Raw genomic sequence first — 128121 nt, 5'->3', positions numbered from 1 at the left:
GGTTCATTTGAATATTGCCCAAGTATCTTTGCCCTGTCAGGGTGTTTTTCCCCCTAAAGTTAATTTGCTATTGTTGTGATCATGTCTGACAAGTGGTGGGTAAAAGCAAAGGCAGGTTATGGGAGTCTGTTTCCACAACATTATTTTACTGCTTGGATTTATTTAGCTGAGCATCTCATTTGCATGGGCCCTTATTCAGGGATTAAAAGCTGGTTTTGATCATAGGGCATCTTCCACTGGGAATTATTTGCATCAGAGGCAAAGGACTTGGGGAGAAGTGATGGGAAAGTGGGCAAAGTTAATGGATCCAGAAGAGGTTACCAGAGCTACAAGAGACTTGCTGTGTTTTCATGGGTAGAGAAGTAGGCTTAGGAATTATTGTTAAATATAAAATGGTAGTGGTTGAGTACTAGTAAAGCACCATAGAAACAAGTTTCTGCTACACTGATATTAATCATATGAACTGTTGATGACATGTGATCTTGAAAATGGAAAAAATATTTCTCCATGTTACATTGCTTGTGTTGAGCTTTCCTCTATTTGAATGAATTTTTAAGTGAAGAGCAGATTCCTCTTAAATTGGTTCAGCACATATTTTTCTATTAATTTGGTGAAAAGGGGAACACACATGCACATCAAATGCACACTGTCCTACTTTGCTGCTTCCAGCCCAGGAGCAGTGTGTGAAGCTGCCATCTGAAGCTTGCAGGAAAACCCCAGCTGTTGCAGGTTATCAGCCCTTTTTTGCCCCTTTTATGGTCACTGTAGCAATTGCCACCCTACAGCAGAGTGGAACTCCAAATGTTCCCCTTTGGCTTTGTAACGATGGCATTTTTAGCATTGCTGCCCCACAGGTCTGCATGATCCAGCTGTATTTTGAATAGATTATGGATTTTTTTTATTCTGAATCTTCAATCCTTTTAAACTATTAATTAACAATGACCTCCAATGGCTCCACCACTCTGGAAAGGAGAACCAGCTTAGCACAGCAATGTTAATACAGAGGAAAATACAACCTTACTTTCAAGGTAGTGGGCATGATCTTTTTTTTTTTTATTAGTTCATTTATTAGAGTTTCTACATCAACTCCTTGAATTAGGCAATCTTCTTTGTTCATCTGAACTATTTTTTTCTAAATCATTTCTCTAATGTCATCTGAATTAAGATGGCTGTTTAATTAACACTTGCTTGCAACTGAAGGTGAAATGTAGATAAGTTGAGGTACCTCCTGGTTACATATTGTTTTTTAATTTGTAAGATAAAAATGAAGCTTCTTTTCAGCTTTCAATTCAATAATAAGATTTGCCTTAAGCATTGATAGGGAGAATATCCAGGAGCTAGACTGAAAATAAATATGTCTGTGTGCTAGTAGAGGGATCTAAATTAGCAGTCATCAATTAATTTGATACACTTTCAGGCTTCTTAGGCCAAACACCAAAAACCTTGGACTTCAAAGTATCTTTTTAAAAGCTTCTTTAAAAAAAGAATTAAAGATATTTCTGTGGACCTTTGAGTAGCCTGGTATGTGTTCTTGTAGTGGAGTGGTTCTGTCCTGGAGCCAATCTGTGAGTTAGAGTTACAGGATAACTACTAAATTCCTTCTTCTTCAATGAACAAACCCATTTCCTCTTTGTTTACTTTATAGTCTAAGCTCAAAATGTTCTTTCAAATGGTTCTCAATGGCTCCCTGTGCACATTTTCAGCCCAATAACTTACATGAAACTCAACTTCACATTTTTAACATTTCAAGAGTCCAGAGAATTTTGATGAAAAATATTTTATTCTGCATTGCTTGGAGTACTCAAAGGAGCTATTTTTCTGCAGGAAAAAACCCCACTTGCCAAAGTGTGCTCTTGTGCCAGAGACCTTTGCTTCCCAAGTCCAGATCTTTACCTTTCTCTGAGAAAAATCTCCATGGTGGTTATCAAAGCACTGTAATATCATAATGCTTTTCTGTGTAAGTAAGCTTTGCTAAAGCAGGCTCCTCTGTGCACCTCAGCATTGCAATTCTATTAAAGGATCAGCCCTCTTACTGTGTGTTTGGTCCAAAAATAGGCACAAGGAAGTATTTTTTGTAAATGTGCTCTAATTCGTGCAAAGGCATTATTCTCTAAGACCTAGTGAGCAAGATCTTACAGGAATTACCTGATTTCACTCCTTGTTCAAGACCATCCTTTTTGGTAACATTTTTTCCTGCCCTGCTGCATCAGTAGGTCCCAGCTTGTGGTGGTATCTCATCCCTTCTGACATCCAAAAGTGAAACACATGATCTGCAAACCTCCTCGGGGCAGGGTGTGTCACAGTTGGTTGGGCTGCCAGGGAAAGCACCCGAGCACAAAGCAAAATGAGCATCACAGCAATTCCATACCTTGGGCCAAGACATGGAGTTATTCCAGTGACCAGGGAACAAATGTTCCTCCACAACCTCAGGACTGCTTAAGGAGATACACCAGGGGAGGGTGACCAAAAGATACACTCACATTAGAACACCTCCTGCTTCAAAGCAGAATAAGATAAAGTGGCTTTCATTTCAACAGACATCTCACATCTCAATAGAGTCCTAAACAGAAACATAACCCTGGAGGTCTGCTCAGGGATGCAGTAATGTGGGTACCAGGGCAGCAGCTGTTCCCAGATGTGGGAAGTGAGGTGTGTGGGAGCTTCATTTTTGTGCCCATCCCTGTGCCCATCCCTGTGCCCCCTGTGGGGCCAGACAATGCTGTGCTCAGGCATGAAGGAGCGTGGAGTCTGTTTTCCTTCATGCACCTGAAAAGGTTTGCCCATTGGCACCATTCTCCACAAGGCATCAGGGGGCATTAATGGGTTTTATAGACCTAAACCCCAAATGTATCCAAAGGACATGCAGCAAGCTGCCAACCTCAGTGAAAAGACAACACCCTTCTTCTTCATGGATGTCAGACACCCGAAATTGTTTTTGCAGGAAGGCAGCTGAAGGAGGTGAGTGGCAGAGTGAAGCTGCCATGTCCGTGGTTAAAGGCTGGCTAACATTCCTTTGCCTACAGCCTTCTCCATTGCCTCACTCGTGATTTTCCACAGGCATCTGTCCAGCCGCAGGCAGCTGAGTTTTGCCTGTTACCATGTGCTTCTCCCCTGTAAGCACAGCAATTCCCACAGGAGCCGTTCCTACTGCCTGCTTCTAATGACTCTGGTTCTCTCCCGCTAGCAGGCGGTGCTCCCGGCGCTCCGGAGCCGGGCTGGGGGCGCTGGGTGCCCTGGATGCGCTGGGGTGCGCTAAATGCGCTGGGATGCGCTGGGAGCGCTGGATACGCTGGATGCACTGGGAGGGCTGGGGTGCGCTAAATGCGCTGGGATGCGCTGGGAGGGCTGGGATGCGCTGGATGCTGCCGGCACCGCCCGCGCTGCTCCGCGGCCCGAGCACCCCGCCCCGCAGCTCCTGCATCCTGCTCGCTCAGTCACATCGGCAGATGTGCATGATTAATGGATTATTTACCTTTTGCTGCCTGATTATTATTTTTCTGCCTTCTAACCTTTCCACTTTTACAAATATATTTTGACTTTGAAATTCTGGGGATTCCACTTATAACCTTTATGTTTATTGGTGAAGTAGCTATTATTAGACTGTTTTTCCTGTTCTTTCTAATTCTGAAGTTTAATTATATTTTTCCTTCTGCCTTGTCATACAGGTGCAGTAATTAAATGGCATTAAATCTGTTTCATGATCACTAAGTAGGCTCGTTATTGTCCTTTTTGTATATATTTTAAAGTTGTAAATAAGTCACTTTTCTAGTGAATCTGCTTGGTGTAACTTTGTCATCTCACTGAGACAGTGATGCTGTGGCTGTGCACAAAGACATCATGAGTCAGGTACAGTCCCTGTCCCTTGCCAGCCACCAGCACAGAGAGGTCAGGGTGACAGGAGAATCACTGTGTTTGAGAGTGCAGCCCAAGGCTTGCAGATGGATGAGCCGAGGGGAAAAGAGGAGACAAAGAGGGGAGAGATTTCATTTGGCTGTTTGGACCATCCTTCTCAGTGCCCTGGTGGCATAGGTGTGTGCCTCCAGTCCAGAACGTAGTCCCAAAAGCTGAGCAGGCACTGAGGGAACCTTATTTTTCCCCTGCTTTCTTTTCTTTTCTTTTCTTTTCTTTTCTTTTCTTTTCTTTTCTTTTCTTTTCTTTTCTTTTCTTTTCTTTTCTTTTCTTTTCTCTTGCTCTGTTGTGGCTGTACTCCTCTATTCTCTTCTTAAAAAACATCCTGAATTGTGCTGAACCTTAAATAATAAATGTAACTACTTAAAGCACTGACAACTGTTCAGGTACAAGTTAATTTTTAAACTCAGGCTTGTAAGCTCAGGGCACTTGGATGAGACCCCTGACATTTTCTGTGGGCATGGAGTTTTTTTCAGAGTTACTAAAGTGCTGTTGATGGGAGAATGTAATGTGACCTTTTTCTAAAACACTATTTAAGGGGTGAAACACTATATTGTTGCAGTGTGCATAATTTCAGAAAGGCTGAATTAATCAGCTTTGTGTGTTGGCTGTGCAGGAATGGAACTTGCATTATTACAAGACCACACACTTTAAAATATGGTAGTGGAGACAGCAAATGGAATAGAAATGCCCAAAAGGTGACTAGGGCAAGGAGCAGGGAGAAAGAAGAGGGGTTTCTTGCCAGCATAACTCCACAGTGTTAGAGCTCTTTTCCAGCTAAGGCTGGAAATTTATTTTCCATGATTATATGAGAGGAAAAATATACTCATCTTTTGGGGCATGTATTCAGGTTTTAAAATTTTCTGGTATGAATCCACAGAGAGTGACAAGCATGACCTGAATGAACATTGCCTCTGCATGGTACTTGGCTCCTTATGCTGTGAAATATAAAGCTGCCAGTCTTTTTTATTGTGTGGATTTGCTTGGTGACCTTCACTGGTGCCATCAGCACATGTTGCTCCTAAGGCCAGGTTGGGTCATTTGATGGAGGAAACAGCCCAAGTGCACGAGTCATTGTCTGGGGCATCACCAAGTCAGCTGAATGCTGTGAGTCAATCTTTCTTTTTTCTATAATACTGTTATTTTTCTGCTCTAGGGTGTGTGGCAATAAAGTTGGTACCAATCTTTGATGCATCTCTTTGCCCCTGCACTTCAGGAAGAGCAATGTGGGTACTGTAGATGTCTCCTTTTGGGTGCCCAGCCTCCCACCTGCTGCTGGGCCTGGCTCAAAAAAAGCCTCCATTGTAAAAGGATGAGTAAAGGGCAGCCTTGGAAACAGCTGGTTTTGCTGCACAGCTTGGCCTGTTTGCCTCTGACTTTTGTGCCCACCACTGTGCTGGAGCTGCTTCTCTCCCTCCACAACACCCAGCATCTGCTGGGAGCAAAGTTATGCGGGAGAGGACTGGTTATACTGGCCAGGACTGGTTATACTGGTGAGAACTCCCACTTGTGCTGGTGCTGCCTGCTCTCTTTACATTGTGGTTGTATCACCTACTGGAAAGTACAATCGTGAGAGCACAGTTTTAGAACCACCACCATCACTTCACAGGTAAGGCATGGCAGTATTCAAGGGGAAATGAGGCCATTTTCTACCTTGGGTACAGTTTTCTCTCCCTTAAATGTCACAAAGAACAGGAAGAAACTTTGTATATCAGAGCATTCCCAGTGCTCTGACAGTAGGAGAACAGTTGAGTAAAACTATGGCAGGCAGTGATGCATAAAATAAGCATGTCAAAGCTGCTAGGTTTTTCATGATTTTCATTGCTGGCACTACCTGAACAAGGCATTTTATGAGTTTTCTGGGATGGATCTGACCTGCTGCTGCAGGTAGCACACACCACTTAGGTGCTGGGTTGTGCAGCACTCGAGTACCTGGATAAGACATGATGAATAAATATGGACAGGGCTCATCTTTTGCTCCATGTCCCCCAGCCTACCCCCACCAGAGAGACTTGCTGTTTATTGTATGATGCAAGTCCACAGGCAGCAGGGCTGTCCCCTTGTCTTCCTCAGACCTCTGCAGAGCTGGACAGAATGTGACAGGACTCTTTTTGGCATTTAAACAGCAAGTCAATGTATTAGATATTGCTTCCTTAGTAAAATCATTAAAGACAACATTTCACCATAGAGACTTCATTGAAGTAGTGGGTGTTTGAAAGTGTATGAAAACATTTCAACACAAAAAGATATTGCTACCAAGTTAAGACACCATGAATTGTTGTCTTAGAGCACAGCTTTGCTTTTATTTAATGCAACATTGTTTAATAAAATCAGGAATCTCTGTTTAGTTGTCCCTCATTTTTATCTTCTTGCATTTTACTAAAGCCTAATATCAAAGTGTGTGAAGCTGATACAAGACAGGAGGGAAAAGTCATTGAGGCCAGGCAGAGGGAGCACCCCAGGCAGGGCCCAGCCTGCACTGCCCCAGGAGCCACACAGCTCTGCAGCAGGGAGGACAGGGAACAACAAGGTGTGGCCATGCAAGGGAAGGTGGCCAGAGCCCACAGAAGCCTGGGGACAGAGCAGCCTGGCAGCCCCTGAGAGCTGGAGGAGTGTGGCTCATTCCAAGGCAGTGAGAAGGGGCTGGGTGGAGGGAGCTCTGCGGTTTAGGAAGTCCTTGATGTTTGTTCTGCTTTGACAGAAGTCAAAACCTGACTTGGCAAGACATGAGGTGGGGAATTTGCTTGCAAACCTCTAAAACTTTCTTCCTGCTCAACTCCTGAGCTTTTTCCATTGTAAAATTGTCCTGGTTCATGATTTCATGAGGCCTGGCTTTTGCAGTCAGAGTCCACTTGGTGCTTTTAAGGGCACTAGCTTTGAAGAAAGGCCCTGTCAGATCTTCTCTTTGGCTGCCTTCAAATTTTGTCATGGCATGGCTTCAATCAAGAAAATCTTCCCCATTTCCTGTCCACAGGGAGGAAAGTTATCAGCAGAAGTGATTATTTGTATGAAACACTGCACACTCTTGTGATTTGATATCAGGCAGATGGGAAAAGCAAAAGTGTAGGGTATTGAGGCATTGATAATTAACAGCAGCTTAACAAGAGACTCCTCCCTCCTCTGGGATTGAGATTTCTTTGGTTTGTAGTTTTTAGTTTTGACCATCTGTGCTGGTTTTGGATGGGACAGAGTTGATATTTTTCACAGTGGCTGGTTTGGGTCTGTGTTTTGGGTTTGTGTTGAACACAGGGTTGGTAACATAGAGATGTTTTTGTTATTGGTGAGCAGGGCTTACACAGGGCTATGTGGGGCTGGGCTGCTGCTTGGGGTTAAACCATGACACCAGCACAGCTGTATGGCCATTCACAGTGCAGAGCCAGCCACTGTGAGGAGGAGTACTCCTGACACACTGACTGGAGTATCTGGAGGGGATGTGCTGAGTGGCTGCTACCCAGAACAAGAGATTTCAGCAAGGTTTTGAAGCAGGAACACTAAAACTTCTGCTTGACAAATCCGCATGTCACAAAAGGCCACAGAGATGCTTTGAAATGAGATATGACAAGTTAAAACCTAAAGATGGATCAAAAAACGACAGGAATGAAAACCTTCTTTTGCTTTGCAAATACAAATCCCCAGTGAATGACATCTTTTAAAAAAGCAGATACAAATCCATCCTGTACTCCTCCCTCCCCATCTTCAACTGCTTGTGATTCAAGTAGAAAAACCCCTACTTCTGTCATACTCTGGGAGCTTTCTGGCATGACACTGCAGAGTAACCTTGTATGTTAGAGGGACTAAAAGGATTGAAACATCTTTGCCTGCTGTCTGTGACTTTCAAACAGATATAAAGAACTTGCATTTTATTTGAATATACTTTTCCAGGTTAGAGAGGCACAAAGTACATAATCTTGAAGCTGTCACCAGTAACTTGCTAATTTTTAGAAATCCCCTGCTTATTTAGTTTTTCTGTAACATTTGAAAAAAACAAAAGCAAAACCAAAACAAAGATCAAAAACAACAAAAACAACAACAAACAAAAAACCAAAAAACCAACCAACCAACCAAAAAACCCAAAAAACCAAATCACAAAACAAACTAAACTATTTTATTCAAGACAAATGTACCTTTTAGCCTTTCTTTAACAGAGAGTATTTTGGATGTTTAAACCACACATGCCTCTGGCAAAGACATGCCAAGAAGACACTTGGGCCCCTGCCAATCTGGTTTCAAGCTTGTGGGCACTGGTTTAAAACAGGACAAGCAACCTTACACAGGATGACCCTGCATCAAGCTGGGCTTGGACAGCACCATCTCCAAAGAACCCAACCAGCCTAGATTTTTCTAGGATTTCACTTGCATTGGGATGGTCAGGCCCCAGTCAATGCAAATTCCGTGTTGACAAGGTGGTCATGGGACAATATCTTCAGGGGGTTATTGGCAATTATAGGCATTGGTAATGATGTTCATGACTGCTATTGGATTTTGAGGCACTGTAATCAGCCTCGTTATCTACTGAAAACCTGCCATGTGTTCAGCCATCAGCTTTCTTCTGGCAGCCCTGGCCTCTCTGACCCTATGCTGTCCTGCAGCTACAGTTGTTGAGGTGAACTGGACCCTTGGGACTCATTTCTGCCTAAACTCAGCTGAACTCTATTGATTATTTGTCTTGGAAGGCGTTGCCATCTGGATGATTAGCATGGACCATTTTCTAACCAATGTCCAGAGGCAAAACTAGCTGAAACCCCACAGGGCTGGAGTCACGACTGGGTTTGGGGCTTAATGCTTTCTGTGTTACCTTTCCATGGATGGATGGATGGATGGATGGATGGATGGATAGATGGATGGGGCAATGCAAACCAGGGCTCTCCAGAGTGTATTTCCTGCTGGCTGAGCTAATAAACTCATGCTTGTTGTGTTAGTTTTTCATTCCTTCCAGCATCATTCTACACTCAATATGTGCATCCCAAACACCCTCTGTAAGAGCACCCTGAGCACCCACCAATGTTCCCACAGCCTTCACTTCAGCCAAAGGAACAAACTTTACCTGATGGGGCTGTAGAAACCTTGCCAAGGGATCACAGATCTGAATTTCAAAACAAGATCCCTTCCCTGAAGTTCCAACTGTGTTGGATTTTAGCCCCTCTGGATCCCCAGTTAAGCTGTGCACACAACCTGCCCTCAGCATCCAGGGAATGCCTGCAGCCTTGCCAGTGCCGGCACTGCCTGGCAGAGTGGGGCTGGAGAGCAGCTGAATTAGGCACACCTGCATGCCCTGAACACTCCTTTTCTGCACTTCTCCTTTGCATTCCTCTCTCACTCCCCTCAGAGATCACACCAGCTTCCCTGGCTTTCCACAGACTCTTTACCAGCCCTCACCATCCCTCCTTTCCTGGGCTTCCTTGTCCTACAGTGCCACTGTGGTGGCTCTGGGCAGCAGCTGGTCCTTTGGGCATGAAGCCAGGGCCATTAGTCCTGAGCAGTGAGGAGGAAGATGAGGAACACCAACACCTCTGCCTTATGCAGAGTATGTAAGCACCAGCCTAACTTCTACATGTCAGGGATCTGACCCCTCAGTCAGTCACCCTGATGAATCCTCTATTCATCAAGAGATAATATTTTCCCTTCACTTGGACACTCACATTCCAGGGTTCATGTATCTATGAATCCATGACAAATGTAATTAAAAGATTTTATTTTATTAAAAATCGACATATTTATACATTTATACATTCCACATACTGCTGTGTATGTTCACCAGTATAACCACTAAGTCCAAAAGCCTTAATGGTACAAACTTCCATCTGAACAAATTTACTGCAGGGGAACTTCAATTTAGAAATCAATCATACATTACAGAATGTTATTAACTTTTCTTCTTTTTCCTTACAAAGTAGCAGCACATTTAACTACCAGTGTGTTCACAAGGCATAAGCCCCAAAGTGTTGTACAGCAAGAGAAAAATTAATTAGCTAATATAGGCAATAGGAAGAGAGCTCACAATGAAAATGTATTAGTTGCTGCCTGTTATGAACAGCAGGATGTTAATAAAACACTTAGAGCCATGCTGAATAGAGACTGCAGCAAATCAGGAAGAGTTATAAAATAAAAAATTACTTATTGGTAGAACTGTATAAAACAAAATACTTTTAATGTCATTCGAGACAGGAGTCCTGTGAAGAACAGACGTTGTTATAAAGACTCAGCAGTCAGGATAATGCTTGTGTGTTTAAACATGTAATAAAGTTCTAAGAAAACATACTCACACTCCATCCATACCACCACCTTTCCACAGCTCACATCAGTAGGGCTTCATGTGGCTGAATAATAAAGTGACATTTTACTGAAGACACATCTGCTCAGGAGTCCCCCAGACCTCTCAAGATTTGTACCCATGTCAGTTAAGTGCTAGAAGAGTGACATTAATCAGGTAACAAAGGCTGGAAAGTTTTTGGAGACTGGGAGCAAGGGGAGCAAAGAGAGAAGTTCTCACTATAACCTCCTGTACACACCTGAGCCACCTCGGGATGGGCTGCCTGAACAAGTTCATAGGTATCTCTGGTGTGCTCTGTGTGGCAACCCTCAAGGGCTCCTTTTCCCCTGCCTTTGACAATATTACAAGAATACTGATCTCAATGGGACAACTTATCCACTTAAACAAAAGAAATGAAGATGTAACTGAATTCTTTCTCATGAATATACAGCCATGAATCTTATTTTGAGCAGAGTGCCAGATTCTGAGCAATTTTTTTTGTTAGGATTTTTCCTCTTATTGACTGAGAGAGAGAAAAACTGCATATGATGACATACACACATCATAGGTAATTTTTACATGAGGAAGTGTGGAGATATAAAAGTGTAGAAGAAAGTTTGACAAGTGCTTTTTGTATGTACCATCATCTGTAGCAGTGAATGGCTGAAAAAAATGTCAGAGCTGCAATATTTCAGTAACTGGAGGTTCCATGTTAGACAAACACATCTTGATATCTGCAGAGGCATCAGTGTGAGAGATTAATCTCATTTATTATGTCCTGAATCACAGACACAGTGTCACATTAAAAACAAATCTGCACTACTGTTTTGGTTTTGACACATACAAAGTTGGAGGATACTCGTTGGAAAAAGTGAGGGAGATGAATTTCAAATAATTTACCAACAGCTAAATTAAGGATAAATATTCTGGCAGAATCTCCACTCTCCAAGGGCAGGTCTTAGACTCCACATTCCTTAGCTGGAGATAAAAAGATCACATCAAGCTTTAACTCCCAAAAAGCATTTGTTTCCAAACTAGAAGAATGGTCAGAGAAATATTCCTCTTTCCTGCCTCTCCTCCTTCACAAATGCAGTCAGTAATTAATACCCAAATCTGGTTCCTTCCCTGTTCACTCCCTCTGTGCTGCTGCAGCCATAACTTACCAGAGTGGCAATGCTGGCCCAGGATTTCAGGTACATAAACCACAAACCACCAAACTGACAGTGCCAAAACAAAAGGATTGAACTCAGGTTCCCCAGAATGAAGCTCTCTTACCCAAGGGGTGGTCAGTTGTCCTACCTAAGGAAATTTGAATGTCACCTTTCATAAATTTCCTGGTGACAAAGCCCAGAGAGCCACACAGCACTCTGATGTGGGCTGACATCTCCTCTGGTTGGGAATATTCCCAGTTGCTCACATGCTGGACACACAGAGGAAGAACATCACCCACCTGCCACCTCCCTGCTGAGCTCTTGCTCTGCCTCAGCCTCACACTGGCTTTCTTTGCTTTTCCCTTTAGTTACCATGGGATTTCCATATTCATTCATTCATTCATATGAGTGCTAGTATAAAATTTAACAAAGCAACAGGTAACAATGTATCGATTCTTCCAGCCCACATTTTCAGGGGACTGGGTTTCAAAGAACTAGATGCCCCCAACTTAAATATTAACCACACTTTTGATTGCAAAAATGCTGGCTTTCATTGTTCTGGTTTCTGTATTTGTCCTGTATGTACAATTATTGGTTTTGCTGCATTTTAGCCAAAGTACATATCTGCAAAAAGATATTGACTATTAATAAAGAATTATTTAATCTTTTATAGACATACATTTCTTGCAAAAGGAACTGAGAACTTTCCTGAGGCCTGGAATGATATGATTTTTATTCCATTGCAGCAGTAATTTATCACTACTAAGTGGGTAAAATTACTCTAAATCATGGAGAGGAGTCTGTTTTAGTACCTCCTTAGTAAAAAGGAAAAAAGAGCATACTCAGGATGCTGGCAGCAAAAGAAACTATTTCTTAAGAAATGCATGCTAGTGTACACAAAAGGTTTGTAGGGTCTTTGTAAAAATCACTTCCACTCTTATCAGCAAGTATTTTGAGGACAGGGGACTACAATTTTTGTATACCATTACTGTCAGTTGTATAAACAATGTTCAAAGCCATGGCTACAAGATACAAACTCTGCTTGTACCAGTGCCACAGCAGAATCACTCATGCCAGAACTGAGTCAGAAATGCCCACACCTGACTTCTTTTGAAGTGCCTCTCACTAAATGTGACTTGCGTGTCTTAGTACAAAGCACTACAAAATTCCTTACTCGGGCTTTGAAAAATAAATAAAATTCAGCACAAGTTATACTTCCCTAATTTCAAAATTAGGAGAAAGATTCAAAGGTCTTCTGCTTCAAAGCAAAGTACTCCACACCTCGAGTACAGCTCTCAGACCCACAATGCAAGAAAGGTGTTGAACTGTTGGAAGAAGTCGAGAGTAAAGCCTCAGTGATGATCACAGGGCTGGAGCAGCTCTCCTGTGCACACAGGCTGAGAGCGGGGGCTGTTCAGCGTGGACAGAAGCTCTTGGACAACCTTACAGCACCTTCCAGAACCTGAAGGGACACAGCAAGGGAGCTGAAGAGGGACTTTGTACAGATGCATGGAGTAATAGGGCAAAGGGGAATGGCCTTAAGCTGAAGGAGGGCAAACTTAGCTCAGATATCAGGAAGAAATTCTTTACTGTGAGTGTGGTGAGGCTCAGGCACAGGTTGCTCAGGGAAGCTGTAGAGAACCCATCCTTGGAAGTGTGCAAGGCCAGGCTGGATGAGGCCTTGAACAACCTGGTCTAGTGGAAGGTACCCCTGCCTATGGCAGGTGGGTTGGAATAGATGATCTTTAAGATCCCTTTCACCCCAAACCAGTGCCTGTTTCTGTGAGAAGAGATGGATATCTTCTTCCCCTGATGAGGTCTGGCTGCCCCTTCTTGGAGGCAGCACTGCACCTAGAAGGCAGCTTCCTAAGCCAGCCTTTCTGTACAAGGAGGCTGCATCGGGACAACAGCAAATTTGCTTTACTGAGGCCCATGGTGTGACTCTGGGTGGCCTGTGTGGGGCCAGGACCTGGACTCCATGATCCCAATGCATCCCTTCCAACTCAGCTTATTCTGTGATTCTAGAAAGGTCCAAGCAGATGGTCCATTTTGCTGAAAGCCTCCACTGATTTGGAATTCTGAAACAGGGAGCAGCCATACTAACTCAACTGCATGCAGTCAGTAAGCCTGGTATTTATTAGAGCTTTACAGAATTCAAAGAAATACTTTCACTTTGCAGTACTTAAGTTTATTTAAAGTTGTCATTATTTAACCTCTCTTGGGGGAAGCTACATCTTTTAAATCAACTTTAAATTTGTTAAATAGCAATGTGAATACATATGAGGGCAGTTAAGTAAAGGGTTTGTGTTATTTGAAAAATTTTAGTTCACAGAATATTTAGTAGAATATAAAAAACCCAGTACCCCTGTAGTGCACTTCTGTAGATTTCTTACAATTTTATAACTTCTCTCTGTGGTTTTGATTGCACAAAGTCATCCATAAGCACTAAAAACCTATTTTTGTAGAGTTCCAACCTGCCTAAGTTATGTTACAGCAAACACTTAGCACATCATCTGTACATTTATGTATCAGTTACATCTTAATCCTCCAAAGAAATGCTAGAATGATAAGATCAATTTATTCAACTGTATGTACAGCATATTTGCATATTAATAAATAAATCAGTATTAAAGTCAGGGTCTCTTCCCCCATATAAAAGTGACTACAAGTCTGACCAGACAAACTTTCTTTTTTCTTCCAAGCTCATCTGTGTGATTGAGGTCATTGGTTTCCACTCAGTACATTACAGCAACTGCAGGAGCAGAAACCTAACAGAACAGCACTTACATTTAAATTCCATATAGAAGGTGGATGGGAGGGCGGTACTAAAAAGTGCATCAAAAGCCAACTTTTTGTAGAGCAAAAAAATTGAAGTTGAGAATGTGATCCTGTGGAAGATAATCCAGCCCAAAAGAAGACATGCTGCAGCCAGCATTAAAATCGATGCACATCTCTGTCTTCGTTGTAAGCTGCACGATGCCAATCTTGTCCCATCACTCTTCAGGAATTCCAACTCCAATAAATGCCATCTTCCCCTCCACAAATTTATCAACACCACAGTCAGTGCAAAGTGACAATTCTTAAAATGACTGTTTGCCTTCAGTCCGTAACATTCATCCTCCCTGTGAAGAAAAGGCTCCTTTTCTCTTAAGTGTTTACTCCTATTCACAGAAGAGCCCATATTTGCACCTCTTCATGTATGGTAGTGAATTTTCTATCTACATTCATTAGAAATCAAAAAGATAAGTAGCAGGATTTTATATTTACTGGAAGTCTTCCCATTAACCCAAAAACTAGCTGTCCACCTTGATTTATACTTAAAGTAGCTGCACTTTTTTCTTTCCAGCCCACTTTCAATGGGGTAAAAGTCATGGGAACTGTGGGAATATTTCAAGTCTGATTGCTGGAGCTGGGAGAGTGATGAGTCACATTGGAATTGAGATGTCTGTTTGCAGCACAGTGCGTGTGGGCCATAGTCCCATTGGGATATCTGACAAACACAGGCTCACAGAAAGGATTTTGGCACACCTGACAAACCTTTTTGTCTGAAAGAAGAATCGGGGCTCCTTTTTGTTTAACCTAAAAGAGAGGGGGGAAAAATTCCAAATGTGAATCTAACAAGAAAGGAAGGGAAATGATAGAGCATAATTGCAACTATACCAAATGGATAAAACAAAAACAATTTTAAGAATCTGCTGTGAACTCTAAGCAACACTGTCCTAACTAGGAATAGAAGAAAGCTTTACAACTGAATTTACCATTAATAAAATCTACTAATAAGCTTCAATTAATACTAAGTGCTGGATAATTTTTTTAAACAAATTTTGACAGATGACACTGTAAAAAATTGAATTGGAAATTCTGACAATCCCTCCTAGTGAAAGAAATGCTAACTGACACTTGTTAAAGTTTCTGCAAGAACTTTGTTAATCTGCAAATCCCAGACTCACTTCATATTCATCCCAGAAGCTCACCAAGGTTATTCCTATTTCAAGGCCCCGATTTTCCCTTTTGTTTTACAGAGAAAACATTCAATTAATTTTGAATCTAGTAGTCATGGCAAAAAAAAAAACCCTAATAATTGCCAAAGACATGAAGACAGCTTTTGTACTAATTCTTCAAACTGCTTTTGATAACTGTATATCAAAGGACTCAACTGTAAAGCTTCAAAATGCTTTTATTTAAAAACACCCCAGTAACCTACCTTCTCGTGCTTGTAGATTAAGTTTTCAGCTTGTGCTAACCCAAGTGCCACCTGAGTCATTCTTTTTGTGTGAATGCTTTGTCTCACTGCTCCAGCCAGGAATGGGGAGAGGAGCTGCACTGACCAGCTGTCAGGCACCACCTGCAAAACCAGACCCGCATCGAATTCCGCAGCGTGGTTATTGAGGAGATCCACGGCGGCCATGACGAGCGCGCAGTCCGAGGTGCCCGGGGTTAAATACACTGACAGCAGCAGGTGGAACAGCCTCCGCCTGTACTGCGAGTCTCTGCTCTCAGAGTTCCACATGCAGTACTCCTCAGCAGCATGGAAGTCCTTCAGCTCATGGACAAGGATATGCAAAGCCTTCTCGTGTTCTTCTAGTTTCCCATATAAAATTGCACTCTCCATATGAAGGTCTGTGCCCTGGATCTTGTCTGTTAAATGAGAAACAAGGCAACATTTGCTCAGTGGAGGAGACAACTGCTCCCTCTCCCAGCCAGTGCAACTGTAGAGAAGGCAGATGCTTGTGAGCACAGGAATGCTCAGATGTATGGAAACATCTCTGACAAAAGAGCACCACAAAAATGGGACAAAGAAATTACTAAATAACAGGTGGTCAACCATGGTCACTGACACCTTTTCAATTCTAGCAGACACTGCTACCATGTACAATAAACTGTAAGATGAAGCTGCAATATTTTTAACCTCTGCTTTTCCCAATATTATAGGAGGTCATAGAATAAACTCCATAAAAGACAATAAAAATCCAATAGTACTTCCCATTAAGAAAAGGACACTACAAACCCTTAATCCAGTTTAAAGTTTAAGTGTCAGCAATAGGCAGGTAGAATGGCAAGTTCATCTGGCATTTCAAAATAAAGTAGAAAATAATCTAATTATTGTAAAGGTGATAAAAGATTTGGCATAGGCCTATGCATGAAAATACAATGTGTAAAATGCATGGAAATACAATGTTTTTCTCATCAAAATGTTTTGGTTATCAGGGAGGAACACACTAGCTTGCATTGATCTCACTTGCATGTAATGTAAGAATTGTCATGTAAGAAATCTTTTATTTTGAAGCACATGGATTTCAAGAGAATAATCTATTTTGTAACTCTTGCCTGGAAAAATTTGTTTAAAAACTGACTAAAAGATGAAAAAAACCAAGACTTTCAATGACTGTGCTCCATTTGTACAGTATCCATCACATAACATTTTGCTGCCTGAAAAGGCAAGGAAACATTAAACTTTGGTAAATTTATTTAGTTGCTACTCCCATAAATGTTGCACTTTTTATTTCCACTTACACTGGATTTTTTTCCCACTGAATTTCAAAACATCGTTTCACATCTTTCAGTTCAATAACAAGTCACTTCCCTTTCATCCACTATTCCATCATTCTTCAGCCATAATCCTCCATACCAGAGAAGATTTACACACTTGGCTTGCTTAATTGCACTGTATGTTTGCATTCCAGTGGATGAAACATTATAAATTAACCATTATAAGCACTGACCAAGGAAAATACTTAGCTCAACTGTTGCTTGCCTAATACCAACAGTAACATGTAAGTTGTACTTTTCACCTTAAAAGATGCTCATATTTTTATTCAACATGAACCCCAGAGCGAGTTTCAGGGTTATGGGTAACAAGTCCTTGGCAATTAGATTCCTTAAAGTTTCACTTCCATCCACTAGAAGCAAGCTGTTTAAAAAATAAAGTTGCAGGTCCCTCATTTGCAAAAGGTTGTCATGTCATCTCATGTCATGCAAAAGTTCCACACTCATCATTAAAAAGAAGGTGACTATCAAGAAAATTGTATGCAGATATTTGTTCTGGCCAGTTGGTATTTTGTCTCTGGTGCAGCGGCAAACATCCCATTGGAGCTATAGAGACCTAGGACAACACCAACACACATGCTTTCTAAATTAACCTGTGTTTGTTAGAAATACAGCCTATCAAACACAATCACAGAGAAACTTTATATCTTTTGGTTTTCTATCCATGAAAGGACTATTATTTTGTGTCCAGCTGGAAATCACATACAGCATTTAAAACCAACAACATGCAACGTACCTAAAATAAAGCGAATTCTATAAAGATCAGATTTCTGAAGCAGACTGCGAAGTTTCAACAGCAGCTCGGTTGTTTCTGTACAATTATCTGTGGTCACAGATTTTAGCTGAAGTATTGCCTCCAAGTACAAGACAGCTAGATGAGTATGGTACTTCTCTTTCTACAGATGAATAGAACAATGTTAGCTCAGTTTACAAATCTCTTGGCCCCAGCAATAACAGTGATGAATATTTACTTAATTACATAGAAATGTGTTTTAACTTATTTAATTTGAATTAATGACGAAGGTTTTTGTCCATACAGATAGACAACTTAATTCAGAGCAGCTTCACAAACTACATTGTAAATACAGGATTCCTCATATTCAGGTATGTTCTTTGACCTTTTCTATTTCTGCAATAAAATCTGACAAAGCCACCAGAGATAGAAAAGCACTCTAAAGGCACAGTGCTTTTCTTGTTATCCACTATCCAATATTCATCAAAATAAGCTGATGGTTTGACTGTTTAAAACATTCTCACTAAATCATTCACAACAATCTAGTAATTTTTAAACACCAAATTGATTTATAACCTAGATTTTACTAGCAGGTAGATTTAATTGTAAAGTATTTTTACAAATATTTTACAAGGTGCTGTGTTTAACTCAAAAAGTTTGTTTGGAAATATCCATGACATCAGAGACAAGTACATTCATCAGCCATGGTGTAACACACCTGCAACACCAATAAGGGAAAACCACTAATCTGATGTGCATTTGAAGAATGTGAATTAATGCACTGACCATCAGCTCTGCAGAGTTCTTTCAGTGTTCATTTCCTTGCTTTATTTCTGGGTTAAAGGACTTCTCCTGTGCTTAAAATGTTTCATAGCCAAATACAACATTTGGCTGCTTTTCTATTGAGCTAAAGCCCCCAAAAGTGTAATACTACTGTCTAAGTGACTACTGTCACTTAGGACTTGTGAATGCATCTTTTGGGCATTCAGCATCAAGAGTGGTTTGGAATTCCAGTGAGGGGTGCATGGTTTAATTTGATTAATTGTTCAAATCACTCTAAAAAGACAGAATAAAACATTTTCATTTGTAAAACATTGAATCAGCCATTTTAATATATTGCTGTCACAATGCAATAGGATCAACCTGTTGCTGATCATTTTCTATGATCTTACCAGAAGAAGATTTGAGCCTCATCAAGTGAGTGAAATAAACTATGCAATAACCAGATGTAACCCTGAGGGGTTACATCTGGTTATTGCATACTTTATGTCTGAGGGGACATAAGCAATTGTTTTGCTATCACAAGCACTGAAAAATTCAAAATAGTGAAGGTATCCATCCTCATCTTTTACTTTAATCTTAAAAACACTCCTACCCTGCTCTGAGTACACTTGAAAGACTTTATATTAAGCCTATTTCTTCCAAACATTGCCTATTTTCAGCCTTGTTGATCATAACCTGCATTCTGAATCCTATGCCTACTTTTAGCATTCTCACATAACTCACCTGTATTTTTCTTTCCAGTACTAGATGTTCTAGATATTTGACACGTGCTTTAGGATATTTGTTAAGGCAACTGATGATATCATCTGGATTAATGTTGTTTTTCTCCTGTTCTTCCAAAGGCCTTTTAGTGAAAATCTGTACACCAACCTAGAAAGAGTTTATTGCATTTAGGAACTCAATGGCAATTATATTATTAAATAAATATTTAAAATTAAAAAGGAATAGCACTATTGTTAATAAATTGTTCAGGAAGATAAACACAAAACCTTGCTCAGCACCACAGGATTCACTACCCTGTGCTTATCTTGATCTCACTCACTCCTATCTGCATACCTCAATTTGTAGTGTATACACTGTCCAGCCTATAAGCCTTGGCCTGGGCACAACTTCCACAAGAAATATTGAATGGATTTGCACAATAGAATAAGAGACTTCAGCCTTTGTAGCAGGATAGCTCAAATTAGAGACCAGAATGTTCTAAGCCTTTTCACATGTGATGATATAGACAGAGCAAGAGACTTCTGTAATTACCAAACCAAAAGCTTAGAAATCTGCCACTGCACAAATAGCTATGCTTAAATTAATATAAATCAGGGAGTGACAAGTTCCAACAGCACAGACTGTCTGATACAGCACCAAACATCACACTTTTTTTTTTTTTATTTTGGCAGATTAAGTTAATTCTTCTAGCAATGAAATCTTGTCTTGAATGGAGGCTATTTATTTCATGTCTTGGTGTACACAGATACCACCCATCACCTTTAAAATAAGAGGCAGCAGCAACAGTTGACCTGCCAGGTGATTTATTTATTATGAGATTAAAAAATTATCTTACTTAAATTAAGAAAACAGAAGACATGCTGTATTTTTAATGCTCTAAACTTTGTTTTCAGAATAAAAATAGGCAATTATCACTAGCACTTGCTAATAGAGGGACTTGGATGAATTGAGAAATCTGCAAGTTTTCTCCTGATGATCACTATTTAACTGGCATTAAATATTCTGCACAAGGTCCAATCAGGTATCAAGAAAAACCAACATTAAGGAAAACCCAAACACCACTGCAGGGAAATACTGATATTCTGTTAAAAGTGTATCAATCACAAACCTCTTCATTTTTTTGTAAAATCCATTCAGAGTACTTCCACACTAGCTCTTGGTCTGAGCAGAATGTAAGGAAGTCTACTATGTAGTCATAGAGATCTGACCGTGTAGAATCTTGAATGTCTCCATCAACTATTTTCACCCATAACTGCAACAAAAACACATATTAAAGTGCTTAAAACATGTATTAGCTCTTCCAGCTCAAAATTCATGTCAGCTATTAAAAGACTTAGTCCAAGACTTGTGGAATGAGAAAGAGTTGACAAGAACACCAATTGCAAGCAACATTGCTGGTCACCCACTTTTGCCACCACACCCTTCTCTTGCATCTGGCACATTCACCCAACTCAGACCCCATATCATGTGGGCTCATTCTGAGACTAAAGGAGGTACACTAATCACAAAGAAAGCTTTTTATCAAAAGTCCTTTTCTCCAACATATGGTATATTTTTCATGTGTTCTGTGTGTGCAAGATGAAAAGCAAATTATATAAGCAATTTTGAAGAAAAGCTGGTGTTCTGCTTTTCTCTCATTTTGACTGAAGAACTACAAGTACCAGGTGATATTATTTTTACATACATTATAATTGGAATTAAAATGTGTTACACCTAGCTACACCAGTTTGCCAATAAACCTTGTTTTTTGCAGCATCGAAATTCTTCCAAGATTTCTTGCACATGACAGATATGTTTTTGTTGCCCTTACCTGTTTTCTTTTCAGGCTATTCTTACTATTTATATAACTGACCTGAATGCATTTGATTGGGTTACTGTGTTTAATGTGCTCAAAAGCTGCACAATAAGGCAAACTTAATATACTGGATATGGTCTGAGACACATCAAGAACATTCTAATTTCTCTAGGTGGAGTTGTGCAGACACAAAGAACAGGATTATTTAACCTGCAGTGTACAGGCCACTACTAGTATTAGTGACATCAGATGGAAGGTCCCCAAAGGGATTACTAACCCATCTGAAACCCACAGATCTTGCAGAATGTGTTCACTCTTCCTCACCAGGTAAGCAAATAAACCCTCAGTTGCTGTCTATGTCTGCCATGAGAATACAATGCTGTTTTGCTGTGTGTATACAGATCAATCAGCACAGGGCATGCTACTTGAGTCCCATAAATATATTTTAAAGTGATTGCTTGATTATTTTAGCACTTTTGTCCATCTTTTAGGAGTATAAACATATGTTCTGGTATGTACAGTTTTGCTTTAACAAGATCATACAAGCATCTAAGTAACTGTCAACTTCAGTAAGCTCTTCAGACTTTTCATATCTAGCATATTAATTTATTCAATGAAGTCTTAGTGTAAGTTTCAAGTTTTTTATAAACACACATCACAACTTCTCAAACAGATAAATTAAGACCTCAGATTTTTATCTCAGAGCTAAAACAGAATTTTGGAATGGTTTTCAGGTGACACAAGCTTTAGTCTAACCTGAAGTGCTGCAGCATCCTGACCATTGTAGTGATACAGGAGACCAAGTGCAAAATACCTGTAAAGAAAGAGAAGATAATGTTAAAACTGCTAGAACTTTCCCACTAATTTCATTATGACTTATTAGCACAGATTGCAACAAATAATGGCTTACAATGACATGTGCATGGCCATGTCTAACTTCAACAAGACTCTGTAGGCTGTTGTTATGACTCAAAGGAGAGAAGTTCTGCTCTAAAAGTGTGTCTCCATCATTCCTGTCCCCAAGACAGTTTGTAGTTACTAGATCCAAACTACACCAAGTATGTGCCCAATGCCATTCTGTCAATTTAATGTATGGACATTACACAAACCTCCAAGAACTATTCCTCCAATAGTTCATCAGTTAAAATTTAAATCATATTTTATTATGTGTTTATTTAAAACTCTGTTTTACTGTCAGAAATGCTTTTCTTTACTGTGTCATGGAGTCAGGTCAGGCAAAGAAGAGCTTTGTACAGTGCAAATTCATTCAATGAATGAATGAATGCATGAATTCATTCAATTCACACTTGTAAAGGTATGCCTTGCAAACAACACTTACCAAAAGGTTTTAACAAAACCCCTGAAATAAATGAAATCACCCCAAATATAACCATAATTAAAGACTCTTCCTCACCAATATAGTTGCTACTACTGCACCAGACAGTTTAAAGCTAAAGAAATGAAAAGCAAAATAGACATACTATATAAGGCTGGAATTTGTATTTTACACATTTACTATCTAATGTTTCCTGCTTAATGATTAATTCTCTGCCTGCTGGCATTTCTGTTTTGAAGTCATTTGCAGTCATCTTAAGGAACCTCTTTTTGGTCAATCAGTGGAACATAGAAAGCTTGCAATTCAGAAGAAAGAGTTCTTTCCCTGAACAAGCAAGTACAATTTTAAAGCCACTAACTGGTTAAAAGCTTTTACCTAAGGTAGTGCATGGTTTAGGGCATCTTTTCATTCTAGATGAATGCTACTGCAGCCATTCCACTCTTCCATTATCTCAAGGGCAAACATTTAACTTTTTTCTCCCAAACTTGCACCAGTTCTTTATTTTTGTGTTGGATATGGAAACTTTCACGGAGAATTCTGCATTTACTAGGATAAGACAATGCATTTCCTTTACCTTAGACTCAAGTAATAGGTTTTCACCAACATTTTTAAATGCTAACAATTAGCATTAATAATTAATTCAGACTGAGTTGTCTTTTGGACAAGTGTAAGCACAGGAACTACAAGTGCTCAAACATATTGTTCGATAAGCCAAGAGCATCTAAGACAATTTTCCCTCTGGACTAGAAGGTGCAATAATAAAAAAATCCACTTACTTTTTGTGTTTTTCCAGCCAGGCAGCACTATCTGTTAAAAGACAGAAGTTCTCTGAAACTAGGAGATCCAGCAGGCTCTCATGATTTGCCTCTGCATACAGTTTGAGCAAAGCAGTGTCAATATCCTCCTTGTAGCCATTTGCAACCTCAGTGCTGCGGACTTCATTCAAGTAACTCATGAGGAATCGTTTGCATTTTGTCATCTTCTCCTGGTCCCCTTGGGTCAGCTGGTTCAGGTCGGCGTACTCGTGCAGAGGGGGATGAGACCGGATAAATGAAGAGGAAGTAGGCAACAGGAAGGGGTACAGAGAGATCAGCTCCCGGACATCAAGCTGGCCGCTTCTGCAATTACAGTGTCAAACTAGATGAAGCAAAAAGAAAGAAAAAGTATACATAGGCACAAAAAAAATGTGTGCTAACATATGCTTAGTCAGGACACTAGCATGTAGGCACTTTCTGGAATATTTTTTGCTATATCAATATTTTTTGCTATATCTTTAGGGGAGAGGCCATGTGGGTTTGCTTTCTGGAGGGCCCCCCTTTGGAGGTTTTCTCCCAAATTTGAGTTAAACCAGGACAAAAATGTCCTAGGGTGACATTATGATGCTTGTATCCCCAGTGGTCTGTTCTGTTTATGCTGGATGTTATGTTCTGTGCCTTCAAGACTGGCTCTGAAAAATCAAATATTTGTTTTGTTATCAGCTGCTCATTCCCCCACAGTCGGTGGGACACAGCAGCACACATAGTGCTGCTTTTGCTTTTTGCTCTTGCTTTTGCTTGTGAGTTAGTTTATCTAGGCAGTTTGAATTTTCTTCTTCCTCCTCTACACACTGAAAGCTCTGAGAATTCCGAGACTGGCCAGCCTTTTGCTTTTAAGCTTCCACAGCTGTTCTCTGGCATAAACAAAAATCAGCTGAACAGCCCTACAGCAGTCCTAGGACTGCCCTAGACTTCATCCATACATGATGGGAACTAGTCTTCTGTTGGCAGGAAAAAAAAAAAAAGCAAATGTGAACCCTTTCAGGCAAGCCACAAAGCCAGTGTCAGTGTAATTCTGGGGAAAACAGCAACCTCCTGTACAAAACTAAAGCTTTCAGAATGTGTGTATGCATGATGAAAACATTTTCCCCAATCCCAAAAAGCACCAGATTTCTCACTTGGCTCTCTTCTTACAGAGGTTCTGTAAGCAAACCACGGATACTGATTATGCATCCATTTAACCAGTAAGTCTGATGTACAGGCAGAGGCCTTGGGTGTACATCTATGGGGGCTCCCCTGGAGTGGCTTTTCCACTTCAGGTGTGAAGGATGCCGTACACTTTTATTCAGCAGCAAGATGTAACATAGATATGCCACATAAAACATTTTTCTTTCAGCCTACATTGAAATTCCTCAAGCTTTTAAAGAACGCATGTTGTGACAGAAGAATTTTTTTTTCCCCACATGGCAAACAATCCCTAATTTTTACAGCTAGAGGGAACCCTCCTTCCAGGCCTTGCTTTAGAAGAACAGCAAGCAAATATCCTAATGTTTTAAAATAAAATATCCTGATATTATAAAATATCAGGATATTTTATAACATTTTATTTCACTGTCAAAGTTTTTATTCAGAATTCACGTTTAAAAATTAACATTACTGAAGAGCAGGAAATATTGTTGCTGAAAAAAAAATCAAACTTGACAGTTCTCTAAAAGAAGCCTTGTTTAGTTATTTTGTTGGAAATAGAACTTTTTAAAAATAATTCTTATCTACCTGGTGATCAGCCAACTCAAAGACTTTCTCTTCACAACTTTGATTGGAATGAATTCCAAAAAGAAACAAATGATAACACAGAATTAGAAAAGCAGCAGATTTCTACAGGCAATAAAGTGTGAAAGATCATCATAAATAGGCTCATCCCTTCACTACAGGCATGCCCTGCATCGTTCACTTCTTGCCAGAGACACAATTCCAAAACCATCCAGGAAATATGAACTAGTAGGAGCCATCACCACGACAATCCCCATTTAGAACTTTGCTTTCAAGTTAACACAGTCCCTTGGCTACAAAAATCTATACCAGAAGAAGGAAATTCTGGGAGAAAGCAGCAACAGCAAATTTAACAGCAGCATCCTCTCTTCTAGAGCCTAGTGACTGCAAAGCACAGGAGTAGCAACACAGACAATAGAGAAGAACGACAACAGACAAAATTGGGAGCCTTCCCTTAAAGAGAGGTATGAACAGCAGGTTTTCCCAATTCCTATAGAGAACTCCTACTGCCTAAAGCCCACCTCCACACTAGAAAGACCCACCTCTAACAGAGGGTAAAGCATTCAGGTCTACTTCACAGATTTCTGCAGCTGAAATTTCTTTTAATCCTTCTTTTGGGATTTGGCTTTGAAATTCTTAGATCTACATTATGATAAGAGGCAGAATAACCCAGAAGTAGCAAGTTCTATCAGTGGCATGACCTGATAGTTCCAAGAATATTTGAATTTTCAGTAGGAACTTATCACAGTAACCTAACTGCAGTTTTAGCAACTGCAACTACTCTGAAATTTCAAGTCCTGAGATTAAATATATTATATGAGATTCATTACACTAGAAAATGAATCCTATTTGAAGAAAGAGATTTTTTTTTCCCCTCCAATCCAAACGAATCTTCCCTGATTTGTTTTAGAACAAAAGTCAACCCATAACTTGAATAACATCCACAGGCTGCTCAAAATTTGTGCAGAAAAAAGGAGTCTTAATAAATCTGGAGAAATTCAAATATAAACATCGATTCCCTTGCTAGCTATGCTGTCAAGTATCTGAAGATGGCCCTAAGCTTGAGTTGGAGAGTCTGACCATTGAAATAGATGATGTTTAAAAATGTTATATTTAATATGCCACTTTTAGTAAGTTTCAAAACATTTTCCAACTTCTACAGTAGCTTCTGAGTCCTTCCATCTTACCACCCAAGTTTTCCTAGATAAGGAAGTAGTCAGCTACCTTACCTCTGACTTCACAAATTCTGGCCTCAATGATGATCTGTTTCCAAAAGAAGAATCCACTTTAAACTTTGGCTAGCCCAGAGCCTGGGCTGTGAATCACCTGGGGTTCTCTCAGCAGGTCTGACTCAAGTTTAGCTGTACAGTTTTGCTCTCCCCACAGCAGTGGGAAGCAGCAATCAAGCAGCCTCCTTAAAAGCACAACATTATCCACAAGTTTCTTCAGAAAAATACCAAATACTTAACAATGACCCCACCTGCACAAATGGCTAACATTCAGCTCAAGGCTTGTGGCATCTGGGATTTGTGGATGTCTTGTGGATCTTTCCATCACATCTGGACAAAACTGTTTTAGAGCAGTTACAAAGGATCTCATCTCTTTTGAAAAACACATCTGAGCCTTCAGCTTCTAGCATTTCAGGCTCAGCAAAACACAGATCACACAGCAGAAAACAAACTCTTGAGACATCAGTGTTGTGAGGCAACTTCCCTTTGAGCAATTCTGCATTAATTCTCTTCAGGCTTCATATATATAAACAATGCAACAAGAAGAATCTACAAGTTTTCAGGAATCTTAGGCCTAAATTCAGACCCTTATATCTACAGGTATCAGAGATGCCAAAGAAGCCTACAGTGGTAACTGTTTTACCTAAATCCCACTGGCTGTATTGGAAGCTTATATTGAATCACATTTAAGATGCAAACCCCACATCATTCTTACTTTTTATTTCTCCAGGTACAAGTACCAGCAATTTTCTTAACCTTTTCAGTGTAGGAGAGACTTATACCTACATTATCTCTATAGGCTTTCCAAGGTGAGAAATACTGTGCTAAGAGTGAACATTTTTATTTGTTAGAAAGAGTAAAGTTTAGAAAAATTCCAGTATCCAGTGGGTCAGAAGGCAAGCAATATCTAACCAGTAAACACTGAAGAGAACTGGTTTCCCTATGACAGCTACCAAACATGGTAGCTGTAAGGCATGGAAAATTCAGCAAATGACCTCCTATAAAGCACTGTTTGGTATAACCCTAATGATAGCAACATGAAATATCATAACTATAAATCACAACTATGTAACACAATCACAATTCTGTTATTGCTTATAACAGAATTTGTTAGACCAAAGAAGCCCTACTGTTACTTCTCACTCAGTTTTAAGGCTAATGAATCCAGCTCAAGAAAATTATCCCCCTTATGTTGAACTATTTGAATTTCAATAAAGCTACCACATTCTTCCTTTTTGTCAACCTTCTTCAGTATTCAGAAGCATCAGCATTAACTAGGAAGAACTTGGCAAATTATTCCTAATAAAAGTTCCAGTCTTTAAGAACTATGAACTTATGCATAAGATACAACTGTTTCTTGACAAGGTTGTCCAAGAAGGATAATAATGCAAGAAAATGAAGACCTTTAAGGCAATATAATTCCCCCTGCTAAGCTGTAACTGTCAAATATTTTCCAAGTAGCGAGACAATCTCACTTCATATTTAGCCAGAAGCAGGCCCACATATCACACCAAGATCTCTGAGGTACTGCTGCTACCCTATTTCACTGCTTAACACCCTCCTTCCTCAGGTAGGTACCAAGTTTCCCTTTGCCATTAAGATTGAAGTGATTTCTAAGACAAAGTTGAAACATTTGCAGAGCAACACACTGGGATGGGAGGAAGTGCTTTCACAGACTGCCACTATCTTTCCCATTTTGCCTGTGAGTATCAGTAAGTTTAAAATGAACAAGATTGATTGAGACTGTATCAGGGCACATGCAGCTGTCACTCTAACTCAGTGTGCCCACCAGGGCTGAAAATCAAGGAACCTGATTACCATAGCAAGTTTTTTCAGAATCACCAAAATACTCTGCTTAGCTTATGAATGGCTGGACAGAAGAAAAGCACAGAAACTTTTTTTGGCCTTCTTCCCTGAGCAGACATTAGCAATTCATTCATCAGCAAAACTGTTGTTCTGCTTTGTTGTGCAGCTTTTAGAGGAAGGGAACACCCTGGGATGCTGCCTGAGCTGCAAAATTTGTGGCTGGACAGCACATTTTCTCATGAAGCATTTTGTTTCTACAGAGGAGCTCCCACAATTCTATTCATTAAAGCTTATTTCTCAGAGGGACTGATAGTTGGATGGAGGATGCATAAGCAATGCTGGCTCCTTCCACAAGGTGGTAGAACACCTCACAGGATACATTTCCCTCTTTTCACTGCTCTTAAAATATTCTTAACAATGCACCACTTGTACTTCTGCTTCAGATACAGAACCAGAGGTCAGATACACAAGTGTCTGAAAGATAAGGGTGGAGAAAGATTGCAAGTTTCTCACTAATGACAGCAGTTACTAGGTGATAGAGGAAGTGGTTGTGGCCAGAACAAATTGTCTCTAAATGCTGTTCAGGCCTTTCCTGTCATTCCCTCATCTTCACTCAGTGTACACTGCTCATCCAAGCCCAGTGTCTCTCATCATACTGGTGAGCAGGAAGGAAAATGGCAAAGTCCCTCACCAACAGCAACATTCCTCAAAGCTTTACTTTCCTCAATGCATTTCCATAAATCCAAGGACAACTTTTTTCCTACACTGTAAATATGCTTCCGGTATACTGAAAATTGTCTAACCTTAATCCTATTCCAGACTCTAAACTGATTTAAAGTGAATTTCAGCAGATAACAAGGAGAATTATTTTATGTGGTCAGCATGCATTCCACTAACCACAGCAGCGCTGCATCACAGAATGAGGCATGGCTAGCAGAAATGAAATTATCAGGTAGAATAAAGATAACAAGCAGCATTTTCTGAATTAAAGTGGAATATCAAGGTCAATTTATAAACAAGCAACTGCTGAAATGGCTTAATCAGCAAGGTTAGTACAGACTTCAAGAACAAATCTGTCTTCTGGAAAAGGTCTAGCAGAACAAGTATTAAAGCAAATTCAGTATCAACATCTTCATAAAAATAGTGCAATCCTGTCAATAATATTTCAATTGTAACTAATGTTAAAGTTATACCTTTTGTTAAAAGTATTAAAAAAATTAACAAAGCAATGTTCATGCTGTAAATCACAGCACAGACTTGGTGATATGCCCATGAAGGTCAAGGCTTTAAAGTAAAAAAAATCTCCATACATACAGCACTCAATTCTTAGTACTACTATATGTTAGCATCCCAAAAAAAATCCAGTTGCATTAACTCTAGAGCTAAAAAGTTGTTTCAACATTACTCTGTTCTTAACCGCAACAAAACCATTTTATTACAGTGAACTCACATCTACATCAAAAAACATTCAAGGAACTAAGTTTTCATACCAAGAACACTAACTCCTTACTTAAAGAAGGTAAATGAATAAATTTTTTGTCACACAATTACCTGAAGAGTTCTTTTGCTTCAAGGAACTGAAGCTGTGCAAACTGTATAAAACCTGCTTGCTGCAGGATTCGTTTGTACATTACCTATAAAAAAGAAGGAGGGGGAAAAAAGGTTTATTATATTTGCATCTATGTAATGCTAGTTACTACTGCAATAGCCACCTGCCAAAAAACACCATACAAATCATCTTCAGCCACATCTGACAAGTTACAAGCAAAATAAACCTTGATCCTCTACATTTTAAATTATCTACCTGAATATATAGAATCTGCTGTCCAGACTCATTTGTGTTCACACAAATGTGTGTGAACACAACACTGCTCATGAGTACTTACTAAGAGCAAATTCAACAAACAGCAAGTTTAAGTTTTCTTGTTCAAATAATGACTTATCTGACATCACACTGACTTGCCTCAAGTTTTTTGAGTTAATTGCAAACATAAAAGCCAATGGTTATCTTTGAAGTTTCCCACAATTCAGTAAGTGCAGAAAATTAAGATGATCCCACTTAACCACACACAGCCACTTCCTTCCTGTCTCATCTCTCTGGTGCAAAACTGCTGGTAATTCTTATATGTTCATCCCCAGCTGATGGCCATATTTTTGACTTTCTGCCAGTTTTGCTACTGTGATTTTTTTTAATAGAAAATTCTTCCAAAACAGCTCAACCTATCCAATATGCAGAACATTATGTAATGTACCATAAAAATACGGTTAAAGACCAAGTAAACCATAATATGGAAAGTTATTTGTTTTCAAACTTTACTGTTAAGGTCACACCTAGACAAAAAAGTGTTTAAATGAAGCTCAGTAGAAAGAGAACACAAAAACTACTTTAAATGATAGGTAGTTATTAAATCTGAGGGGTCAACCAACTACCAGTTACAAGATTAAATTAATTCCTTGTGCTCAGAATATTTCCAACAGCAAAAGAGAAGTACTAAGAGCAAGGAACCTAAACTGTGCTCTACAGAGCATTCCCATTTGTGACAACACTGGTACTTTGGCAAATACACCCAGCTACCTTCTCATGTCCTCAGTTTTTCCCTTCAATTTGTTCATGAATACACATTTTTCTAGTGCTTCACACTGTACATGCAGGCTGGTACTAATACCAGACTTAGAAAAACCATTTTCAATAAAAATACACAGAGAAACTACAATACAATAGGAATGTATTCCAGGAAGGAATTGCTGAAGAGCACCAGGCCTCAAGTACAATGGACTGATACTCTGGTAATTTTTCACTTGATTAAAGGTTACAGATTTACCAATAGAAAAGCTTGGCTTCAGTCCATTTAGTCTGTGCATGCTTTACTTATGGTTTGTCTAATGGAAATATTTAATCTCTGTTGTCAGCAAGTCTCTAAAATGCTTTGTAAGGTTGTGGACCTTTTCTTGCCTCCCCAGTGTGTAGGAGAAAAGGGGAAACAGAGAGTAATGTTATCAGGCACAGCTTTTCAGACAAATATAACAATATAAAATTAAACAAACAATACTTCATGACATCTTTATATTAACTAATGCTTTACATTAAATGTAATGATTAAAAATAGAGTTAACTAAAGCTAAAAGAGAATTCAATTAGCTACAAAGTAAAACTTCTTTAGGGGATTGACTCACAAAATATCCAGAATATTTTGGACTTCTGACAGTGTTATTACACCACTACACACTAATCTGTGAATCAATGAATACTTACCTGGTCACCTTCCTAATGACACTGCTGAAGGATTAAATTCTGCAAATATTTGCATCTCATGGCAGCAGGAAAACGTTAAAATCCATCCTGACTTTCCAGGGAAAGACTTCTCACCCCACTGACTACTATCAAAAGTAGATAGCCTGGCATTTTTCCCCCCACAAAGCGAGTTTTCAATTTTTGCAAGAAAGTGATCACTAAAATTTACATATTTAGTTGATCATGATTTTGTAATAAAGTTCAAATTAATTACACTGAAAGCACTGCTTGAATTGCAGAGTTTAATCTGTTCAGCATCTTTTTGACAAAAAATGGAAAAGAGTTCATTGATAGTGTAACTATAGGCTGAAGGAACCAGTTTTAAATTTGCACTGATAAAGTGGTATTCACTTTCACTTAAATGTTGACATATCTTCAATTCTCCCTTAAAGACATTCAACAAAAAATTGTAGAATATCTACAGACAGACACTTTCTGAACTTTTTTAAGATGCAATGAGGAGATAGGCAGTACCCAGGTAGATTTTTAGCTGACAGTATAAACACTAGATATTAAGATGTCCTAGGGTAAAGATTATGGAGGAAAACAGAGCAGATTATGGAAAATCCAATATTCCCTTTCTCACAGATTTTTAAGAATGGGCTAGACCTACATGTCAAACACACACAGTTAAATTGTGTTTATGACAGAAAAAAACCTACAGTTCTTCCAGATCATTTTGTCAGATCTGGAACAGGCTTCTTTTAAAAAAGTACTAAGTTACACCCAGTCAAAACTCAACACATTGTTTAGTCCCTTATAATTTCTGAAGAACTACCATAGGACTTGCAGTTCTTTAGGCAAATTCTGCACTGTTGACTAAATTCACATAAAAAACAGTAGCTACAAAAACATGACATAAGTTTTGTATTAATTCACATCTGAAAAAGCAATAAGAAAAAGAAAGATGACTGTTGAAGCTGTGATTGCTGTAGTGAAGTCTTAATTCTCTCAACTGCTAAAAAATCCTTTCTAAAATGGTCAGAATTCCCAACTACATTGTCCAAAGGAATTTTTCTAGAAAGCAACTTTGTCTTTTGGTCAGATTTGGGTGCAGTTAATATGGTTTTTTAACTAAAAAGAATTAGAAAGGAAAAAAAAAAAAAGAGAGAGATACCTATGCAAGATGTGTGTCAATCTAACCAAGGTCTTCACTACCATCAACCATGATTTCTGCAAACGTCAGCTGTCCTGAAAAATTAATAAGTAGTATTCAGTTATTTCATGGTAGCATGGTAGAAAGGCCTTTGTATTCTATCAAAAATTATAGCCAGCAGAGATATCCATCTCCTTGGAGTACTTTTCCTTAGCATTTTTTACCTAGCAGGAATTCCTGATGCTCAAAAACAAAGAAATTTTCATCTGTTATGGCAGAGCTAAATTTGCAGTCTGCGGGAACCACAAGTCAAATAAGAGATTTTTAGAGCTTCTAAGGCATGACCTGCTACTTTTCAATAACTAAATATTGACTGTACAAATCATTCTGAGAGTCCAGGATTTCATTGCTGCTATTCCACTGCCATTCTGCATTACCAGCATATATAGATATTTGTTTATGCTGTTATACAGAGGGAGAGCATGCACCCATGTATGCATGCAGTGACAAAGCACTGAACCGCAGGGAAAAACCCCCATGTCCTCAAGATCTGCCCTGCAGTGCCCTGGGTTCAAGGGACACATAAGATGGCATCAGCCATTGAAAACTGCATCATGTGACAAAGAGAACACTGTACTTCATGAACCACACAATAATAATCACTATAATGTATGGATAGATTACAGTGGTTGGATCAAGTGTCTTAATGCCAACCCTATGCACTCCATCCTACTGCTTGTACAAAATGGCAAAATAAGGCCTTTGAAGTGTCAGCTGCTCAGGATTCAGTAATGCCTGCAAACAGATACCAGAAGATACCTATTACAAAATACCAATTTTCTAATAGATATGATAGCTATCTGAGGATAGCTCTCAAAAAGGAGTTAGAAATGAGAGCTGTGTGGTCAGTTAAAGTATGTCAAAGAAATGTTGCAAAAACATATTTAAGGTGTGCAATTTGGTTGAGGTCCATCAGACTTACATTACACAAGACTACAGCAAAGAAAGACTGATGTGTCTGTAACAAACGTGTAATGACAATATCAGGTATCAGAGTCCCCTTGGAAAGCAAACTCAACATGTTACATTTCCAGCTACAGACAAGCTCTGAAAAACTGAAGCAATGTCTCAACAACTAGGCCAAGATGAGTCACTTTAGTAGGAGTCAGTGGGAAACTCCATCAATTCAAGAATTTGATAATTGGTTAATATCAATTTGCCAATACAATCCAGAAATAGAACAGCTATTTTGCTTGCAAGAACTATGTTTTCTGGTTTTCAGCTGTAGCATTTGGTTAAAATAAGTGAATACCCTTAAAAGCCCACTATGTTAGAATGAACTTAAAATACTCTAGGAAACTAATTTCAGGAAGACCAACCCTGTACACTTAAGACATTTGTGAAAAGAAAGTAACATATTTTAAAGGCTGAAAAATTCTTAATGCAAGAAAATTGAGGAGGAATGAGAGTCTACACAATGTATTTTAGATAATGCATTGTAGTTCATCCAGTGGCAAAACACAGAAAGTCATTCCCACACTAAACCTACATGAACTGTAAAGAAATAACAGGAAAATCATAGATCATCACACATAGAGGACATTGATTAGATTATGCATCCTACCCTCACAGTGAGATTTTTGTTTGCTTCTTTAAACAGATTGGAAGGGAAAAGTAGGAAGTGAAGATGCAAAGCAAAACATGCTGGAAACAACCCTGTGGCTGCCTAAATACTTGTAAGCTTCAAGTACTTTCAGGTAGTTGGACCTTTATGAAGGGATGGGAACACTTTTCTCGACGAGCTTTTTAGTTCCAGCATCTCCCAGCTGCTCTTTTAAGAGAGGAATTAAGGATCAAAATGAAAGCTGATACAAGTTTCATTTAATGACTGCCTTTTAGGCCTTGACTGAAACTGAAATGAAAAGGAATTAGAAGCTTCTTGAAATTTAAAAAACATTAAAAAAAAATCCTGACAGCCAGAATAGTCATGAACCATTGCAATCTTGTATCTTCCAGAGTCATGTATACCTTTCTTAACAAACCAAAAGTAACACAACTGTTTTAATGGCTACAAAATTCTCCAAAGTATATTAAAAAAAGGAAAACCACAGATTTTCTGCAGGTTACAGATCAAATTTTGCTTTTACGATAGGAAAGAAACTAAGTCAAATATCCATTCACCTACTCCATGAGTAGAGATGTCATGTTGCTTTTTACAAGTCTCTAAATAGGAGAAAATACAGTAGAATATGTATGGCAATATAAATTAGGGGTAGAAGAGAATGAGTACAAATCTTTAATCAACACTGTAATCAAAGAGTTTAAGACACAAAAACCTTTAAATCTGAGTTACACAGCAGTACAAGCACTACTTGTAAGAGCTTGGAAGTAAGATGCATTTGCTTAAGATTTCCCATCACCTAACTTTGAAGTTAAGTGCTACTGTGGAGTTTAGGATATGGTGAGAACCTTAAATAAAAAAGTAAAGTTTCAAAATTCTAATTTGAACTAAAGAATACATTATTAAACAGCAATAGCAAATAATAACTGAATCTAGTACCAAAGAAGCATTCACTGGATTTTCTGCCACTAGATTTCTGGTTATGCTTTGTTTTCAGTTCTCTCAAGTTACACAGTTGAAAAAATTCAACAAAATTCCAGAAGAACAACAGCATTCAATCCTGCCAAATTCACAGCTTCTACAAGTACAAAACAATTTAGCAGAATACCTGTTTCCTCAGGCTGGAATCATAAAAGGTATTACAACTTCTCTACAATGTAAATTCCTCCCACACATTCTCCAATCACTTGACCAATGGAATACATGACCCCACTGTGAAATTTCTGTTTTCAAGAAAATTAAAGGAAGGACAAACCTGAAATTTCTCTTTTGGAATATTCCTTCGAGCTCCTTTTGCTAGAACAAGGGCTTCTTCTACTCTGTGGCTAGCTAAAAGATCCTGAATCTGCTTTTCCAAAGGTAGTGGCACCAAGATATACACACCCTTGTTAGTAGCAACAATCACCTTTCCTGGACAGAACAAACAGATATATTCAATTCACAGCCTCCATAGGAAAAAGCAATTTCAGAAATAAGCTTTAAAATACACAGTTTAAGATGTAAAAACTTAAACAGGGTTAAAGTCCCAAAAGTGACCTTTGCTGCTACCACATTTACTTGATAGTACGGTTTACCTATGAATCCTACCTCAGAATTAAAAAGATATTGGTAAATTTATTTAGTTACAGCAGATGTTGTTCCACTCAAAGTAAGAGAAATTGGCTAGAGTCACTCATGATGAACTAAGCTGGTAAGGCCACTGAAATTATTGTCCAGATTCCAGAGAGTAGGAACTTTTAACAAACAGGTATTTCACCAGGCTTATATTTTAAAATTTTAAGCCATACATAAAATCAAGCAAGAAATATACAGTTCACAGTGCTAGAGTTTGTAGTTTTTCTGGAAAAAAAAAATTAGTAGCATAGTATATTCCACACTTGAGTTCTCAATTGAAGAATAGATCAATATAAATTTTTGCATTTTTTCAGTTATCAATTCTATGTGAAAACCCAATTTTAAACCTCTTACACAGATATTTTAAATTTTTTTTTTCTTTTGAATTCCTTTCTAATATGTAAGACTTTTGTCAGGATAGTCAATGGACAAATACCTGTAGATCATAATTACTGAGTTGTAGCATTAAATTAACATTGCTCCTTTGAAAGAAATAACCAAGCTACAAGGAAAAGCTCTAACTCCATAGATTCCTACCCAACAATTAAGTTGACAATAACAGCATATTTAATGAGCATACATTTTGTTAGAAGCGTGGAATTTTGAATTACTGAAGTCTGCAAAGAATCTAATGAGGAAAGCACTTGCAACAAAAGTTTCAACAGTCAACACACTTGTTATATACTTTGTTTAAAAAACAAACCCAAGTGACTTCAGTGGTTGTTCCAGAATTACTGATGCAACAAAGTGTCCTTTTTAATACCTTCAAAGTCCTGTAGAATGTGACCTTCTTTAAAGGGCAGGGTTTGCTTTTGCTGCTGGTCCAGCATGCTGTGCACTGTAATGAATTCATCATCGAGGGCAACCACGTAAGGAAAGCACAAAGCTGCCCCAATCACATTCTCTGACCAGTGCACTGGGGCGCGCTGTGAAATCCCATCTACAGTAGCAAACATGCCTAAAAAAGGGAAAAACAAAGCCTGAGGCTCATGCTAGTTGAGGATTGAAGACTGTTCTTCCCAACACAAAGCAGGGTACCAAAGTACAGCAATGAAAAGTCTCAGAGCAGATGCAGTATCAAGGCAGCATGATGAGAACACCATCACACTTCCCTGGACCTGACAGAGATGTTGGTTAATTCAGTTAAATTTTTTTTTCATTCTTCGTCACAGTCTCTGCACAGGAATGCCATAAACAGATAAGAGATGAATACTGAAACAAACTAGCAAGAATTATTCAATTCAGAAAGTTTAAGAGCTTTCTTAAAGGAATTATGCCATGTAGTTTGAATTCATACCAGAACAGTAACACTTGTTGAGACCCAGCTTTCAAAGAGTCTTGCCTTAGTAGGAGCTGCAGACCTGCACCACCTGACCTATCTGGCAATGCAGATGTGTTTGTTCTTGTAGTGTCCAATGACTACAGAGCATTTTAGTGGACACAATTGTTTACTTACACTTTTTCACTTTTGCTACAGCCAACCTTTTCAGAGAACAAGGGCCCAGCTCCTTGGGGTGAGTCACTTCCTGTGAAGCATCTGCATTTTCAATCATTTGAAAAAATGCAGAGGCTGTGTACAAAGCAGCACAAAGTAAAGACTTTCTATTATTACAGCGATAACTCCTATGCCGTCTTCAGAACAACAAGATTAAAGCTTCAGTTAATTTGCAGGGTGTTTTTCACAATGAAAAAACCTTTCCTCATGCCTGTTCTGTCCTCCATTCTTCTCCTAGCTTAATAAACTTTTAAATTTTAAATTGCTTTAGGACCACATGCCACTGGTTCTTTTCATATAGATATTTCCCAATTCTGAGACATCAATTGAAGAGAAATTTCAGTCACAATTTTCAGGCCTAGTTCCATAAATATTTACTAGCACAGTGTAAACTTCTGTTCTAAATATGAATTCATATCCCTTAAACCAAGAATTCTCAGGCCATTAAAAAGACATGCCCATGAAAATTGATCTTTGGCAGCAGTGAGCCACTTGACAGCTGGCAGAATAAGTCTGAGCTCTAAAGAACAGAAGAGATTAAAAGATTATGTTATTCAATTTACAAAATCTCTTCCAAACAGAGGATAATGAGGCAAGGCGAGCTGGGTACAAGGACCTTCTTGGGATGAAAGAAAAAAAAAAGTAAAACAGAGAAAACAAAACAGAAGAATGTAAACTTTTACAGAACTACAGTATAGAGATCAAGCTTTTGGATCCCTTACAGTGGCATTCAAATGAGCAGCCCTTTCCCCTTGACTAAGGGTTCCTTTTCACTACAACGATCAGCTTGTCAACCAGACCACCTTACATAAAATTTCTAAGTTGTAATATATAATTTCTAATTTACTCTATAGATCTTGATATTCTTATGACTCAGCAGTGAAATTTTATGTCAGGCAAAATGTACTGTCCAGTTTTAAAGGCTTTCAGTTGTTATTCCGTGATATAATCCCACTTCAAAACATGGGAGAAAACCTGTACTAAATACATGCTAACCAGTAGTAAACTTAGGGCTTATTACATTTGAAAGACTAATTCTTAGGCTTTTCTATTTCTGCGATGTTCAAACACAAATAGTTATAAACCTCATATTTTTTTTTAATGAAAAATATCTTTTTTAGGTAATTTTAAAAATCTTTTATGGAAGTGAAAAGGCATGCATTCCAGTCAATGTCTCTCTACATCCCTCTGCCTTCAATAGCTAGAGCTTCTGAGGCAGAACGATGCATTTTCTGTCTTCATCCAGCTCTCACCTAAGGATAACAATAAACATAACTACAACCAGGAACCACAGCCTTTATAGTACAGGAATGCATCTGATAAAACTTGAGATGAGGCCGGCAATCAATTCCATATTAAAAATTGCATAGGCTACCCGCAGATTACAAGAGTTACCTGAAGCAAAGCTACACTGTTTTCAGCACCATGAGATACAGAAATATTTTAATATTTTGTATCATCTGCATACTGTTGAAGGTGTGCCCTTCCCTACTAGCCATGTTGTTAAAATGATGTTAGTATTGATCTCACATTGGCCCCCTGGGGTACAAGACCAGAGGCTGGCCCCCAGCTGCACTCTGCACTGCTCACAATAAATCTTTCAGCCGTGCTTTCAATCCACCTCAGCTGTTTCTCCAGCTCATTCTTCATCTCTTTGTTTGCAAAGGATGTCGTGGCAGAGAGCGTCAAACCCTCTCTGAACTTCACAAGATCACAGCTCCCCTCATTCCCCAAGCCGGCCTCTAATCACAGAAGACAGTCTGGTCAGACAATTTTCCCTTTTTAAATCCACATGGATTACTTCAAATCACATTCTTGCTCTTTGTATATTTGGAAACAGCTTCCAGGATTTTCTCAGATCACCTCCCTGAGGGATCAGGGTAGGGCTGGCTGCACTTCCCTGGTTCCTTTCTCTTGATCACCTAAGGCAGGAGTGAAAACATGTTTTCTTGCAGTTCTGAGGAACATCCTCTGATCATCATGATCTTTCAAAGATAAAAAATTGGCCTTAAAATGACATTGACCATCACCCTCAAGCATTCATGAGAACATCCCATCAGGTCCCATGGATTTGTCTGTCCAGCTTATTTAAATGTTCCATAACCTGATCCTTCTCTGCTGAGGACAAATTTTCCCACTATTCCTTAGGGCTGATGATTCCTGAAAGAAGTTCATACCAGTAGACTGACATAAAGAAGGCATTAAGCTCCTCAGTCTTTTCAGTCTTTTCCAAGCCCTTTAGCATCAGGCCCTCCACCCCATTTAACAGTGGGCTTCTACGAGCCTTCCTGGGCTGCTGATATGCTTGTAGAAGCTCTTTTTGTTGCCCTTCATGGTGTTCAGCACAGTCAATGCCAGATGGACATTGGGCTCTGCCCTGGTTTTGGACAGAGTTAATGTATTTCTTAGCAGCTGGTGTTTTGGATTGAGTAGAACAATGCTGATAACACACTGATGTTCAACAGAGCACACCCCTTTCATCATCTCCTTGGTCACTATCAGTGCACTCTGGAAAACTCCTGGCCTCCTTGTCTGCTGCTGTGCTGCCCTTTTAGAAGGTTAATTCCCATCTCAGAGAAGGTTAAGTCCCATCTCAGCTGTTAAAACACAGCTGTGCTGATTTCCCAGAAAAAGTGAGAAAACTTCCACTACCACAATGTTCTGTAAAGACTTCTTTCTCTGCATATGCCTGAAGCAGAACTTCTTCAGCTGTGTTTGCTGCTTATGACACTCTCATCACACCACCTTGCACTGATTTGTTTGCCAACACAGCCTACCACCACGCCTAACCTAAATCCAACTCTCCGTGTTGGATTTAGGTTGCTCAGTCAAGATGATAAAAACACTTTTGCCTCACTTGACCTGGTGGATCCCATCTCTTCCTTAAATAGGGAGCCATAGTCCTAAAAGACAAAACCCGTCACCACAAACTGTACAACCCATTAGTGGTCTACACAATCCATGTACTCCTCCTCAAGATGTTTCCTTAGCAGCAGGATTGATGAGAAAACCCCCATCTCCAATATGAGGGAGTTTCCCACTACTATTATTAGCTAATTCCTCCTGGTGCTACTGCATTGTACAGATTTGTTGGACAGAACTTCCTGCTTTTCATCTGCTACTGTAAGCACTGAGTGTATTATATGGATGTAGATCAGCAAGCAGAGAAGGAGAATTCTTCCCATTATCAGAAATCATGAGTTTCCTGTGTCAGCCACCACAGAACAACAGAGACCCAGCCTGTCCTTTTCCTCTGTACAGCTGGAGGTTCAAGCCTCACGCCTGGGCTCAATTTCCTTTTTGCCATCTCTGGTGCCATGTACTCTGCTGACCTCCACTGCATCTCATTTACTTGGCAACAGAAATCCTCAGCCAAGCACACATACAGGCAAGGCCAATATTTTTCCCTGGTCCAGCCTCATCATGAGGCAGGGACACTCTGCACAGCTCAGGGTGTGAGGAGCTGCACCCTTCACTGGGAGCTCAGCCTGAGACAACACCTCAGACCTCCTGGGGCAGTTGCTCCAGCTGGTGCCGGGAAGCATATCCTGTGCCAATATCAAGAAGTGTCCACTGTAATTTCAAACACTTAAAGCCTCTGTACAATAGGAAATCTGATTAAAAACATGCAACAAGAGTTTCACAAACTAAAAAACTGAATTTTGGTAAGCAGTTTCATACATATCAGAAAGGACTGATTTTCAACTGTAAATTAACTAATTACTGGACAGAAAGAAGAAGCACCAAAAATGAAGTTCTTCCCACTTTTGAAAGAAATAGCTAAATACTAACTGCAAGTAAAGACAACAAAGTGCCAAATGGATAAGGATCTGCTATGAACAATTCTAACAACCAGTTTAAAATCCAGTGTACAGATAAAAAAAAGGTTACATACACAATAAACTCAGAGATGCTCTACATTGATTATCATTTTAAGCACTTGCTTTTTGCCAATCTAGATTCCAGTCTTAACTCAAAAGAAAATGAATTCAAATAAGTGTCACTTCAAACACTCTAAAGCCAAATACATTAATGCAGAATATCTCCACTCTGTAAAAGAGGTTGAACTTAGCATAGATGCTCTACCAAATGCCAAACCAGCATGCCCTGATCAATGAGACATATGAAAGAAAACAAAATTAGAACTGAAGATTTACATCAAGCCTTTTCAAGTCCATGCATTCCACAGCAGAGGCCCACCTGAGATATCAAGATACACAATGCTTATCTACTATAAATATGCCCAGCTATCTTCATAATTTCAAAGAGACAAACGTTAAATACACTAGGAATTGTACCAAGGAGGAACAGCAAGAAGGATAATACTTAGTCAAAACATCACTGGGGAGGGAATAGAAAACAGGAGATTAAAAAAAAAAAGATTAATTAAGTAAGGAAAAACGATACAGTTGAGAGCAAATACTCTAAAAGGTCTCTGAGGCAGTACAAGAAAGACTTTGCCCATATCATGAGGAAAAGAATGGTTTATAGCACATTTACAGCAGCACAAGTGAAGTTGTTCAAGATCTCCCATATCTGACATTCTACTTACACAAGGATGTTGTACTTTATGAGTAATCTTCTCTTCATGTATCCCTCTTACAGTACACCAGACAAAAGCAGAAGTCAGACTAAATAAAATTCTGATTCCTAACTAAATACAATTATGCTTTTGAAATGATATTCTTAAAGAAAAAAGAAAAGAGAAATTACTTGAACAGAATCTGGTTTGACATGCCTAAAAAATTGTAAAAATTGAATTAAGAATGGAATCTACTCAGAAAATCAGCTAATTGACAAATTTTAACTTCCCTAGCAGTACTAAAACAGTTAATGTCCAAAAGTGCAAGTCCCTATTTAAAAGAACTAAGAACTTTAATAGGAAGTGGGCAGCCAAAATGACTTAGAAAAGCACTGTATCTGAAAAAAAAAACCCAAGTTCATCTTGGAACATCTTAATTAACATAAACTCAAATTCTACTGAGTCTACTTCTTCAGAGAAAAGCTGGTGAGCTTATGTACATCTTGCATTCTGGTCACAAAGCAAAACTTCAACATAAGCAATGATTTTCTTTAGAATTTATATTGCACACTTGATTTTCTTTGGAATTCATATTAAAAACCAAAACCCAAGTTAAGAACCTAAATAGCTGTGAACTTTGTGCCATGCTATTCTTAATGTTTCAGGGAAAATACATAAACAGAGTCTCCTGAAAGGCGAGTCATATGGCAAACAGCATGAAAGCATTCTGCCTGTGGTCTGTCAGTTCTGGGATATTGCAGCTTTTCCGAAAAAAGCTCAAGATTACTGACATCACAGCATATTGTCCATTTAGATAGATTACAGTAGTCCTTACAGTCTCTCTTAGACAAGAGCATGATTTCACATTATTTAACTTTGGTTTTGCAATACTTAAACTATAACTTTCTGTTAACACAGAGCTGAAAAATACTACTAAAATATTAAGCAAATGAGAGCATAAAAGCTGGCTAGTATCTGATAACACCTACAGTTGAGACAGCATTTACTATTATAGGAGGTAGGATGCAACTTACTTCCACTAAAGGTTCTTACTAATACTGTGGCACAACATACCTTCTTGTGAATGTGTTAAAATCTATAAAACGGACTTCATAAGAGCTCCTCTGAATAGCAACTGAGGAAAAAATTAATTCATCTACACTAATTGAACAATTTTGTAGCAATATTCACAAACCCACCAACCCTCAACAAACCCTCTAGTCACTACAGACTCTCTATCAATCTCTGAAACTTCACTTGGTACTCAACAATTTTTTTTTTTGCTAGGGCCTGCAAGGTACAATGAAATGAAGCTTTGATTAAAATAAAACACATAATGAGAATAAAAATAATAATAAAATAATCATAAAATCTTGTGCATTAATAAAAAAACACTTAGTGTGTTTTTTTACACTTATAATAGTATTATAGAGTTATAATAGTACTAAGTATCAAAAATTTACCATCTCCCTTTTTATCTCAGCATTCCAATATAGACCTGTGAAAGAAATCATTATTATTATGCATAACACTTAATTTGTAAAGCTTTGCTTCAGAAATTCAGAGAAATAAAGAGAAGCTATAAAAATTGCAAAAAATTAAAATCCTTAGTCTCACCTAGGCCTCCAGGGCCAGCCAACAGAAACTCTTGTCTGCCTATTCTTTTCACAATTGGCCGTTTCTCATCACTGCAATAAGGAAATAGGTCCTGGGAGACGCCAGTATTGTAATTCAAAATTATATACTGTGTAGTAAGGGCAAGGCATAAGTAGTAACCATCTACAGCCACAGCACAGGGTTGTTCAGGAGTAAACACTTCCTTCACTATCTGGACTCTGTCTTCAAACACCATGAACATTTGAATGGTCCGGCGCTTGACCGAGATAATGCAAACTTCAACGCAGAAAGGATCCCCACTCACAGGGTTTTCATTCAGGGTGAATGTCACAGCTCCTTTGATCCTAGCACCAGTGGGGACAGGTTCCAAGTTGATCATGTTCACTAGTGTTATCGTGTTGTCACAAAGCACAAGCAGTCTTGTGAGGGCAGAGGCTGCTTTCAACTCGCTCACAGGCTTCTTCAAACCCAGGTATTTGTGTAGTTGCTTGGTGGCAGCAAAAGTTATTTTTCCAGCTGTGGATACCTTTTCATCCAACAGAAAGTGATAGATAAAGCAGTCATTGGTTCCAATATAGAGGTTCTTCCCACAACACTCAATGCACTCAATGTTGATGTAATTTTTGTCTCCCATTAACATCTCCCGCTCAACAGCAGAAACGAGCTTGAAAGCTTTAACGCTCATTGTGTCTTCTGGGTGATCTAATTAAAGAGAAAAAAACACTACTGTTTACCTCTGCACATAGAATCAAATATCAGAGAAAGCAATTTAACATCCACTTATACAAAAACTTAACTACTGCATTTTTAATAGTCTATATTTCTAACCCAACTACACAAGCCAGAGCAAGCACATTAATAACAACAGAAATTAATCAAATTGTATGCTTCCACTTCTAACCTATTCTGAAACAGATTCACAACAGCACCAAGCTATCTGAAGTGATGCTTTCTCCACAAGTAACCAGCATGTTATTGGCTCTCTCAGACACTGGCACTACAAAAGGTTATTGCCAGTACTTAGTTACTTACAAACCTGCCATGCACAGGTTTCTATCACCTATACATGAAAACAGACAAGCTTCAGGTTTTGGATTTCCTGAGAGGCTGCAAGGCATTTAGTACTACTAGTTAACATGTCATGTTGCTTTACACTCCACTGTAGGCCTATTAATACACAGCCCCTTCACAAAATATCACAGGTATATTCCATTTTAACACATATTTTACATTCCTTAGTCTCCAGCAATCAGAAATACATACTTTCCAAGCCAGTTCAAGAATAACTTACACAAGGTATCATACAACTCATAATAAAAGATGACGGTTTGGGTCTGTAGCTTGTTGCTTTTGTTAACATATGCAGAGTGCATGACCCATAAAGCATTCATTAAGCTCAAGATGCAGTATCACAGAAATTCAGAGTGTTTTTGTTCTCCACTACCATAATAATTCCAAAAGCCTGTCTTTAAGTGCTAAACAGCACTTCTAATATTTATTCTACTATACCTACCCCTCTCCAATCAAGCACTGTCAAGGGACAGATGCAATTTATGATGCAGATAATACTGTTTTAAAAACAATCCATGCAATTTTATTCTACTCCAGACTTGTGTTATTGTTGTAAGAAACCAGCAGACAACTGTGCTCAACACTCCAAAGAAGAGCAAAGGAGAAACTGCTGGCCTTGTTTAATCACTTTTTAACTTGTCATGACTGGTCTGTAATGGTCACTTAGCCAAGGCAGGCACAACACTAAACATCTCAAACACACACAATCACTTCTGCTCCACATGTACAGTGGTGGTGCAAAACATCAAATGAAATCTCTGTGGACCAACAGAGAAACCAACATCAACAAACTAGTCCTGTAAACAAAATTGAAACTAAACACAGACAAAACAAATTTAATTTCCAGTTACTACATCTAACAAAACCCTTTGTTTTTGCAGAAGAACACTAAAAACTATGGTCAAATTTTCTATAACTGAGTTAGAAAAGATAAGGTACACAACTTGCAGGTAATCATGAAACAAAATTATATAAAACTAAGATTATGGCTAACAGCAAACGATACTCCCAAGATACAGTAGTAAGTGTTAGTGCCAAATACTTCAGAGTTCATTTTTTGGGTTTTTATCAGAAGAAGTTCAAAAGATTTTAGTTTGGGCTTCCATGACATTTTCAAGTTCTATCTTCAGCTGAAGTATAAATTAGTGTTATGATCTTCAACAAAAAAACCAACCAAACAAACAACCAAACAAACCCAGGAAGCACTAGAGAAATAGCTGAGGGTAAAATGATAATGCAAGTCTGGCAACACAGCCACCTTATTCTCCAACATGATCAAAAGAAACACAGCATTTTAAGTTAGAGAGGACTGTCCAAAGGTTGACTGCCAAAACAACCCCGACAGTTCTTAAGAGCCTGTTTGTAGCCTGAAGTGATAAACTACATCTGCAGAGGTCAGGCAGCCTTCATACCTGAAGCTGCCAAGGACTCAGTTAATGTTCCTGCAGCCCAAAGTAAAAATGTGAATATGTGCCACTGAGAGAAATGAAGAATTCTACTCCTGACCAAGATGTGTTAAAAAGTCCAAAAGAATTTCCTAAATCAAAGTTGATGGGAATTAAAAATATGAAAGAAATCTTAACAGATATATGACTCTTGAACAGAAAGAACAAAAAATCCAAAGTACTTCATAAGTCTGGTAACAAAGAAATGAAAACATCAGTTCTAGAATAAAAAAAGATGTGAGAAAAAGCTTTTAGGAACAAACAGTGCCAACATGCATGACCTGGACATAACCTCTTTTTTAGCATTTCTTTTGTTCTCATTAATGAAACCTTAGGGGCCAGTGAGCACTGCAAAGGAACAGGTTTTAGAGAACATGCTGTTCCTTTGAAGTGCAAGAGGCCACCCCATAGTTACTGATAGTATTTCTTATACTACATTTAGATGTAAGAAGCCCGGAAAACAAGATAATGGGGGATGTTTTCCTGTCAGAGAAAAATAAAGCAACAGTCAAGAAAATTATCAGTCTAGTAGGCACTGATTTTTAAGCGCAATAATAACCCCGCACGCACTCATTTCCTGCAAGAAGTGGGAAGCAGCTCTCCCCCGCTCCAGTTAAGCAATAACCTTGCATTACATTGTGCTCTCCCTGCCTTGGAGAGCAACACCCTGCCTCCCTCACCTCCGCTCCGCTCCCTCACCTGCCCGCACTCCTGCACCGTGCGCGGGCTCCGATTAACCTGTGGCTGCAACTCTCGGGAGCCGCGGAGCCCCGGGAGGGCAGGGATGCGCTCTCCGTCCCCTCACACACCGCGCGCAGCCAGGCCCGCCGCCGGCCGGCCCCGGTGCGCCCGCCTCCGCCCGCCCGGACGCGGAGCCTCTCCCGCCGCCCTCCCGCAGCACCTGCCGGCGCACAGCGGAGCCGGGCCCGCCGCTCCGGGGCCTCGCGGTGCGGTGGCGGCGGCCGGGGCCGCCTCGGGGCGCGCTGCGATCCGCCGGCGGCGGGCGGGGGGGACGCGCCGCTTCCGGTGCGGCGCCGGCCCCGCCCCGGCCGCGTCACCGGGCACGGGCAGCGGCGGGAGGCGCGTCCGGTCACGTGCGGGAAAGCCGGGCTGCACCGGCCGGGAACGCACCCCCGGAGCGCCCCGGGGAGCTCCGCTACTCTGCAACCCAGAGAAGAGACTAATGCACTCATTTTATATATTTATATCTATCTATCTATCTATCTAGCTATCTCTATATATTGTAATATTTATATGCATATTTTTATTTGTATATATATTTAAAATACATACATAAGAGAGTCCAAAGCCTCACACACACACACACACACACACACACACACATATATATATATATATATATATATGGGAGATGCTTTTTTCAGGTTCTCAAAAAGTGCCCTCACTCAAATTTGACTTAAATAGTAAAAGTCTCATATTTATTATGAGACTTACAATAACACTGTTTGTATATAGTATTTTATATATTATGTAAGTGTCATATATTATAAGAGACTTATACTACTACTATTATTTATATAAATAAATAAATAAAGATATATATATACACATAACTCTCAACTATTAAATGCTAAAAAGATAAATTACTTATTGGTAGAATAGCCCTGTTAAAGTTTAGGGCTTGACATGCCTCAGTGACCTAGGAGGACGTTAACACAGCTTGGCAAGAAGGGTGTGCTCCTGATAGTGGACACAAAGAATGCAAACTTTGAGGGCCACAAATACATTTGGCAAAATTCCCAAGATAAGGAAGAAACTAACAAAGCCTGCTCATCAACTCTGCTGGAATCAGCTCCGACTGGGTAAAAGGTAATTCTGGCAGGGGGAAAGCTACAATCACTGACTCATGGCCCAGGAAACTCACTGGCTCAAGAGAAGAGAGAGGAGGACTGTGCAGGCTAATCAGCATGAGAAGTGAGGGAATCATTGACCAATAGAAGATTAATTAATAAAAGAGCAATGCAATTTGTAGCCAATGAACATTAATGCCTTTGTTTGCTAAAATATGTAAAGGTAAGTTTTGATGGTCATCATGCTGGCTTTGTGGATTTGCTGCCAAGCACATCTTTCTGCACAGAACTGTAAATAATTCAAATATCTCAATTCTCTGTGTGGATTGGCCTCTTGCTTACTGAGTGAAAGAAGCGATTTTGGGACAACACATTCACCTAATGAACAAAGAAAAGAGCAAGGATCAGAACAGATGTAAAACATTTTTTTTTTTCTAATTATAAAATCTTAAAAAGAAAAAGTAATAGAAAATGGTACCAGGTATCATTTATTTCAAATTGCACTATTGCATTAACAAAAACATACAAAAACTAACTCTACTATGAAATGCAATAGGATCACTCAACAAGTCTATGAATACAATATAGCTCATTAAAATTCTATTATTTTTACAGCATTTGGAAAAGAAGCATTATATTTTTATCAGACTGTTTGCATTTCATCTCTTTCAGAACTTTATTGTGAGAGGACATGCTTTGGTTAATCAAAGAGGAACTAATTTTGGGTACAAATGCGTACAAAGTAAATAGTAACATAAGAAAATCACAGGGTAAAAATCTTGATCAGCACAACTAATTCAGTTAGCAAGGATATGTTTCTGTGAGGCAGAACTTACAAGGTACTTTAGGAAGAGGGAGATGATCCATGTAGTTTAAAAGAAAGTAATTTCACTCGTTGAAATAAGCACCAAATCCAGGCTGAACATTCACCCTAAAAGCTATATTTGTTTACAAGATTACTTGAGTTCAGTTGATCTTGTGACATAATTGGCTGAAGAGAGAAATGAGTGAGAAAATGAAAATAGAATAGCTGTGTGCCTGCTGGGCACAGAACTATAAAGTTGGGCTTTGGGCAGCCCTGGCACCCAGCCCGTGCTTCCCCTTGGATGCCGCTTCCCTGAAGAGAAAAAGCACAAGGGAACAAATTGTATATACTGCCAGAAGACACTTGAGGAAGCCACATGATATAATGTTACTACTTGTACACTTAAATGATTTTTAAATATAAAATTTGTATTTATGCCTTTTGAAGTGCTGCATATACGTAGGCTCTGAAGTGACATACATAGTCATAGTATCTTCAACGCCTTCCACGTGGATGTACTTTTATTGTGTTACATTGTTGCCTGTGCCTTGCAATTCTGTAAAAGCCGTCAAGTATTTCAAATTACCTTGTAATTTTATATTGTAAAAACTACATGGTTATTTACACATGTAACCATTTGTAATTCTCTATTCTGCTTTTAAACATCTAAGCGGGTGACAGACTCCAATGGGCAGGCAGCTATTGTACTTCGGAATTTCAAAGCAACTTTTGTTGTTGCCTATCAAGCAGCGTTAACCAGTGGGTGTCACAACTATGGGCAGGACGGAGATCGGGTTTAACTCCACAGCAAAGTTTCAGCATGCAGCAGCACAAAGCGTTCATATGTGACAGAATGACAATAAAACAGATGTTCTCCCGGTTCCATGTTATCAGCTGGGGGGTGACCTCACCTTATCAGCAAGGGCTCCCTCAAGGGCAGAGAGGCCTTGCAGAGAAACCCAGACAAATTAGAGCTGTGCAATCAGCAGCTGAATGATGTTTATCAAGGGCGAGTGCTGGATTCTGCACCTGGGATGGGAGAACCATGGATGTATGGAGAGACTGGGGAACGAGAGGCTGGAGAGCAGTGCCATGGAAAGGGACCCAGGGGTCAATGGCAAGTTGAACATGAGCCAGCAGTGCCCTGGCAGCCAGGAGGGCCAACCCTGTCCTGGGGGGCATCGGGGATGGCATTGCCAGCTGGGCAAGGGAGGGGACAGTCCCGCTCTGCTCTGAGCTGGGGCAGCTTCACCTTGAGTGCTGGATACTTTGGATACTTTCCAATAGCTTTATATCTTTTTTATACTGTGGCAGTTTTGGGTGCCACAGTATAAAAAAGATATAAAGCTATTGGAATGTAGCCAAAGTAGGGCCACGAGGGTGAAGGGCCTTGAGAGGAAGCCCTGTGAGGAGTGGCTGAGGACGCTTGGTGTGTTCAGCCTGGAGAAGAGGAGACTGAGAAAAGACCTTATAATGGTTCTACAGGTTCCTCATGAGGGGCAGGCACTGATCCCTTCTCTGGTGACCAGTGACAGGACCCAAGGGAATGGCTTGAAGCCATATCAGGGGAGGCTTAAGTTGGATATTAGAAAAAGGTTCCTCACCAAAGGGGGGTCAGGCACTGAACAGTCTCCCCAGGGAAGTGGTCACAGCACCAAGCCTGACAGAGTTCAAGCATTTGGAAAACACTCTAAGACATGGGGTGTAATAATTGGGGCTGTCCTGTGTAGGGCCAGGAGCTGCACTTCGCTGATCCTTGTGGGCCCCTTCCAGCTCAGGATATTCTGTGCTTCTGTGGGATTCTGTGTGCTTGCCCTGACCCGGCTGCCCCGCGGAGCGACGTCTCCCCAGCAAGGCGCACCCTCGCTCCGGCCCCGTTCCAGCCCCGCTCCAGCCGTGACGCCACCGCGGCGCGCGGCTGCTCTGGAGACGCGTTTCCCTCCGCGCGCGGGATTGTGGGAGTCCGGGAAGGGGCCGCCGGGGGAAGAAGATGGCGGCGCAGGGAAGAGCCCGGGCGGGCGGCGGCGGTGGCGAGGAGGAGTGCGGATCTGGGCGTTCGGAGTCGGAGCTGCTGTTGCTGCATCCGGAGCTGCTCTCGGAGGAATTCCTGCGGCTCACCCTGGAGCAGGTGCGTCCGGGGAGCCGGGCCGGGCGGAGCGGCGGCCCCTGAGGCGGGGCGAAGAGAGTCACAGCGCTCAGGGAAGAGCAGGCACCAAGTCGGTGCTCTGGACACCACGAACTCGCGGAGAGGAGGCTCTGGCGGGGGAGATGTCTCCGTGTTTGCAGAGGGGCTGTGCTTGAACACCGAGGATGCTAAAAAGCAATTTGCCCAAATCGAGACAGTGTCTGCATACAGTAAAAGTGGCTGTGGAAGGATGAGCTTTACACTGTTAAAGTTGTCACGTCCATACCCAGTGTGTCCTGCTCTAGGTGACCCTGCCTGGGCAGGTTGCTTGGACTAGATCATCTCCGGAGCTCCCTTCCAACCCTAACAGTATTAAAGAAATGCAGCCTCTGTAATCAATCAAGCTAATGCTTTAATCCATAAATATTGATACTTGATAGTTGGAAAATAAGTGAGTTTGAAAGTGGGTTATAAACAGTTTAGGACCATAAAAAGGTTTATTTGATGTTTGGAATACTAGTTACTGCCTTGGCTGAAAATTTCAGGTGCATGAAACAATAGTAATTAAAGTTTCAGGGTTTTGTATAAGCTGAAAGAATTTTCATATGCTTTTGTCCGTGCAGCCTGTATGGACAGGTTTCAGGCCAACATCAGAAGTCCTGAAATGTTGCCAGAATCAGTAGTGGCAGAGGCTTGACCTGCTCTCGATGACCTCGATTTGTAGGATGTTAGTGGAGTCTTTTTCACACCCCATAAATTTAGCATGAGGTACCAAGAAATGTTCACAACCCAATGCACAGTTAGAAAGAAAACTGGTGTTCTAACTGGTGGTTCCTAGAATCACAGAATAGTTAGGGTTGGATGGGACCTCTGGAGATCACCTTGTCCAACCCCCCTGCCAAGGGAGGGTCACCTAGAGCAGATGACACAGGAACACATCCAGGTGGGTTTTGAATGTCTCCAGAGAGGAAGAGTCCACAACCTCACTGGGGAGTTTGTGCCAGTGCTCTGCCATCTTTAATGTAAGCAAGTTCTTCCTCATGTTGGGATGAAACTTATCTCCATTATTCTTTGGGAACTGGGGAAGATAACACAGTTCTACATCCAGAAGTTTGACTTGCATTACATTCTAGTTGTCTGTTTTCTAGTCATGTGAAAAAGAGCTCTGGTATTGTAGTTGGATTCTGGGAAGCATGTTTAAGAGTGCATGAAAGCATCAGCCATCAACAGTATGTCTGTCATAACTTTTCCCTTTTTTGGCTGCTATTTTCCTTGGGAAAACTTGCAGTATTTTGGGTAGAGAGGGGCTGCAGGGTTGACCTGTGTTGGCAAAGGTGAATAACTGCCCATTGCTGGTCACAGCTGGGTCCATGTCTCTCACACTGTTGAAGAAAGCAGCCCATCACACCCCTGAATTTGAAGCAGAGTTGCTCATGGCACCTGTGCTCAAATGCACTTAAGGAGCAGCAGACAGTGGAGGCAGGAGACTCTAAAGGACACACAGGGAAGAGGCACATGAGGAGACATGTGAAGAAATGCACTTGCAGTTGGTGGAAAAAGAAACCACTATTCACTGAGCAAAACATCCTGTGTTTCCCATTGCCTCACTGAAGGGAGAGGCTGAGTGTAATCCACAAAGAAAATGAAGGAAGTTGACAGTAGGAATGGAGGAGACCAGGCTGTTGTGGGCAGATCCTGGCCTCTCCAAACTGATCATCCCAGCCACCCCTTTACTTCTGGAACCCTGGCCCAAAACAATACAGTGGATTTTGAAATAAGAGATTATGCTACTGAGATGGTTGAATGTTGAATTCAATATCATAAAAATAACAACTCTTTTTCTGTTCCCCACAGAAACATATATTAGGTGAAAATGATGTAAAGATGGACAAAGATGGGCTCACTGATCTCTATATTCAGCATGCCATTCCCCTGCCTCAGCGTGACTTGCCAAAAAGTAGATGGGGGAAAATGATGGAAAAGAAAAGACAGCAAAATGACTTGAAAAGTGAGAAGAAAAGGTAATTTAGCTTTATTGGGCCAGACTTGGACAATTTAGGACAATGCATTTTGTTTAATCTTTGCCTGATTAGTGAAGCTTGTACAGCTTTTTGATATTGTTAACGTTTACAGAGAATGCTGTGTTGGCTTGCCTGTGTCAGAAGTGTTAGATTCTACTACTGCAAAAATAGAAAAAAGAAGATAATTTTTTTTAAATTCTGTCATTTAAATGTTATTAATGCTATCTAGCTTATAGTGCTTCTTTTCACAGAATTGTCTTTCTTATAAATCCCCTTTAAGTACTGAAAGGCTGCAATAAGGTCATCCTGGAACCCTCTCTTCTCCAGGATGAGCAGCCTCCACTCTCTCAAGCCTTTCCTTATGATCATTTTATGACCCTCCTCTGGAGCTGCTCCATACCCTTCCTCCAGGAGCTCCAGGTCTGGATGCAGCATTCCAGGTGAGGTCTCACCAGAGCAGAGTAGGGGATGCAGAATCACTTCCTTTGCCCTGCTGGCCATGCTGCTTTGGACATGTTTGGCTCTCTGGGCTGCAAGCACACGTTGCTGACTCATGTCCAGCCTCTCATCCACCAGTATTCCCAAATCCATCTCAGCAGGGCTACTCTCAATCCCTTCACCCCCAGTCTGTACTGATCCAGAGAATTGGTATTGTTCCTTCATCCCCCAGCATGTGTTGATAATGAGTTATTGGTGGATTTCAAGGTACATTATAACCAGGAGAAAGGAAATATTTTTTGTTTCACTGTATAATTGCTAATTAATAATTGTGTTTGTAGAGTTTAAGGAAAGTGCTAAAAGCATATTTAACTATGCTTTCTTCTGGACAGGGGTGGCCCACTCTATCTAGAGTGAGGGGTGCATGCTGCAGCAATTTTGTGTGTCTCTTTCAAAAATAGCATTTGCTTTCTGAAATAAATATTCTGTCTCGTTTTAAAAATCTTTCTGTTTGTATTTGCTCAGAAAGCAAAATCTGCTTCAAAAGTTTGTTTTACTGAATCTCTTCACTCAACCTTCCACCTGCCCAAGACTTTATGTGATATGCATGAGTGGTATTCTGATATGTTCAGCAGTAAATCCTAAGGAAAGGTGGATGGAAATTCCTGTAGTTTTTCAGTATTACAGCTTGTTGATGTCTTGAGTCTCTTTTAGCTTTGCTAAGGTTTCTAACTGTGAAGAGCTAAACAAATTCTGTCAAGTGATTTGGGGTTTTTTAGATGTTTTTTCAGTTTTTAGGTGTTTTTTAAAATTGCAGCAGTGGCTAAAACACCAAGCTTTTTTTTTGTTCAGTTTATTTTCCATGTGCATAAGAGGTTAGAGTACCTCAGTTTGTTTACATCTGTGGACTTGAGGATGAAAGTGTGAGGTTAGTGTTTGGGCAGGAAACTGTTAGTGTACTGAAATAGATGCAAAAGAGCTTTTTTATCAAAACTGAAAATTGAAGTTTTTAAACAGGAGTATTATATTTCTTGATGGTGGTTTGGGTTTTTTATTTGTTAAAGCTGCACTTTCCAAACACTTTCGCTTTGTCGTTCTTGAGCATTGCATTTTTAAAACTCTGAATTCATATAGTGTGAGTTATGTTGACTTTGTACTTTATTTTTTTCTCAGTTGTTTTCTTATAATACTGTTTTGATATTAGCTTGATAATATTCATTTTAATGAATCAGTGGTTACTAAACTGTCCTGCTCTGACTACACATAAAGGCACAAACTGTTAAAAAAACATCATTAAATCCACTATTCAAAGAAGATTTATTTTAAAAAGGTGTGGGGTTTTTGCTTAATGTTTTTATTCCTGAGCTAACAATCTTTTGGACTTACCTTAACATTATGATTTTGAATAAGAGTGGAAACAGGGAAATTGAGAAGTAGCAGAATATGAGATGCTGTTCCTGCAGGTAACGCAGCACACCCTTCCTTAAATACTCATCTTTGGAAATACTTCACACCTATCATCTCTGTAGTTACTCTAGGGTAACTGCAGTGGTAGAAGTGTAGTGACTTTTGTTGGACAGCTATAACTGTCTGCTTAGGCAGTTCCTCACACAACTCTTCTTGCTGAGGAGCACTGGTCCTCACACAGCCCCCGTGCCTTTATATTTTGGAAGTAACTTTTTTTGCTTTTTATTTAAGTATTTGTAAGTGTATATAAGTAGATTTATTTTTATTTATGTTTGGAGCATCTCAGAGTTTGATATTGATATTTTGGGATATATGTTTTCTTCAGGGAGGCTAAAATTAGTTTTCCCTACTCATATCATGGATATGCTATTTTTTGATCACCTAACCTACATTTCTGTGAATTTTATGGTTTGTATTTTCAGTGTTACAACAGTGGAAGGTTTAAGGAAACGGCCATTGATTGTATTTGATGGCAATTCAACAAGTACAAGCATAAAGGTGAAAAAGACGGAGAACGGAGCTGCCGATCGCCTGAAGCCTCCTCCTGCTGGCAGCACCACCAACACAGTTAGGAGATTATCTGTTCCTTCCAATGCCTCCACGTACCTTTCTGCCTCCAGTTTGTCAGAGGACACTAAGCTGGGAATAAGGAATAATGAGGCTCAGCAGAACAACATTTCAAAGACTGACAGCAGTGTGTTGACTGGTCTGAAGGTTTACCCTTTGTCTCCAATAGCAGGAACTACTGTTGTGAAGTTAAAGAGGTCTGTTCCAAAAGAGGAATCGGATTTGCCGGTATGTTTGTGCAGTATCTTGTTTTGCAGCTTTCTTTTCTTAAATTGCAATTTAAAGGAGCCAAAGTTAGAGCCTTGCAAGAGCTTTCAGGATGATTTTATTTTGGAGTAATAGTAGAGTGCAGTCATCTTACCACAGGGGTTCCATACTGCTGTCTCCTTATCACTAAGGTTCCATACCTTCTTGGTGTTTCTCACGGGCAGCTCCTCAGAGCACTGAGTCTTTCTTCTTCACAAAGGAGCCAACTGACTCCAGTTCCCCTCTCACCCAGCCACCCACTCTTTTATAGCACTCTTCTTCTCATTGGTTACAGCTGTGGCCCCTTAAAGTCAGGCCTGTCCCAATCTTTGGCCCAGCTGCAACTCCTTAGGGGTAAGATTACTCTCTACACTATTTTCTTATATTCTATCCTCCTACAGTAGAATATTTAGAAACGGTGAGTATTAGTAAAGTGTAGCTAGTTTGGGAAGTATCAGAATGAAGGAAGTTTGTGCTTGTCAGTAGGAAGCTTCTGTGTAGGTAGTGGTGCTGAGTGTAGCTGCCAGATGGGGACAAAGAACAGTGGTTAGTTTTGGCAATGGTGTGATTACAGGGCTTGTCAATGAGCAAGGAACAATGACCTGTCTTTTAAAAACATGCCACAATACAGACATAGGTCTTAACACTTGTTTTGTATTCCTTCCTGATACAAATGAAGGAGTTTTCTCATTTCCACTGGAATATGGGAATATCTGGAATGAATGTGGGCTTCAAAGGAAGAGATAGAAATATCTGTTCTCAGTTGAACTGCAGGGGGAGCTTTAGATATACAGTGTGCTGTTACATTGATTAGGATTTCCTTAAGACTTGACACTGAACTTTGTTTTCTCAATATTGCCTCCTGAGATGCAATAAAACATTCATATTAATAATAATATATAAAATATTGATGTATTTTAAAAAATCCTTTAATGAAAGAATGCAGGCAATATTCTGCTGCATGGATTGGTACATTCCATCAGAGTTCTGTTAAACATGAGTACCAAAACACATGGCTGTTGTGAAAGACAGCTTTAGCAACTTTTAAAAGAATCATGGCTGAGGCTCTGAATGGAATTTATGCTTGAGAGATGTAGGTATTTTCCTACTACCAGTATTACTAATTTCTTTCAGTATGTAGAACTCTTCCAAGTATTGGTCAGATCTGAACCTACAGAGCTTTTGAAGCTTGCTTAGTATACACCTCACAGCTTCTTTGCTTTTAATTTAAATGTGCTATTGAATAGAAAGTGATGCTGTCAGGAAGAATCAGTGTACTTTGCAGATGTCTGTAAAGCCTGATCTATTTTTAGTGTAATGACAGTAAAGGCAACTCTGTCTCCAAGCAAGTGACTGTTCCTTGACGTTCAAGAAAAATTTGCAGAATAGCACAGAACTGTCCCTATTATCTTTGGGTCTATTTCCCTTAAACCATTCAATGGTTGCAGTCCACAGGATTCCTGTAAATAAACTAACACTGAAAGTCTTATATAGAGAAGAACGATCTCTAGATTGTGCTCCCTGAACCAGTGTGTTGCAGTATGCTCTTGAAAACTCATATTAAACTCATATAACTGTATTTCCTCTGCTTATGTGAACCTTTAAAGCTCTAATTTCTCAGAATTTTTTTATTATTGCTTTAGATGATGAAAGGGAATTATTTTACAACTTCATCTGCCATTTCTTTGCTTTGGGCTTTCTTGATTTTTGCAGGTTTCTTTGGGCAGGGGGACTTGAAAGATGAGTTCATCTGAGGCTTTGGCAATTATTTCTCTTCTTTTTATCCAGGTCATTACAAAGGAAGACCAGATTTTCTTTTTCTTCTTTTTAACTTTTTTACTATTTGACAAAAGTAAATTTGTTTTCTAGTTGTATATTTGGGGAATTTTCCTTATACAATTCCATTTCAACAAGTATTTTAAGAAGACAACCTGAAATAACTTCAGAAGTATGTTTTGAAACTCCAATATCTACCTGTTTCTAAGCTGCATGACTGAAAGAAATTGTTGAATATTTAAGAATATTTAATTGTAGGTTGCTGAAAACCAAAACACATGTATGATTTGCAGGTAGTTAAATTCATTGGCTCTATTTTTATCTTCACCAGAGAAATTCTGTGATATTTAGCTTTCTCCACAAGATGGCAATAAAAAGCTGTTGTAGTAGCCTGTAGCTGAACAGTGTAATAGTACCAGATTAAAATATGCCAGATTAATGACTGACTCCTGTTTGCACAGTATCTCTAAGAATAATTATATATTTTCTTGTATTCCAGAATGACCTAAAGCCTTCAGAAGCAAAGAAGAAAATCCAGCATGTTACATGGCCATGAAGTAGCTAATGGTGCTTGAAACATAAATATTACTTCCATATTTTCAAATAGATAGGTCATATTTAAACAGTTGAAATAAAATTATTTTAAAATTTACAGACTTACAGAGATTCAGATTGCTGTGAAGTTTTAACAAGTTTAACAACTCCCTGGAGTTGTAAAGCTGGAGTCACTATCACCAGTCACCTTAAAAGTATCCACTCTTGTACACCAAGTAGTTAATTACTTCTTTAAAAGGTGGTGATATTACACTATACTAAACCCTCCACTCCTAGTTTTCAAGATTATTATAGTTCATCTCCTCCATGTCACTGTGATTCACACATTGTTTCACTAAGATTCAGTTTTATTCCACATCTGATTAAATATTAAAATAGCTGTTGAAATTTAGAGTGATTCCCTAGAGCCTTCTTGGCTTTAAAAAGGTAATTAATTTAGGTGAGAAAACTGACCATTCTGCTGATAAGATAGTCTACAGACATTTTTTTTTCCTTTTTGTTGCACAGGAGTGTAGAATTTGCAGTGCAAGTTAGGTTGGTAATAAGAGATGAACTATTTTAACAGCATTACTTCAAATTGAAGTTTCTCTTGATATATGAAACAAGGAATGCACAAATGGAAATACGTGATATGAAACTTTGAGAGGAAGTAGTGAATGGATTAGTGCCACGTTCTCTTAAGTACACAGGCATATTTTTTGCATGCATAAGTGTAAAAATGTGCCAGTGTAGGAAATTTGATTGTTTTCCTGGTTACAATCATGCTTACTTATAAAATATTGGGGAAACCCAATGGAATGCCCACCAGTGCTTTCTCAGCCTACAGACAGCTGAAGAGGGATGTGGATAGGAAGACAGAAGTACCTTGAGAGCATTAACACATGTAATTGCACTCTAGAAAAAGGCCCACAAACCTGTTTTCCCTTCCTGTGATAATTTATGATGGATTTTGGTTTTCTGTGAAATTTGGTGTTTCATCTGGATTATTGGTAGTGCCTCACAGGGCAAAAATCCAACTAAGTTGATGGAAACATTTTTATTAAAACTCAATGGCTCAGGGTAAAGCCAATTTAGATCAGTTTTAGATACGGATGGTAAATAAGAATAATAAGAATGCTCCCAGATTTGATAAAAAAAGAATCAACTTCTGAATCCACTTAGTTAACCCAGTAAAAGAAGTTTGGTAGTGGTCTGAAAGCTTGTTTACATTTTTAACATTGGTTTATATTGAAACCAAAAACTGTAGCTTAGTTCTTTACTTTACAAAAATTCTCCATTCACTGTTATGATGTAAAAGGCACCTCTTGAATGCTGTAAAATGGTAAGAATGTGTGTTTTGAAATGGTGTGCTCTCTCCCTTTTACTAAACACTTGTGCAGTTTTTGTACTTGAGTACAGCAAACTTTAACGTAACATTTTTTTATGTAAAGACTTGTCTTTTAAGTAGCCTTATCCTATTTAAATAAATTAAATTAAAAGCAAATGAAACAGTGCTGCCTTGTTTTGTGGTGTAATTAAGCTTTTATACAGTTATATTTCACTGGACTTGATGTAATCAGCATTTTAAGGGTAAAAGGGTCAGTAGCTGCTTTACAGCTGTGGCAGCAGTTAGTATCACACTGAAGTGCTGGTTTTTGCACTTTTGTAACAGTCTGATGGGAATTCTGTTTTGTGGCTGGCTTCCTGTCAGTGGTCTAGAGTCTAGGATGTATTTTGTGTAGTTCCAGTTGCTAGGAGCATGTGTGTGTTGGTATGTGTTAAGGAGGGATATGCAGAACTGCACTGGAATAATAGCATTGTGCTGCTCTTGCATGGTAGCAGTCCTGTTTCCAGGCTAGGATGCTTTCCAGTCTTGCATGTTTCACCTACCTTTCTCCAAAGCTGGGGCCATTTTGCTACCTGTTGTAGCACTTGGGAGGCAAGGTGCAAGCTGTGCTACTGCCTTCTTAGAATCATCAAGGTTGGGAAAAACTTCCAAGGTCATCAAGTCCAACCTTCGCCTGAATTCCACATGCACACTAAGTTGTACCACAAAGCACCCATGTCTGTGTGTTTTGAACACTTCCAGGGATGGTGGGTGACTCCACCATTCCCTGAGAGTCTGTTCCACTGCTTTACCACACCCAGTCAAGAAAATTTTCCTAATATGTGGCATGAACTTCCCTTGTCAAAATTGGAGGCTGTTTCCCCTTGTCTTATCACAAGCTGCTTGAGAGAAGAGGCCAAGTCCCACCTTGCTATGATCTCCTTTCAGGCCGTTGTACGGAGCAGGAAGGTCTCACCTCAGCCTCTTCTCCAGGCTAAGCAACTCCCAGCTTCAGCCCCTTCCATTGCCCTTCAGCTCCATTGCCCTTCTCTGGACACACTCCAGCACCTCTGTCCTGCTTGTAGTGAGGGGCCTAAAACTGAGCACATGACTCAAGATGTGGCTTCTCATCAGTGCCAAGTACAGGGGCACTACCCCTTTAGCTCAAAGGAATCTTTCTTCTCTCAGCAAAGCACTAGAGCAGAGCTGCAGTGTGCTGGGGGACTGGCAGACCCCTGAGGAGAGAGTGAGGTGTTTGCCCTCCTTTCAGAGGTGTGGATAAAGAGGGATTTTTGTGGCTGTTGCTACAGCTTTCATCATAGAATGAAATCACCAAGGAATAGAATTTAATCATTCGCTGAGTTCTGATTAGCACAGTGTGCACTTCAAAAATGTCAGCCAGCCAAGTTCTTCAAATGGTGTGCAATAAACTAAATCTGATCTGCTACATCTATTTAGATGGTAAAATTAATGAGAGGAGAATGACCTGTGAGCACTTTGCACTTGGTACTAAGAGACAAACTCAAGGAGCAAACTTTCCCTACCCAGTAGCACACAGAGTAAGTATAGTCCTAAATATTAATTTCACATCTGAAGATTCCAGTTGGAGGTGTGACATATTTCTTTCCTCCTTTTTCTGAACACAAATGAATTCCATCTGGAAGGTGTACTGGGACTGTGCATCGCATAACATGGCCATATTTCCTGCAGTTTGATTTGGGAAAAGGTTTATCTTCCTTTGTATTATTTCCTTTTGATGTTACTGTCCTGCCAGCATGCTGTTGCTGACAGTTGCTGCTGTGGCAAACATAGCAGAAATTATGCTACAACAAAATTAAAAGCATGCCCTACTGTAGAAGTTAAACTTCTAACTTTTGCAAAGATAGATGGATGTCTTTTGAGTTGTCTTGACCTCCTTGCTTGCTGAGAAGAAAAATATTTTGGGCTTGAGTTTAGAGCCTATGAACACATTTTTATCGGCTGCAGTCAGTACAGTGTGTGTTTTCACACACTTGTTCATTTTTGCTGGTAGTTTTCCCGCTGACTTCAATTAGTAAAAACTATGTTGTACAGCAGGGCCCTTCTGAGAATTGTCTAAACTTCACACTCCCAAAAATTGGGTTCAAAAAGGGTTGTGTTTGTATGCATTGTGTTTCTTCAGAATGTGAAATCATTTTTGTAAATATTATGTAAACACAATTAAGCCACAATCGCAGTTTTGTTTTAAATAGTTTTATTTGAAAAATACAATGTGCAGTGTAATGTCCACCAACTGTAATACTGACACTGTCAATCAGAACTTGTACTTCACACAATGACCAGCCAGACATGCAATAAAATATGTACCTGTCATGAAGCACTCCCACTTCCACTGTTTCATCATTATCTCTTTATGGCATGTCACAAATCCATGTACAAATCCATTGAAACACACTCTACTTTTGCAGTCTTTCTACAGACTTGACAGCACACACTTGTCACATAGCTCAAGAACACTGGGGTCACACCAGCCTTATTGGAATTGAATGGCCTTTGCCATTGATTTCAGTGGGCAGAAGGCTTCACCCTGGATATCCACCTATTAATGTATTGTGTGTGGCCATTGTTATCCTTGAACTGCATCACTTGCTTGTAAATGGAATATTTTTTAGGAAAAAAAATCTTAAAAATGGTATGTTATGTCAAAAACAGCCAAATAGTTTTACATCATGGGTTTTGCATTAGTTTTTGTTATTGGTAGAAATCTTAAACATCGACACTGCTATTAGAGATTCTCAAGCTGTTTTCCCTCCAGATTTGGAGAGTATAAAGAAAAAGGTTAAGAAATGTTAATAGTACAGTGAGACACAGAGTGGCAAAGCTAGCTCTGAACATCCATGTGTTTCAGGCTATATATTGCAAGCACGGCTTTCCTCCCTTTTTCCTCACCCCTTAGTTTGAGCTTTAAATATCCTTTCCACATTCAGGGCAAAGGATGTCATCCCTTTCTGTGAGGAAGCCACGACCCACCAATGAAAGGGAGCATTTCTTACAGTTAAAGCAATCATTATGCCACTGCCGTTCTTCAAAAGAGATGTACTTGGTTCCTCCGAGTCCTGTTTGAAAAGCAAAATCATTCTGTTACAAGAAAACAATGGCAGGTCAGCCATCAGGTCATGCAGACTGACATGGAGATCTGACATACAGCAGCGAAAAAATGACATTGTGACAAATCTATTTGTTGCTGTGCTAATTTTGCCATCCTTATTCTGTAGTGACTAACATTTTCATCCTCAAATACTTCTGTTGCTTTCAGCAAAGTCAATGAGCAAGGCTGTTATCCCTAGTGATAATGGCAGAAATGAACTTCCAAGGAATGGCCCTGCAACATGCAGCAGAAGAAAAGCAAAGCACCTGACTCTGAACAGAATTCTGGTAGTTTTTTACAGAATGTTTTATGGCACCTGGGTATGTTAATTTATGTTTTGTAGAGGTGGGTTTTAGATAATTAAAAAATAAGTCTGTCATGTGTCATGACTTGGTTCATAGCTCTGAAGGAAGAATGTCTCAGGAAAAGAAGCAGGTTAGTAAAAGAGCATTACAGAGTTTCAGGCTATGTCAGTTATCATTGGGTGTATTGAAGTTGTACAAAAGAAAAAAAAAGGGGAAAACACTTCTTAGTAGTAATTGTCTTTTGCTTAACCTCAAAAATGCCTACCTGGAGTTCCATAAAAAGATTGAGTTGGGCATCTCTTGTACCAGGTCAGACTTTTTGTTTAGTTTCGCCTTTAGAAGCAACTCAACACACAAAACAGTCACAAAATGTAAAAGCACCAGCCCCAAGAGACCTACCACTGATTGGGTTTGTGCATCCAGCACACTTTTTGGCGTACAGGTTGCAGAAGCAGCTCAAGCAGTATGCAAACTCATCCCTGGAGGTAAAGCGCTGTCCGGACAGCTGCTTCTTGCACGCAGTACACACAAAGCACTCCTTATGCCATGGTTGCTCCCGGTAGGTAACGCCTCCTGTGGTGATAGCCTGTTTTAGGGAGAAAAAAGAGAAAGTGTTTTCTTAAGAGTGGCAAGTTTGTGTTTTGATTTGGTAAAGAGGAAGGTTGATGAGATTTTTGTGTGTGGGAGGAGGGGAAGGAGGCTTAGCAACAGAAAGATTATAATTTTGCTTGGAGTTGACCTTGAGAAAATCATGCAAGTGCTTTATTGTTATTTCCTTATTTATGAAAAGAAACCCCATACTAAAAGTACTTTGTTCTGCATATATTGTAAAATATCACTTTCAATTTTACTTTGTTTTACTCTTGCTCTTTACTCTTTTACTCATACTACTCTTTGTATGTTGCTTTTCGTATGCATTTACCAGAGTTTGTCTCATCACTTGTCCCTTTCTTCATGGTGGGGAATTACCTGATGTGTTTCAACTTTCTTTCTGTGGGAAAGACTGGTTTATTTCATATTTTAGATGAAGAATTTTCTTTCTGCTTCTCCAGACTTTGTCAGGGAGTTTTATTTCACAAGTAAGTGGAACTGAAATGATATCATCTCTTAAAACCAGTTAATTCTTAATCTTTTTACACATACAAAAATGAGATATTCTGCCTACTTGGATATAAAATGGGATGGACTTCAACCTCTTAAGTTTCACATAAGCAAAATAAGAGCATTACCTTCTTGCACTGGACACATTGCATGGCAAACTGCTTTTCATAGCAGGGGACACAAAAGTTTTGATTGTCCTTAGGGATGAAGCTCTTTGTCCCAATAGGCTGCTGGCAGTGGCAGCAGATAAAACAGGTCTCGTGCCAGCTGTTGCCCTTGTATTCCATCTTCCGAGTACCTGTAATGAGAGCAGAGCACCAAGTGAGCTTCTGGATGAGATAGATGCAGCTCATAGCTCTGGTTTGCCTGGCAGCTCTCTGTCAGTCCAGAAGCATTGCAGCTGTGAGCCAGAGGCTATTTAATGTTCCTACCAGATTTGCATGACATTTGGTACCATTTTAGATTTTTGGAGATCTCTTCTCCTGCAAAGAAGAGAAACATTTATTGCAAATAGCTACAGCCTAGACCAGCTTTTTGTGGTCTTATTAGGCAAATAATGAATTCCAGTGCACAGGAAGATTCAAGGGAATTGGACAGACACCAATATAAGTTGCTGTTAGTGCTGAGTGGAGGTCAGGCCATTCCTCATTAAAGACTGACTTCATTCATTCCACATCTGTTTTGTATCTTTCTCAAATAGCAGCAAGGTACCTGGTTAATTACAGACTCATAGAATGATTTGGGCTGAAATACACCTTACAGATCATCTAGTTTTAAACTCCCTGCCATGGACAGGGACACCTCTCACTAGACCAGGTTCTCAGGGCCTGATCCAACCTGGCTTTGAACACTGTCAAGGATGAGGCATGCAATTCCTGGCAAGTACCTTGCCTCCCTTTCCCAATGAAATACAGTCTGTCTGAGACAAAGGGTTCTTTCATATCTGCTCAGGAGCCTTTTTCTTGTTCTCATTGAGGTGTATTATAAGTTTGCAGTTGTGTCCAGCTTGACAGAACCTATCCTAAATGTTTTTCTGTCTCTTGAACCTTCCAGTAAGAAAAAGCTTTCTCTCCGTTTTCAGTTGAATAGAAAATATTGTTGAAATGTGGAATTTAAACAATCCTTTTATTGGAAAGCAGAAAAGTGGTATGGTAGTTAGGAAATAAATGCACTTCTCTAGAACAAAGTTTTAGGGTTCAGATAGTGTTCTTTGCAGATTCAGTCCACTGTATGGCAGGTGGACTCTGAGCCCTTCCAGGGAATTGGAGATGCCCTATTATATAGATAAATTTATCTGCACATGGTATGATTTCTATGTACCAGTTTGAGTCAGAATATTTGATACTGGCCAGAAGGGTAAACAAACAAATGCTTTTCCTACAGTTCTGCATCACTCTTGGAGCCTGTAACAGCAAACATGAAGTCAAATACTTGGAAGACTGACAAGCTGATTGAGTTGGCTAATGATAAAGAACCACACTAATGCCTTTGATGCCAATTCTCTCTGCCTCTATTACTGCGGGGTTTAACCATTTTTCCCCTTCTCAAGCATTAATTCATCTTTGTTTACTAGTTGCATATTTTTCTTCTTTTATGATCTCATTAAATTCTGCTGAGAGGCAGACTTCAGGATTTATTTGGTGGTTTTTTTGTTCTTTTAAATTGACTTGCATCAGTAGTAAGTGAACTGTTAATAATCTCTCTGATGCTTACATTCTTGAATATTTTTGTTCCATTTTATTAACAGACACCTTCTAAAAATTATGCCCTCTCTATGCTGGTAACTTCCAATATCATGTCAAGGAGCAAATAAATCAGTCCTTGAAACAATAATAATCTGGAGAAAGAAGATGTAGATAATTTTTTTAATAGACTAGAATTTTATTTTTACATTTGCATCTGTGCTGTCTTCGGGATGGTGTTGTCATTGAAACTCAAAGTGGGGAGAGCCCTGTTTTGTTGGCCACTAGACTGAAGTCAGGGTAGGTTGGGTTTGCAGAAGGACTGGAAGAACAAGCTTGTAATCACTTAAATGGGCATCTCATGGTAAAGCTTCCACAGCTTGGACAGGAGAACTCTGCTGGGTTCAGAACTGGCTGGATGGCCAGGCCCAGAGAGTGGTGGTGAATGGTGCTGCATCCAGCTGGGGCCTGTCACTAGTGGTGTCCCTCAGGGCTCTGTGCTGGGGCCAGTTCAATATTTTTATTGATGACATGGATGAGGGGATTGAGTCTTTCATTAGTAAATTTGCAGATGACATTAAGCTGGGAGCTTGTGTTGATCTGTTGGAAGGTAGGAGGGCTGTGCAGAGAGACTTGGAATGGTTGGATGGACGGGCAGAGTCCAATAAGATGAATTTTAATAAGTCCAAGTGCCAAGTTCTGCATTGTGTCCACAATAACCCCCTGCAGCGTTATAGTCGGGGGACGGTGTGGCTGGACAGAGCTCAGGCAGAAAGGGACCTGGGGGTGCTGGTTGACAGTCGGCTGAACATGAGCCAGCAGTGTGTCCTGGTGGCCAAGAAGGCCAATGGCATCCTGGCCTGTGTCAGGAACAGTGTGGCCAGCAGGAGCAGGGAGGTCATTGTTCCCCTGTACTGGGCACTGGTGAGGCCACACCTTGAGTGCTGTGTCCAGTTCTGGGCCCCTCAGTTTGGGAAGGACATGGAGACACTTGAGTGTGTCCAGAGGAGGCAACGAGGCTGGAGAGGGGCTGGGAACACAAACCCCACAGTGAGGAATGACTGAGGGAGCTGGGGGTGTTTAGCCTGGAGAAGAGGAGACTCTGGGGTGACCTTATCACTCTCTGCACTCCCTGAAGGGTGGCTGTAGTCAGCTGGGGGTTGGTCTCTTTCTCCAGGCAGCAGCTGACAGAACAAGAGGACACAGCCTTAAGCTGCACCAAGGTAAATATAGGTTGGATATTTGGAAAAGGTGTTTTACAGAAAGAGTGATAAAATACTGGAATTGTCTATCCAGGAAGGTGGTGGAATCACCATCCCTGAATGTGTTTAAAAGAAGACTGGATGTGACACTTGGTGCCATGATTTAGTTAAGGTGTTTAAGGTATGGGTTGGACTTGATAATCTTGAAGGTCTCTTCCAACCTAGTCATTCTGTGATTCTGTGATTCTCTGATCTACATTTTGCATTTAGTGGCTCAAAGCAGAGGTCAAGTTTAGCACAAACAGTCTCCACAAAAGATATCCAATCACTTGCTGGTCCTTTCAAAATAAATTATGCTTTCACTGGTGACCATACTCCTCTGCTGTAGCTCCTGTACTACCACAGTGTGCTGTGTAAGCAGAAAAAGCATGGTGAGTGTAGTGCTCTTCCAGCATGGTGACATCTCAGCTATCCTGGGTAAGCAGCTAGAGACCAGTGGGTAGTTGAAAAGCTTACAAAAATTAATTTATTCTCTGGGTTATAAGAGAAGCAGTGATTCTGTGTCACTGAATCCAACCTCCATTAATACATAGCAATGTATAGCTGGCATAATAGACAAAAAGAGATCCACTCAGTAAATCACTGATAATGGCAATGAATCTGATGAGCAGAACTAAAAATATATACACATAATATTACAGAATCATAGATTCATAGAACAGCTTTGGTTGAAAGAAACCTTTAAAGATCATCTAGTCCAAGGCCCTTGCAGTAAGCAGGGACATCTTCAACTTGATCAGGTTGCTCAGAACCCCATCCAAACTGACCTTGAATTTTTCCAGGCATGGGGAATCCACCACCTCTCTGGGCAACCTGTTTCAGTGTTTTACCTTACCCCTTCGTTGTAGAAAACTTATTTTTTATACTAATCTAAATCAACCCTCCATTACTTTACAAAAAGTTACACTTTGTTATTTTGCAGCAGGCCCTGCTGAAAAGTTTGTCCCCATCTTTGTTACAGTCTCCTTTCAGTACTGAAAGGCTGCAAACAGGTTTCCCCAGAGCCTTCTCCAGGCTGAACAATCTCAGCTCCCTCAACTTGTCTTTATAAGCAAAGTGTTTCAGCCCTCTTTGTGACCCTCTTTTGAAACTCCTCCAACAGTTCTGTGCTCCTCTTATACTGAGGTTCCCAGAGCTGGGTGCAGCCCTCCAGGTAGGATCTCTCAACAGCAAAGTTAAGGGGCAGAACCACCTCCCTTGACCTGCTGCCCACGCTGCTTTGGATGCAGCCCAGGATACAACCAGTATTCTGGGATGTGAATGGACTTCCTGTGTCATGGAGTTCCAGCTTTAAAAGTAGCACTGGCTATTCCCAAACATGTCAGTTTTTATTTCTGTGTCAGCAAAATGGGTGCACATGGAATAATAGACATGTTTAAACTCGGAATAGATAGGGTTATTGGCTTTTAAATATTGTTGCTCTATTTCATCATCAAGCCTTCATTTTTACACCCTAGGAGCAAAATGTTGTGGTTTCCTCTTTTTATTTGAGATGACCAATGTCAGAACCAGCTGACAAAGTAACTAGTAATCACTATGGAGTGTGTATGAGGATTCTTCGAGTTGCCTTTTAATATTTTACTTCTGCACTGATAGCACTTCAACATTAAACCCCTCAAATCATCACAGAATGCTATAGTATTGTTGTGAGAAGACCAGGTTTAGCAATCTATTACTAAAACCTCATGTTTCATGTTAAAAAAAAAAAAAAGCTATTCCCTGTTCCTTCATATATTTGTGCTCAAGGAAGACCTAACAGGCACTTTGACCAATTTTTCATCTGTCTGAGAGAAGCTAAATTTTGAGTAATTAGAGAAAATTTTTATGTGAATGAAAGTTCTTCCATGAGCCATTATGGATATTACATGTTCTGGTCATGGAAGTGGACTAGAATGCACCATCACCAGTTTTTTACATAGTTCAGCATGACTTAATAGAGATAGTCAAAGAGAGACATTTCTCACAAATATTGCTGAGTTTGGGCTTGATATTTAGTCCAAAAAGTGAACATCCTAACCTGGCATAATAGTCTTCTTGCACTCATTACATTTGGAAGAGTATTCATTGGAGTAGCAGTCAGTACAAAGTAGATGTTCCTCTTTTCCAGCAAAAGGTTTGTCCACCAAGGAATTCTTGCACTGGAAGCAGTGGAAGCAGGTTTCATGCCAGTGGCAGTCCTTATAAGACAGATCCTGTAGAAATCCAAAACCACAGAGTAAGTGGAATGAATAGTTTGCACAACTGGAAGCTCAGAGAATGCAAACACATCCAAATCTGAACTCCAGCCAGGAGCTGGGGAGCTTTGAGGAAAACAAAATGTTCTGACAAAGGTGAACTTATTTTGCTGTGACAACCAAGAGCAGCTCATGACAGCTATCAACCCTTTTTCAGTTCAAAGTAACCCCTTTTGTTTGTGACAGAGGAGCAGATAATTTCACTTAGGTATTTCCTTTGAGAATTTAATCCAACTCAAAAGCCCAGCTTTTGAGTTGGATTAAAACTTGTTAATCTATTAGGTATGATAGACTTCCCCTATTTGCCTTATCTATTTCTGATTTCTCGTTCATTTCATAGATATTTACTCCTGAACATTAATATTTTTTCCCAATTGCATTCTGGCATTTTTTGACAGATTTGCACAAAGAGTGGAATCAGTCTGATCCCTTTTGGGTTTTTTCCACTACAACAAATTTTTACTGACCCTTGTGTTTTGGTTTACCTATATTTCAGATGTGGATTTTACTGCAAGATACAAGACCATATTGTACTTGCATCCCGTGATCCAAAGTACTGGCTAAGGGATTAGTATGGGCATGTTAGTATTTAAAATACTCTTCACAGTGGTTCCTTTGATTATTTAAAAGAAACAGGCCTTCTCAAAATTGTGATCTAAAATGGTGGATTGTGCTTTATAACATTTAAATTAAGGTGGCCTGTACATGCAACACTTGAACAGTGTCTTCAGACTTCAAACAAAATAGAGCTTGGATGATTACAAGAAACGGTGTTCACCCCAAAATATAGAGGCTCTGGTATGGGTTGGGAGTGTGAAAGGCTAGAATTGTCATGAATAGGGAGTATAAAACTTCAGCTGAAATAAGTTCTCAAGTTCTAGCTCAAGATCTGTGTATTTATTGCAGGCATTAAACTAATCAGGGTAGTTGAAGGAAAAAAGCAAGTGGTAGAATAATGAATTCCAATTTTGCAGTTGTGTGAAGCGTTGCAAAGGGTTCATACCTGATCTGGCATAAGCTGTACTGTGTCAGTCAGTACAGTCACAGTAACTCCAAATGTGCAATCTTAAGGCCAGAGCAAGATACCACAGATTTAGGTTAAGCTAAAATAACAGTTTGTCTTTGGGAACCTTGTTCTCATAAACAGTTAGCTGGAAACACTGGAACAGTTTCATCTAGCTCAGCTGATATGTGGTAGCTTGCTAAACTTTAGTAATTTGTGTAAAAATTTGACTATGCAATTAAACGTTTCTGTTTGGACATCTATGCCACTCACCTAATTTTTTTGAATCATTGTAACAATTTTCATCTCTGAGATTGCACTCTGTGGTAGAATATCTTAGACTTCCACTTTACATCTTTCAGACAGTTGTTTATTCAGCTCATCTATTCATTTCAGCTAAATCCTTCTGAAACAACACAAATTTCTGACTGTAATATTTTAATCTTTTCTAATAGCAAATGAAAACCAATCTTCTTTGGAAGTTACTTACATTTTTTTTCTTTTCTTTTCTTTGGGAGAAGTCTAATAGCCTAAATCTGGTCTCATATTATATTTTCAACAGAAAAATACAATATGCAGTGCTTTCCAAAATAACTGAAATTGTACTTTTAGAAAGTAGAACAACAGATCTGATCTTCTTTCTCTTGTAACATGATTTATTCAATTATTTTTCCTCATTACCTGTCATTTCCTGGTTTTGCAATTTTCAGCAAGCTATTTTTTAATATCCAAAATTCATGTGGTGATGTATGCTTATTTTATCAATGAAATGATACCCTGAAATGGTGCATGCCTTTTAGAAGAGGAGTAATGAAGACAAAGATTAGGTGTCAAAGATGAAAGATTTGATCCCTGAGTCAGTAATGATGGCAAGATTTTATGGGCAGTAGCTGCATAGGTGACAGTAGCAGATATTTCATTATGACGAAGTCATGAAGCAAAACTCCAACAAAAAGTACCCCAGATAAAAAGTGGATTGAATAAACTTTAGCTACTGTAGATTACTCTAACTCTACATTGAATGTAGAGAGAGTCTAAGATGTCTGGCTTTGACAGTAGAATATTAGGGTGATGAAATGGATATTGCTTTCTCTCTCTGAATCTGTCACATCTGAAAGCAAGCAAGTCCAAGGTACTGATGAAACTATTTATGCATCATGAGTGCTCTTAGGTCACTGAAAAGGAGGTTTGGTCTATTTCAGCATGTTGTATATATTACTGGAGACTTTGACTTGTTCATAAGCTGTGGATGTATTGATCTGGAGCAAATTCTACTCTGGAAAAGCATGTGCAAAAACTGATTGAAAGCTTTCTGAATGTCAGGCTGCTCTTCTGTTAAGCGGAAAGAGCATCAGATTTAGTCTAGGTATGTGAATTCTAGTTTATGCTAGCTGATTGTAACCCAAATAAATCTGTTCCAGCAGAAGGTACAAGTGATATAGAACTAATTCCTGTTGTATTTTCATTGTGACACCCACAAAGAAAACTTTGACAAGATAACTGTTAGCATGGGCAAGATCAAGTTTTACAGCTTCTCCACAGCTCTGTATAGTTTTGCTCCAGCATGGTTTATTTGGCCTCTAGGGTGGGACTGCATGTGACTTAGAAAAGTGTGTTTTTTTAAAAAAACCCAGAAGACCCCCTTAGACTAGGGTTACCAGTTAACTAGGTTAAGCTTGGGCTCCTCATACCCTGCATTTTTATTGTCTTCTCCTCAGGCTTTTTAAGTGTAAGCAAACTGAAGCCATTATGCAGTACCATTTCTCTTGAAGAATAGGGTTTCAACTTCTCTGGGTGTCAACAGGGACCCAGTAGGAAGAAGGAGATTAGAGAGTTTATTACCAGAGCAGTAACTGTATATGTTGTTCATGGCTTTTTTTACCACAATGGTCTATTCAGAAGGTTGAATGTAGGAAATGGGCTAGGCCAACTAAATGCTGTGCAGATTTTAGCTACACATACCCTGTAGCAAAACACTTATGTATGTTAGACTGGCACATACCTATAAAAGTATGTTGAGAAAAGGTAAAAACAAGTGATATTGTGCTGTACTCTGCCCCTTACATGTGTGAGAAGATATTAAGGTATCCCCCTCTTTTACCATTTCACTTCACAAAAACTAGCCTGAGATTCAATAATGAGCTGAAAAAGTGTTGCATGTTGGGACAGGGTTTAAATATTAAAAATGAGAAAAATAATTATTTTTTCTCTTTCCTGATCCTCATTACTGGAGGTTTTATTTCTTGTTTAGTTTATGTGTGAGAATGACCCTTTTGAGGCATTTTTGGCCTGCATGCTGACACAGTAGCTGTATCTCACAATCCACTCATAATTTAATTTGCACATTTCACAGAGAGAGTTTTCACCCCCTTCTGCTTGGCAAGGCCAACTTGTGGACTGCATTAAACACAGGATTAATGTAGATATTTCCTGTATTTGCAATGGTTTCCATACCATAGGATCTGCAAGGAAAGTATTAAAACAGCCAAAGTCAACGAAAAGTAACCCTTCAGCAGTTAAGCAAATGAGTGCAAGATGCATGGATTTCCAGAAATAAGCCTGAAACTGTAGGTGTGGTGAGCATTCACCAGGGACTTAGCCATTAAAATTACAATTTTTTTTCTAGAAAAGTAAATTTCTCCTGTAACCTGTTGGCATATGGATAATGTGTAATAGCTATGAGAGAAACGACCCTGTATTTTCATGCTGCCTGCTGGTGCCTCCTACCAGTCAGTATATGAAGCTTTTGATTTGTCTGTGGAAGTTTTGTAAGCATCAGCTAGAAGTGTTTACAGTTAATGAAATGGCTTATGCCCAAAGGTGGCATTCAGACATATGTTGTCATTCTGGGATTTTTCTGGTGGCAAAGACTTGTTCTTTTAAAACAAGGAACAAATTAGTAATTACTCTGTTAAGTTTACAGTTACCCATAAACTACCTGAAAAACTAGAAAGATAGTGAAGAAATTTCTCCCCTGTCTTGAATTCAGGGTAAGTTTCTCTACAGCATTGTTGTCTTGTGGCCTCTCTGTGCTATAGCTAATACACAATGTGAAAATTCAGCATCAATTTCATCCTCTCAGAGTCCACTGCTGTCAGAATTTGAGTTATTACAAGTCTCCTCTTCTCAGCACCTGTGCTTTCACTTTGGTGTAACCCTGTCAGTTATAGGAGGTTTGATTGTATTTGGGAGGGTGGGAAAGAAGGAAATTAAGAGTATCTGGTTCTCAGTGTAGCTTTTCTTAGTGAGGAGAAATAATGGTGGCCAAGAAGGGACTTGTGAAGGAAAATCTGATGTGAGAACTTTGTGGGACTTTCCAGGTTGTAATGTGGATGTAAGTGTGGACACTGCTGCCAGATGCAGAGGCCTGGATGTGACCTTTTCTCATGACTCTGTCACTCCATTATATTTTTTTATTCCAAATTTTACAGTTTTAGGTTATGCCAAACATACAAACAAATTGGAGCCAATATCGTCCATGCAGTAAACACACTGGTTTCATTCCCAAACATAGTACAATTTATCTTCTTTGTTCAGATGAAAAAGTATGTGTAAAAAGATTTATGTAAAAATGTATATATATAGGTGTGTATATGTGTATTCCTTTTTTATTTATATACCTACATATTCATACAGTGTAATGAGGAGAAGCCTGATTTTTTTGGTGACTGTTTCATGGCTGAATTATGCTCAGTCACAGTGCACACACTTCATCTGAAACTTACCTTGTGACTGAGGCACTTGTAAGGGCTCTCTCAAATGTGTTCTCTAGTGCCTATTACTGTCATTGAAAAACTACTTTAGTTTTCTTGTCAGTGAAAACATTCATAGGATCTCTTTTTCTACCCAAACATGGGGTTTTTTCAGAAAACTTGCAGGAATTTAAGTTTCAACTTTTATCCCTTTTATCCATCAGAATTTGCTAAAATTGCTCAACAGCTTCAAACCTACAGCATAAAGTATGGACAGGCACAAACAGCAGTCACAGAAACAAAAAAAAAGGACATGTTTGTTTCTGGCATGCTTTATAGCTCTTTAAGAAATCTTTATTTACTATCTCTTAGTTGTGTTTTCCACATATAGTTCTGGTTTTTACATAGATAAAATATTCTTAGATTGCAGACAGTGGGGGCTTTTTTTTTTTCTATCTGTTATTAGAGTGTGCTTCACTTAAAAGCAAAGAAAAGCAGTATATCGGATAACACCCACACTCCCTAAATACATAAATCTGGGTTGAAAAGTTCAGCCTGATTAATTCCTGAATACTTTGACCAAGATTTGTTGAAGCTGGTCCAAGTTTTTAAATTCTTGACTATCAACACATGGAAATACCTTCTCAGGGGATTAGAAAGTGACCTTAAAACAAAAGCACATTCTGGAACGGGGCAGGAATATTTTGCTTTTTCAGGTCAGGCCAGGCCAGCTGTATCTCATCTCTAACCTGAATATTTATGAGCTGTAGGAAAGCTGGCAATTTTATACCTTCTTACAGATTATTGCCAGTTCTCTCTCTTGATGGTGAAAAATTTTTACCTCTTTAAGGCTTCTGAAAGTGACTTTCCTACTGATTTGCCAATAGGGTGTTGTAGATCAATTTGGAAGGTATGAGACATTTATTTTTTCCAATCTGAGTAAGCATATATTTTTAGATCTCTGAAATAGTGATTGGGTGATAGTATCACTAATGGGAATTAGTTTATCTTTGTAGAAGCATGGATCAGCAGTGGGAAATCAAAAATCAGATCTCCTTGGGTCAGTGAAGAATCCTATGGGCATGCAATACAAATTGCAGTTCTACTGCAATCTCATTCTGTCAGTGAAAATCTTGCCCAACTTTGAACAGGCCAATTTTATGCAAGGAGGATGCATATCAGAGGAAGTCTGTTGGTAGCTGTATAACAGACACTTCACTGGATGGCTCCTCTGTCCTCATTCAGGCAGGCTGAAACTGGCATGAATTCCAGGTTTTTTAATTAATTTAAAAGAAATACAGGTGGTCACAACTATTCTGTATCAGGCAGGTGTTTCCATGTCTTCTAGCAGTGCATAACTCAAGCAAGCAAGGCCTCTGCTCTGTCTATCCCATTCTTTAATTAGACTCCACTATCATCATTCTGTATTTAAAAGGTTAATTTTTCTAACTCTATTTGATTTATTGCTAGCTGGATTTCTGTGACCTCCAAGTTAGCACCCTGAGTGTGTGTCTCTTGATGACCACAGAAGTGTGGTCACAGCAAAGCCAGCAGTGGCTTAGCTCCCTCTGACCCAACAGTAGGCACAACCAGCTTCTGTCACCCTTTGAGATCCCAGCTGGCCCTGAGGAAAGGTTCACCCAATGAATTAAGGAGGATTTCTTACATCAGAGCATCAGATCATTCTGTGGTTTATAGGAGTGGATTTCTATTACCATGCTGCATAAAGAAAGGTTTGCCAAGTGAAACAATAGAAAACAGATACAGGGGTCCAGAAAACATGCTCTCCCATCAAAAGAAACCCCTGTGTAGCTGTTAGGCTGGATCCTTCCAGGTCTCAGAGCTCTGTGCCCAGGCTGCTCTCTCAAGATTTCTGTAACAAGACACAAATTTGACATACCTTGCAGTCAGCACCAATAGGTTTTTTGCATTCCTCACAGGTGTTGGAATAAAGATTTTCATAACATTTCACACAGTAGGGGCTGTCCTCCTTCAGGATGTACTTCTTACCAAATAGAGACTCTTTGCAGTAGTGGCAATCAAAGCGTTCAGTCATGTTGGTGTCCGGAGTCCAGCTATCCTGCCACAAAGACAGGAATAGGCACATGTCAGACTGAACTACACTTGACCCAATGCCCCAAGAAAGGTTTATCAATTCTTGTTTTTCACATTGTACCTCGATTTCAATCTGACTTTCAGTCAAATAAATGAACACAGTAGGAAAAAATTGGTCTGTAAATTTTGCAGTGCAGCCCATCTAAATCTGTTGATCCATCTTTGGCCAGACCTAGTGCTAGAGATGAGAGGAGGGATTAAACCCTGAGTGTGAAGAATTCTTGTGGGATTTGTAAATGGAATTTGACCTATAGGTCTGCAACAAGAAGGTGTTTCTCTAGGGGATGGAGGGACTCAAGTCCATTAAGAGGATGAGCCAGCTAATCTTCCTTCAGAAGCAACATCTCCTACATAAGGCAAGAGAAAGGTTTACATTGCGCGTAGTCTTGAGTCATGCACAGACTATCAGGCACCACATGAGCTTCTGCACCTTCCTTTTCTACATTCTCAGCAGGCCAGTGTCTGGCAATCATTCCCCCACAGGCAGACACCAACCCTCCATCTCTGCTCGTGCATGGGACTATGGGGGTGGAAGGTGTAGGATCGGTGACTGTGTATCTGATTCTCCTCTGATGCACCTGAAGAAGTTCTCCAATAGCTGTAGTGTATTGGGACACAAATGGGAGCTGGCTCCTGGGTGTTCTGGCTCAGACAAATGTAAAAAATTATTATGGAAGGGAAAAATCAAGTAGAAGAAACTGTATATGATGTTTCAGCTTGTCTGAATTAAGTGCAATTGATGTTTCCTCCTCAAGTTTTGTTACGTCTCTATAATTTTCTGGATGCACACACAAGCAAAGATGACACAAATGCCTTTGATGAACATTTATTATTGCCTGGGACAATTTATTTTGGATTTCATCACAGTCATCACCTTCTTTCTTAACCTGAGGCTTGCAGCATGTGGTGCACCTGAAATCTGGAGGGTACAGCTGGAGGAGGGCATAGCTGCCTGCTTAGGAAAGGGAATTTCCCAAGCAGAAAGTACATGCCACCTGGACTGCATGATCTTAACTGCCTGCCAGGCTGCATCTCCTCTTTAAGGCACATCTGATCTATAAATCCTTAAATGTTTTGAGTACTAATAGCTTAAGTGGCTACCTCTGTCTTTCATGCACAAGTGACATTTGCAGCATCGGCAGTCCTTTTGCCAACTTCAGCTCTCAGTTTTAAACAAAATGTTACTTGCTTAGTGTTCTTGGCAGAGGTTGTTGATTTCTGGAGTTTGTCCTCTCCCTCTGGCAGTGGGAGCCACCCATAGGGCATTCTGAAATCCTCAGTTCTCCCCTAGGATTTCAGTTTTTATTATTATCTTTCATTCTGTCTATCTGGGATGTGTCTATCAAGGTTTTAGGGCTGTCTGAATGGACAATTTTTTTTAAATGGCCAATCCACTGCTGAATTTTGTAGTGACTAGCACAGACTGAGGGGTGAGTGTGTGAAGTAGGTAAGTGATGTCTCCACTGCTGGAAAGTCTTATGAATTCCAAATAACTACGAAAGAAGAGAGACAAACTAGCAAGCCCCAAAATGTGCCTGGAGGAAGCACAAATCCTGGCAGCTGGTCTTCTGTGCTTCTGACAACCCAGGACTAGCAGGGCAACTCCTTTGGCCTGCAAAATGGTCTAGGAACTAAGTAACTTTCTTATCCCAGAGGGGAACTGGGAGTATGTAGGGTGCTCTTTGTTCTTAAGGAGCAGAGAGGCTCCAAGGACTGATAAGAACACAGAAGGTAAGAAGATGTGCTGGAGAGAGAAGTGCAATGACCACCCAAAGCTCCCCTGCAGCCCATTTCCAGCAGCAGCAGCTAGCAATGGAAGTATAGGGCAGGAGAACAAGGGCAATACAAAGGGACATTTCCTTAACAATTGCTTCCAGCAAGTTAGTCTCCTCTTGAAATACACCTGCAGTCTTTACCATTTAGTAGATGATAATGGATTTTCCTCTCTGTTTTGAGCCTGTTTACACCCCTAACCTACATAATAGGTTTGGATTTTCCCAGGAAAGAACAGGTCAGGACTTAATTTCCTTCTGGAGTAATCTCAGCAAAATGGAGTCAGACCAATGTACACTGAGTTATATGTGTAGATGTATGACTAAGTCTGAGAGGAGTGATAGCTTTTGTTCAAATGGTCTGTGTTTAGGACAAAAATCTGTACTTTTTACTTGACTATATTAGGTATTTTTTTCCAAATGATAGGATTTTGTTGCCCATTTAATGTGCATTATTGCTAAGTTAAAATGTGAGCAGAAACCGCTTAGGAACTTGCATTTGTCACCCTTCTTCAGAATTATTTCTTTCTAACCCTGATTTAAAAGTAGATGTGAGATACTGAAGAGTGAAAAATTTCTCTTGATGTGTAAAAGCAAAAACTATAGAGTGTGATTCCTTTACAAGTTTATACAATTTCATCCAAAGCTGCTAAATGTAAAATATAGAAGTGCTTTGTGATTGGAAGGACTGTTCCCTTAGAAGTGGGCATTCCTGTCTCTTGGTCACAGGACTTCCCCTCTTGAGTGCTGTATTGTCTTCTGGGTGCATTTCACTGGAGCAGAGGCAAGCATCATGTAATAGATGTATTTAATAATTGATATAATAATGTAATAATTCAACAATTCAAAATAATTCAGCAATTATTTAATACTTGCTGCCATGATTTCAGAAAATATCTGGGCACAGCCTGCAATCCTGAAAGAGATCTAGTTTTGTTAAATGTATTCTAAGATTGTCCCAGGGGATTGTCCCCCTCACCCTGAGCAGGGAGAGGCAGTCCACATTTCTACATCTCAAACAGATTGAGGGATGAACTCTGCTCTATGAAGACAATACAGGGACAGCTCTGGATGAGATTTAAGGAACAGCTCTAGAGATTTGGGAAATTGAAAGACAAGATCTGCATTTTGGCTTTAGTTATGTGAATCTTTTATTGGATCTGGGACCAATTTTGGATCCAATGTCTTTTAAAGTTAGGAATTCAGGTTCGTGTGGTTTCATTCAGTAAGCTGGAATTAAGGTCGAAGCATCCCAAAATTCTGGGCTATTTAAATCCAGGTCTTGGACTGAATCTCATGATCTACAATGTGCTATTTTGAGCATATTGTACAGAGTTTTCTCCTGCTCCAGAGAGAATTAAGTGTGAGGTAATAATGGGTCCTATCTACTAAACACGAGAAGGAATTTCAAACAAATAATTTCACTGTTGTCTTAAAATCAAGGAATGTGAAATTGTACTGAGCAGTATTTTTGCCTGTCACTTTGTACACATGGTCCTTTACATTGCCACTCCATTAATTCCTGTTATATAAAATCCCATCATGTTTAGCTTAGTGTAAGCTATATGCACTGTTTTGGACTTTAGGGGAAAAAACCAAAACAGGAGACTTGCACAGCTGTGAATGGACACAAATTGCAATTCAACCTCCTTGCCATTGATCTATTTCTTTCTCTTGTGTTTGATACTTGTTCACCATAAAGTGTTGTGGGACAGAGGCTCATCATTATTACAGCTCCTTGTGGTTAAAGATCTTTAGATTTTATTACTGCAGTTATTCTATACTTAAACTTTTTCAGATTGCTCTCAACATAATCATGATGAAGAAATTGATTTTTTCTGCCATTCAGTCTCCCTCCTACAGCATCAGACATAGCAAGTACATCTCCAAAAGGGAAAGAGCTTTCTGTTTCCTGCCCAAAAGAGAAGCTGCAGCTTATGCCAAATGTTAGTACTACCCACACTCTGTCTCACAGGAAGAAAGAATTGGCAGAAAAATTAACAAAAAGTTAGTAGACTGACTCAAAATCTATGCTTCTTTCCTCTTCTTTCCCTGTTTGCTCAGTCTCATTTTACTGGCAGTAATTCCTAAAGTTGTTATATTACTGCACAAATATTAGGGCTCATCATGTCATTAAGAAATTATCCAGCATTCCCCCATCCCATGACACTACTGACTACTGAAAAAGCAGACCTTGTCTGCTTCTTCAGCTGTGTCTGCAAGCCTAATAAATGCTGTTGTGTCCATCTCTTATTTCAACTTTTCCTAGGGGGTGTTGAGCACTGAGAGATGCATCTGCACACACACAAGAGAGAGAAAGAGGCCAAGGGGAACTATCTAAACCACGTAGGAGTTGTTTAGTTTATTCAGTGAAGTTCTGACCTCTTGTTGTAACAACATCTGGAGACAGAGAATTAAGCCCCTGTAGACAGATGCCAAAGGAGGGCTTGCTGCTGACTGAATTAGGTGAGCAGTGCTGGGGCTTTCTCTCCCCATGCCCCTGGATCAGTATGCTGTGTTAACCACCTGCATAGGAAACAAAAGGTCTTCCTTGAAGATGTACAGGCATTTCTCCCACCTGACTATTTTTCCAGAAGAACAGTACACATGGAGAATTTTCTGTTTATTTCTCTTCCCCTGAGGAAGGAAGATTTGTGTCTGGCAACTCCAGTGACATGAGCCATGCAGGTTTGGAGCATTTGGAAACAATTTATGTTAATGCTCCAAAAGCTAAAATGAAAAGATTTATTTACAACCATGATCTGACAGTTCAAACTATGCTGGTCTTTCTGGCAAAAGGTGATTTTTTTCCTTGCAACTTAGCTGCTCTTACCACATTCATTATCTATCATCTTGTTGCAGCAACAGGAAAACAATCTTGGAAGACCTAAGCATCTTTCCAAACCAGACCATAAGGCCATGCAAGGGGAAAAGAGGGAAACCTAATTGTATTTATTTTTAATTTACTTTAGAAAAATAAGGAATAGCCATTTTCTCTTCATCAAAAACCAGGAAATTTGGTTTAATATTTGAAAATTATAGTAATAAAACCATAAAATAATAAAAAATTGACCCAGAGTAAAATATCCCCGTCATGACTTTAGACGCTAAATTTTAAAAGCTATATAAAGAAAAAAGTTTCATTTTTAATAAAGTTACCTTGCAATATTCTTCAAAATTACATTTGGATTTTTCCAAGAACTCACCTTCCTTGGAAATGGCTGACTTATTTTGTGTATGGTATAACATTCTGATATCTTTTTTAGAGTTGTTTTAAATCTCTGCAGTGCAATTTTCTGACCAGACAGACTGCATTAACATATGCAGATAACCAAAGCAAACCTGGTTCCTGTCTGGATTGCACAGTCAGCCTGTCATGAACAGGAAAGTGGACAGTGTGCTGGGTAAGATTGTATTCCTTAGCAGAACATAAATAATTAAAAAAAAATGAAATAGAAAATGTTTATTGTGTGGCAAGGTTCCTCATGCATCTGGCTAAAGTAATCCCAGTTACAGCAGTGGAGAAGGAACTCACCACTTGTGGTTCCTGTGTGGTTTATTGTGTTTGGCAGTCAATAAAGATCTGCTCCAGTCTAGAGCCACTCCAGCAGTGGTAGAGCAAGAGCCAGTAGTAATATCTACAAATGCCACAGAAGAACTGAGCACTGACACTTTGAAATTGTACCCCACCAATTTTGCTCTATGGTTATCTCAGGCTGATTCTGAAATGACTGAGGGTCCATGGTCTCACCCATATTCCTGCACATAATTCAGTTACAAAAGAAGGGTGTTGAAATAACATGGAACATTACTTAAATCTGCCATAGCAAGGAGGAGCACAGTTCAAGTGGAAAGGCTTGCTTTTATTTTCTATTTTAAAGCCTTTTGAAATTGCTGTCCTCCTTCTTTCTCTTGCAAAATAAGCAAATGCTTGTTCAGAGGAAAGGTCAAGTACTTGATCCTGCTTAAGCATAAAAATTTCTATTTCTAATAACAACATTTAAGCAGATAACAGAAAATTATAGTGGAGAAAACCAGTATAAGATTAATAAACCTTTTTATTATTTCTGGCACTATCCTGCAAAAATAGTGTACAAGCTAAATGTCTGCAGACATTAAACTCTAACAAAGGTTTGTTTTTCCAGAAAAGCATTGCTTTCTCTTATTGTCAGGAACACTGCTAATCTCAGAGAAATTAGACTATAAGATAAAAATACCCAGAAATGCCATGTGCTACCATGCAGTCATGTTTCCAAATTTTTCTGTATTTTTTAAATCCTCCTTACTACTACCCAAAAAAATTTGTTCTGGCACAAAACCAGAACAATGTCCCAAATAGCCTGTGTTTCCCTCTTTAAAGAAAGGATGGAAGAAAAATTGGGATGATTCTGTGGAAGAAGAATGCTTTGGTTTTTGTTCTATCCTCTACCAGCACAGCTCTGATTCTGTTTACTGAGGTAAGACCACAAAGCCCCTTGTGTCTGGTTTGGGGGACCAGTTAATGCACATCTTACAGCTGCTGGATAAAACTGCTGGATAAAACTGCTGTGGCACTGAATGCCTTGGGGCTGTGAGGTACCCAAACTTCCCTGCCCAGCCAGAATGCTTGTGGCCTTCCAAAATGTGACAAAGGAGACTACACGAACCTTGGGGCACCCATTCAGCTGGGCATATTTTAGCAAACCAGATCAATTGCACCTGCATGAAACCAGTTAGGCCCAATTTGGGGGGGTTGTGGTTGAAGACTGTGTCCAGTCCAGTCCAGCCAGGACACAGAGAGCAAAACTGGACACAGAGAGCAAAACTGGACACAGAGAGCAAAGAGAGCATCTACTAAGATTGAGACAAAGTACTTGTGGTGTGTGAGAGGTACAGAAGAAAGCACAAAGACATAGAGAGTCTGATGAAATGGACATAGGAAATCTTTTTGTGGGCAAGATTATTTCCAGCTGAAGAAGGAAGATGTTGAATCCACCATGGAGAGCTGCATGGCATAGTAGGAGAAGGTGGAATTCATCAAAGGTGAGATCCTGGTCTCTGAAGACACTTCTGCTCTAAATCTCAAGGGTGCTTCAGAGCAATGACAAAACACATCTATGTAAATGATTGCAGGTATTTCATGGCTTTATGCAATTTGCTGCTTTTATTATGCAAGATGAAGTGAAGAAACAGTGCTGGGTTTTGAGCCCTTACATTTCTGCTTGCTGAGGGTCTAGAACTAACACCATCAGAGTGATACCTTAGAACTTTCTCTGCAGTGGTGGATATATTTGAAACTTTAAATTCAGGAATTTTCTATGAAAGGGAATGGTGAATATGGTGAATATGTCAGTGTTATGCTCACCTGCATTCCTCCTATGGCATATCAATATATGTACAGTAACCATTCAGTATCCTAGTTGATATAATCCAGTATAATATAGAAGGGTATGTGAAAAGGAACAAAATTAACTTTATCACCTGGCATAGGTATTTTGATGTTCATGCTTAGGAGAAGGCTCTACTGGTTTATAATCAAATTCTGTCTATATATAGCTAATTAATATTGTTGAAATGTTAATGCTTCAGTGGCTGTCAATGTATCCAAGATTTATTTTCATGAAACCTGTCATTACCCTGCCATTTCACATTCTCACTTGTGGTGAATCTGCATCACAAATAACTGTGCATATGTAAATTAAATATTAAAACTACACCATTAGAATTAATCAGTCTAAAAATGCAAATTATGAGATTCCCCCAGTCTCTGAAGCAGTACCCAAGTGAGGGAAGATGATTGCCAGAGTTTGTCCAGAGATGCTCAGGACAGATTTACCCATCAGAGAAACATGGATAAGACTTAGACCTGAATGTTCCTGGTCCCTGGGGACCCTGACAGACTGTGAGCATGCTGGCCAGCAGCAACGGGAATTGCTTGTGGCTGATGGTGTTAACACTTAGCTGACCTTCCCTTAACTCTGAATATCCTGGCCCCTGTGAGATGAGGCAAGGCAGGGAGGTGAGGACACCAGCAGGTAACACATCACTTGGCTCTGAGGCTCAGAGCTCAATGCTCTGAAGCCAGGGGTCTCTCGTGAATATAGGTCTTTGCAGCCCTCCTCATCCCTTTGTTTTGGAATGAAAGTTTGAATTTGCAGTGCAGTGCAGCAGAAACTGTCATTAACCCTTACAGTTATAGGAGTTGTACTTTGTCACCAGTGTTTTGAGGTTGTTTTCTTTTTTTTTGGCTTCTGACATTCAAAGCATGATGGAATCCTGGCAGACTGTGTTGTGTGTGATCAAAGGAGTTATCTGATCTCTTTACTAATGCAAGGTGTGCCATCTGGGAGAGCTGATGCTTGTATGGACAGGAAAGATGTGATTTCAGGGAAAGTGCTATCCCTGGACTTCTCTAAGGAATGGGAAATAGATCATTATTTGTTCTTGAGTTCTTCAGTTGAGAATCATCATTACATGCTCTGTGTGGTAGGAACTTCACATGGACAAACAGTATCTGACACAATATAGCCACCGCTGGGAGATAACAGTGATTTCACAAAAACTAATAGTATTTTCCTGTAAATCCATACCACCTGGAAGTGACTATTTGGTGCTTGCATATGTAGCACTGCCGCTTTCTGTGGGAGCACATTTGGCAGAATGGTGAGAACCAAAATTATCTGTATTTTATCCCAGCACTTTTTGCCATCTTGGGCTTTTTCAAAAGACCACAAGAAGTGGTTCACCCCCTCGCCTCAAGTGTGCTAGTTAGATGTAGATGTCAGCTGGGAGCCCAAGGTAACTTACAAATTTGATTCCTCAACAACATCATTTTATATCTTTTCAGCTGCCCCACTCACCTCAACCACATGTTAGTTCACAAGCCAGAGGTCATTTTACCCTATGGCAAGAGTAAAAGACAGTTTTATTGGTTCTCTGATCAGATTTTGATAGTAATGCTAGGCTGTGTCAGGAACTGAATTTTCAATACAGCAACTCATATCCTTTTAAAAATATTTCTCCATATGTCACCAAGAATTGGTAAGGTTTTATTGAAAAACAGCAACCTTTAGAATCCATCCTTTGCCAGTTATGTCTACAGGTGCACAAAACAGACCTAAATTTTTGTAAAATAAACAAACACATGGGGGTTTTTTGGTGCTGGTTTTTTTTTTTTTTTCTTCCATATCCAAATGCTTGAAGCAATCATGTTCAAAGTTTACCATCTGGCTGATAAAAGGCACAGAAGATTTTGCCCAGAAACCTGGGAGTCCAATAAATTAATGAACTGATGAAAATAGGGTTCACAGCAGAAACCCAGAGACAACCATAATTGGAGCATTCTTTCACATTTAATGAATTTGTGTATGTAATAACATAGATGGGACCAACAGATAGATGTTGGTCCCTTTTAGAACAATTCCTGTTCAAGACAACATATAAATACGCATAACCATCAATAAATGTTACAGATACTGACCCTGACAATCTCAATGTCAATTAGCAATCTTAGTTAATATACCTCTAGATTGGAGTCAGGGGGGTGGCAATTACAGACTGACTTGCTGGTATCTATCTTTTTATGACATTTGCTGTACTCAGCAAAGCTGTGTGTCTCCATACAGAGCAAAGCTGGAATATGCAGGTATTTGGTCAACTAAATAAAAGCCGTATCCCTTGGGGGAAGTCAAAAGTTTGGAACAGCCATCAATGCAGACAAAAGTTAGTATTTCCTTTATTACATACACAGAGAAATCCACGTTAGCATACAGTAAGGACTGGGTTATTGTGGCTGCGCATACATGCACACAGAGAGAAGCACAAAAAGAAGGAATGCAGAGCTAATAATTGGGATTTGTATTCTAATTTATTCTCTCCACATAAAAAGAAGAAATACAATGCTGATGGCTACCTATTTTTCCCATACACAATCTATCCACGCTGTTTGCCTGCAAAGAGGAGAGGCTACCTTTGTTTCATGTGCATCTGCTCTTGCTACAGTACCAAAATGCTCCTTTGTTGAGCCCGGCAGCAGGAGTGCACGGAGGTGTAAGGAATCTAAGACCCCATCTTCTACTTTTTATCACCTCCCCGGTGGATTACACACGCAGCACAATACAGTCATTAAAAATAGTTACACATGAAAAGACCCGGTGCCTCATCAGCTCGCTGATGTGTCACTTTACTGACGGACATGCAGCAGTAATTGCTGCCATAAGAAATTTGTCTTTTTGTCCTCTTAACACCCCTGCCCGTGCACTCAGGAGAAAGGGGGACCGGCAATCTCTCTCCTCGCATCCTTCCCCAATAATCCACGGGGATATTGAACAACCCTCTCCTCCTCTCTGCACCCTTTGTTTAAAGCGACACCTCCAAAGATGTGTTCGGGGAAAAAAGGGATATTTACTTACAGAGCAGTAGCGGGCAGTTAATGCCACCTCCTGGACCGGGGACAGGGGGTCACATCCATTAACAAAAGTGCCAAGAGCACTCTGGCCTGCCCGCAGCCGAGAGCTGTGCAGCCAGCTGGGGCTTTCAAAGAGCTGCCTGCACAGAGCGGCTCCGCCGAGCGCAGCTCTGCAGTCAGCGAGTGTGGAAAGAGGCTGCTGCCTTCCCCAGCCTAGTGAAACCCCTCGCTATCATTTTACCATATAAGGAGACAAAAGCATCGGAGACTCTCATTCTTTGAGGCGCTCTGCAGCTGGCATTCGACACGTTCTCTATTCCAAGGGTGTCAATACTTCCCCCTCCTAAACATCTTGTCTTTCTTGGCCCCCTTCCTAAAATAAGGCTCCCTCTCCCCTCCTCCAGCCTTTGTTTCCCTAAACCCCTGATGCTTATTAATAACACAGCTTTGCTAAATCCGAGAGCTCGCTCTTTGCAGAAGGAGAGGTTTTACAGCAACTCAAGCCCCAACATTTGTAAGGCTCTTCACCTGGCTGAGATAATAAAGTCCTTGGTTAAAATCAATATGAGGCTTTATTTGCTTTGGTCATTTTGCCTGCTGAATGTCTTGCCAAAGAAGAGTGAAACAACCTGTCTCTCTTCTTCTTTGTGGAGAGATGCACATTTTTACAAAGACCACGTGTGCAGGCATTTCTTTATGAGCATTCAGACCCCAGTCTAATTTCTCTCCACCCTTCTTTCTTGCCAAGCTTCCCCATAATCAGGAGGAAAATGAACAAAAGCAGGGGAAATCAATGAAACCAAAACCAACCATCTTTTTCTAAGAGAAAGCCAAAGGAACAGATTGTCTCAGCACATGCTCAGTACCCAGTTGAGAGCCTTGCCAGTGTGCACATGGTAAGAAGAGGGGGAACTATTAATCCTACTATATCAGGAACTACTTTTTCTGCTACAAAATCCAATTTCATTTATCAGCCACTCTAGCAGAGACACATTCTGCCAATCAAAACAATGAGGGTCCTGGGAAACCTCCCAGAGGGGAGAATTTGGATCAGAAGCAAAGGGAGAGCTGCTCTCTGCAGCTTGAGGTGTAGGCTGGGGAGGCATTTCAGGGTAATTCTTCAGTAATGACTGGCGCTTGCCAAAGGGAGGTGCTTTAATATGAATCCTTTCAACCTTAAGGGAAACCAGAAGGATAAATATGTAAAGCCCATTGTCCCAAGAGAGCCTTGCTGTTGTTTTGCATGCAGAAGATGCCAGGCAGTCCAGTGTTGGCTACTTGGTTCTGGCATGTGCCTGAGCAGTGGTGCAGACATGCACATGGGTTAGATCACAGTTTCTCCTGCAAGACAAACTTGTGCCAGAACCCTGCCCTGTACTTGCTGTCCTCTTATGCACCCAAATGTAGGCAGATTTGGAATGGGGGTGAAATGTGTTAGTTGGCCTCAGTGTTACTCCAAATCTAGAAAAGCAATGGTTTTAAAATGGTGGGGAAGGGCCATTCCTAGTTCTTCTATCAGAAGCTACCTCTCCTTTACAGATGTAAGTTATTTTGATGATCAGCAATGATCTGGTTGTCAGTTGATCCAGCCTTTACTGTTGAGTTTTCAAAACAGGCTGACAATGGGCATACAGGATTAAGGATGCCATGGCAATTAAATCTGATTTAAATCAAAGCTGCTGCACTCCAGGGGAGTCCCTGACTCTTCCCTCGAATTTGCAGTGGCACTGTAAAATGAATTAAACCAGGGAGTGAAAAATTTTCATTGAACCCATGAGCTACCTTGGAGCTGCTCCTATATCTTGGGAGAGCTACTGGCTGGGTTTCCAGCCCCATCAGTGAGTTCCTGGATGCCCTTGGACAGCAGATTTCATCTCTCTGTTTGTTAGCTTCACAAATAAATATATATTTAAATAATATATATATTATAACATATAATATGTATATTATATATAATAGTATATATAAATATATATTATGATATATAATATTATATAATATATATAATATATATAATATATGTATTATATATTATATATATTATATATATTTACACAAATAAATATATATTTTTATATAATATATATTTAAATAATATATATATTATTTATATCTGTAAATATAAAGCTTAGGACAGCCAAACACATGTGTAAGTTGCTAGGAAATTTACAAAGGACTAGCTAGAGCATAAATATAATAGGAGCAATAGTTTCTCTCTTTTAGGTTAAACTATTGCATAGTGGCAACAATAATAATTTATTTCCATCTTAGTTTCTGTTCTTACCTCAGCTCTGATTTAGTGGTGCACATAAAAAAGGGAAAAGGCCTTCAAGGTAATTAGAATTGGGCTATTTGATTCCAAACTTTGCTAACAAACTAAACATTCTGAATGTGTTGATTTTTTCAATTTCCATGACATTCTTAGTTCCCCATCTGTCTATTGACAGCTACTGCAGCAAGTCTGACAGAGATTTTTTGATGATCCTTGATACAAGACAGGTGTTTCTCATAATTATAAGTTTAAATATATACTGGCTCCAGCTGAAATGATTTAGTTTATCTGTTGCGGGTCTGGGTTGACTTAAGGAGGATAAAGGAATTTTTGCATATTTTAATATAACACTTCTGACTCCTTGAAAGCAGAAGAGCCTCTGCTGATTTAAAACCCATTGGTTTGTGGGCTCACTATGGGACTGGACACTCAGCAGCCACATCAAGACTGTGTGGGGCTGTGAAAGGGATGAGGAAGGTGATCAGGCAGCACCTTCCCTTATCCCAGGATGAGGCGTATGCACTCCATCACACACTACTAGGGAAGATACAGGGAATTCAGACCCCTTACCCCCCTTCAGGACCACTCACTCCACATTTATCTGGCAAGTAAATATCCATCAGTGATTGGTAGCCCTGCCCAGCCTCTTTCCCACCAGACTCAAATTCAACAGGTGTGAGTGGGTGGGAGAGCCACAAATTTCATTAATTTTCAGAGAGATGGGGAGGAAAGGACAGAGGCCCTTTCACTAACAAATTCATTATGCAACCCACTTCTTCTTTTTCAATAGGTATATTTTATTTTTAGTTCATTGGTTCTCTGAAGAACCCAGCAGAGATCAGGCATCTTCAAGGCTTCAGAGGAGTCATGACAATGAAAATAGGGGCAGTGCTTCCAACAGTGGGCCTAAACCAAGAGTGGAAATGCAAGTTCCACTACAGTGATTTAGAAATTTATCCTATGGTTTATATTTTCCTCATGTGTATAGCATTTACATAGCATATATTGCTTGTTCTTCAGTGGTTTGTGTGTTTAACAGGTTAATTCTACATGTAGAATGCTGTACTTCCATATGGGTAAAAAAGGTGGAAATAGTACCATTTTCATAGCAGGATTTCTCAGTGATTTTACTAAGCCCTCATAAGTCTCATTTCAGCTACTGGGCTGATGCTGGAATAACTATAATTTCAGCACTTATCTCCTTTTCTGGCTGAAAAGAATGAACAAAGAAAAGTAGTGGAAAGAGACAGCTGGAAGTGGAATATTTTTATTTCCCCCAGTTTGAGACATGAGAAATATAATGTCTCTGAGAGAGCAGGGGAGGAGAAAATATACACTTTTGGGTTTGAAAATGGCTAAGCTACTGGCTGATTCCTTACTCCACCAATTTATCCTGGAAACTGTTAAGTTCCTTTATCAGAATTCTACTAATCCCATTTTTGATGCTTGAATCTATGTAACATAAGCTTCAATTGAATATGAGAGGGTGCATTTAGGAGAGCTGCTGGTTTTGGCACTAAGACTTAGGAAGGAGTGTAGACTAGTGCAGAGGTTGCATTTTAGTTCATTAAACCTAAAATAACAGGTATGCAATATTAAATCTTCCTGAAATTTCATACTCATAAAATGTTCACAGATATGTATTTTCCCTAAGAATATGAGGAATTTGAAAAGGATAAAAAGATATTTTCAGCATGTATTGTCTTTCCCAATTCAGTTTCCAAGTCACAAGATTTTGTGCAATATTTTGATCTTCCTTTCTTCCCCTAGGAGACTCGAACTTCAAGTAGAAAGACATATCAGGTAAGAAATATCAGAATTTCACTGATTCTGATGAGAGAATTACAGACATCTTTGGACAACCCATTAAAACCACTCCAGCCAAGGCAGATAGAGAAAGTCTGTCTGCTTTTGGATGATGTAAGACTTCTACTATTGATGTTTAGCCTAAATCAATGAGGAAACTTTAATGATTTAGAAACTCCAATCTAATATGTAAAAAAACCCCAAAACTTCCATGTTTACTTTCTTAATACTTTATAGTTTTCACATGCAGTGTTCAACAATTTTCTTCAGTAATTTAGAGAAAGGTGCCATGGTTCAATATCATCAAAGAACTTCTGATTTTCATAGGAAAAGTTATCTTTAGAAGGATGATATGATGCTATGAGACTCAGATACAAATGTATCTCTGTGATCACAGGGTCTGACATAGAGATGAAAGCATTTTTGACCATTATGGTCAGTTTGGACAAAGATTTCATTAATTTTTTTAAGTTAGATAGGACTTTTGAGCCAGTTAGCCCCAGTTTCATTCAGGAAAATCTATCTCCTGAAAGAGGTGTCCCAAAGTGAATATGGCAGTGAGACACCTGTGGTCTGTCACTTTCTGTGTAATTGCTCCCATACCCTTCTCTCTGTGGACAATTGAGATGTAGGAGAGGGCTTACAATGGATGACCCAAACAGAAAGACAACTGTGTCTCTTTTTCTGATGCTTTCCTCTCTCCCAGCTGAGTACAAACAGCTTTTATCACTGATGTGCAGAGGAACACAATTTGATCACAGAGGAGTAGTGCAATGATGCTTGAAGAAGCAGACAGAACACCAGAGGAAGCCTCAAGGATCAACCCAGGGATTAAAGGAATGGTATCTGCTAAGGAAAATCCCCCTTGCTGTCAGATGAGTTTCCAAAAGCTGGGAAAGCTGAGGCACCATATTACAGGACTGACAGGTCATTCACTGGACAAGCAGCATTGTCAGAAAATCTATCCCAGGACCTCATGGATTCAAAAAAAGCCATACAGGCCATTGCAGGATAAGGGCAGCCCATCAAACAACTCCCCAGGCAGTAGCTGCCTGTACCATGTGGGGCAGCCACCCTGAACAGCCCTCACCAGGCTGTGAACTGTGTGAAGAAATAATGAAGATTTACAGCAAAGAGAGTGGAAGACAACAATTCTTATGGAATGCAGCATTTTCCCCTACTTTCCCTAGCATTCTTTCTCATTCTTTCCCCTCACTAAGGAGGGTCTTTACTTTTAAGGAAACTAGAGTGAAATATTCTGGTCTTTGCCATCTTCACTTTGGCTTCTAGGTGTTCACTAAACCCCTCAGCTCCACAGTTTGTTCACAGTTTGTACCAAGGGTAGAGACCTTAGTGGCATGTCTGCAGAAGGGCTTTGGGATAGAGAGATGAAATCAACAACAGGTCAGGGGTCTTCATATGACTGTAAATGGTAATAGTGTAGGGACCTATGCAGAGGAGCTCTTGCTTCATTCCTTTGGATTCAACTTGACTGCCATATGGGGCCTGAATATGACTGATGGGAAGAACCTTTTGGGTTTCCTACCCTTGCAGATGGAATCTGGGATGTAAAATTACTACAGAAGTTGCAGTAATTGCTGGTCTTCTGAGCTGGCAAATACTACCCCTTAATTTAGGATTTATTAATTTTCATATAATCATGATTTATCTTTTCCTATTCTAGATGCATGAAACAAACACACTGTGATTGGTCCAAGAAATTAATGACTCTGTGTTTCTGAGTGCACCAGAGACCTGCTATTCTGTAAAAAATAGCTCCCATTACCTGTGGTGTTCCCAGCAGCACACTTCTGCATTTTTAGGCAAAATCCCCTTTCAAAGTCTTTCTCCCTCCCACTGCTCCACTGCTCATAGCTTCCCCAAAACCCTACTTCGGGGGGTATAACCTGCTTCTGCTCCCCTTAGCACTTTTTCTGCCTGCACTCCTGATCACCCTGCACTGTTATTACCCTCTGGAAATAACCAACAGCAACGTTTGAGACTCCCATTTCACTTTATCAGACAGCCAGAGGCCTCAGGAACTCCTGAGCAAAGACAGGTTTGAAAAACTGAGCAGCTGGCAGACACCTTAAGAACTCGCCTAACTAATTTCCAGGGCAGAAGTGACAATGTCCAAGTCACCCCTGGCAGATCTCTGTCTAATTTTTCAAGGAAGGAAGGAAGTGGCGGAAGGAAGGAAGTGGTGGAAGGAAGGAAGTGGCGGAAGGAAGGAAGTGGCGGAAGGAAGGAAGTGGCGGAAGGAAGTGGCGGAAGGAAGTGGCGGAAGGAAGGAAGTGGCGGAAGGAAGGAAGTGGCGGAAGGAAGGAAGTGGCGGAAGGAAGGAAGTGGCGGAAGGAAGTGGCGGAAGGAAGTGGCGGAAGGAAGTGGCGGAAGGAAGTGGCGGAAGGAAGTGGCGGAAGGAAGTGGCGGAAGTGGCGGAAGGAAGTGGCGGAAGGAAGTGGCGGAAGGAAGTGGCGGAAGGAAGGAAGGAAGGAAGGAAGGAAGGAAGGAAGGAAGGAAGGAAGGAAGGAAATGGCGGAAGTGGCGGAAGGAAGTGGCGGAAGGAAGTGGCGGAAGGAAGGAAGTGGCGGAAGGAAGGAAGTGGCGGAAGGAAGGAAGTGGCGGAAGGAAGGAAGGAAGGAAGGAAGGAAGGAAGGAAGGAAGGAAGGAAGGAAGGAAGGAAGGAAGGAAGGAAGGAAATGGCGGAAGGAAGGAAGTGGCGGAAGGAAGGAAGGAAGGAAATGGCGGAAGTGGCGGAAGTGGCGGAAGGAAGGAAGGAAGGAAGGAAGGAAGGAAGGAAGGAAGGAATATTTAGACTGAAGTTTTCAGTCTAACATTCATGCTTGTAAAGGATGAATAGTGTCAGGAGAACTTGTCATTTGTAGTTATTCAGATCACACCATAGCAATATGAGAATCACTGAAAGCAGGGTTCCTCCAATTTGTTATGCTGCTCTTGGGAAATATCTTGGGAAGAAAGTGAGAAAACAATGTAATGATATCTCTTCATAATACTCTGCCAGCCTCCAGCAACTTTTGGCTTGGGGATTTCTTAACCTGGAGGCAGTATTCATACTGAATATCACTTTCATGAACTTGCAGTTCCCTCCTGATTGCCTGAAAGGAAATTCACAGTTTCCAGCAGGCTAAGATCAAAGCTGATGAGTAGGTAGCTCTACTCTGTGTAGCTGAAGAACCATCTTCCTTGTGTTAATTTTGAACATATTACCTACTAGTTTCATTAGAGGCCTCCTAGGTCTTACCTTTGGAGATATAATGAGAAACTTTATTCATATGCTACAGGCTGTTCATGTCTTTGTCAATCTTTATATCTCCCCTCAGCCATGTCTCCTAGGCCAGGGAGTCCCAGTCTGCCTGTTCAGTCTGCATGAAAGCTACTTCTCGTGTTTTATCACTCCTCCTTAAAATTTTTCAATATGACAATTTAGTTTTTCAGGTGATGTGGCCAAAACTTTAACATTCAGTTTGCATTATGGCTTCATGTGTTCTGTTGGTTTTGGGGTTTTTTTGCAAACCTATATAACCTTTAAATTTCACACCCAGCTAAACATTTCAGAACCATTACTTTATAGCTAAAGTTCCATTTCCATCCCATGGTTTTATGCTCATCTACATTCAGTATAAGAGGCTGTTCTAGTGCCCACTCATCTTTTTTGCTTAAGATCCTTTTCTCTCATCTGGTTTCTCAGTCTTAGAAATTCCCACTAATAATGTCCTATTAATCTCTTTACTGTAAAACCTATCTTTCAATTGGTTTTATGCCATACATGCAAATATCTTCCCTCTTATCCTATTACTGCTTAGGTGTTTTTAAGGTTTTGTGGTCAGAGCCCTTATTGAATACATGGAAAAGGACAAATAGGCAGATGCTGCCAACCAAAGATCTCCTGTATCTCTATGCTGTTTTTCATCTTACAGGAACCTGGTGGATTTGAAGAACATGATTTCTCCTTACCAAGGTATATTGAATTTCTCACAATGTATCATATTTACCCATCTTCTCTACCCTAATAGTGATTTCTACTAAATTTGTCAGTCTTACCAGGCTCTATTTCTCCCATTTTCTCTTGGAAGAATTTGAAAAGGCTGATGCTGTATTGGATACATTCAGGTGCTCAGTTCTAAGTCTGTTTTAAGTAAGAGGCCATGGACTATTATTATTATTTCAGCTAATTTATCCTTCAGTCCCTTTAAATCTGTTGGATGAACACCATCTGGTTCTAAAATTATCTTCCTATTAATTTTGCTTATTTGCTCCGTACCTCTTCTACAGACACTTCAGCTTGAAATAGATCCTCTGACGATGCCCATAAGGAAGCATTCTGCTGCAGGAAGCTCTCCAAGTTCCTCACAATGAACACAGGAGCAAAAAAAAGAGATAATTTTGCCTCTTCTGCTACAGCCATCTCTTGCTCATGGACTGGTTATCTGTTGGTCCTATCATTCCTCAAACCCATCAACTTGCCTAATATTCAAAAGAAGCATACAGTTGCAAATCACTTCCCAAATTACTCTAGATTCATAATATTTTGATGTAAGTAGAAACAGTCACTCTCTCCATTCTGACCATGACTGGGGACATCCTGTTTTGTAGAAAGATCCTTCTGTATGGCAACAATTATTTTTCTTCTCAGCTACTGTTTGTATATACTACAGATAAACTGAGAGGGTCTGAGATGCAGGCTCAGACATATATTATGATTGAGTACATGAGCTTAGATTGTGCACTTTGAAGTAGAGTCCTTGCTGTTGATCTTCTTAGGCCTGTGCTTACTTTGAACCCTATAAGCGCTCAGGCCCTTTAAATAATAGGATTAAAGTTAACCTTTGGTTGCTGATGTGAATTTCATGTCTACCACTTCACACAGAGCTGAAAAAATATACCATCCATTGTCAGCCTGATAGCAATATGGATTGTGTTTGTCCCTGCCAAGTTTAGATTCCCATGGCTGTCTAGTGGAGTTGCTGTCTTAATCTGAATGAAATTCAAATGTTGTGAGTAAAATGGAAGAAAAACTTGTACCAATGGCTTGTCTTGAAGATGAAGTGTCTCTTGCAGGAAGATAGGCAATTTTTATGAATCATTAGAGAGGAGTCAGAACTCACATTATGAAGCAGTGCTTATCCTATTGCTTATCCATAATGTCTAACCATAAAGTCCAGTGAGTCCTGGCTGGGTTGCTACAATATAAATAAATGCCTGGCATGACTGAGCACTGCCCATTTGTGTGTCCCTGAAGAGCTTGTCCACAATGATGCTGACTCTTCCTTGTATCCAGAAGGATTTCCAGGAACCCAGATTCCTCATTTGCAAGGAAGAGTTTCTAACACTTGGATATCCAGCAAAAAATGTGGGGAAGGGGCTGGCTTGTCTGGCAGCAAACACAGCACTGGCAGGCAGTGGGAGCTTCACTTGCAGGAGAGGGCAGAGGAAGACCTGTGAGGAAGGCAGACTGCTCTCCTGAGTGCCTACAGCACTTCCACAGCCATGCCCCCATTGTTTCTCCTGCCAGCTTTCTCTGTAAGCATGCCCTGGACCCAGGAGTCTTTGCTATTTCCTTCACTAAGCCACACATCCACCCTACATTTGCACTGAAAAACACAGAGCAAAAAGGCAGAAAGGAAGCATGGCTGCCCTCAGCTCTGGTTCTTAGAAGACCCTCACTTCTTTTTTCTGAATTAGGAAAAAGTGCTATTTCTCACCCCTAAAAGGATGTTGAGAGAAGAAACACTTGCCAGTGAATTGCAGGCCATGCAAGCGCGTAACGCACGTGTTTAACCTGTGCTCACACAAATTCCTGACTGAGGCTTATGTGCTGGAGCTGAAAAGTACAACAGAGTTTGTTCTGAGAACTTCCTCTCTGTTGTTGTTCTGTACCAAAAGTGCCATGCTGTATCTCTCTCTGTACAATAATTAGTCTTCCAAACCCCTGAGTGTCCTGCTGCCTTCTACACCCAGCGCTGGAGGCAGGGAGATGTGTTGCAATGGAAACCATGCATTGGGAATTAGGATACCAAGCACTTAGAAAATGGGATAAATAACAGAATAATGGGCTTCTGTGTGATGGCATCAATGGCTTGCAGGTATTTCTGTTTTCGTATGGTAATCTCTAGGCATGTTGAGCTTTGCTTCCCTAGCCACAGACTACCAAAAAGGAGCACTAGTCAATGCTGTCAGTGCTTCCCTCCTACAGAAAGCATGCAAATTTCTAGGAAGACCTTGGTGAAAATCTGTTCAACTTGACAGGGAATATGCTGATCTGAAAGCTTTGTTTATGGAGTGTGTGAAACAGCTTCTGTCCCCACTCATGTGCCATTTTATTCTCATGACAAAGCACTTATTTTCCTTTTTAAGGAAAGTTTAATTCCAATTTGTTGTGATATGGGAGTTCCAGAGACACTGATGGAAAAAGAAAGAATATTATAAAAGAGAACCTGCATAAATGGCTTCATAAATGATATTATTGAAAATATGAAGTGAATTTGAGGGAAAATATTTTTCTTCTTGCTCTTTCAGTGTCACTAATTCTTGGTAAGCATGTTTTAACAGTAGCCAGTAAATCAACCTGCAGCAGAAACTTTTTGAGTTTTCTGAAGTTGATGGATCCCTTTGAAATATCTGTGGTAATCCTCCTTCTCTGTTTGTCAGAGGGAGTTGAGCAAAACCAGGCAAAATTGCTCCAGCTGCTTTTGGAAAAACTAGGACTGTGCAATATGACCTATGCTTCTCAAAGCTGATCAGTGTTAGATGATGAACATTGTTGAAACAGCCTGAGATTTATTAGCATGAAACTGTACTCACTGTGATATAAAGCCAAAGATAAAATATTGCAGTCAGTAATAATTCATCTCACTGAAAAACAACTGTGTCAGAGTGTCTGTGGTTTGGTTAGACAACATACAAAGAAGGAAAATGGTGAGGAAAAACATGCAAATGCAATTTTGTGGTACAAATCTACACAAGTTTGGTACTATTAAAATTAGGATGAAAAGAAAGAGATCTGGGTTTTGTTAAAATAATCTGTGGATGCATCTGAGAGAACTCCCATTGATATCTGAGGGGCCAGGATTTCACCCCCAAGTCAGTATTCACATCCACTTCCTTCTCTGGTTTTCTTCTTTGTAAAATAGCCTTTTACATTTTCTGCGCTAAAGAAGTGTTTGAATGAGGCTGCCCCCTCACAGCCTCTTGCCAGCTGCAGTCAAAGGTCTGCCTTGTTCTGATGGCTTGCTCTTTGCAAGGGAAAAAGTAAAGTTATTCATCCATTAATCATATTTTTAAATGCTAGGTAAGAACAAAGTATTATTGTTGGAGATTGCCTTTAGAATGGCTTCACTTTGGAAACAGGCTTTGGGTCTTTTTGTTTAATTTCACTTTTAAATTCAAATCCCATGAAAAATCACAGCATTAGTATGTATGTTCCTGTATTTTGTTCCAGCTAAAGACTTTTGGCCAACACAGTTTTTTTAAAAAGCTAATGCTTTGCTGTACATGATTGGAATGTTGCTTCTGCTTCTTGTTTTTAAAAGGGAACACTGTCAATACACCAGTGACTGTAATATTTTAACACTAAGAGCCCAACCAGGATGATTTTCTCATTTATATTGTTTTAGCCTGAGGCTTGGAAGATAGGCAAAGAATTTGAGGACATGAGAAAACTTCTAGCATGTGAGAAGTGAGACTACTCTATTAAAAAATACTAGTTTTGTACATGATTTCTTTACTGCACAATTTACTGTGGAAGCACATCTGTTTAGCTTAATAGCAAGATCTTGTACCAGACGAGTGAAGGCAGCTGCCACGTCCCACTGGTGCCCCTCTAAAACACTGCAATCTCTGGTGGGACATGCTGCCTTTGGGCCCCAGGTAACAGGAAACTCATCTCACCAATGCTGGGGAGCAGAAGATGGAGCTCTGTGCACATCTGACCAGACCATGGTGCAGTGGCCAGATGGTTATAGCTGGGAACAGGGAAATACGTGAGGTGCTGGCTGCAGTGTCTGGAGCCTTCCGAGGCACCCACAAAGCTCCAAGAAAAGTGCGTGTGTGGATAATTTGGTATTTTACATTACTTTATTCTTCCACTTAAGTTATGTGCTGTTCTTGACATGAAAGTTGGAGCAAACATGTCCCTAAGCATGTTGTCTCAGCACTATCTACACTGACTGTCACAGCCCACACTGGCACAACCTGGAAAGCTAAGCCAGACATGACATTTTACCTGAGTAAGAGTGCCTGTCACAGGTGAGGTTGGATACATGGGGGTAACCCCAGAGGCCATGTCTTTACTCATAAATCAAATAGGACACCAGGATGTCCCAGGCACTGAGATTCACTCATCATGCTGGTCTCCTGACCAGACGTGTAGGGCTCTCCCTCCTGGGCATGGCCTAAGAGCAAATCCTATCTCTAGGACATGTTTGGATGTGTTCACTTGGTTTCAGAGGCCATGGGTGTGTAATGGCCTGGGCAAAGCCCCGGGGCTGCATTTCCCCCAGGACAGCCCTGGGACCAGACCAAAGTGCTGCACCAGTGGCACCAATGTGAACACCACCTCTCATCTTCAGCCAGTGCCTCTCCAGCAGCTTTAGACCAAGTAATCATCTGACCTCCTGCCTTTGAAATCCTCACCGAGGATCTGACCTCAACCCCAAGTACTTTGAAGTGGGCTGTCCTTTCCTACAAGCACTGGCCTTGGGTCAGGTCTAAGGAGTCCTGCATCTCAGGGTACCAGGGACCAGAGATCCTGCCAAAGCCCATGAAGCACTCAGCATCTGAAAAAACCCTTCTTTCATTTAACTTCTTGAATAATGGAATAGTAAACAAACTCTAGTGCAATGTGTGATAGCTTTAGCTTTTAGGCTAAAAGTAAATTAGTATTTCTTACCTTTGTGTCATATTTTGTGATCCTTGGATTTAAAAGCTTTTGGTTATAAAAATATTTATAATAAAAAATATATCTGTAAATGCATCCAAACAAATGTACTCACATGCGCAAATAATCTTATTTTTCCTAAGAGGTGTTCTTTTATTGGCTTCATTTGAAAATTAATGCTCTCACGAGATGAGGTTATAAGTAATATAATATAACAATATCCTGATAATTGTCATTTGGCAGTTATTGCTACTGCTATTTTACAGGCTAGTTTTGATGAATTCCTCTTTGACACACAGTTATGATTCAGTGCTTTGCTTTCTTTTTCCTTTTCCCTCAGCTGCTGTAATCCATAGCAAGTAATTGTTTAAAGCATGAAATCAACAAGCATCACCTGCAATTTTCCTTTTTTTTTCTTTCATGGCCACTAGAAAATGGTCTGAAAGGGGAAAAAGAAGTAAAATGTTCCTTCTGCCTGGCCACTTTTTTCCCCCCACTATCTATTTATTTTCCAAACATGCACCATAAGGAAGAAAATGCTGATAGAGGGGAAAAAGCCTCCAAAAACTAATGAAAAGCTTTCTGCCTGAAGCAATTCAGTTTGCTATACAAACCAGGGAAGTGTCTAGAGTTAGATATGGTCGTGTTCCTTGAGAACATGAAAACATGACAGTGTATTATTAGTGAAGAAACTAGAGAGCAGCTGTTAGTTAGCACCTGGTTCCCAACAGCAGGCTGGGAATACAAAGAGGGACTCTCTGTGTTTACCCTGGCAGCAAGAGAGGAACAAACATCTTAAAGCCCACTCTTCCCCTGAGAAAACAGCCTTACCCTCAAGAGGTCAATGCAGAGCCCTGAGTGAGAAGTCGTGGCAAATTGCAGGTGGAAATGAGAAAAGGGCTCAAAAGACAGTGAAAACAAAAACAAGGCACTATCTTACCTTGCTGCAGCCCAGTGCTGCCTCTGCTCATGAGTCTGTGAATGAGAGAGGACAGGACAGCCTTGCCTCTTTATTGGATTGCCCAAACTCTATGTTTCATAATTAGACAGTTGGGCATCCGTGCTGCGGGTGAGCTATAAATATAATATCTCCAAAGCAGCAGCCATGGGCAGGAGATAAGGACTGCAGCATCTCTGTGCTCACCAGCCTTTTAAGGCATCACAGCTAGAGCTGCATGAGATGGAAAGGGCTGTTGTGCTCTTGAGCAGTGCCAGCCCATCACTTTGCTGCATTTGGGAATGCCTTCAGGAGGTGCTGCAAGGCACCCCGAGGAGATGGTGATATTTCAGGGCTCAGTATTTTGTCTGAGATATGAGCAACTCTAATTTATCAATCAGATTATTTGTCAGGCCTTTGGGATTGACAGAAACACCTTAAGAAGTGCTGACTGCTCTGTGGATGTCACAAACTCCAACACTCCTTCATCTGTCCATCTGTCCACCCCAGGTGTGCAGACCTGTTGCCAGGTAGTTTGTGTCTTGTGTCCTGCCTTGTTTTTGCCCTGCACCTCCTCGTGCAGGAAGCTGTAGTGCCACCTCACTACAAAAGACAGCAGCTTTAGAGATCAGCCTGAGATCACAAAGTAAGTCTGTGCTGGCAGCAGGACTATAGCTCAGGAGTGAACTTTCTGCTCAGGGCTTGTCGTACCCTTCCTGCTGCAAGGTAAGTGTGGTGCTGGGTGAAGGGGACAATAGTGCATTAAAAAAAAAAAAAAAAAAAAGAGCAAGATTTTTGAGGTGGGAAAAAGCTCTTCTAGTAGCTCCCATGGGGACAATCTTGCTGGCTGGAGAGGAAAACCTGTCCAAGCAATGCTCAGTGCAGAGGTGGAGTTACAACCTGCCTACCTCCTTGCCAATATCGGATCCATCTCTGCATTTCAATGTACGTCTGCAGAGAAAGGTGTAGCAGAGACATGGTCCTTGGTACAAAGTTGAACTATTTTAAGAGGAGGAAAATGAAAACCTCTCTGTAAGATGGTGTGATGAAGAAATAACAAAGAAATAACATCAGGCAGACTCTGTGTGCAGGCAAAAGACTCTCTACAGCAACATACTCATCTGAAGAAGTGCTGTGCTGTTGAACCAAGGTTGCGGGTTGTTCCTCCCCCTGGCTGAAGCAGCAGTACTTGATGAGGGATTTAGCTCCTTTGCTGATTTATTTATTACTTCCACAGTCCTGAAGAACACGTAATTCCCTTCATCTCCTGCTTCTCTCTCATTTCTTCAGAGCTCTGATTGAGCAATAGTCCTTAGGAGAGAGCATCACCTCCCAGCTTGTCTCTGAGCAGTTTGGACAACAAGCGTAGGTCAAGCTGCAGAGGCTGGATGCTAACACAAACTGTGTGCCAGGCTTTTTGGCATGACAAACTGATTTATGGCTTGACATGGAGCCCAGTTAAGTTTTCAAACCAATGAGAAGTGGGCATCTGAGGCATTCATCCTACCATTAAAAAGCTCGCAACAGCATGTCCTCCACACCCTCTGCCAAGCAGCATGATTTGAAAGCTTGATTCAAGCCTCTGGTGGAAAATGACTTTCACACATCTCTTTTTATCCCTGCAGAAATGTCTCGCTTCCAAGCACCATGGGTGAGGAGCATGGCCTAGAGACTTGGGTTAGGGAGATAAGAGAAATATACCACAGAATTCCTGGGGAAAATATTGTTCATCCTAGATCTAGTGGCCTTTTGCCTCATATTTCTTTAGCTACCATGTAAACAGCCCTTTCACATTTCCCAGAACAATAAACAGTTATGAAAAGCTGTTTAAGCAGCAAAAAGGGGAAAGTTAAGACATATGTCTTGACAGCTCTGGAAAGCCTCAGCCTTTTCATGTTAGCCAAATTTTTTGTTTGCATGATTCAAAGGTGTGGCTGATGTTGTAGAAACAACCTGGGTAAATGATGGTTGTCCTCTGCCCCAGTCCAGGATGTTCTGGGCACTAATGACATCTCTAATCCCCAGGTGTCAGTCTGACTGCAGAACATTTTTGGACCTGGTGTGCACATCCAGCAACCAGGGACCAGCTTGGGGTAAATGTTGCCTTCCAGAACACTTATCTAAAAACTTGAGAAGGTGGATTACAGATCTGCTAGTGAAAACTTTACTGCTTTTCTCTCTGATAAGAGCAAATGCTCTCTAAAGTTGGTTACCCCACATTGTCCTGCTAATTAAACTGTCCCAGTTTCATTTTGGGTGTTGCTTTACTCTCAAGGACCCTCAGCAGGGAAAGGACTCCTTGAAAAAGGATGTTGCCAGAAAGCTAAATCATCAGCAGTGTGTCAGGCCTTGATTCTGTGCTCCTGGCAGCAGGTAACAGCTGAGCCACTTCCTTGAGACAGGCAGGGGAATGCCCTACACTGAGGGGACCAGCACCTCCAAGGCACAGAAGGGTGGCAGGCTAACAGGAGAGGTATTCCTGTGGATGTTGTCAGAGGCAGAGACATAGCCTTTATGAAAAAGGAGGGGGCTAAGGCTCTCTATCCCACAGCAGTGGTGGCTTTGCTTGGCACAGATCCCCTTGTCATTTCCACAGGGCTGTAGCCCAGAGCCAGCCTTTTGAGGGCTTCCATGACTGAGGCACAGGCAGGAAGCAAAGAAAGAATTTCAACCAGTCCTACTCCAAGGCAATGGGATGTGTACGTACAATAAGAGCTGCTTTACAATCACAGAATCATTTAGGTTGGAAAAGATCTTTAAGATCATTGAGTCCAAATGTGCTTTAGAAATGGAAAGGAAATGCTGCAAGCTGTAAAGCACAGCTCCCTTGGAAACCATACCAAGGTGCCATAACCCTTCCAGTGAGGTTAGAGGTTTTACCACTAATCTCTCACAATCAGGATTTGCCCTGCCATTCTCTGCAAGTCACAGAAGATGCCAGAAATGTGGGCATCCCAGAAGAACATAAATGTTCAGGATAGGTATAGCAACCCAAAATCTAATCAGCTTGTGCTGGTAGTGTGTTTACTAAAAGAACTCTACTAACAGATATTCATGGGAATCTGTCCTTGCTGTTCTGACATTTGTGTTCATGGTAGGTGGCACAGTGATTAAAACTGTGTTATGATGTTGTTGAGCCTTTAATCTAATTTGGGGGATTTAGATGTGAGTTCTGTACTTATGATATTGACTGCCAGAAACTTAGCAGCAGAGCCAGAGGGGAAGAGGGCACCTGTGGAGATTGTGCTGGTTGTCAATACTTTGCCAACCCTTCAAAGTCAGGTTTCACAGTGAGAAGGATGGGATTAACATTTGCTGCTAAGAGCAGGGGATTTGGCTGTGCTAGCAAGACATCAGCCTGCTGGCTGCTTCTAGCCCTTTACAGCCACAGGTCACACCAGTGCCTTCCAAATTAGACACCTGCACATAAAACTCCACACTCAGCCCTCCCCACACCTGTGGGAGTACCTGGAGGATCCCAGCCCCCCCTCCCTCCTGGTGGGCAGCTGTCCTCACTGACACCTTTGTGCCCAGACTATGGAGCACAGGTGAGATGTAGGTGCTTTTCATATGAAGAGCAAAGCAGGGTGACTTTCAAGGGCCTCATCTCTGCCTGATTTCCCCTTCTGCTCTGCGTTTTGAGCTGAAGCTCCAAGAAGATGTCATTGCTGCAAAGATATGCTCAGGCTTGAGAGCAGGTTGAAGCACCCAGAGCCCTGTGACCTGCATGTTTTCCATGGATGCTCTCATCAGCAGTTCACCTCTCACAGGTTTTGCCATCAAAAGCTGGCATCTGGTGTAAGCCAGTTATCTGTGTGCTTTCTGTGGGGGCTGGAGGTGCCTATCTCTTGCTGCTGACTACCTGGTGAGAGATGATGGCTCACACCAGACCTTCCTTCACATAAATTTTGTCACCAGCTAACTTCTAGTTGCTGAATTGATGTGAATGGTGCCTCACTCAGCATGAGATGCCCTTGCTTTGAGTAGTGAGCCACAAAAATGCCTCTGTTGGGTGAGATGTAAGTTAACCTAGCCTCTTTTCTTGCCCGTAGCCAGTATTTTGCTTGTGAATATATATATCCCAGAACAATTTTCTGAATTCCCACAGGTTTTGGGTTAGGAGCTCTCTGAGACAGAAGCAAATTATATTTAATGACCTTGATGCATTTCTTTTTTTTTTTTTTCTTTCTGTGAATTTCCTGCTGTTTCTGATCCCAAGTGCTTGAGGTGTGTGTTCTGTCCCAAACCCAGTCTCCACAGCTTGTACCCCTTGGGCCTGGTGTCTTTCAGAGCTCAGAGCACGGGCAGGAGTTCTTCTCCTAGCAAACAATGCCACATTTGGGTAAATGATGCAGATGAGCCTGAGTTTGAAAATTCAGACATTCAACTCTCTCCAAAACCTCTAAAACCAAATTTTGCATGGAAAACCTAGGAGGATTTTTCCATTTCTCTCCCTCTCAATCCTGTGTCCCACTCACACTGAGGGAGATGTACCCAGTCCCCAGGCTGCCTTTCTGTGCCTACTTAATGGCCCCAAGTCTTAGGGTTCACTTTGCAGACCTGATGACACAGCACTGACAAATGAAGTGCCTGAGTGAAGAGTAACTGAGTGGTGACTCTTAAGCCAGAGTCAGTGCTGGTTGTATTTTCAGAGTACAAACAAAGTTGGAAAAGCAGAAATCATTTCTTCTTCACTCCTCCACTTATATGCCAAGCAAATATCACAGCTCACAAAAGGCCACTGCTCTTAGCAGCTGTTTCATGGCCCCATCTCTGCCCTTTCCCATTTTGGCTGAAATACTTGTTCAGTATGCTTTAGCTGCTGGTTTTGGATCATGCTAAGGCTTCTTCAGTCCAAAACTAAATCTACCCTCATAATCCACCACAGTTAAGTCCTTACAAAGCTAAGCAGGCTTCACTTAACAACAATAAAACCTTTTGTGGTTTGTAGTGACAAAAGGATCCAAGTGATTGCCTGAGTTCGAAGCAGATGAGATACACAGTCCCAGTAACACTGAATTTTGGTGCCCTCTTTGCCCACTTACCTGTCTGTTTGAACTAATGCCTTTATCCCACTCTACCTAATTGCACCACTGAGTATATGTGCAAAAAATTCTTTCATTACTTCTTTTAGAAGAGAGGAATTTTCTCCTGAGGTAACTCTTATCTCAGAGAAGTACAGTGCTGTGACCCCAGCAGCAGGAGTCAGGAGCTGCCACCAGCAAAATGAAGAAATCAAGAGCCCAGCCTGCTTCACCTGCCTCCAAGTATGAGGCTGCTTGTATAGATCAGGAATTTTACACTAAGCAGTTTTATTTTGGCCTGCACAAACACAGAAGCAGACTTTTGTAATAGAAACTGTAGATTGCCTTAAGCATAGGTGTAATCACCAGCCTGCCCATAATAAATTATAATAATCCCAGGTCTGGCATTAATTCATGGTGTGACCTTGGACATGACAGCCACATCCATGATATCCAACCTGGCAAGTAAATGCAAGTCCCAGTGACGGACAGAGATGGTGCAAGTGCCAAGCACTGAAAAAAATCAAATTAAGCTCCCAAGGGGTCAGGTTTCCCACTTGTAGGGGAAACTATGAGAGAGATCATTGCTCAAGAGCAAGATCTGAAAAATACACTGAGATGATAAAAAACCCCAGCCCCCAGTGGACTTAGAGTTTTCCACACCTCCACAGCCAATAAAAGGATCTTTCTGTCAGGAGCCCATTACCCAGCAAAATCTCCCAAGACTAGCTGCAATAGCTCTTTCCTCACATCTGACTCAAGTTTCATGCTGAGTGAGGAGTACGTGGTCTTGAATAGAGGTGCTTCAGCACCTCACAATCATCCTGTCTGCACCCATTACTACATGGCAACCAATAAGCTGTTCTTAGGCTACATAAAGTAGGACTTCAGATGCAAAATTCTGTGACAGTCTACTACCTTCAAAGGCACTTCCCAAAACAGCATGCAAATAAAAACTAGCTTAATGCAGCTGGAAATGATGATAAATCTAAAATCTTGCACAAAACTGTTTAAGCCTTGTATTGTGCCTGCACCTTGTGGAGTAGGGCAGTAATCCCCTTTTTTGATAATGCCCTAATGCGAGCCTGGTAGCTCAGGTTAGCCTGCTGAAGGCCATCATGTACAATTTGGAACAAGCCCAGCAATATTTAAAAGTTGTGTTTACAAAGAGCAACTGTTGTTGTTACAGAATGTATCCTTCCGCTGGCCACATAATCAACAGGTAACTCAATCTTTGCTAGAGTTTGCTGACAGAAGTGGAGCCTAGGGCTGCAGTGTACCTCTGAGGGTATTTAGCACAATGGGAAGAATTTCAGTGTAGAGCCCAGATTAGCCTGGATGCAAGTGCTCAGATTAATGCCCAACCTGCCACCTGCCACTGCCCCTTACCCTGATCCTGACTGTGACTACAGTAAAGCTCAAATGCTTCTTTTCTCTTTATTTCGGTCACTCATTTTCTCCTCCATGACACCAAAACCTCTGAAGATGATTGAACTAATGCTTCATCTGTCTCAGTGATGTCTTTTGTGAGAGCTCATAGTGATTTCACTGGTGGATTGAAAAAGTTACATATACTATAACAGCTATTAATTTTATGGTTGAATTTAACAGAGAACATGACATTTACCAGGCAGACAGCTGTTTATGGCACCTGAGTTAAATATTAGCTACTTCTGACATCATTTGGGCTGCTCAGAATTTTCAAAAACAATTCTAGGATGAATTATCAGCTCTATGGACATGCATTAATTTGAAAGACTTGACAGACATTTTCAACTATTAAGTTGTTGGAGCACAGAAATCAAAACCATATCATGCTGAGCAAAACCACGACATGTCTCTGCTACATAGGCCTTCTCAGCCAAGACTAGCTACATTTTTACACACTGATCAAAATGCACAAATAGCTCTCGGATATTAAATTTTTGGGGGAAAAAAACACACAGTGTCTTTTTATGCTTTAAAAAGATGCATTTACATTCAGTATGACTGAAGGACAGTGAGATTACAGTCTTTATCATACAAAATCTGCATTCTCTTTTTGCACATATCCTGACTATGAATTTGCTGACCTTTTTTTTGATGCTGCCTGTATGCACACCTCAGAAAACCATCATCCAATGTAATACTAGACCACCTTAGTATTACCATAATTTTCTGTGCATTTCATTCCATGTTCCACCACCTCTTTTCCTCTCACATGTTATGGCTGGCACACCACATGTCTCCCCTACTTCCCTTCTGCCCCAGACATCTGCAGTATCAGCAGCGTGGTCTCCCAACCCCTCCTCTCCACTCAAGCCACAAAAACCACAAGGTAATCCTTTGAATTGTTGCCTCCTTGCCACCACTTCTTTCCTCTCAAGGATTAACTGATGTTTCCTCAAAACATCTGCCATTTCTCACCTTCCCCTCATCCCCCTCACCTCCCCATTTAACCTTATTTTCCTAGAGCACTTTATTACTCTTTGTCTGCCATTGACAAATGTCCTTGTGGTATTCCTCACCTATCCAGGCCTGCACAAGCATCATGTCTGGCCCTGTTTTGGTAGGGTGTGCCAAACCAGGGCAGGAGCTGTGGCCACCCAAACCAGGGCAGGAGCTGTGGCCATCTGTTGCAGCTGTTGTTTCATGGCTCCTTGCCGTGCTGGAGCAGCCCCGGTCTCTCAGGCAGGAGGGCTGCAGAGAGCAGTTGAAATCCATAAATCACCCAGACACACCAGTTATGCCCAGCCACGGCAGTAAGGGCAGCTGCTGAGAGCAACCCCAGCACCTCTTGGAAAACTCTTCCATAAACAAATCTGCCATTGAATTTTTGGGCACAAATATTAAACATTCTGGACAGAACCCTGCAGAGATGGAGACGAGAAGTTCACAGCTCTCTTTGATCTGTGATCATGCTAATCTTGGCTCCTGCTCAGCAGACAGCAATGCTTCTGTGTTTTAGGAGGAATCTGCTCTTATGCTAGAGTGTATTGAGAAGGTGTTTTTCTGAGTCTCTGCATGAGCCATGGGCATCACCTCTCATTTGAAATTGAGCTTGGGCCTGAACAGATTCAATAGTTGCCAAATCTAAAGAAATATGAAAAGAAAGACCTCCTGGCTTTGAAGAGTCTAGAACTAAGAGAGATTAACACGTAGAAAGAAAGAGAAGTTTTTTTCTCTGCCATGCATGCCAAAATGCATTTAGAGCATTCAGTTCTGCATATAATTTCAACAAATCCTAAAGTAAGACTGGATCCCAGACCTGAGGAGACTGACTCTGATCCTGCTGTGGTCTTGATCTTTTGTATCAGGAAGGGCTCTGGAGACAACTTTGCCTTCTGGAAATCAAATTTTAAGAAAAACAGATATCAAATACTGACAGATATTGATGATTACGAGGAGGAGAAACAGGATGAAGAGTAAGAGGAGAAGGAGAAGAAAGTGTGGTAGAGAAAGGCCAGGGGATCCCAGAAATACAACTCTCAAAGTATCCTTTCTGGCACAGTTGTGTTAGATGACTGAATTGAGAAGCCTTTCTCTTGTGGGACCTTTACTTCCATGATGAAAAATGACTTGCATCATCTCTCAATGTGATAGAGCAGTTCTTCTCCTTTTCAAACATGTCAGCAGCTCAAATTGCCCAGCTTTTTCTTGGTGGCTCTGTAAATAGGAATGCCAGGACCTTATTGAGGACAACTATTCTGTATAACACTGTCCAGCCAGCATTGCTTGTGCAAAAACAAAAAAAAGAAGTTATTTTCTAAGTCAAAACCATTTTTCACAGAGATGTGATCACATTAATGTCAAGCAGGCCAAGATTATTCCTCCTGTTCATGTGACCATTGCAAGGGTATCTACAGTGCTCACAAAAGAAGTAAAAACTTTTGTCATCAGAGACCAGTTTTGAAACTTTGCAAATGAGGATTTTCACCACTGTCCCATATGAAAATTAAACACAAAGACTGCTTGATGCATTGGCTAATGTGAATCCAGGATTTCGGTGACCAGATGAAAACTAAAATTGTGTTAACAGAACATGGAGTATATGGAATATAAATTACTTTTGGTTTTAATGTTTTCCAGAAGTCTCTCATCCAGTACATCAACACCTTTGAAGGAAGATGATGCCGTCTTGGGGTATTGCATGGGCATAGTTCACGCCAAGCACGTTCATGTCATTTTCACCCCAAAATAATTAGATTGCCATTAATTCTTGTCTCAATACAGTCAAGATCTAATTTAACCACATGTCTATATCTACTATGATTTTTAGATGATTCATATGTACTAGCTGGTGTTTTTATTACATAAAAATTAATACAAGGAGGCCTGAATCTTGCTCTGCCTTTCAGGAGAAGCTCTCCTTCACAATCAGCATGCATGAAAGTAAGCACCAAGATATTTTGTCTGGGCAGAATAACCCACCTATCCAGCAGGCACAAATGCTTCCCAGCTCCAGCAATGGCATGTGTGGGAGTGAAATAGCCCAGGGGAGAAAAGAGGTGTGCAAGGACATGCATAGCCCTTAATAAACATCCCTTCAATGAAACACATGCTGTGGACCAGGTCTTGCTTAAAGACAAGTTTCAAGCTGAAAGGTATGTAAGCATTCTGAGAGCATTTCAACAGCATAAAACAGATAACAGAATAATCTGTCTGCAGCTCTAAGTTTTCTTTTCTTTATGCACAGCTGCCTCTAAATAAGGAGATTGTAATGCTGATCTTTGGATTCCTGAATAAATTCATTCCTTACTTTATCTTCAAGCCTGTCTGGCTGTAGGGGTGATTTAAGTGTAACTGGCAGCCACCGTCATTCCATTCCCATATAAGCCACAATCCAGTGAAGGGGTGGACTGTTCTCCTGTGAAACATACAGAGCCAGAGGTAGCCAGATGCTTCTTCACAAGTTGCATGAGACATTGTGAAAGTTGGTAATGAGGCTTGTAAAAGAAGTCTTCCTGGGACACAGTCTTTATCTCTAGAAAGCTGGAAAAGTGCCTCAGCAAGGATCTCCATCGAGGTCAGGGGGCTAGAGTTGGCTGAACTTCATGACCTTTAGGATGCAGGTGAGGCTGCTGCAGCTCTGTGTGCATGGTTCCAGCCTGTAGTGAGGCTGAGCATATGTTCCTGATGGGCAAACACACACATGCACACAAAATGTACATTCCTGGTTACATGGAGCAGCACAAAAGGAGCCATGCTGCATGCTGCCTTGGCACTGCTGGCTCCACAGAGGATACCTAAACAAAAAATGCTTCTTAAGCACAGAGGAATAGCTGGAACTCCAATTCTGCTTGCATGTGTAAGACCAGGTTTCCACAAGTAATCTTGATGGATTCCATCTTCAAATATCCAACTTGAAATACGTAGAAGAAGCATGATTTCTAGAGGATTCAAATGCTGATGAAATTCAGTCCTCTGAAAGCTTCATATTCCCACAGAACAGAATCTCTCCACTCCCCTGGAAGCACAAGTGCTGTGTTTATCCTCAGCATCTTTGCCTCACATACTCCTGGAACTGAAATAACCCTAATTGCCATAATTTAATTAAACTATCAGTTTGAAATGTCTGAGTGTTGTATTGAGACTGCATGGAAAATATGAGTGCAGGTAATTGTGTTAGCTAGGAATAATCAAACAGCTTGCAGGGTAAGAAGGGCTGACACTAAGTGTTATCCAAGCTGACATATCCTGAGGCTATGGCATTAGGCTGGTCCTCTTGTGAACTGCTGAAGAACTGAGGCTGTAAATGTTTATTTTAAAATGGGCATCCAAGGGTGTGTTTCAGATGATTTGTTACTCCTTACTGAGGTTGTGTGTATTCCCTCCATAACCACTAAAGATATTAGCCCAGGCAGTGCTTGATACTGCATGAGCAAAGCCATTTCTCAGGGGAAAGCATAAAACCTGGGGTTACTATTGGCAACATCTAGATCACAGAGGTGTTTAGAGACTAACTACAGCTAGGGAGGCTTTGGACCCTTTAATTTATACTCAGATGGCTTTTTTCTTTCCTGGCATTATGTTTATTTTCACCTCACTCAAGCTGAAGAGCTATCCTGTGAGAAAGAGGAGAGCTGTAAGGGAGGTGGTAGCAGTTGCACTACACTCTCCACCTCTGAGAAAGGTTTATCAATCCCCTGTATTGAGCTGTGTGATTTTCACTGAGCTTTCCACTGTGCTTTAGCAGCAGAGAATTCTGTGATGGGGCAATAGCAATAACATTCTGCTCCATCCTCCAGGCCACTTCATCCCTGCCAGGTGCTCTCCTCACCCTCAGTGCCCAGGCAGGTGACATAGCAGATCTGATATTTGAAGTGACACAGCTGGAGGTGGCTGTTAGCTGGGAGAAAGCAGCACCACTATGTTTGCTTATCCCTTATCAACACACTTTGAATAAAAGACCGCAATCTTTGTTGATTATATTGACATACTTTAAAAAGAGCCTCCACCAAGAGATTGGGAAGTCATGGCAGCTAATTAGTAGAAAAGCCATTAAAAGGTATTTTATCTTAAAAGTAGCAAGGTGTGAAAACTCTTTTTTGTTTTTAAGGTTGATCAGTTGTGTGTTGTCAGTTCTAAGGCAAGATCATAAAGCAGGCTGCTAGAGGCAATCATTAAAAAGTAAAAATCTTGATTTTCCTACTCTTCTGAGGATTTTATTTTTAGAGTGTGTGTTAAGTGCATCTGTGCGCTTCTAAACTAAAAGATGTGAAAGGAAACAAATGTGAGACTTGTTTCACATCAGCAGCTTGGCTTATAGGGCTTTCACAGTGGGAGGCTGCTCTTTGGGCTTTCTCAAAAATGGAAAAGCAAAGCTCAGTTCAGCCTGAACACAACCCAGATTATAAAAGACTATCTTTGGACCAGGCCCAGACAAAAACAAATCACAGCTCTCATTAGCCCAAATCAAAACTCTGCCTTTCCTGGGTTTTGCTCACTAGCTCCTGGGACAGTCACAAGGGCTGCCATGGATTTGTAACTCCCCTGTGAGTCTGTGGGCTCAGGGGTCACCCCATTGCCTCATGCTGCTGCACCAGGGCTGGTTATCCTCTGCCCCTCATGGCAGCATCTGCCCAGCGTGGTCCTGGGGACATCTGGGACAGCTCTGCAATCTCATCCTGCCCCAGTGCTTCCTGCTTGCCCTGGCCCCTAGGAGCCCTGGCTGGCAGCTGGGTCATGGACCGCGTTTCTCTGCAGGAGCTCCTGCTGCTCCATTTCAGCTGCCTGATGGGCCCTGCAGCCAAAGGCCCTGAGGGCTGTCCTCCTTACAAATCAAAACAGGAAGAGAAATGTAACAGCAAAAATAATCCAGGCGTTAGACTATGAGTTGCTATGGGGAATCGAAATCCAACCAAACAAGAACAACAAAACCCCAAAATTCCCTAAATGCCACAGTATCCTAATTACCTCTGTAGAACTGTTTTCCTGGATCTCTCCAGCAGAAAGAGTCAGTTTATCTTTTTGCTCTTCCAGGCTGTTGGGCAGCTTTTGGACATGATCCAAAGTCCCCTGGACTCAGTGAAATGTTTCCACGGTCTCTGAATCAAGCCCCAGATGCAAGGTGGTAAAAAGTGTGAGTATCCTGCCTCATACTCCAGGTGAAAATACACACATTCTACAGGTGCCAAACATCAGAGCTCAGTAAATAGTTCTTTCCCTTTCCCTGTTTCTCCAGTGCATGAGCAAATGTCTCTGATACAGTAGATGAACCTCTTCTCAGAAAGGAGGACAGGACTGACTCCCTTCTAGCAGTGAAATTGCTATTGGGAGTGCAGCTGCACATCACAGGACTTCTCCTGGTCCTTGACTGCATAATTTCCCACAAAGCCCTGTTTCAGTGCTTTTGTCCCCATATGAGACACTTTAACAGGTAACACTGTAGGTCTCTGAATAGTAACCCTCTGCTTCTGGTCAGGCTGCAGAATTGTGCACAATCTCTGAATAGTCACCAAACTGCCCATATAGCCCAGGCCATCCATCTTTTAAACAGCCAACCTTTACCTTACATTCTCCAATCAGTAAACAACCTTAGACAGCACAATTTCAGTGGCAGCCTAAGAGATGAGACACTGACTGATGCCACAAGCAGATAAACTTCTGCAGACCTGAGTGCCCACTGATCTGACCCCTTGCACCAAGGTTTTTAAAGAGGACAGGTGCCATAAAAATATCTGGCCATAAAAATAGTTCCACAGGCAGAGAGACAGCAGTAGATGATAAGGTGATAGGAAGCATTTTAAATCCTCTAATTCATCCAAATTGCTGTGTGTTAGACCAACTCTGCTTGCAAATAGCTGAAGTGAATGCAAAAAACTTACCTGTGACTTCATAAGCTCTGTTCAGTACAGTTTGTGCCAGGCACAAGGACAAGGTTTGCCAAAGCCTCTCATGAGGGTCATATCATAAAGGCATTGAATTTCGTAGCAAAAAAATGCACACTCCCCTCCTCACTTAGCACCATCTTCTAGTGAAAATGAACATCACAGAGATGTAAGAATAACCCCACATCAAGCCACTACTTGCTGTATCAGCTTGGTTTTTCCAGAAGCGATGCCTCCGGCAAGCTTCAAAATTTAAATTTCTGCTGCTCTTCACATTTTCCCAAAGCTATCTTTTTTTTTCCTAAGCTGTTACAACTCCCTGAGAAATTCAGTTTCTGAGTTATTTCCTCCAGCTTTCCTCTCCTGACCATGGGACTCACTGAACACCACAGATTCACAGAAAAACAAATCTGGATCTTCTGCCCCAGGCAAGATCAGCTGCAGACATACAATTTCTGACACATGTCCTGACCAAATGTTATCTTGTTCTTATTCACAGCCTTTCTGAACTGTGTCAGCCTTTTCTGCTCATGCCTGACTCAGATCTTTAGCTCAACCCATGAATAAAACTGCATGAGTCCTTCTGCAGTCAGTGGAGGCCTCCAGAAGGTGGGCCAGAGGCAGCTCAAGTAGGGGCACAGGTGCCCTGGGCAGGTTAGGTTAGACAGTATGAGCACCCTGCTATGTGCGTTTCCATGGTGTGCCAGGCTGATTTGGGATAAAACTCTTGCAAGATTTTCCTCTCAACCCCTGTGTAGTGGTAAAGGCCAAAGGGGTGAAGAACATCTGGCCAGCAGTGTTGTAGGCACTCAGAGAGAACAACCAGTGGTGGCACCGTAGGTGGAGACATGCAAAGATAAGAAAGATTTATTTTTTCCCCATGGAAGCTGGCAGCCATTGTCAAAATTCCTCTTCTTGGTACCAGTTATTTTGAAAGTTTCACATACACAAGACAATGAGAGTGGTCTAGGGCTCATCCTCAATCACCTTAGATCTTCACTGCCCTGCTGTGGGCAGTGCATCCCATGTTGATTAATTATTGCTGTTATTATTGTTATGATTATTGCTATTATTATAAAAACTGCTATCAATGGTAAAAAATATATTTAGCACCTGGTTTAGGTGGGCTTCAATCAGCATCTCCCTTTTTAGTGGGGTAAGGTCCTTGCTGAAACTTCTTCCTGCCTACAAAATATCATTCTGAACCCCTTCTTCCATCATGCTCACAACAGACACTTTCCAAATATTTTAGTTCACCTGGCACTCCTTGGAAATGTCAGATGTGTCTTTTGTGAGGAGCTCCTCTTTTTAACAATAGATTGCTATTTCAAGCAAATACTTGGTGAGTGTCCAGGTTTTGCCAGTGGGTCCTGGCATCTTTGGAAAAAAAAAAAAAAAGGATCTTTATGAGCAATGCTGGTGGGTGGAGGGGTGTGCATCAGGCATGTAAAAAGCATACCTTGTGGTTTTAGTGCTGCATGAATTGTAATCACTGAAGGTAGTGAGCTGCATTCCAGTCACTGTGACAAAGATAAAAGGCAAAGATTTGCCTTCCTAATTATTTATGGAAGCTGGTGTTCAACTATGCAATGCTGTCATGGATAGATTTCCTTTCAGAAATGCACTGCAACATTAGCTGCCCCTCAACACATCCACTCAGTCATTTCTGCAGAGATGAATGGTGACATGACAGCAGTGCTGTTTGCTGTGCAGGTGTGACTGGAGTGTAGGGCACTTGGGAGTGGCTCCCTGTGCTCCCCAGGTACATCATGTTATACCTCAGAGACTCCATATAGCAGGAGCATGTGTAGCTGCCCAAAAATGAGCGTCTCGGCCATCCTGGCTGAAACTCCAGATGGGCAGAAATCTTCTCCCTCCTGCTCTTCCTTTTGGCTTTTCTCTCTTCACTCCACATTATACTCTGGTCAGTTTTAACATGACATCTGCCAGGCATCTTTTAGCTAACTATTATCAGATGGCTTAGATAAATACTGCCTTGTCCTGGTCTTGGCTGCTCATTCTTACCCACAACTACCTCTCCTGCTGGGTTGAAATAATTTTTTTTCAAAAATGTGTCTATTGTTTTGGCTGAGTGAATCACCTTAGGCCCATGGAGCCCAAAGCACCATTCAGTTTACCTGAAAGTTCAGGGACATCCTCACTTTCTAAACATCCTCACTATTTCAGACAGTGAGCATTGCTAAAGAAAACAAGACAAAACCTCCCAGATATCAACTATAAAGACTACTTCAGCAAGTGTTGCTCCAAGTCAACTTTCAAGTGAAAATCATCCCTTGGTGGAGCTGGATTCAGAGAGGGAAAAGGACAAGAGAACTTATGATCCACAAATAACTTATAGTTTTCCCCTTTTGCCACTCAGTGCTTTTCACCCAGCTGTGGCAGCACAGCACTAAAGAAACTACAGCTCTGCTGCTAAAGCAAAGCTAATCCATGCACATGCTGCTCTGAGCTGACATGGGATTGCAGCAGGAGGTTTTAAAGGAGATCTGCTTAAAGCCTGCTAGCGGCTGGCAGGTCATTTGCATGTCAGAGAACACTCCCGATGGAAACAAGCAAGCATAAACACCTACCCTTTACAAGCCTGCTTCCATGCTCAAAGAAACCTGATGCTCAGCCATGTGGAGAAATCATTTCTTTCCTCTCCACAGCATAAAGTTCACTGAAATGGAAAACAGCTCTTACAGCTGAGTGCTCCAACTGGAATTATTAAGTGTTTTTAATAGCTAGCAAGATGATGAATTCACTTTATCTGTTACCATGTAAATACTCTGTACTGAATACACTAAACCATTTTTTGCAAGATTAGTTTGGCTTAGACACATACTATAATAATTTTAATGAAAATGTTTAGGTCTGAAAAAGGATTTAAATATTATTTCCTATCACTTTGGTGCCTTTGTATAAAGGTGAATGTGATCCTCTGTGTTTCAATGGTTTAAAGCACCCAGCTTAAACTGCATTATGCAGGAACTTCTGTGTTGCCATTAATAGCCCACCTTTAATTTGAAGTACAGAGGAAAAATAATAATCAAAACCTGATTTTCCAAGCATTATCTAGTTTGAACAAATCTCAATCTCACTTATATCAAATAATGTGATTTATTTGCTAAGTTAATCTTAAAAAAATTTAAAAAAAGAGAATCTTAAAAAAAAAGACACTAAAAGCAGAATTTATAAAGCATACAGCTTACCTGAGCTGTCTTGAGGAGCGTCTCTACAACACACACTTGCCTGGGCTCATCCTTTAAAACTGAGTTAATAGGGATTTAATGGGAAAACAATGCCACACACTTACCAGACTTGCAGCCATGGCTTTCTGCAAGGATGCCCTCCTTCTGCATCCTTCTCACTGCTGTCCCTGCAGACAGCAGTGGCCTCTTTCCCCACATAAGGCTCACCCAGCACCAAAGCAGTATCAAGTGAATGGGAGGAAATGTTTTCTATCTGCAGGTCAAGGAGGCCACTTTATTTTTAGTACCTGGATCCTTGCCTATCCCACTGCCCCTCTGGGATCAGCTCCCTACCTTGGATTTTGAGCCTGTGATCCAACAGTCTCAGGAAGAGACAAAAACCTGTTCTCAGCACTAAGAGCTGTGCATGCTTATGGCATGTTTCAGCCAATGGGCATTCATTTATGAACACACATAATGTGGGACACACATTTAAATCTTTTTCTGGCCCAGGGTCTTAAGCATGTGCTAAGACTTTAGGAATTGGTTCCAGGCAAATCAGTTCCATAATTTGGAAGCCACTGCCCAGCAGAACTCAGACATTTGTTGTCCTTGAGCTATTGACACCCAGCCTGAGGACTCTCAGGTAAAAGTTTAGGGTGATCTGAAAGATGAATCTGGGAGGGAGCCACTGAGTTGCTCACATTTGGTCACAGCTCTTTTCCTTTCAGGCCAGAGGCAGGTGGCTCTCCACAGTGAAGTTATGCTCCCAGCAGGAGCTCTAGCACCCCCTCACCTGTGGGAATGATTTAACAACCCTCAGGCCTCTGCTGGAGGTTTTAGTGTTTTACTGGGGATTCTTGCCACCCTTCAGTATATTTTATTCTGAAGTAAATTAAACTACTTCTATCTATCTGCTTAAATGATTTCAAAATATGATTTTATATTATCTGAATGGTTGGTTAATACTGTGCAAGACTTCATATCCTGGAAAACAGTCTTCATTCTTCACCAGCTATCAGCCCTGCAATGGCCAACTCCCCAGAGCTCTTGAGGCCATTTTATAGCCACACAGCAAAGTGACAGGTGTGGCTCTTGCAGCAGGAGCCACCTGCATCCCTCTCTAGCCTGTAACCCTGGTAAGGCATGGCCAGCAGGGGACAAGCATTATGGCTGGGCCATCCCTGCTGGGTCTGCTGATGGCCCAGTCTGCCCTCACAATTCCTTCTCCTGTATGATAAACAGCCCTCTGTTTGCAGCTCTCCTCTACTGGAGAAGATGATTCTTGTTCCATCACATTAAGTCTTCTATTCAGGGATGGTACAGGAGAGCAGAAAACCTAAACTGTGTGAGTTGAGCATGGGTTGCAATGGCCACAACTGTGATGGAGGCGTGCCTGCTTCAGAAACAGGAGCCAAACATGTCCATCCTAAAAATAAACAACTTTGGGGCCCAGGCTTTCAGACACTCATATGTGTCACAGAAATGCCTGTTACAGCTCTTCAGCACTATAGAACTGAAGTTAATAGCTACAGACACATACAGAGTGTAGAAGACCTGAGATGTATAGCAGGTCACATATGACATTTGCAGATTATGATAGAGCAACTTCACCCACACAGACAAATGAAAGAACTAGCAGGAGGTTACCTGTGTCCCATGTCTAACCTGCCAGGCTACAGCTGTCTTATTTTGGGCCCACAGACACTGCCTCTTAAGGTGGTAGCTCTAACCTAGGCTACAGAAATCTGTCATACTGCAGCTGCCTCAGTTTCCCTGCTTTCTGCATGCAGAATGCAGACCTGAGCACTCCCAGTGACCACCACATTCCTGAGGGATCAGTCACTTCCCATGACTATCAGATAAAGAAAAAGGGATGGGTTAAATTCTCACTAAAAAAATGCTGCTAAGGTGTGATTTTGTCATTTGTCAGCTCAGCCTCATGTGTGGAGACAAGCCTGAAGGTTAGATGGACTGCCAATGCTAATTTCTAGAGGGGTGTGCTCTAGATGAAGCTGTACTCTACATCACAATCTCCCTTGCCAATGTGTGAAAAGATGTCTGGGTTAAGCCAGCACAGGTATGCAAGCTCAGGTAAACCTCACACCTTCCCCTTACATGAAATGAAAGACCTACTAGAGAGTGCAGCCTGAAAGCTTGCATACCTTACTTGTTCAAGCTTAGACAGAATCACAGAATGACAGAATCATCAAGGCTGGAAGGGATCTCCAAGATCAGCCAGTCCAACCATCAAACAAACATCACTATAATCACTAAACCATATTGCCAAGTGCCAGACCTCCTATTTGATGTATCTTGATTTCAAAAAGAACAGAAAAGTTTGAGAAATTTTTCCTGAAGCAATTAATTTGCCTTTTTCCAGTGTCCAAAAGCCATTCCTTTGCTCACTGACAGATTAATTTCCCTTCACAAAGCAGCATTCATAGGTGGCAAATCTAGCTGGTCTTTTCAGTGTGTGGTGCATGTTTCCATGGATAACTCTCCCCATGGCTACACCACTGTCAGCAAAACTCACTCCATCTCTCCAAAACTCTCCTCCTTCACAGGCCCCCAGATGCCTACCTCTGCTACCACAGGACAGAGCTGGCTCAGCTGAGTGAGTTCTGTTGTCATTACATTGCAAGGGTTCCATATTGCTAGAGTTTCATACCTCCTTGATGTTTCTCGTAGGTGGCTCCTCTAGGCACTGACTCTTCCTTGTCCTCACAGTAGCCAACTGACTCCAGTTCCCCCTCAGCCAACCAATCCAGTCTTTTATAACACTCATCTCATTGGCTACAGCTGTGGCCTGTTAAAATCAGGCCTGCTCCTAATCTCTAATAATTGGCTCAGCTGCAACTCCTTAAGGGGTAAAATTACTTGCTATACTTCCTTTATTTCCTTACATTTTATCCTCCTCCTACAGAGTACAGCTCTGCCTGGCTCTGCACTGAGACAACTGAGCTGCCTGAAAATACTCTTTAAAAAACCATAATATAATCCAGCTTGTTCCCCTGCATGGTTCAGCATGTGCTTCCCCCCCCAAAAATGTAGCAGTGCAAGTAAAGTGGGAATGTGGCATTGGAAACTACAAGGGAAAGTGGGAAGGTTAGCAGAGGATCTTCTAGCTGGAGTAACCACAGAAAGAGAATCTGTGGTATCACAGAAAGTTACTCCACTACTGGAAGCTGTCATGGTCAGAAGGTTTCAGGCTAAGTCTCTGTGTTTCCAACCATCTACTTCCAAGAGATTGTGAGAAAAACTGGTACAGGAGTTAACAGAGGTGGCCAGAGAGCATGGTGCATATCTGTGGGTTTTTCCACAAAAAGATCTTGTCTAACACCACAGAGAGCCCACAACTTCCACTATAGAGCAGCATTATTTGGTGTTGGAAGGTGGAGAAATCACTCAAATAAACAGGACAGCTCAACAGAAGCCTTCTGCTACATTTGGGGCCTAAAATGATCTTTACTTTGTGTTTTTTCTCTTTACAAGAGGGCATGAAATCTGCCTGAAATACTCAAGTAACAACAAGAGTTCAGTCTCACGATTAAGGGACATAAAGTATTGGGACCAGTTTGTGCATGGGGAGTAGTACTATTTTGAGCACAGTTTGGGAGAGTGCTTGTGCAGTGCCATGGTTTAGGAATCATACTCCCCAAATCAGTACTTCCACCAAGACTCTCTCAAACAACTGCTCTCTCTTGGTCCCACTTCCCCTCCTGCTTCCCAGTGTGGTGGGATAGAACTGAGAATTGGAGGCGCAAAAGTTGAAGACAACAGCCTGAAGTAAGAACAATTTACTGGAAACAGCAATGAGATAAGAAAAATAAACAGTAACAATATTAATAATAAACTTATACAGAGACAACAATTCAGATGCAAAAATGCTCACCATGAGGACTGTGACAATAAAGAATACCAAAGAAAAAAATACAGTCTTTCCTCTTTCCCTCATCATTTTAACAGAGGCATATAACAGGAGACATTTTTTAAACAGATGCAAACACAGAGTTACTGCAGAGTGTTATGATCTGATTATTGAGAGATGCCTCTACCTCTATAAATGAACATTGGTTATCACTTAAAAAATTTCTATGTTAGCTAATTAATGAATTCCAGTACTCCTCATTTGTTCCTTCAATATCTCATGCTTTCATGCATCAACAATGGAGAGGGCTGCATTTAAGCTGTGAAGCAGCTTTGTGCCTTTCAGGACTTCTGGCATCAGTGGATTGCTATCCTCTTTTACATCCTGACAAGTTCAGTTTAGGGAAGTGCACTGTTTTGGACCCAGACTATTATTCTGCTTGCCATCATGGTCTCTGATCAGCTGACTATCACTTATTCTTGTGGTTGAGTCCTTAGAAGCCCTACAAAGAGTCAAAAAGTCAAGACCTCTGGTTGTTAAATGTGAAACAAAAGATGAGTCCAGAACAGTGAAGGTTCTCCCAAAGTGCCTGCAGTCCCATTCAGAAGAGCAGGAGGGTAAAATGGTCCCTTTTCACCATGTTCATCCTGGAGACAGGCTCTACTGTGCTATAGCCCTGTATCTTATAGCAGCCCCCTCACCAGGAGAGCAGGGACTTTGGCCCCTGAAATGCCTCCTGACTGCTGCTGCAGAGCTCGGGGCTGCTCCTGCAGAGCCAACTTTTGTCATCCCTCCCCAGGAGCTGAGTTTCTGAGAGCACTCTGCTGGCTATCAGCCCCACTTCAGAGGTGATGAATTGCTGTTGATAGCCCTCTTCAAGTGAGCCAAACACACCAGGAGGAGCACTGTGAAGCCTGACTTAGATTAAGGCAGGTAGTGGTTATCCATCACCATGTGTCTGTCATTAGCTATTAATTAAACTAAGTAAAAGATAAACATTGTCTTTAGGAACCATTTCCAGGCATTGATGGTTTGCCCTCACTGTATATCCATACCCTAGCACCTGCTAAAGGCAAGTGAAGTAGCTCTTAAATTCTTTGGCTATATGTTTCACGTAGTATTTACTCTTAAGTTTAGAAATGTCATCCTGCTTTTGGAATGGCTGAAACTTTATGTAATGCTCAATTTTTAGCAACCTGCCTACTGTCAGTCTACACCAATGACAGCAACTAAATCTGTCTGGGAGCTTGAGAATGATTTCCAGGAAAACCCTTGATAAGATGATACAGTGCATTATTCAAGTTGGTGCTGGCCTATCTTCTTGGCTCTGAAGCCAAATGAATATTTTGGCTGATATGGGGCTTCCCCCACAGTTACTGCTTCTCATCCCTTCTGCAGCACATATAATGGCTCCTAGCAGTCTCTAGGCTGTGGCAACCTGTTGGGAACAGGCTGGATACTTGCACACCCCTATGACAACCTTCCAGCCCAGCTGCCTACTACTCTGATCCTCACATCCTCTGATCCATGCAGTCCCCAAACACAGGTGTGCCCATGGAAGCAGAGGCTCAGCCAGGATATGTGGGTGGCAGTGCTAGCACCACATGGACTTGCTTAGCTGCCTAGATCTCGCTCAGCCCTCAGTTAGTGTGCCTCTGTTCATCCATCCCAGGAGCTAGAGGGTGGCTGGGGTGTTTTTGCAGGTGAACCATCACCACATGATCCATCTGCTTGCATCCAGCTATGGAGATGTATTCCTAGTCAGAACTTAGCCAAGGGCCTGGCTTTCTGCTCCTATGTCAGTGGGCTTTGGCTCCCTTCTGGTAACACAGGCCATTATACCGAAGTCTAAAAATCAAGCATCTCTTTTTGTGCTATGTGGTTTTCTTCACTGAGACATCAATATCAAAGTCAGATAGGGAAGAGATGGACCTTGGATCAAAAAGCAGGAATATCTCCTGTTGTCTGCTATTTAGACAGCAGTCTCAGGTGGTGTAAGCTTAGTCTGTATTTTTGATACAGAAATTCTTGGAAAATTCCAAAATTGCAAAATTTGCAGAAAGCTTTCTATAGGAAAAGAAATAGTTGCAGGTTAAAAATTATGGTATGTATTCAAATAAGGGCTACATTTTTCAGAAGTCAACAGAGGATAATGGCATTGCCTTAAACCTGAGTGAACCTAAAAGAGGATACAAAGATAAGCTTTAATTGGTGATATATGTCATCATAAAAATCACCCTAGCGATGCCTCAAAGGAAAAATTCTTCTGTGTCTTCTTATTCTCTACTCTCATGTCCTTTCCCTACTAATTACTAAATGTTCCTACAAGTCTGAAGACAAAAATGCAAAGAATAGTTTTGTTCTTTAGGCACTGCTCTCTTCTTTATTCCTTTGCAAACCCCATGCCTTATTTCAGCACATACAGTCAGTTGTTTAATATGTTTAGCAAATAGAAAGAAAATATTTATAAAATTGAACCTAAAGGACATCTTCATTTCTATTATTTTGGCAGAGTCAAGATACCATATTTTATAAGATACTAGATTTTGAAACATCTGTGCTCTGGATGTCCTTGAGTCCTGGGTGTGAAAGAAGTGAAGCTTTAGATTTCATCTCAAAGGGATTTAGCAAAAATTATGTTCAGAGTTTTTTGTCAGCCTCTCACCTCACAGACTTTTTCCTGTATTCATCCACCGTGAAAGAAATTTAAGCTGCCACCTAAACTAGCTTTATATCTTTGTGGATCTCCTGGCTAAGGCTCACCAGATGAAGCAGTGCTTGCTCAAGTCTAGCAAAGTCTCAGCAGTAGCCATGAACTGTTTTGCAGGCAGGTTCTGCCTTAGAAGTGAAGGAGTGACCTTTCAGCTTTGGGGGTTCATTACTGCCAAGGCTTATGCATCTTCTCTGCCACTTTGCTAGTGGTGCCCAGGAAAGCAATACATCTAGAAGGATTTTGAAAAAAGGAGTAACACTTATTGTTTTGCTTGATGAGTACGCGAGCCTTTGATCTAATCTATATGTGTCTGTCTCAGCGCATGGTATCTACCCACCACTGTTTTCCTAGCTGTGCCTAGGCACTCCCCTCTGAAACAATTCCTTTTTAGACTGTCTCCTTGCTTTGTGCCAGGCACTTTGCTATTCGCCTGAGCAGATGGAAATATGCGTGCCTCTAACAAATGTGACCTTGTTAAGCTGCTCATCCTTCATGTCTGAGCGAGAGAGAGCAGAAAAATGTTACACCCACTACCTTCCAGAGGGCAAAAAGCCTCCAACGGCGCGCGCTTGCCGTGCGGTGAGGTGTCTCCTGGTAACGCTGCCTTGATATGATCAACACTGCAGCTACTGCTTCCCAGCATCTCAGCATTGCCATAAAGCATATGCTTGCCTGCACACCAACGCCTGCTCCCTCTTCAGCTCCTGGAAAATGCACCTGGGGGCTAAACATGGGGTGCCAGGAAGGAGCCGTGGCACAGCAGTAGCTGTCATTTTGGCAGTTGTTGAAAAGGTAACGTGAGAGATAAGCACAAAAATAGAAAGGTAATGTGTGTATGGAAAAAGAGGATAAATGGAGGTTTGTAAATAGCTTTGCTCTGTGACTTGATCCTAAAAGAAAGTTCTAAAAGAAACCTGCAACTGTTGCAGCATAATTGGGGTTTATACAGATACAAGATACAAGAAAGTTGTAAGTCTAAAGTCTGTGAGCGTGACCAAAGAATTAGAACGTGAACCTTTAGAGAGTAATTAATCTGACCTCTCTTAGGTTGTTTGTCCTTTGAAGCAGCCTATTCACTCCTAGAAGAAGAAATTATATTATTCTTAGCCCTTGAGAGCTCCAGTCAGCTGCTCACAGGGAGGTGTTTCAAGCTACTGAATATACCCTGGGGTCTCTGAGACACCTGCATGGGGCAGGAGGGAGGGTGCAGGAGCTGGAGGTGGCCTGTGCTGCTGTGGCTGCATGAAGGAGCCCAGGGCACCACACAGGGCATGAGCCAAGGTGTGGGCAGTGGAGTGAACTCCCTAACCTTCAGGTTCTTACCTCATGGCTGATGTTTCTTCACACAAATACAATACCACCAATAGCCACACTCAGCCCATTGTCTTAATAAGGACAAAAAGTGTGCCTGTTATAACTCCATGAACTTCAGGCAACCAAGCCCCACCCCTGTTCCTCTGCCAAAGTGCTCTGTAGAATGTGAGGTCCAAGGGCTGCTCCCAGTGTGAGTCACAGCTGAGGGCCACATTTCAGTGCCTTACAAGTTACCTTCTCACCTTAAGCATCGTCCTAGTAGAGGAAGATTCTTGAAAGGTGGCAGGGGAATCCAAGGGAATGGCTGCAGAAACGTGAGGTTGGAGAGTGGAGAGGGTTGACAGTGAGCAAGGAAGGGGTTGCAATGACCTTTGGCCCATCCTAAGCCTTCTCTCCCCTCCTCCATACCTCTTCATAGCTTTCACACCCTCTTCATCTACTACTGGCATTTCTTTCCAAGTTTTGTAGCTGCTGAATACAAGGGGGAAGGAAGAATATGCAATTAGAATATACATCATTAGGGATGCATAGGAATTTTTGCATCTGGCACTGCAATCATTTGAAATTAAATAAATCTAAGCCTTTCCAGCATATTTAAGACTGTTGAAGCCTGACAGTTGACAACAGAATGACTTGGCTTTCATCCTTCACCCTTTGTCTTTGGTGGCAGGGTCCCACTGATGCAGTGAGGTAAGGAGTGAGCTACCAAAATCTTATGTCTGTTTTTCAGGCAGGGCAGTGTGGGTGAATAATAGCAGCTCTTAAAAAGTATTGGCTCACAGAGCAGTTGTTAGCAATACACAAGAAAGTCTTAGCAGACAGACAGCCTAAAAATCAGAAACAAGTTCACTCCTGGGACAGCTTAAAAGGAGCTACAGATACCCTATATCTCTCCTTTGTTGGGGTGGTGAGGTAGCTGCCAGCCAAATGTGTGTTGTCTCCTTTTAGGGTCTAGGTCCCTGCTATCAGCAAATTGTTTTCATGTTTGGTAAACCAGCCAACTTGTGACCTATTAGCTGCTGACAAGTGAAGAGGGTACTCTTCCATCCCTGGTAAAATAACCAAAAATTAATAGGCCAGATTATCAAATCTGATCTGGTGCTTCTGTGGTGTTCACGAGATGAACAGGAGCTGGCAAACATCCAGCTGCAAATGACTAGCTAAAAATGCCTCTCCTAGTCGCCCCAACTCCCAAGAGCAAAAATTGAGAAGAAGCAGGTAGAGATGTTCCCCATGCAAAGCTAAGCTTAACCCAGGTCCCTGCATCACTGTAAGTCAGGTGTCTTACCCCACAGACTGTTGAGAAAACACAACTGGACTTGTCCTGGTAGCTCTCACTTTCTGAACCAACCTAGGTTAGACTGTAGGCCAGCCAAGCAACTGACCACAGCTTTTTGCCAAGCAGTATTTGTTGGGGTAATCCTTGGTGGTACAGTGCTGTGTCTGAAGAGGGGCAGAGAGATGCTATCAGCAGCCTCTGAGTAATGTTTCAGCAGTGAAAAAGAGAAGAGACTCTTTCTCCACTGTCCTAGACCCACAAGAAATTTATAAACTTCCTTCCTTCCTTCCTTCCTTCCTTCCTTCCTTCCTTCCTTCCTTCCTTCCTTCCTTCCTTCCTTCCTTCCTTCCTTCCTTCCTTCCTTCCTTCCTTCCTTCCTTCCTTCCTTCCTTCCTTCCTTCCTTCCTTCCTTCCTTCCTTCCTTCCTTCCTTCCCTCCTTCCCTCCTTCCCTCCCTCCCTCTAGAGAACACCTCTCTAAAAAGGGGCATGAGATTTCTGTCCTCCTCCTTAGCTGCTCTCTCCATAGGCAAGGGAGGAAAGGCAGCCTCAGAGTGGGAGGCATCTCCAGGCATCACTGGAAAAAAACAGAAAAAAAACCCCTTCTTTTCTGGCAAGGAAAATGTTGGCAGTGTTAATCATTGCCAGTGCCAAGTGTTAAGAAAAAGACAAACAATGAGGCAGATTTCAACAAACATGAGATTAAAAGCAGTGCCTCTGGCTTGTGTTAATGGCTTCCTGGTACTCGGGCTTGTGGTGTTAAGGAGAGGTTGCATATGTGTGGGATGGGAAAGACTAGATGTTAACCTTACAGGTTTGCTCTATCTATCACATGAAGATGTCTTTTTAAAAAAATTAAATCTGGGATTCTTACTCAGCCTTCTGTTTTCAGAATGTGAGGCTTGATGTAAAAGATCAAATCATTGAACAAAATTATAAATGGCCATCGGGTGCAACATGTTGTGGCCTTTTTCTCTTTCAAGGTATTTCTACTTAAAGTACCAGAGTAATCCTCTACCACAACTAAGACCTGGGAGCAGCATGCAGTAATTGTCTCAATTTTAGATCTTGTGGCTGTGTAGACTCTTGTTTCATCACAAACTACTTTTATAGACACCAATACTCTACTTTTTGTTTAAATTAGTCTCCTGGCTCCATCAGGACAGGTTCAATTTTTGCAGTAGCTGGGATGGGCCATGGCCAGTAGCTGTAGGTTGTTCTATGCCACCTCACCATTGCCAGGTGTGGGAAGAAGAAACTTTGTCTTCCAAGGAGAAGGGCTCCCTTCTGGTGAAACCAGCATGGCAGAAGGAGCAGTGGGGTAGCACTGGCTCTGAGCCAGAGGGGCAGTGGGGGTGGCATGGAGGAGGGGGCAGCTGGGTATTGTCTACTGTGGTGAGCAATAATGTCTGTTTTCTCCTACCCTCTGTCATCAGTATTGCTGCTCTTACTGTTTGTTTCCTTATCTCATTGCTGTTTCCAGTAAATTGCTCTTATCTTAACCCATGATATTTATTTTTTGTGCTTCCAATTTTCCTCTCCAGCCCATCTAAGGGGATGGGGGAGAGGGACAAGAAGGAGGGTACCAAGCAAGTAGCAGCATGGTTTGGAGAGTCTCAGTGGGAACACTAAACTGGAGAGTACCATTCCTAAACCACAGCAATTGCCCAAAATCTTCCTTCAAAACTGTTTTTGGTGTAAACCAATGTAATGTTTATTTTCCCAAATAAGTGTTTGCTTTCCAAAACAAATACGTAATTTTTTGAGAAAATAAATTTAATTAATTGAAACCTTGACCCTAGGACCTTATGAAAGCTGTGGTTCAGTGGTTCCCCTACATCAGCTTGATTCCTACCGTGTTCCACTGCTTCCCCAGGGAACACAACTCTGTAGCAGCAGAGTTGCAAGGTCACAGGCATCATTTGCCCAGCAAGCCTGCTGTGTGTGGAAAGGATGTGGATATGAGAGAGCTAATAAACAGATCTCAACAGTCACTGCAGAGACATTTCTAAAATACCTTGGTTCTTGGTGGAGAGATTTTTAAAAATTAAAAAAAAAATAGATGTTTCTGGTTTTTTTTTTTTTTCATACAATCAGATTTTGCTTGCAAAGTGAGGAGGAAGCATTTGTTTTCTCTCAGCTGGTACAAACTATTTTTGCACCTGTGTAATTTGGCACTCAATGCATAATTATGTTTCTGTATTGCCATAGTGCCTGAGAACCCTGACAGAGACCAGAACTTCAGAGAAACCAAAACATTTCTTTCTTGAAGCTGAGATAGCAGATTTCTAGCTGACAAATAGCAAATCCTTAAATTTGTTGGAAAAAATTCTTAATACCTTTCAGACCACAATGAGAATTTAAAATACAGACAAATTAAAATAGGGATGTGTTGAGATTTCTGTCTATAAGATGATAAACTTGAAAAATTGCCAGTTTAAGTGAAACATGTACACCAGATACAATTAGAAGCAGAGACGTTATAGCAATTAAATACAAGAGCAGGGTCTTACTGTTCTATGCAAATAAAAAGTTGAAAATTAGTTGTTTATGAATTTGTGTTAGATTCAGCATTATCAAACAATACCTAAACTCAACCCAAAACTTCTCCTTTGGTGTCAATTCTCTGATGTCTAATGAGCAGATAACCTCAACCCTACATCCCTCTAGGGTTTTGTTTCTCTAGTTAATTGCTTATTTGCATGATTCCTGTGGAGGAAAAAATAAAAAAAAGAAGAGCTGTATTTAAGAGCACCACCCTTCTTACAATGTATGTGGAAATTATCAGAGTCTTCAATGGCTGTTGGGTGACAGACACACAGTGTGACTGGACAGAAGGACATCTGCAACAATGTGCCCAACAGGATGCTTTCCCTCTTCCAGAGATTTGTGGCATCCAGAAGCCTAAAAACCTTTCCTATCAGGCTCCTGTCTATCAGTTTAAATAGGAAAAGCACTTGAAAGCTAAGTTCCTATTTTTGCCTTTATGATGGCATTTCAAAACTTTCCCCAGAATCATCTCTCATGTGTTAAAGAAACTCCTGTGTGGGAGGAGAGAAATAGTGCTGAGCAAGACCATGAACAGCATGGGAAGGCTGTCTGCCAGATTTTGCCTCATCATCCTCAAATTCAGTTCTGAGGGAGTCCTGAGTCAC

At 40.8% G+C, this 128121-nt stretch overlaps 3 protein-coding genes across 8 annotated transcripts; 1 reads left to right on the top strand and 2 right to left on the bottom strand.

Annotated features, from left to right (window-relative positions):
• Positions 1 to 9584: 9584 nt before the first annotated feature.
• On the bottom strand, positions 9585 to 46596 carry TGFBRAP1 (transforming growth factor beta receptor associated protein 1). Of its 3 annotated transcripts, none has more exons than XM_071430762.1 (12): positions 46462 to 46596; positions 43045 to 43746; positions 36174 to 36368; positions 35052 to 35206; positions 29339 to 29421; positions 23004 to 23345; positions 21648 to 21705; positions 20205 to 20348; positions 19097 to 19243; positions 17594 to 17753; positions 15515 to 15948; positions 9585 to 14889 (listed from the first exon to the last, which is right to left on the bottom strand). In XM_071430762.1, the coding sequence occupies exons 2-12, from the start codon at positions 43727 to 43729 to the stop codon at positions 14701 to 14703; spliced, it is 2592 nt and encodes an 863-aa protein (XP_071286863.1). In that variant the 5' UTR covers positions 43730 to 43746; positions 46462 to 46596; the 3' UTR covers positions 9585 to 14700. The 3 variants fall into 3 exon arrangements, with proteins under 3 accessions (XP_071286863.1, XP_071286861.1, XP_071286860.1); XM_071430760.1 differs by having other exon boundaries at positions 46241 to 46595; XM_071430759.1 differs by having other exon boundaries at positions 46260 to 46595.
• A 3531-nt stretch (positions 46597 to 50127) lies between these two features.
• On the top strand, positions 50128 to 58863 carry CUNH2orf49 (chromosome unknown C2orf49 homolog). The gene is made up of 4 exons (XM_071430758.1): positions 50128 to 50304; positions 52156 to 52322; positions 54650 to 55022; positions 57316 to 58863. The coding sequence occupies exons 1-4, from the start codon at positions 50167 to 50169 to the stop codon at positions 57370 to 57372; spliced, it is 735 nt and encodes a 244-aa protein (XP_071286859.1). The 5' UTR covers positions 50128 to 50166; the 3' UTR covers positions 57373 to 58863.
• Positions 58864 to 60893: 2030 nt separating this feature from the next.
• On the bottom strand, positions 60894 to 99429 carry FHL2 (four and a half LIM domains 2). Of its 4 annotated transcripts, none has more exons than XM_071430755.1 (6): positions 99271 to 99429; positions 74984 to 75163; positions 68172 to 68346; positions 63339 to 63508; positions 62509 to 62695; positions 60894 to 61772 (listed from the first exon to the last, which is right to left on the bottom strand). In XM_071430755.1, the coding sequence occupies exons 2-6, from the start codon at positions 75137 to 75139 to the stop codon at positions 61621 to 61623; spliced, it is 840 nt and encodes a 279-aa protein (XP_071286856.1). In that variant the 5' UTR covers positions 75140 to 75163; positions 99271 to 99429; the 3' UTR covers positions 60894 to 61620. The 4 variants fall into 4 exon arrangements, with proteins under 4 accessions (XP_071286856.1, XP_071286858.1, XP_071286855.1 ...); XM_071430757.1 differs by having other exon boundaries at positions 74984 to 75158; XM_071430754.1 differs by lacking the exon at positions 99271 to 99429 and adding an exon at positions 85361 to 85498 and having other exon boundaries at positions 74984 to 75158.
• Positions 99430 to 128121: the final 28692 nt, after the last annotated feature.

The sequence above is a fragment of the Agelaius tricolor genome, unplaced genomic scaffold (assembly GCF_023055355.1).
Source record: "Agelaius tricolor isolate 1412-34295 unplaced genomic scaffold, bAgeTri1.0.p SCAF_7, whole genome shotgun sequence".
NCBI classification, from domain to species: Eukaryota; Metazoa; Chordata; class Aves; order Passeriformes; family Icteridae; genus Agelaius; species Agelaius tricolor.
This window is presented reverse-complemented; position numbering and strand designations above follow the sequence as displayed.

What these genes read in the sequence shown, in the direction of transcription:
- CUNH2orf49 (XM_071430758.1), top strand. Translation starts at nt 50,167, where the DNA reads ATGGCGGCGCAGGGAAGAGCCCGGGCGGGCGGCGGCGGTGGCGAGGAG. An exon ending in TTGAAAAGTGAGAAGAAAAG is followed by an intron (nt 52,323 to 54,649) that starts GTAATTTAGCTT and finishes TTGTATTTTCAG; the next exon opens with TGTTACAACAGTGGAAGGTT. An exon ending in AAGAGGAATCGGATTTGCCG is followed by an intron (nt 55,023 to 57,315) that starts GTATGTTTGTGC and finishes CTTGTATTCCAG; the next exon opens with AATGACCTAAAGCCTTCAGA.
- TGFBRAP1 (XM_071430762.1), bottom strand. Translation starts at nt 43,729, where the DNA reads ATGAGCGTTAAAGCTTTCAAGCTCGTTTCTGCTGTTGAGCGGGAGATG. An exon ending in GAAGCAAAAGAACTCTTCAG is followed by an intron (nt 23,346 to 29,338) that starts GTAATTGTGTGA and finishes CTGTAATTGCAG; the next exon opens with AAGCGGCCAGCTTGATGTCC. An exon ending in TACTGGAAAGAAAAATACAG is followed by an intron (nt 17,754 to 19,096) that starts GTGAGTTATGTG and finishes ATTCATCTGTAG; the next exon opens with AAAGAGAAGTACCATACTCA.
- FHL2 (XM_071430755.1), bottom strand. Translation starts at nt 75,139, where the DNA reads ATGACTGAACGCTTTGATTGCCACTACTGCAAAGAGTCTCTATTTGGT. An exon ending in CTATTGGTGCTGACTGCAAG is followed by an intron (nt 68,347 to 74,983) that starts GTATGTCAAATT and finishes GGATTTCTACAG; the next exon opens with GATCTGTCTTATAAGGACTG. An exon ending in AATGTGTCCAGTGCAAGAAG is followed by an intron (nt 62,696 to 63,338) that starts GTAATGCTCTTA and finishes TCCCTAAAACAG; the next exon opens with GCTATCACCACAGGAGGCGT.